Source organism: Lithobates pipiens, unplaced genomic scaffold, assembly GCF_037356315.1.
Source record: "Lithobates pipiens isolate NorthernLeopardFrog02 unplaced genomic scaffold, aLitPip1_a1.2 Scaffold_18, whole genome shotgun sequence".
Classification (NCBI taxonomy): domain Eukaryota; kingdom Metazoa; phylum Chordata; class Amphibia; order Anura; family Ranidae; genus Lithobates; species Lithobates pipiens.
The window spans coordinates 359,595,448-359,739,626 of record NW_027507758.1 but is presented as its reverse complement, the minus strand read 5'-3'; positions in this window follow the sequence as shown (position 1 = coordinate 359,739,626).

Sequence of the window (144,179 nt, the reverse complement as noted above, 5' to 3'; positions counted from 1 at the left end):
CAGATGTTTTCCCCATCAATTGAGGCACCAGAGAGGGAAATGCTCAGGTCTTCCTTAATAAACTTGATAGGTAGGGAGCATTTACTGAAAATTATTTTTCAGCCTAAATTATTATATTTTTTTCTGAATGCCCCAGCCTATATTCCCCTATCACTCTTTAAGTGAATCCAATCTATTTGTTTATCTTATGGAATCGGCAACAACCTTTAATTGCTTTAGCTACCTTGCAAATGTATTCACATCAAGCTGGACTGACCTTTCCTAACTTCCAATAATATTACTTGGCCTCCCAAGTAGTGATGAACCAAACATACCTAGGTTCAGTTTCTGGAAGGAAGGCTTACAATATTAAAGTTTGGGTGCCAAATCCAAACCTCACTGATCTCAATGTGAATCAAATCTAATTGGCAAGGATTGTCCAACAAATGCCATGGGGGGGGGGGGGGGGGGGGGGTTGGGACTGTCCTGGGGGGCATATGCCAATTAAATAAACATTCTTTTTTAAATTTTGTTTGGCAGGTAGCAGCAATTCCAATAATGCTTAAGGGGGAAAAATTCCTTTAAATAACAAGCCTGAAAGATGCCCTGACCCTGCCTGTGAAATGGCACATCTGTGTGATGTATACAACCTACCGCATGCAAAACTGATATTTACAAAAAAATAAGTTACAAGGTTGGAAAAAAAAAACACAGGTCCACCCATTTCAATCCATGTGTGTATATGTGTGAGTTTTATTCTCTAACAAATTCCATAGCCTGTATATTTTACTTCCACAGTAGGATATCTAAGAGGTTTTTTTAAATTATTGACACATTTAGCTGATACTACTTCTGGGGGCGAGAGGGAGTTCCAGATTTTAACTGCTCCAACAATAAATAACTCTTTTGCAATCTAAGGTTAAACCTACTTTCTTCTAGCCTTAAATCATGGCCCCAAGTCCTGTTTAGGGATCTTAAAGTAAATAGTTTATTACAGTTACTGATGTCATCTTTGATATACCTGTATTTGTACGCTGTAATTAGGGATGAGCCGAACACCCCCCTGTTCGGTTCGCACCAGAACCTGCGAACAGACCTAAACTTCGTGTGAACTTTAGAACCCTATTAAAGTCTATGGGACTCGAACGTTCACAATCTAAAGTGCTCATTTTAAAGGGTAATATGCAGGTTACTGTCCTAAAAAGTGTTTGGGGACCTGGGTCCTGCCCCAGGGGACATGGATCAATGCAAAAAAAAGTTTTAAAAACGGCCGTTTTTTCAGGAGCAGTGATTTTAATAATGATTAAAGTGAAACAATAAAAGTGTAAATATTCCTTTAAATTTCGTAGCTGGGGGGTATCTATAGTATGCCTGTGAAGGGGCGCATGTTTCTGGTGCTTAGAACTGTCCCTGCACAAAGTGTCATTTGTGCAGGAAAAAAAGTCTTTTAAAATCACTTGCGGCTAAATTGTCGGGTCTCCGTAATACAGAGAACACTCAATGAGTGTTCTCTGTATTAGCCGACAATTCATTCATTCATTGATTAAAAAAAAAAAGCGTGGGGGTTCCCCTAAATTCAATTACCAGGCCCTTCAGGTCTGACATGGATATTAAGGGGAGCCCCGTGTCAAATTTTTAAAAAAAATTGACGTGGGGGTCCCCCCAAATATCCATACCAGACCCTTCAGGTCTGATATGGATATTAAGGGGAACCCCGCATCAAATTAAAAAAATTTTTTTTTTTTTAAAAATTGACGTGGGGGTCCCCCTAAAAATCCATATCAGACCCTTTATCCGAGCACGCAACCTGGCAGGCCGCAGGAAAAGAGGGGGGGACGAGAGAGCGGCCCCCCCTCCCTCCTGAACGTACCAGGCCACATACCCTCAACATTGGGAGGATGCTTTGGGGGTCTGTGACCCCTCAAAGCACCTTGTCCCCATGTTGATAAGGACAAGGGCCTCATCCTCACAACCCTGGCCATTGGTTGTGAGGGTCTGCGGGCGGGGGGCTTATCAGAACCTGACCCCGCCCCTCTGACGCTGGAGAGGGAAGCCAGGGGTTCCCCAGTGACGTGTGGGTGACCCCGCCCCCTCTGATGTAACGCAGGTTTCCGTTACATCAGAGGGGGCGGGGTCACCCACACGTCACTGGGGAACCCCTGGCTCCCTTCACCAGCGTCAGAGGGGGCGGGGTCAGGTGACGGGTGGCCCCGCCCTCCTAATATAAGAAACGTCAGCGCTGGGCTCTCTGCAGTGTCTCCGGAGTGGAGACAGAAGAAGGATGTATGGACAGCGCTGGACTGAGAGATCCCCTGTCGCTGGATATGATCATCCATTGCTGGACCCCGGAAATCCGTTGCTGGATAGCAAGAGTGGATTAGCACCGCTGGAATCTTTTTTTTATTTTTTTCATTTTTAATAAAGGAATTTTTCAAAAGTGTGTTTGTCTTATTTAACCATTTTGACACTTTCTTTGTGAAATGGTAGGGGTACTTTTGTACCCCCTTACCATTTCAAACAGGGGGGGGGCGGGATCTAGGGGTCCCCTTGTTAAAGGGGGCTTCCAGGTTCTGATAAGCCCCCCGCCCGCAGACCCTCACAACCAACGGCCAGGGTTGTGAGGATGAGGCCCTTGTCCTCATCAACATGGGGACAAGGTGCTTTGAGGGGTCACAGACCCCCAAAGCATCCTCCCAATGTTGAGGGTATGTGGCCTGGTACGGTTCAGGAGAGAGGGGGGGCCGCTCTCTCGTCCCCCCCTCTTTTCCTGCGGCCTGGCAGGTTGCGTGCTCGGATAAAGGGTCTGATATGGATTTTTAGGGGGACCACCACGTCAATTTTTTTTTTAATTTGATGCGGGGTTCCCCTTAATATCCATATCAGACCTGAAGGGTCTGGTATGGATATTTGGGGGGACCCCCACGTCAATTTTTTTTTTAAATTTGACACGGGGTTCCCCTTAATATCCATGTCAGACCTGAAGGGCCTGGTAATTGAATTTAGGGGAACCCCCACGCTTTTTTTTTTTTTTTTTTTTTTTTTTAATCAATGAATTAATGAATTGTCGGCTAATACAGAGAACACTCATTGAGTGTTCTCTGTATTACGGAGACCTGACAATTTAGCCGCAAGTGATTTTAAAAGACTTTTTTTCCTGCACAAATGACACTTTGTGCAGGGACAGTTCTAAGCACCAGAAACATGCGCCCCTTCACAGGCATACTATAGATACCCCCCAGCTACGAAATTTAAAGGAATATTACACTTTTATTGTTTCACTTTAATCATTATTAAAATCACTGCTCCTGAAAAAACAGCCGTTTTTAAAACTTTTTTTTGCATTGATCCATGTCCCCTGGGGCAGGACCCAGGTCCCCAAACACTTTTTAGGACAGTAACCTGCATATTACCCTTTAAAATGAGCACTTTAGATTTCTCCCATAGACTTGTATAGGGTGTTCCGGCTTTTCGAATTTGCTGCGAACAGCCCAAATTGTTCACTGTTCGCTGAACAGGCGAACAGGCAATGTTCGAGTAGAACATGAGTTCGACTTGAACTCGAAGCTCATCCCTAGCTGTAATCATATCCTCTCTTAAGTGCCTACAGATTAAATAACTGTAATTTATGTAATCAATCCTCATATCTGACGTCCTCCACCCCCCTCATTAATTTTGTTGCCCCTCACTGAACTCTTTCTAATTTAAAGCGGAACATCAGTCTGCTCATATAATTTGTAATAAAAACATCTTTGCCATTTTGAAGCTGTGATTCTGTACTTGCCAAATATTCTGCAGAAATTTCCCTCCACTAAGTCAGGCTGTGGCCATTTTAACTGTGGGCAGCTGAAGCTGCTGCCTGTTCACTTCCTGGATTTACACAGACACAAAGAGGTACCCCTCCAACTTTCCAGTCCTGCAGCTCTTATTGGCCCTCGTATGACTCATCCCCCCTCCCTTCCTGGGAAACTCTTACGAGAGTGAGAGAGAGAGAGAGCTGATCATGATGTTATAAGCCTTTTACCAGACAGGAACAGGAAGTGGGTTGTATAAGGTATTTACTGGCAAAAAAAAAATAGGTTTTACTATCCAAAGTTAAAACAACAAGGGCAGAAGATTTAATAGATGGAAATTTGAAAAAATTACTGAAGGTCCACTTTAACAAAGTCTTTCCTGAGGATTGGTGACCAAACTGAACTGCATATTCAAGATGAGGTCAAACCAATGTTTTGTAAAGGCGTAGAACTATTTATTTATCTTTTGAATGTATGCATTTTTAGGCATGGTAGTATTTTGCTAGATTTTTTAGTTGTGGCTTGGCATTGCATGATAAGTACCCCCATATCTTTTTCCATCACTATTTCTCCCAGGGGAGCCCTTCCTAATGTGTAATTTACATGTGTATTTTTGCACTCAAGTGCATAACTTTTAATTTCTCAATAATGTACCTTATGCCATGTATCTGGCCAACTTCCTATTTTGTCAAGGTCGCCCTGTAATTATTGTATATCATGTGCTGACATTATTTTCCTACATAATATGGTATCATCAGCAAGCACTAAAATTGAGCTCTTAATTCCTCTCTATTATTAATAAATAAATTGAACAGCACTAGCCCCAAGACAGAACCCAGGGGCGCACTACTCACAACTTTAGACCATTGAGAGGGTGAATCATGTATCTCTACTCTCTGGACCCATTCATGCAAGATTAAACTTTAATGAGGTACAGTACTAAATATCTTAGAAAAACTTAGTAAAATTACTTCCACTGGACTTCCACCATCCATTTTCTCATTTTTGTTTTCCTATTAGAAAGACAATAAATTGTTCTGAAAAGAATGACCTTTTATAAATCAATGCTGGTTCCTTTTGATTCCCTTTTGGCAGACAAATTTCTGTTTCAAGTCCCTTATCATTCCCTCAAATATCTTGCATACCATTGGTATTGGGTCTGTAGTTTCCTGGTATACATTTATCCATTTTTTTCAATCGGTACCACATTCGAGATACACAAATCAGTTAGTACTATTCCAGTCTGTAAGGTGTAAATATTTGAAATAGCAACTTGGCTGTAACTGTGTTAAGTTCTTTAAGGACTCGTGGGTGTAAGCCACCTGTACCTGGTGATATGTTTACATTAAGTTTCTCTACTCTTCTTTGTACCTGGTTTTCAATCAACCACAGAGTTACCTTTCAATAAAATGTCATTACTGTTACTGTTACAATTGTCAACCCCAGATTTTTCATCTGTAAAAACTGAAGAGAATTTTTTTTATTACATTTGCCTCAGTTGTGACTAGTTTCCCATGTTTATCCACTATGGAGCGTTTCTGTTCCTAAATAAAGTTTTTAGCATTGATATAAAAGAAAAAAATATGGGATTTGTTTTACTTGCTGCAGAAATGTGTTTCATATGTTCTATTTTGTCCACCCTGATTACTTGAAGTAATTCTGTTGGGGCAAGTTTTTTTACTGGGCTTCGCCTCTTAAGTTTAGCATCCTTATAGGGTATTTAGGGTGTCTGTTTCTCTATCCTTCTCCTCTCTTTTTTGGGCTGCCTGTTTGATTCCAGAAGAATGAGGTGACATCACAACATTATAACAGCATGACATGAGTCCTTATGTTTTGGCTTGCTTTCCATCTTGGGACAGATTAAGAGGACTGGAAGTTGTTAGCCCTGACCTAGAAATGTTGCATCTCTGGGGACGGAGCTGAATAGGGGACTGGGATAAAAGCAGCAGTGAAAGTGGACATAAGTTATTTTAAGCCAAGCCTGGGAAGATGTCTTTATGGGGCTTACTGTGGCCACCCACATTGAACAAAAGGTATGTTTGCTTGTTGGGGAGATGATGGGTTTTTCTGTACTCTTCTATCTTTTTCTCCTTCTCTCTCTTCTCTAAATACAAGACATACTAGCTTCCACCACATAGATTCTATGATTGTGCCATTCACTTGATTCCAGGTGCCAGCTTTCTGCAAGTTCAGGTGTACTCCCTCAACCTACCTGAAACCAGGCAATGTCAAAATACATTGCAGGAAAATCTTGAAGTTTATCTGTAAATCCTCCTCCCCAGCAGGGCAGGGTTCTTCTATGTTGAGAAAAATGATAGCACTTTTCAGCTCTGTATAGACTATCATGTGCTGAACGCTATTACCGTGAAAAAACACTTCCCTCTACTACTCATAACAGAGCTGTTTAACTATCTCTGGGGAGTCCAGATTTTTCCAAAGTTAGATCTGAATGACACCACAAATCTCATTTGTATTAAAGAAGGTAATGAATGGAAAACAGAATTTAACATTAAGGGTGGCCATACTGAATATCTGGTTTTGAACTTTGGCACAGGCAACATATTGGCACCTTTCTCCAGCATTTTCAGGATTGTTAACCTTAAGATGGAAAAGGGAGTTTTTCAATTCCCCAAGTACCCTGTCTAGAATACATTATTTCAAAGGGCATTCTGTGATCCAGGAAAAGGTAGCAGCCATCACTAACTGACCTTTGCCCAGTGTTCCTGGCTTTACCAACTATTACCATCAATTCATTAACAATCACTCTGTGCTGTTCACCCTCTGATTATGGCTTTGAAACAAAAGAATGTCGCCCTAAGAATTGGATGCCTGAAGAATTTAAGCATTTCATGCATTAAAACAAGCCTTCCTCTCTGGCCCTTTTAAGGCTGGTTTTAACAAAACCTTTTTAATTGAGGTGGATGCTTTCTTTGTAGCAGTGGGGGTCATACTTTTCTAGTCTCCCAGTGGAGCTAGGCATCCCTGTGCCTTTTTCTCCAAAAAACTCTCCCCACTAAGATGAATTGCTCCATTGGAGAATGGAAATTGAGAATTACTAGCTTTCAAGACTTTCTTTGGAAGAGTAGTGATACCTCTTAGCAGGCTTGCCCCACCTTGCAGTATTTCCAGACAACTCACTGCTTGAACTCTTGAAAAGCCCATTGGTTGCTGTTTTTTATCCAGTTTCATTTTCTATCCATTTTGCTCTTTTCCATTCCTTTGATCAAAAGGGTACTACATTTTCTGATGAAGTAGAATTTATCATCCTCGTACCTTAATCTTGGCTCAGACTTCCATCTGATATACTGCCATACCTTCAGGCATGACTTTTGTACCCGTGGATTTGCGCAAGTTACTTTCCTGGGAACACATTTAAAGTTGTCTGGATACCCCAGGCTGGCTGGGCCTTTGCAAGGATGTGGAGGAGTATCTGAAAGCATGTTCAATCTTTGCCCAGATTAAATCCCCCACTCTAGCGCCAACAGGCTTTCTTCTTTTGTTACCTGTTCCTGAAGAGCTCCGGTGCCACACTGCCTTGCACATCATTACTGACTTACTTTTCTCAGAGGACTGTACCAAGATTTGGGTAGTCATAGACCAATTTTCCAGGATGGTGCCTTTGTACCTCTCTCATTGTTGCTTTCAGTCCTTGCCTTTGTGCAGATGTTAATTTAAGAGATCAGGTTCCATGGCATTCCCACTTCTATCATGTCGAATCGTGGGGCCAAAATACTTGTGATTCTGGAGGGACCTCAGCCTACCAGTTCTCCTCTGCCTATCACTCACAATTCAATGGACAAACCAAGAACAGCAACCAGCCTTTGTGTTAGCCCACACAGACAACTGGGTCACTCTTCTGTCATTGGCAGAGTTCACCAGTGACAATCATCAGAATGCCAGCACCGCAAATCTTCATTGTTAAGCGCAAATACCAAAGCATACCTTTGTCAAAACCTTAGGCTCTGGAAACTCCTGCTCTTGATTCCATTAAAAAGAATATGAATCAGATACCTTAAGACCCTATTAAAAGAACACCTTCTGCAAGCAGCTGCTAAGCACAAAAGATTTACCAATCTGCATCAGCAAAAGACTCCAAGATTGCAACCCAGTGATAAGGTTTGGTTGATGGCAAAGAATATCTGCCTGAAGATATCATTTATTATAGCAATCAGCACTAGCAATCAGCAATATGTTACCTACAGCCATGTGAATTCAGGGCCCCAGCGTTGCAGTGGACTTTTACCTGTTCTTAGTAGCTGCCTGCTTGGAGGAGTTAGAGGATTACAATGTGGGAATCACCTTCAGCATAACATTTCTACCTTTAGGAGCTCTGGTAAGGGCAAGGCGGTTCCTTAGACTATGTACCTCAGCCCTTCTTAGGGCTATCACTCTCACTAATTGAACTGACACCCTGTGCCTTCTCAGTGGCTTGCAACACTATCAGCCCCAGCTCCCCAATTCCTGGTCAGCCTGTCTTCTCCTAATAGAAGCAAATCTACAATCCTGGACATGTAACCACCCTTTGGTTACATGTCAAGGGGTTATATGCCGGGGTCTGGCATACAACAATTTCAGGTCCCCAAACTGTGAATAGGCAAAGGTTTGCCTCAAGCACATGGTAGACCTAAACCCAAACCTTATCCCTATTGTGCAGTTACCATACGTTTTAAGTGTACATATCACTTATCAGGTGCATTAACCTCATTAAAATCTGAGCAGGCTGAGTTGAATGAGTATCAGGCTGAGTAGGGTGGCATGCTGTCTTAATAGGACTGATTTATTTTTAGCTATTAAAATTGCAGCACCAGTAAAATTATATAAGTGAAAAAGACAATTGTGTCATCTCTGAGGCAGTATCGCAATCTAGGAAGTAGAAGCTTACTATTGATAATGGCAAAACACAGATGGTGCTGTCTTTCTGGAGGAAAACGGTGATGAAGACATTGCTAGAGGGAGTACTGTGGTCTCTGAAAATTCACAAATACATGTAAGTGATACACTTATGTAGAATGCAATCACTTAATTAAAAAAATTATCTGACATTAAGTCCACTTTAATAACATTAAAAGAAAGTTCAAGATTTCATTACAAAATATATGATTGCTAGCATTGCCATTTTGTAGTTTAACCGCTTAAGGTCCAGAAGGATTTGCCCCCTTAATGATCAGGCCATTTTATGTGATACGGCACTGCATCGCTTTAACTGACAATTGCGTGGTCGTGCAACATTGTACCCAAACAAAATGGATGTCCTTTTTTCCCCACAAGTAGAGCTTTCTTTTAGGGGCATTTGATCACCTCTGCTGTTTTTATTTTTTGCGTTATAAACAAAAAAGAGCGACAATTAAAAAAAAAAAAAAAAATATATATATATATATATATATATATATATATATATATATATATATATATATATATATATATATTACTTTTTGCTATAATAAATATAGAAAGAAAAAATATGTCTTCATCAGTTTAGGCCAATATGTATTCTTCTACATATTTTTGGTAAAAAAAATCGCAATAACTGTTTATTGATTGGTATGTGCAAAAGTTAAAGCATCTACAGAATAGAGGATTGATTTATGGCATTTTTTTTTTGTACTAGTAATGGTAGTGATCTGCACTTTTTAGTGGGACTGTGACATTGCAGTGAACAGATCGGACACTTTTGACACATTTTTCGGACCATTGACATTTATACAGTGATCAGTGATATAAAAATGCACTGATTACCATGTAAATGTCACTGGCAGAGAAGGGGTTAACACTAGGGTGTGATCAAGGGGTTAAATGTGTTCCCTGGGAGGTGTTTCTAACTGTGGGGGGGGGTGGGACTGCCTGGAGAAGGAGAGAAATTACTGTTTCTAATCACCTATCACCAATCTCTCCTTCCCTGTCAGAACGGGAATCTGTCTGTTTACATTGACAGATCCCCGTTCTGGCTCTCTGTGGAGTGATCGCGGGTGGCCGGCGGACATCACGGCCTCTGGCCCGCGCATCGGCTCCCACGTTGCACCTCCAGCGGCATTAGTGCGCCCCCTATGGCTCTTAAAGTGACCAACATACAACTATGCCAATTCGCCCAGGAGCGCAAACCTACCGCAGTAAAATGATGGTGGCTGGTCTTAAAGCGGTTAATAGTATTAAATATTTATTTTCATTTAAATCTGCAGCCAGCTAGAATTTTCAAGAAAACTGATAAAAATAATTTTGTCACTTGCATCTTTAAAGAGGAACTGCAGTCTGCTCACATAATTTATTGTAGCGCCGGTACTCCTGAAGAGTACGCGCTATGTCTGTAAATGTTTTTTTTTTCCCAAGACTATAGTTGAGTCTTGGGGTTAATTGTTCTAAATTGTGGTTTTGGCATCAGTTTGGCTGGGCTGTACTATGTTCTGCCTGGTCATAGGTGTAGGTAACACCTTTGACAGGCATTGGAACGCAGTCTGGTTGGATGCACTGGGTATCAATCTCTCTCTCGGAGCCAATCAGTGGGTGCATTGTCTCGCTGTGTATTCCAGGAGAGGGTACTTAAGGTGCTGAAGTCAGGTGGTTCTGGATTCTGGTCCAGAAGTATGTTCTGACTCCATGGTCCTGACCAGCCCCCAGAGGCCCTCATGGCCTGGGGTGCGGATCCATCCGTTTCTGAGTCTCGGAACTGGCTAGTCTGAGGCACAGTACCTGGAAGGAGGATTCTAAAGTGGTCCGGTTCCGTCTCGGGTTTTGTAGAGGGCCAGCAACTCGTCATGCAACCAGGGGAGGACTATTCGGAAGAGGGCCACACACGAGGCTGGCTGCTCGGTAAGAGCCTGGATGCTGAGCTGTATGGACACTAATTGAATCCACATTTCTTACGGTATCACTGGACCGGCTGCAAGATACTGGTACCGCAAGAAGGTTCCTATTTCTATCCTTCCGTGACAACTAAGTTCTTGTGAGAGACTTTCTGTGTTCACTTAAAAGTTTGCAACCAAGTCTGTGGCAGAGACTTTGCTAAGTTTGATTCATGCGTCGGCTGCTAAGTCCATAAACCAGGATTTATCCGACAGTGGAAATATCCAGTTGCGAATGGCTACTCCCTGGATTACCTAGAGAGAGACATTTATTAAAGCGGGATTGCACTGTGGAAAAAAATATTAAAAGCCAGCAGCTACAAATACTGCAGCTGCTGACTTTTAATAAATGGACACTCACCTGTCCCGGAGTCCAGCAATGCCGGCAGCCGAGGCCGATCGATCCCTCGGCTCTCGGCTGCTGCCGCCACCATTCCACGTGAGGGAATCAGGAAGTGAAGCGCTGCGGCTTCACTTCCCAGTTCCCTACTGCGCATGCGCAAGTCAAGCAGCACAATAGGAATTGTCCGCGCGGTCTCTGGGACCCGTATGTGTCCCAGCAGACAGCGCGTAGGGACAGGAAGAGGCATAGACTCCCGTGGGAGTCTATGCCTGGAAGTGGGTGTAAATACCTGTCTTTGACAGGTATCTGCACCCCCCTCCCCCCTGAAAGGTGCCAATTGTGACATCGGAGGGGGGGAGGGTTCCGATCAGTGGAAGTTCCACTTTAGGGTGGACCCCGCTTTAAGTGTCAGCAATTTCAAAGTGCCTGAGCTTCCATACCTATACCCTCTATTCCCAGCTGAGAGACTGTGTTTTCTGTTCAACGTTTTAAGCAAATAAAAATTACAAAAAAGGAATTCAGGTGTCGGTCTCTGCAGTTATTGGGCCATATATCTCGGGAAGACAAGAACGACGAGCTATAAGGCGGAGGAGGTAAACGGTAAGCCCAAGAAAACCAGCCGCTCCTTTGGAGGTTAGGGCTACACTATAATAAAAACTTCTGTGCCATTCTGAAGCTTCCCTCCAACCACTGTGTATATTATTTTATATATACTGTGATTCTGTACTTGTCAAATATGCTTCATAAATCTCCCTCCACTGAGTCTGTCTGCATTAATTTTAACTGTGGGCAGCTGAAGCTGCTGCCTGTTCACTTCCTGGATTTACACAGTCACACAGAGGGACTCCTCCAGCTCTCCAGTCCTGCAGCTCTCATTGGCCCTCTTATGACTCATCCCCCCTCCCTTCCTGGCAAACTCTTACGAGAGTGAGAGAGAGAGAGAGAACTGTGCATGATATTATAAGCTTGGGCTTTTTACCAGGCAAGAAACAGGAAGTGGGCTACAGAGGCGTAATTAGAAATCACAGGGCCCCATAACAAAATGTTGTATGCCCCCCCCCCCCCACAACAAAAAAATAAATAACTAATGCCATTGAACAACCGATTGCCTCACTCATGTAGCACAGTACCCAGACAATAGCTTATATTAATTTCCAACAACAAAGTATGCAGCATACTGTATGCAGCCCCTGAAGGAGGACACACATGCATACGCACATCAATACAGACACCCCCTACCTCAGTGAAGGCTCCCCAGCAGTACAGACACCCCTCAGTACAGACACCCCTTTAGTACAGATACCCCCTAGTGCAGACCCCCCAGCATTACAGACCCCCCAGTGCAGACACCCCCCTCAGTGCAGGACCCCCAGCAGTACAGACACACCCACAGTGCAGACAACCCCTCTCAGTACAGACACCCCCCAGTGCAGACCTCCCAGCATTACAGACCCCCCCAGCATTACAGACCCCCTCAGTGCAGACACTCCCCTCAGCGCAGACCCCCCTCAGTGCAGACCTCCCTCAGTAGTACAGACCACCCAGCAGTGCAGACAACCCCCTTAGCACAGACACCCCCCGGTGCAGACCCCCCAGCATTACAGACCCCACCTCAGTGCAGACCCCAAGCAGTACAGACACCCCCCTCAGTGCAGACCACACCAGAAGTGCAGACACACCCCTTAGTACAGACACCCCCATTACAGACCCACCATCAGTACAGACCCCCCCACCCAAGTGTAGACCCCCCCATCAGTGCAGACCCCCATCAGTACAGACACCCCCAGCAGTGCAGACACACCCCTTAGTACAGACACCCCCATTACAGACCCACCCTCAGTGCAGGCACCCCCCTCAGTGCAGGACCCCCCAGCAGTACAGACACCCCCCAGTGCAGACACCCCGCCACCCCCCAGTGCAGACCACCCCCTCAGTACAGACACCCCCTCAGTACAGACACCCCCCAGCATTACAGACCCCCCAGCATTGCAGACACCCCCTCAGTGCAGACACCCCCTCCAGTGCAGGACCCCCCAGCAGTGCAGACCCCTCTTAGTACAGACCCCCCTCAGTAGTGCAGACTCTCCCTCAGTAGTGCAGACCCCCTCAGTGCAGACTCCCCCTCAGTAGTGCAGACCTCCCTCAGTGCAGACTCCCCCTCAGTAGTGCAGACCCCCTCAGTGCAGACTTCCCCTGAGTAGTGCAGACCCCCTCAGTGCAGACTCCCCCTCAGTACAGACTCCCCCTCAGTAGTGCAGACCCCCCTCAGTGCAGTCAGTGCAGACTCCTCCTCAGTAGTGCAGACTCCCCCTCAGTAGTGCAGACCCCCCTCAGTGCAGACCCCACTCAGTGCAGACTCCCCCTCAGTAGTGCAGACCCCCCTCAGTGCAGACCCCCCCTCAGTAGTGCAACCCCACCTCAGTGCAGACCCCCCCAGTGCGGACTCCCCCTCAGTAGTGCAGACCCCCCCATTGCAGACTCCCCCTAGTAGTGCAGACCCCCCTCAGTGCAGACTCTCCCTTAGTAGCGTATACTCTCCCTCAGTGGAGACCCCCCTCAGTAGTAAAGACCCCTCCAGCAGTATAGACACCCCCCCGACAGTCTCCAGATACACACATTTGTGTGTGTCCCTTGAAGCTCAAGCGCAGGCTCCTCCTCCTCTGTGGATGTAAACAGAGAGGAGGGGAGGCGGCTTCTGGTCCACGCCTCTGAGGGACACAGTGGCGCAAGGTACAGCAAGCAGGGTTAGAGGTGCGGCTGCCGTTACCCAAGGGTGTCACCCGGTGTGGCCCGCACCCGCCTAGCAATGCCACTCACCGGACCCCAACTCAGCTGCGGGCCCCATAGTACCCGCATGGGTCGCTATGGCAGTAGTTCTGCCACTGGTGGACTGTATAAGGTGTTTATAGGCAGAAAAAAAAATGTTTTACTATCCAAAGTTAAAAACAACAAAGGCAGAAGATGAGGGTTACTGAGGGTCTCCTTTAACCACTACACATAGATAATATTTGTCACTTTGTTAATTCATTCCCCAGATGTCTGGACAGAATTTGTGCTATAATTAAATACCCTCAACAATGGTTTTCTGCATTGAACACTTCTTGGTGATATACTTTAGAAGGGAGCTACATATTTAGATGTGCCAGGAGAGTGCAATGTTTTCCATTACAAAAAGAAATTAAACATTAGTCAGTTCTCCAACTTAGCATTCTCTTTTAGCAACTGTCTTAGAACAGCCTATCTCACTACCAAAAAATGAATGGTAATGAAGAGAAAAGATTAAGGAACCAATCAAATTTTTTTGCTCACACATGAATCATTGTTATATTGTACATTAGCGTGCATTGCATTAATGCAGCCAATTCAAAGGCAAGGTAGTGCATTAACGTGCATTGCATTACACTGCAACACGTGAATAGAACTGCAACATGCTACAACATATAATGTACGCTGATGTATGTGTTGTGGTAATATGCACACTACACATGTTATGCATGTACTTGTATGTGCCCTACTCAATGCACCACAACTGAGAGGTGTTAGTGAGTTTGAAAAGAAAGAGAACTGATTTGTCAGTGTAACATAGTGTTGTGGAGCACTTCATACATATTTGACATCAGTGGTGGACTTGTTTTTATGTGGTTACATTTAAAAGTAAATTGAAGCACTGGACACTTTATCGCACTTTAATGCATTTTTATAATTGGATGCATATATAAGCACGTTCACGCTATTTAGAAATTATTTGCACTGATATAAGTTCACTATAGATTTATATATAAGTGTGATATAATAGCACTGTATTTATTGGTTTATTTGTTAACTATTGATATCAGGAGGATATCTTTTACAGCAGTTGGGGTTTTATAGGTGTAGAAAACCAATTTGGCTGGGAGTCAGGCATGGGCTGAATCTGGGTCAGGGTTGAGTGACTCAGGGAGGCTGGATGACTCTGGTGTCTCCCCCTGTTTCTGGAACCGTGGAGAAGCCTCCAGATATAGTGGGTGAAAGCTAGGAGGGGATGTCATGCATATTTATGAGGGCTTCAAACTATCCTCAGCAAAAGAGCTGGCAGGAGGCAGTCTCACCTCATAAATAGGCATAGAAGAGTCATACGAGCAGGGGCAGTCAGGTGGAAAATTGAGATGGAGTGCTGAGGAGGCTGTCGGAGGCCCTCTTAGGGTACCTACAAATCTGGGGAGGTGACCTCGGTCCTGGGGCATGGGTGCTGAAAGGATCCCGCACAACACAGAGGAAACCCTTCCTGGAGGGGCAGGAGCAAGTGAGAGAAAAGCAGGATCAGGTTAGCATGTCCGGGAGATCTTCTGAGAAGTCAGCTGGATGGGTTGGTGAGTTTTCCATCTGGGGGGACTGTGGAGGGAGTGTGAGTCTGGAAGACTGTGGAGAAGTTAGCCAGAAGGGCGAGTGAGAGGGGCAGCTGCAGCCAGGCTTGGCAGTGCCTGGAGAAGTGGTACTGGGATCAGTGACCACAGAGAGGAAGTGCTGGGAAAATGTGAGCTGTGTCACTATATCTCTAAGTATAGGGGTGTGTGAGTCCCTGCCTGAAATAGGCCTTTGCTACCAAACTGCAACAAGCTGACAAAGTTGGAGTTCTGCAAGCGAGTGCTGGAGGAAGCAATGGCGTGTATATAGACTGTATATATGAAGAGCTGTCCCTGAAGTTGTTAAGTGGGCATCCCATAATCTCCAATCCCTATCCAAGTAATTATCCCTCAATAAAACAAAAAAAAAAAACAAAGTCACAGACTGTTCTCTGAGTTTGAGTGCCTGTGCAGATTCGGTGTGCCTGGCTGTGCAGGGTGGGGGATCCCTGTTACTTGCGGCTCCTTAGGGGGTGCGCTACATTGGGAAGACATTTTAAGTCAAGGTAATAGGGTCTCTTGATAGACCACCCTCCACCTTCTGATTCTCATATTTGTTGCACTTCTGTCAGGGCTGGGCTCAGCCCTTCCTTCTCAAAGCTGTCCGCTCAGCTGTCAGCTAATTGCCAGCTCCTATCTCTCTACGGTGACTTACCTGTTGATGATATCCTGCTCATCAGTCCTGCCTACTTAAGCCCGTCCAGCCCAGATGATCTCTGCCTTTACCTTGGTCACATCTCTAGAGGCACTCTCCTGTGTGTCTGTTAAAGACTTGCTTGGCTCACATTCCTTCTAGCTCCAGATCCTGCTTGCTGTTTTACTACGCTCATCTCTGGCTCCCTGACCTTTTGGCTTGTCTGACTATCCGTTCCGGTTCCTGAACTCTGGCTATGTTTTAAATACGTTTACTCTGTTTATCTTTTTATTATTATTATTAAACAAGTGTGATTTACCTGTACTTCTGTCTCAGTCTGATTCATGGTTTCTCACAACATCCTCATCTTTCCATTTGGCCTCATGCAGCATAGGCATTGGTTGGATGGGGCTGGAAGATGCACTTAGTGGTAAAAAAAATTAGGGCAGTATGTGCCTATGGACAAATGCCCAGAACACAGAATTCTTGTGTTCTGTGAAGTCGTCCTTTGGTGCATATGCCCTAAATGTTGATAAAATTTAGAGCACTATTGATCCCTGTCCAGCCACAACAGCTTTCAGTCTCTCATAGCAGCAAGGCTGCACAATGCACCTGTGCCTTCTGCTCACACAAAAATGCCAGAACCTCATGCATGGGCTCTTAATGCCCAATGTATATGAGTCCTTTATCTGTCAGAGACCAGAATCTGGTAGCACTATTGAGGAGAACAGAGCAGTGGAAGGTGTAGGGAAGCAAAATACTGGGAGGGGGGCAAATTACAGCTTCTATTTAAAGGATGCTTGTGGTCAAAAAGGGTATTTTAGGGCAGTTATTGGTTCTTTCTTGAAAATAACTTAAAAATTATGAATGATTTGAAATCTGTTTAATTTACAAAGTACATAAATATTTAAATCATCATTTATAGCAAAATATGACAGGCTCAAATAAAATATAGCATAAGACATTCAATAATACTTACACCACCAAAAACAAAGTTGGAATAAAAAAAGTGTCACTTAATGAAGAGAAACATGAAAACTGTTTTTAAAAATACCTTTCAGGGTCCAAGCTGTATAGTTTATTAACCTAGCATTGTACTTGAGTCCAGAAGTGATATTTCTGAACAGCAATGTAGTATATTAAATGAGTGTGATAAATGGCAATGAAATATTTTCTTGCTGTATCTTGTATGATGGAGCACAAATGAGGCACAGAGTATCGCTGCTCCTCTAATTCACCAGGTTTGCACGATTTATATTAATGAGCTGCAAACTGTTAGTGTATAAACCTCTCTGCAGAACATAATCCTGCGGTAATTACTCCCTGACTGATATAATGTGAATTAATTTGGTCTACTTAAAAGCATGACCCTGACATCTGGATATAACATGAGCCGTTACATTTTTACTTTTCACTTGGCCTTATGGAAAGGCAGAATTCTTCAGGAATTAGCTATGAACTATGTGTTAAAAAAATATAAAATAGAGACAGGGAAAAAAGTCTGCCTAATCTTTCAAAACGGTGTTGACTTAAAAAATGTTTAAAGCCAGCAACACATATGTAACATATTGACGCTTTTCAATCTCTAGATGCAGTAGATACATTAGTTTTCATTTTATAGTTTTCTTTTACTTTATTTTAACTTGGTAATCCTGCAAATAACACACTTCATGTTCCTTCATGGCTACTCCCAGTTCCCCCACTGTATCTAAGGAGGCAATTATGGTAACACAGGCTGGACTTCAAACATGTCTGCTTTTTTTACATCTTCATTACATGGGGGATTGATTGGACTAGTAGTTTACACAAGAAAAGTAAGGATGTTTGTGTTTTCTTTTTTGGATCATGGGAAGTGACAAAAGCTCTGCATTTCTGGATAGATAAAAAGGTATTTTCTGTACTCGATGAAAAAATACTTTAAGCCCCTGTACACACAGTTGGACATTCTGACAACCAAATCCGTTGGATTTTGTCCGACGGATTTTGTCCGAAACTGTTGCATACACATGGTCGGACAAAGTTGTCGGAAAATCCGATTGTACATGTTATTTCGTTACGACGGGACTATGTTTAGGCTAGTAGCCAATAGCTTTGGTCTAGGAATTTGATCTGAGCATGCGTGGCACTTTGTCCGTCGGAGTAGGCTACACATGATCGGAGTATGTCCGATCGGAGCATTTTGTCGGAAAATTTCACCGGCAAGTTGGAAAAGTTGGTCCGTCGGATATTCCGACGGAAACAGTCCGATGGAGACCACACACAGTCGGAATATCCGACAAAACAGTCCGATAGGACACATTCCGTCGGAATCTCCGACCGTGTGTACAAGGGCTAAGATGAAACAATATTGCTAAAATGTGGGCTTTGTGTGTTGTCTGCAAGCATCTGTTATATATTTCCTGTGTGCCTTTGGAATCCTAATTTCCAGACCCCTGCTGTGCACAGGACTTGAACTTATGTCCAATTTGCGTGTAAACCCAATGCTATGTCTAAACACTTCCATGTGGGTTAGGAGAAGAGGTCATCAACCTTGTGTAAGCTCCAGTACCACCAAAACGAATTTTACATAGTTTAGGGCTGCAGAGCAACAATGTGGAAGGAGTGAGTTTAATGGGTTTGGGGGTGTGTTTTAAAGAGAATGCCACATTGCCCTAAATGGGCAACATAGATCAAAAAAAGACTGAAGTGGTTGCCATCTATGTTTCAGGACCCTTTCAATTGTCCATACATTTGATAGCCAGCTTAGCCTGAAGAGTGTCTTTTTGACCTTTATTTAGCTGTCCACAAATCTCACTGATCATTATGGTATGTTTTAACCAGTAGTATGAACCTCTATGGGTCTGGAAAGTTGTGTAATACTAATACCAGCTGATATAGCTCCTCTTTAAAGTGGAAGTCCAGGCTATATCTTACTAAGCTTAAAACGTCTTCCACACCCTCTCCTAACTCCTATTTTAACTACTGTGTAGAAGGAAGATGCTTATACTTACCTATTCTCAGGGTGCTCAAGTCCGGTCACACAAAAAGATGCCCTATAGTAAGCCTATCGTGACATCATCTCCAAGGTATTCCATTCATTGTTTTCACTCTCTCTTCTCCCCTGAAACCAGCCACCATGGAGATCACATAACCAGACCAGAGCACACCAAGAATAGGTAAGTATATGCATCTTCCTATTACAGGGTAGTTAGAATAGAAGTTAAAAAGGGACGGGAGCAGTTTTAAGCTTCGTTAGATCTAGTCTGTAATTCAACTTTAATGCTGTGAATACATTAAAGTGGTGTTCCAGCCGTTAAATTTTTTTTTTAAAAGCCAGCAGGTACAAACACTGTTACTGCTGACTTTAATAAGGACACTTACCTGTCCAAGGTGCCCGCAATGTCGGCCATTCCGTCCCTCATATCGTGTGCCAGTGCCGCCATCCTCACTAAGGGAAACAGGCAGTGGAGCCTTGTGGCTTCACTGCACGTTCCCTACTGCGCATGCGTGATTTCTGAATGGGCGGCTGTCTTCTGTGACACACACAGGTCCCAGAAGACACTGCACTCAAATTTCCCAGAAATCAACGCGAATAGGAGAAGACTGAAGATCACCGCAGAATAGGAAGTGACAGATTAGGACGATCTGCCTAGCAGCAGGCATTTCTGGTGAATAACATTTTAAATTTATTTTTTATTTTTTTTAAATAATTTTTTTGTTGCATTTGTATGTATTTTTTTTTCAGGGTGGACCTCCACTTTAAAGGTAATACTTTTGGTACTTTTGGTAATACCTTAAAAAAATTTCTGTATATTTCTGGGAACAGATGCAGAAAAGGCTTTTGATCGGGTGGGGTGGGGGCTCATGTTCTCGGTAATCCGACATATAAAGCTAGGGGGAAAATGATAGGCTGGATAACAAGCTTGTATGGAAAACCCACAGCTCAAGTAAGAGTAAATGGAGTGGTATCCTCATCCTTCCCAATAACAAATGGGACCAGACAGGGATGTCCATTGTCCCCTTTGTTATTTGCGTTGACCCTTGAACCACTGCTATGCAGAGTAAGGCTCAACAGGGATATCCAAGGAATAACCATAGGAGAAACTCATAAAAAAGTGGCAGCATATGCAGATGATATGCTTTTCACAGTGACGAATCCGACAATTTCGCTCCCAAATCTATGTAAGGAAATTGAGACATACAGTACACTATCCCACTTTAAAATAAACTGCTCCAAGTCAGAAGCCTTAATGATAGCAGTCCCAGAGAAAATGACGAGACTAATAAAATTAAATTACAAATTTAATTGGACGGACTATGGCCTGAAATACTTGGGAATAACGATCGCAACAGACTTCAATAAGATATATGAATTAAATTTCGCACCAGTATTGAAGATGGTACGAGGATGCCTGGAGAGATGGCACAGGGGAATACATTCCTGGTTTGGAAGAAATAATATAATCAAGATGAATATCTTGCCAAAACTCCTGTACCTCCTCCAGGCAATCCCAATGCTAATACCAAGGAAATTTTTTAGAACTATACAAACATTATTTATGAAATTTATTTGGGCAGATAAACAACCAAGGATACGGAGGACATTATTAACATTACTGAAGCAATACGGGGGATTAGCAACACCAGATGTATATAAATATTACCAGGCAATACATCTAGGAAGATTGCTAGACTGGTGTCGACATGGAGATCAGAAAATATGGGTAAAATTAGAGCAAGCACAATGTAGGGAGCTACTACATAGAGCACCTTGGTGCTACAGAAATCTGACATTAGATACGAAGCTACACCCTACAATAGGACCCACATTACAGATATGTTACCATCTCTTAGCTAAGAATAAGATATCGACACAGAATTCCCCTCTAGTCCCTATATTGGGTAACCCCCGATTTATACCAGGCATACAGAAAGGACCTTTTGACAAGCTGATTAAAAAAGGAATATATCAAGCCTCGCATTTCGTGAAAAAAGGTAAATGGCCAACAATGCAGGAGATGATAGATAGAAAAGGCCCCTTTCAATTAGATTTCTGGCAGGCGGCACAATTAGGACATTTTCTAAGAACAGAGATAGCGCCAGAGTTATTAGACCGAGGCTATATGCCATATGAGAAACTCTGTACGGAAAAGGAACCAATAACGCATGTAATTTCGAAAATGTACACGTTATTGATTAAACCCGTAGAAAATTTTCAGTTACCCTTCTTTCGGAAGTGGGAAATAGACCTAGGAAGGACTTTCTCTGAGGAGCAGAAGAAAAATATGATACAATCAATTTTTAAAACAGCAACATGCACAAAACTACAGGAAACTAATTATAAAATTATCGCACAGTGGTACAGAACACCAGAAAAACTTCAAAAATATTTCCCTCACATATCAAATAAGTGTTGGAGGTGCCAGAAAGAAGTGGGAAATTTTCTACATATATTTTGGCCATGTCCAAAAATTAAGAAATACTGGAAGGATGTACGAGAGATTACTCAAAAATTCAGTGAAGTAGAAATACGGGAGGACCCAGCAGTATTCCTCCTGAACTTGTCAGAGACCTCAGGAAGTATAGGTGGGAATTCCATCCTGTGTCACTTGGTAAATACAGCCAAGTCATGTATAACACTTAGGTGGAAACAAACACAACCCCCCAGTGTGAGCATGTGGTTGAAGAAAGTTGAGGAGGTGAACAGGATGGAAGACCTAATATGGACAGCCAGGAAAAGAAGGAAAACTTACTTGGAAATATGGACACCATGGAACCTCTATATCTCCTCGGGGGAGGGAGGAGACAGATTGATGTGATTTAGGGGGGAGGAGGGGGAGATACAGGGGAAGGAGATGAGAACTCCCCCTCTCCCCCCCCCCCTCCCCTCTCTTTGGCCTGGAGGGGGGGAGAGAGGGGGGAGAGAGGAAAGGGAGGAAGTAAAATTATTTTCTTTAAAAAAAATTCATATAGTGGCCATTTAAGCACTGTGGTATTTTTTGAAATTGTCGTTAGTTACACCCTCCTTATACTTTCTACCAGGTATTCTTGCAGTATTTTTTAAATAATAATTTGCAGATAAAATAAATTACTATGTTAAAAAACAAAAACAAAAACAAAAACACTGAGCTCTGGTTCAAATAACTATATCATTAATATGATTGATCGCAATTGATATCCATTTAACCCACTCCAAATTAAAATTTACTTGAATTTTTACGTGGAAAATTAAATAATAGAAAACAATAAAAATAAATTACTGAATGCCTTTAAATGATGAACTGGCTAACGTGAACTACAATAAGGAAAGCAATTCTTAGAAGTAGTCATGTCATTTTTCATTTAAATTACGCATTAATCCATCTGCGCCTGAAAAAAAAAAAATTGTAAATTTTCTTTTTTTAAAACATGTACTCTTTTCCCCCAAGCAAGAAATAAGTAAACAATAATGTGCAGCACTGTCATCTTATCTGCTTTGTTGACTTAAAAAAGGGATTATTGATGAGCGTTGCATTCAAGGTCTTTTCAGAACCTAAATCCGAGCTGGCTCAGTGCCGTCAGGCAGCCAGCAGAGGGAGGAGTATGCTAACTTCCAATATACATAAAGGATCAGCATCCGAGTAATGCTTTCAAGGTCGTTATATCTGCATGAACTGACTCTAACTCTGCACCCAGTGAGCTGTCTTTTGAGCCGAGCCTCTGCAGTACACTGCATCCGTAAGAAAAGTAGCACTCTTATTTCCTTTTTTAAATAAAAACAAATGTGGTCATCTTATATATATACAGTATGCTGGACAGTTTCTAGGGACAGTTTAACACATACACATCCCTAGTGAATATAGAGAAAATTGGAGAGAGCACACCACTTCCTCATAAGGTAGTGCGATTTTTAAGGATGTGCTTAAAACTATCACTGGGGTAAGCACAACCACAAAAAAGTGTTCATAAAATTATTAAATTTATTACAAAGGCTAACAAGATAAAAGGTTACAATAATGACATTTGGTCACAGAGAAATAGACCAATGATCAATATAACAATAACATTTGGTCATAACTTTGATACTCAATACACAGGATTTTGAACATTCGAGTCCCATAGACTTTAATGGGGTTCTAAAGTTCGTACGAATTTTCGGTCCGTTCGAAAGTTCTGGTGCGAACCAAACCGGGGGGTGTTCGGCTCATCCCTAATCCCCACTGTGAAACATTGTGGTGGCAGCGTCATGTTGTGGGGATGTTTTTCTTCAGCAGGGACAGGGAAGTTGGTCAGAGTTGATGGGAAGATTGATGGAGCCAAATACAGGGCAATCTTAGATGAAAACCTTTTAGAGTCTGCAAAAGACTTGAAACGGTGTCAGAGGTTCATCTTCCAGCAAGACAACGACCCTAAACATACAGCCAAAGCTACAATAGAATGGTTTAGATTATAATATAATAATATAGAGTATATATTATGGGCCAGTCAAAGTACAGGCCTAAATCCAACTGAGAATCTGTGGCAAGACTTGAAAATTGCTGTTCGCAGACGCTCTCCATCTAATCTGACAGAGCTTGAGCTATTTTGCAAAGAAAAATTGGCAAAAATATCACTCTCTAGATGTGCAAAGCTGGTAGAGAAATCCCCAAAATGACTTGCAGCTATAATTGCAGAAAAAGGTGGTTCTACAAAGTATTGACTCAGGGGGGCTGAATATAAATGCACGCCACACTTTTCACATATTTATTTGTAAAAAAAAAAGTGAAAACTTTTTATCAATTTACTTCTATTTCACAATTTTGTGTCACTTTGTGTTGGTCTATCACATAAAATCCCAATAAAATACATTTATGTTTTTGGTTGTAACATGACAAAATGTGGAAAATGTCAAGGGGTATGAATACTTTTTCAAGGCCCTGTACATTAATCCCATTGAACTATATAGGGTTGGTGTGAATCTTGATGCTAAATTCTGTCCATTTTCATGTCTAAGAGGCAAGCTTTCTAAAAAAAAAGGGCAGAGGGAGCTGGGCACTGCCATGAGGATCATTTTACAAAGCAACAATAATTTTGAAAACCTGAATGTCAAGCTGACCCAAATAATTTCCTTTACTAATTGATGCGGCCACTGTCAGTGTTGTATAAACTGGCTGTAGCACAAGCATTATGGGTTTTTCCCATCTGCTGCCAGAACAAAATCAAGTGTGGGTGAGTGCTTCTCAACCATCCACATGTGGAGATTGTGATGTTATCTGCCCTCCTCTTCACCTTGGACAATTATTCATAAATATACAAGGCTTCTGGTAAATGGCGACAATGAGAAACACTCAGCCCTTTAACCACTTGCCGACCACGCTATATCCAAATGATGGCTACAGAGTAAGCGGCTAGTTCTGGTAGGCTGTCTTACCACAACCTTCCATGATCACACCCGCTGTTGGGTGCAGGCTGCATGCTATGTGATCACAGTGTCCAGAGGACACTGATGATCACAGATTGAGGTAAAGAGCCAATTAGCGGCTCTTCGTCATGTGATCAGCTGTGTCCAATCACAGCTGATCACAGATGTAAATAGAAGACAGTCATCGGCACTCCTTTCCTCAGGCTAACAGCATGAGGAGAGGAGAAGAGAGGCGATAACTAGCTTCTCTAAAAGAGAGATGTACACTGTTAAATCAGGGCACTGATTATGAGTGTCCTGATTATCAGTGCAGTCACAACAGGGCCCACCAGTGCTGCCAAAATGTGCCCACAAGTGCTGCCAATGTGTGCCCACCAGTGCTGCCAATAAGTGGCCATCATTGCTGCCAATCAGTGTCCACTAATGCTGCCAATAAGTGGCCCTCAGTGCTACCAAGCAGGGCCCATCAGTACCTCCTCATCAGTGTCCCCTATCAGTGCCACCTACCAATCAATGCTGCCTATCAGTGCCCCCTATTAGTGCCCATCAGTGTCACATATTAGTGCCCATCAGTGCTGCATGTCAGTACTCATCAGTGCCACCTATCACCACTGCCTACAGAGTAATGCTACAATATGTTTTCTCTTTAATATGAGACTGCAGAAAGTTGTTAGAATCAGAAAAGCAAGCCACATGTCACAGCAGAGCTGCACATGGGATTTTAGTAGCTCAAATGTGCTTCAAAAATATTATGAGATCAATCTTTTCTTTGGTATCATTATTTTTCATGTAAACTTGTAGCAGAAACTATTAGAGATTGATCACTTGTCTTTTCTCCATGCACTTGGAGGGGAGTAGGAGATTGACCCCTAAACCATCACCCATTAAGAAGATTATTGGCAGATTTTTCCTATACAAGTGTAGGCTTGTAAGACTAACTCAACATCCACCCAACAATCTATTTTAGTACAACTAAATAGTAATTTTTGTAAGTCTTTGAAATTAACCACTTCAGACCCAGAAGATTTTAAAAACCTTCCTGACCAGAGCACTTTTTACAATTTGGCACTGCGTTGCTTTAACTGACAATTGCGTGGTCATGCAGTTCTGTGCCCAAACAAAATTTGCATTTTTTTTTTTTCCAAAAATAGAGCTTTCTTTTGGGGGTATTTCATCACTTCTGCGGTTTTTATTTTTTGCGCTATAAACAAAAAAAGAATGACAATTTTGAAAGAACAAAATATTTTTTTTTACTATTTGCTATAATAAATTTCCCCAAATTAAAAAAAAAAAACATACATACATACATATTTTTGGCAACAAAAATTGCAATAAGCTTGTATGGATTGGTTCGTGCAAAAGTTATAGCATCTACAAACTGTAGGAAAGATTTATGGCATTTTTATTATTATTATTTTTTTTTACTAGTAATGGTGGTAATTTGCGATTTTTAGTGGTTCTGCAACATTGTGACAGACAGATTGGACACTTTTACACTTTTTTGGGACCATTGACAATTGTACAGCGATCAGTGCTATAAAAATGCACTGATTACTGTGTAAATGTCAATGGCATGGAAGGGGTTAACACTAGAGGGCGATCAAGGGGTTCCCTCAGTGTGTTCTAACTGTGTTCTAACTGTGTGGGGATGTTAGTGTCAGAACCCATGAATCAGACTGAGACAGAAGTACAGTTAAATCACACTTGTTTAACCTCTTCCCGCCCGCCCTATAGCTGAATGACGCCTATAGAGCAGGCGCTTTAGTCCGGGAGGCCGTCCCTGGACGTCCTGGTGTTTACTTCCGCAATGCGCGCCTCCGCGGGCGCGCATCGGGGAAGTTCTGTGTTTGCCGTGTTCCCCGGAGACAGGCAAACACAGATCGCTGTAAACAGCCAATCACAGCGGCCGTTTACAGCGAGATCGGCATATCCAATGTGAGATGATCTCATATGTAAACATATGAGATCATCTCGCAGCGCCACTCTCCCTCCTCACACAGACAGCGTGTGAGGAGGGAGAGATGAATGGCTGCAGCGGCCGTAAGTGTGAAAAAAAAAAAAAAAAAAAAAAAAAGTGCCATCCACACCAGTGCCATCCTCCCCCAGTGCCATGCTCCCCCAGAGCCATCCTGCCCCAGTGCCATCCACCCCAGTGCCATCCTGCCTCAGTGCCATCCACCCCAGTGCTACCTGCCCCCAGTGCCACCTGTTAGTGCTATCTGTCCCCAGTGCCACCTGTTAGTACTATCTGTCCCCAGTGCCACCTGTTGTCAGTGCCATTTGTCCCCAGTGCCATCTGTCATCAGTGCCACGTATAAGTGCCATCTGTCATCAGTGCCATGTGTCATCAGTGCCACATAGTGCCATCTGTCATCAGTGCCACATATTAGTGCCATCTGTCATCAGTGCCACGTATCAGTGCCATTTGTCATCAGTGCCACCTGTCAGTGTCACGTGTCATCAGTGCCACTTATCAGTGCCATCTGTCATCAGTTTCACGCGTCATCTGTGCCACGTATTAGTGCCATCTGTCATCAGTGCCACGTATTAGTGCCATCTGTCATCAGTGCCACGTATTAGTGCCATCTGTCATCAGTGCCACGTATTAGTGCCATCTGTCATCAGTACCACGTATTAGTGCCACGTATAAGTGCCACGTGTCATCAGTGCCACGTATAAGTGTCATCTGTCATCAGTGCCACATATTCGTGCCATCTGTCATCAGTGCCACATGTCATCAGTGCCACGTATAAGTGTCATCATTGCCACGTATCAGTGCCATCTGTCATCAGTGTTACGTGTCATTGTCCTGGTGCTCCAGGGCCTTCAAAAGTGTAATAGGTAGTCAACAAGTTAGATGTGTAATTTATGCTCCTAGCTCCCTGCATGTTGGGCCTCTCTATGTGGCCAGGCTGTGAAAAAGTCCCACACATGGGGGATTGTAATACTCAGGAGGAGTAGCAGAATTTGGGGGGTGTCATTTGTGGTATACACATGCCATGTGAGAGAAATAACCTATTACAATGACAATTTTGTGGAAAAAAAATAAAAAATGAAAAATCTTAATTTTGCAAAGAATTGTGGGAAAAAAATGACAACATCAAAAAGCTCACCATGCCTCTTACTAAATACCTTGGAATGTCTACTTTCCAGAAATAGGTAATTTGGGGGGTATTTGTACTTTCCTGGCTTGTTCGGGTCACAAGAAGCGAGATAGGCCACCAGTACATCAGATGTGATCAATTTTGTGCAATTCGCACCACAGCTTGAAGACTCTCTAACTTTCTCAAAGACCAAATAATATCTACTAATTTGGGTTATTTTTATCAAAGATATGTAGCAGTATAAATTGTGGCCAAAATTTATGAAGAAAAATTAATAATTCGCATAATTTTGTCACAGAAACAAAGAAAAATGCGTTTTTTTTCAAACTTTTCGGTCTTTTTCCATTTATAGCGCAAAAAATAAAAACCCCAGAGGTGATCAAACACCACCAAAAGAAAGCTCTATTTGTGGGAAAAGGACAAAAAATTCATTTGGGTACAGTGTCGCATGACTGAGTAATTGTCATTCAAAGTGTGAGAGCACCGAAAGCTGAAAATTGGTCTGGGCAGGAAGGGTGTTTAAGTGCCCAGTAAGCAAGTGGTTAACAAAAATGTAAAAGGTAAACAGAGTAAACGTAGTCAAAACATAGCCAGAGTTCAAGAATCAGAACGGTTAATCAGACAAGCCAAAACATCATGAGTGTACTAGAACAGCAAGCAGGATCCGGAGCCAGAAGGAATGTTAGCCAAGTAAGTCTTTAACAGGAACACAGGAGAGTGTCTCTAGAGCTTTGGCCAAGGTGGAGGCAGAGATCATCTGGGCTGGACGGCTTAAGTTGGCAGGACTGATGAGCAGGATATCAACAGGCGAGTCACTGTGGAGAGAAAGGATCTGGCGATTAGCCGACAGCTGAGGGGCCAGCTTTGAGAAAGAAGGGCTGAGACCAGCTCTGACATGGAAGTGACTAGGAGAGGAGACATATAATTTTTCCTACTTAGTAGGAATAAATTATGTTTCCTCTTCCCTGACAGCACAGGGATTTGTGTGTTTACCTGTGCTGGGAATCGGGCACATGATAGCTCATGGCTGGCGTTGATTGTGCCCACTGGCCAAGCGCATCAGGTCCCCTGCCATGCAGCAGGCCTGTGCCCGTGCCTCCGGTGGCATGCGTGCACCCTCTGCTGGCTGAAAAAGGGTAGGGCGTACCCATACGGGATTTCACCCAGGGGAGCTGGTTAAAAAAATAGACCATGTAGTTTTTAGACTAAGGGTACACTAATCACAGCCAATCAAACTAATCACAGCTTTAATGGTATTGCAAAATGTAACTCGTAGGATGGCTTTTGTGGTCAATCAGTAGCAATCCAAATACAAGGGGTGAAAAAGACAGACCTTTAGTATTTCAGTTCTTTATGAATTTAAAAGTGAAATTCTCTCTAGGTACAAAGGTAAATTTAGGTAACACTACTGGAGAAACATTTACAGGGAAGTTCAAGCCAAGCACTATTCTTAAAAATGTTCCCTTCCCCCTCCTTGCTACCTATCCTGGCTACCCTGTGTAAAAATGATGTGCATACGTTTTTTTTTAGTCCTGTACAGTCACGTGATCCTGCAGCTCTGGCTCATCTGCATTATGGACCACTTGTAAATAACTGGAAATTTCCTGGAGCCCTGATGTCACCCTTAATGGCCTAGTCCTTGCTGCCTCTCCCTCCTCTCCCTGCAGCTGCAAATTACAGGACACAGGGGAGCCAGAGTTACAGGATTATTTGACCAGACCTAAGCAAACTAAAATAAATATGTTAAATAGATCTTTTTTTGCACCGGATTGGCAGGATAGGTAGAAGTCGGGGGGGGGGGGGGTATTTTTAAAAAGTGTCAGGCTTGCATTCTACTTCAAGCACTTATAGTGATTTTAAAGCTAATAAAACTTTATTTTGGAAAAATAAGCAATAAGAAGCCTTGTGGACGTAATGGGGTTTTAAAGGCAGAAGGTCATTCTATGCATTAATAGTGATGGACGAACTTCCGACGGGACGTTTCGCAAACGCGGACCGCGAACGCGGCCGATAGTTCGCGAACCGTAACGTTCGCGGCGGTTTGACTTCAATGGGAGGCGAACTTTGCAAACCTACAGGTCAAATTTGCAGCCACAAAATAATTACTAGCTGTGCAAACATAGTCCCACTGTATGAGGTGAATCTGGGATCGACAACTACAAGCATTCTTTTTTTATATGTGAAATTGTTGTGACAATTCAGGACTGTGGAGCGCATGAAGGCAATGGAGAAAAGGGAAGGTCAGGGTAGGCAAAGAAGAGGGTGCAGGAGATGATCACCAGCAGCGTGACTTACAGCAATGACACCTGCACCGTGATAGAGTCATCTGACACCAGCACCCTGATAGAGAGCACTGACATCAGCAGCGTGACATAAAGCACTAACACCAGCACCGTGATATACAGCACTGACAGCAGCACCGTGATAGAGGGCACTGACATCAGCACCGTGATAGAGAGCACTGACATCAACAGCGTGACTTAAAGCACTGACACCAGCACCGTGATATACAGCACTGACACCAGCACCGTGATAGAGAGCACTGACATCAGCAGCGTGACTTAAAGCACTGACACCAGCACCGTGATATACAGCACTGACACCAGCACCGTGATAGAGAGCACTGACATCAGCAGCGTGACTTAAAGCACTGACACCAGCATCGTGATATACAGCACTGACACCAGCACCATGATAGAGAGCACTGACATCAGCAGCGTGACATAAAGCACTCACACCAGCACCGTGATATACAGCACTGACACCTGCACCGTAAGCAGCCCCAGGAGGAAGTCAGCATAGCACAGGGATGGTGGGACCCCCTCATAATGAGCATAGCACAGGGATGGTGGGAGCCCCTCATAATATGCACAGCAGAGGTACAGCCCCAGGAGGAAGTCAGCACAGCACAGGGATGGTAGGAGCCCCTCATAATAAGCAGCCCCAGGAGCATGTCAGCATAGCACAGGGATGGTGGGAGCCCCTCATAATAAGCAGCCCTAGGATGATGTCAGCATAGCACAGGGATGGTGGGAGCCCCTCATAATAAGCAGCCCCAGGAGAATGTCAGCATAGCACAGGGATGGTGGGAGCCCCTCATAATAAGCAGCCCCAGGAGGAAGTCAGCACAGCACAGGGATGGTGGGAGCCCCTCATAATGAGCATAGCACAGGGATGGTGGGAGCCCCTTATAATATGCACAGCAGAGGTACAGCCCCAGGAGGAAGTCAGCACAGCACAGGGATGGTGGGAGCCCCTCATAAGGAGCATAGCACAGGGATGGTGGGAGCCCCTCATAATAAGCAGCCCCAGGAGGAAGTCAGCACAGCACAGGGATGGTGGGAGCCCCTCATAATGAGCATAGCACAGGGATGGTGGGAGCCTCTCATAATATGCACAGCAGAGGGTGCAGAAGAGTAAGGCTGAGTGAGCCACTCAACCAATTCTGGTCCTTCCTTTGACGTAATCGCACGCACCTTCTGCCTGTTGCTCCTGCCCTACCCCTACCACCCCTGAGGAAGGGCCTGCCTCTTCCTCTGCCTGTCATTTTTTAAATGACCCTGTGACAAAACTCTCTACAGAAGTGCAGTATGTATGTGGAAGAAGGTATATAACACCCCACTTCAATCTATTGTTTTTGGGGGCCACTGGTCTATCACACCAGTTACAATACTTTTTTTTGGATTGCGTTTGTCACTCTTTGTAGTATCGCTGCAGAACCGCTCAGCAGTCACAGTGCTAGACAGTGGAAACGCACTATACTATGCTTTCTATATGTGTATAAGTATTTTATACGTGTATTACACAACTATATACTGCACACCAAATAGTACACCTATACCAGTCCTTAAGGACCTTTGTGGAACTAGTAGGTTGTGATTAGCAGACTGTACCTCAGTCCCTATACTCATAAAGGACTGCTGCAGAATAGGGCAGCAGTCAGCAGTAGTGCACCTCAACCCTATATATTGTGGACCTATACTAGTCCTTAAGGATTAGCAGACTGTACCTCACCCAACCCTATATACTCTAGTACGCTATACCTTACCAGTCCTTATAAGGACCATTGTGGAACTAGTAGGTTGTGATTAGCAGACTGTACCTCAGTCCCTATACTCATAAAGGACTGCTGCAGAATAGGGCAGCAGTCAGCAGTAGTGCACCTCAACCCTATATATTGTGGACCTATACCAGTCCTTAAGGATTATCAGACTGTACCTCACTCAGCCCTATATACTCTAGTACGCTATACCTTACCAGTCCTTAGAAGGACCTTTGTGCAATTAGTAGGTTGTGATTAGCAGACTGTACCTCAGTCCCTATACTGATAAAGGACTGCTGCAGTATAGGGCAGCAGTCAGACTCAGCAGTAGTGCACCTCAACCCTATGTATTGTGGACCTATACCAGTCCTTAAGGAATAGCAGACTGTACCTCACTCAGCCCTATGTACTGTAGCACCCTAGACCTTACCAGTCCTTATAAGGACCTTTGTGGAACAAGTAGGTTGTTAATGATTAGCAGACTCTACCTCAGTCCCTATACTGATAAAGGACTGCTGCAGTATAGGGCAGCAGTCAGACTCAGCAGTAGTGCACCTCAACCCTATGTATTGTGGACCTATACCAGTCCTTAAGGAATAGCAGACTGAACCTCACTCAACCCTATGTACTGTAGCACCCTAGACCTTACCAGTCCTTATAAGGACCTTTTTGGAACAAGTAGGTTGTGAATGATTAGCAGACTCTACCTCAGTCCCTATACTGATTAAGGACTGCTGCAGTATAGGGCAGCAGTCAGACTCAGCAGTAGTGCACCTCAACCCTATGTATTGTGGACCTATACCAGTCCTTAAGGAATAGCAGACTGTACCTCACTCAACCCTATCTACTGTAGCAACCTAGACATTACCAGTCCTTATAAGGACCTTTGTGGAACAAGTAGGTTGTGAATGATTAGCAGACTCTACCTCAGTCCCTATACTCATAAAGGACTACTGCAGCAGAAGGGCAGCAGTCAAGTAAAATATTCTTTCTATATTTGGAAGAAAGAATATTATACGTGTACAAGCCTATTACCATACCAGTCCTGAAAAGAACCTTTGTGGTCCTAATAGTAACAGCTACTGATTAAACTGACTGTCCCTCACTGCCTCACACACAGCTTCCTGCCTGTCCCTATTTAAACTGACAAAACAGAGGCTGCTGGAACAATAACTTGAATAGCACTTTTGTGGACCTAATAGTAACAGCTAATGATTAAACTGACTGTCCCTGCAGCACACAGCGTCCTGTCCCTTTCTCTACACTGACAAAAGACACTCAGGCTGCTGCAACAATGACTTGAATAGCAGTGCCTCAAACCTATATCCTGAACTACACCTAACACCTATACCATGATACCAGTCCTTAAAAGAACTTTTGTGGACCTAATAGATAGCAATTTGGGTCACTGAAGTCTCTCCCTGCTCCACACAGCAACCTCTCCCTATAGTGACAGAAGAAAGAATGTAAAATGGCCGCCGGATCGGGTCTATTTATAAGTTAGGGGGAATGTCCAAGTGTCCATGTGCTGTAATGTCTCAATTGGCTGTCCTGTACCCCATGATGGATGTGTCATCATAGGTCAAAGTTCTTTTACACAGTAAACATGAAAGTCCGCCGGGCGAACGGCGGCAATAGTCCACCGATCGGGCGGACGGCGAACAGCTGAAATTCGCCGCGAAACAACCGCCGGGCGAACCGTTCGGCCATCCCTATGCATTAAGATAAAATGCCTTCTGTGTGCAGCAGCCCCCCTAACACTTACCTGAGGTCCCTCTCTGTCCAGCAAAGTCCATGAGTGTCTTAGTCTTCCGAGATGCTCCTTCCTCATTGGCTGAGACACAGCAGCGGCGCCATTGGCTCCCACTGTTGTCAATCAAAGTCAGCTAGCCAATCAGGAAATAGAGGGGACGGGGTTGGAGTCAAGTCGGATCTTTGTGTCTGAATATACACAGGGAGTCATGACTCAACTCTGGTGCCCCCATAGCAAGCTGCTTGTTGTGGGGGCACTGAACAGGAGGGAGGGGACAGGATCACAGAAGAGGGACCTGAAAAGAGGAGGATAGGACTGTTCTGTGCAAAGCCATGCCAACATAACAGGTGAGTATAACATGTTTGTTATTATTATAGGAAAATAAACCAATCCTTTACAATCACTTTAAGGTGTATTATGGTCAAACATCTTTGGTATACTGATTATAAACTTTGATGGAAAAACATGGAGGAGTCATGGGCATACCAATACAGTATCACACCTGTTTATTGCTGCAATCCTGATGAGAGCAAAGGAGTATGATCACAACTGCATACCCTGTAAGCATCAACACAAAACTCAACTTTTGCAGCTTTTTGGGACTTGTTGCTGGATAAAAGACATGACTCTTTGGAGTTTGCCAAGGGGGAAAGAGCTCATGTATGTGTGTGGTGATTGAAAAAAGACCAACAAAGAAAGGATTGTGAGAAGAAAGAAAGAAGGAAAAGAAAAGAAGGAAAGAAAATACACATTTTTTGAAGATTAGAAAATGGTGGTCTGTGTTTAGTAATAAATAGGAATGCATAAAGTTTCTGAAGGAAGTCATGATTCTTAACAAGTTGTATGGATGATATTAATGGCTGGTTTCCATGATCAGAAGATGGTGGGCTGGGATTGGATGCAGAAGAATGGAGAAAGCTTCTTCCATAACCGCTGACAAGATGTTGTACTGATGATGTTAATGCTTCGTTTTGAACTTGGAATTTGGAAATGTTGAGCTTTTTTAATTGGACTGTAACTTTTCTTTAAAGAGAACTTACTATATGGTCCATTTTTATTACATCTGCACCTACCCCTTATGGGCAACTGCAGAATTATCTCCTTTTTATGCTGTCATGCTGCAATAAGAATCATTGAAAAATGCTGTTCTCTCTGTCTTATTCAAGCCAATAGAGATGGGGAACACCAGAAAGTATTCTCAGAAAAACATGTTGGTTTCTTTCAGTACAATCATTTTACAGCATTCTGTATGGTGTACTCACATGTTTGTGGAAGACCATTATAAGCACTCCAAATGTCACAGCAACAGCCCAAGCAATATGATAGTACCTAAGAATGCAACAGTCAGGTCAATGCTGCAATTATAAAATTACTTCTGGTACAATGCAGCTGTGTATTCTTTTTTTGTAATAAACATATCAACAACTGTTTTACATCAGTAGCAGAGGAGCACCTATATATATGCCTTTTCATATTTGCTTGTGTTTAATCATAAAATGGAAAGATTAGAATGTTTTCTCTTAAATCGTTTAATCCTCAAGGCATAGGAAGAAGTATTTTGTCATTTTAAAATGCAGTGTGGCCATTATACTGGAGGAGGAGTGTGCAAGTGAATATAGGAGGGGGAGCTCTAAAATGTTTCTTTAATCTGGGAACGAATGGCTACAAAGTAAGCAAAGAGGTGAGTCGCAGTCCCCCACTGTGCCTGTTGACACCATGCAATTTCCCCACGCATCTAATATATAGCTGTCTTGGTATGTGTTAGACAAGACTCCAAATTAATGGGATACCTCCTAGTCAGACTGCTTCACCAGAATACGTAAAGCTTTTTTAATCTTCTGGAAAGATGCAGAAATCGCATATCACTCCGGGTGTTCAAGGAAATATTGTTTTCCTCGCGGCTTTATTGGGTTTTCGTGCTCCATTATGATCTGCCAATTAATTTGCATTTTGGTTCACATTTTTTCTAGCGAGGACTTGACAGTCTGTTTGTTTCCAGGCAGATACAATTCTGGAATGTTGTTAGTTAAATAAAATGTACTTTTTTTAAACTGGAACAAAAAAAACATGACTAAAATAACCACAGGACTTATTTGAAATGACAACAATAATACAATAATAATGCACCTTAATGCGATCAGTTTTATCTTTTAACTCTATTTCTCTATTTCCTCTTATCTGGTTGGTCTATATCACAGGATATACTGTGAATTTAAAGCGGAGGTCCACCCTAAAGTGGACCTTCCGCTCATCGGAACCCTCCCCCCCTCCGGTGCCACAATCGGCACCTTTCAGGGGGGAGGGGGGTGCAGTTACCTGGATAATCCAGGTAACTGCACCCACTTCCGGGATAGCTCTCTGCGGAAAGGGGCGTAACTTACGCCCCTTTCCGCAAGTGCCCGCCCCTTCCCGCAAGTGCCCCGCTGCCTGCTGGGAAACACACAGATCCCAGAGGCAGCGGGGAGCGTCCTTATTGCGCAGCGAGATTCGCGCATGCGCAGTAGGGAACCGGGAAATGAAGCCGAAAGGCTCCATTTCCTGATTCCCATACCCAAGATGGTGGCGGCAGGACCCGACAGACGAACTAGAGATCGGCTTCGGGTGCCGACATCGCGGGCGCGCTGGACAGGTAAGTGTCACTATTTTAAAAGTCAGCAGCTGCAGTATTTGTAGGACTCCCGCTTTAATAAATATGGTTTAGCATATGTTGTAAAGCGCTTTGCAAACTGTTGGAACTATATAAAACCTGTATAAAAATAAAAAATAATATATACATATAGTAAGAGGGGCAGGCTCAGATCATAGTTATAGCTGTAAGCCAAGCTAGAGACAGAGACATCCAAGAACAGTCTATGAGTCCAAGATTAGTCCTACTCTTCAATACAGAAAACAAACGCAGTTTGTGGCAGGAGGGCTTTGTACAGCAGGTTCACAGTATAAAACAAACAGTACATCCCCTCGTCCAAGCCACCACTTAAACTTAGGTCAGTTCCCAATTAATAGGTTTCCCCTAATGGGTTTCCCAAAAATAGACAGTAAAAAACAAAAACGTAACCGTTTACAAAGATCCACACTAACATGCATCAAAAGGACATTGTTCAATATGTATACAGTACATGTCCGTAGATTCTGCGGAAAGGGGCGTACCTTCTGCAGAATCTACGCCGGAAGTGGGTGCAGATACCTGTACTGTACAGGTACCTGCACCCCCCTCCCCCCTGAAAGGTGCCAATTGTGGCACTGGAGGGGGGGAGGGTTCCAATGAGCGGAAGGTCCACTTTAGGGTGGACCTCCGCTTTAAAAGAACATATTTTGGGGATCTGCGCATCAAAAGTCCTAGACCATCAGAACTTTTTTTAAATTGTTCTTTAAAATAGGTTGTGTACTTTATTATTTACCCCTATTTAAAATGTGTGGAAGACAAGAAAAGCATTCAGAAAATGGATTGGGGAACCAGTATCACTACAAAAGATGGGGAGTCCCCTTTAGCAGTACACGTTTAAGAGTTCCATGGATCCTAACCTAAAGGGTTGAAATGTTGTGGAATATTCCATCTTACTGTAACAAGTAGGGATGAGCCAAACATCCCCCCAGTTCGGTTCACAGCAGAACATGCGAACAGGCAAAAAATTAGTTCAAGCACGCAAACATCGTTAAAGTCTATGGGACACGAACGTGAAAAATGAACCACTTCAGCCCCAGCCTATAGTCATATGACGCCCACAGATGGGATCCCCATCATGGGTGGGCGTCATATGACGTCCTCTGATTCCCGGCCGCTTAGGGGACACGCACGTGTGCCCAGCGGCCGCGATGTCTGCTGGGCACCCGCGATTGCCTCGGAACACAGCAGGACCATGGATTTGTGTATGTAAACACACAGATCCACGTCCTGTCAGTGGAGGGGAGACCGATGGTGTGTTCCCAGTACAGAGGAACTCCTCCCCTTGTAAGTCCCCTCCCCCCACCGTTAGAATCACTCCCATAGGGAACATATTAACCCCTGCAGCGCCCCCTGGTGTTAACCCCTTCCCTGTCAGTCACATTTACACAGTAATCAGTGCAATTTTATAGCACGATCGCTGTGTAAATGTGAATGGTCCCAAAAATGTGTCAAAAGTGTCTGATGTGTCCACCATAATGTCGCAATCGTGAAAAAAATCACAGATCGCTGACATTACTAGTAAAAAAAAAAGCCATAAATCTATCGCCTATTTTGTAGATGCTATTACTTTTGCGCAAACCAATCAATAACCGCTAATTGTGATTTTTTTTACCAAAAATATGTAGAAGAATACGTATTGGCCTAAACTGAGGAAAAAAATTAGTTGTTTTTTTTTTTTTTATTGATATTTATTATAGCAAAAAGTTAAAAATATTGTGTTTTTTTTTTCAAAATTGTTGCTCTTTTTTTGTTTATAGCGCAAAAAATAAAAACCCGCAGAGGTGATCAATTACCACCAAAATAAAGCTCTATTTGCAGGAAAAAAAGGACGTCAATTTTGTTTGGTTGCAATGTCGCATGACCGCGCAATTGTCAGTTAAAGCGACGCAGTGCCAAAAAGTGCTCTGGTAAGGAAGGGGGTAAAATCCTCTGGAGCTGAAGTGGTTAAAAGTGCTAATTTTAAAGGCTTATATAAAAGTTATTGCCATAAAAAGTGTTTGTGGACCCGGGTTCTGTCCCAGGGGACATGTATCAATGCAAAAAAAGTTTTAAAAAGTCATTTTTTTTAGAGAGCAGTGATTTTAATAATCCTTAACGTGAAACAATAAAAATGAAATGTTCCTTTATCATGCCTGGGGGGAGTTCTTCGTATGCTTGTAAAGTAGAACAGCAAAATGACAGGAAAAATGTCATTTAAAACTACTCGTGGCTATAATGTATTGTCGGGTCCTGGCAATATAGATGAAAATCATTGAAAAAAATGGCATGCCCCCCCCCCCCCCCCCCCCAGGCCTTTACCAGGCCCTTTGGGTCTGGTATGGATATTAAGGGGAACCCTGCATCCAAATTTTTTAAAAAATGGCGTGGGGGTCCCCCAGGCCCCAGGCACTATATACTGTGAACAGCAGTATATATACTATACGGCTTACTCTATATGCTCTGCAGAAAATTTGGCCTTAGGTGTTGGTGGTACCAGAACACTGTAAGCCCTCACAGTTACTCTTGGTGGGCACAGGAACGGGCCCTGCTGTCAAATACTATATCAAAATTTGTAATTACATGCCTCTGTTAAACAGGGTCAGAAAAATTGTGCCTTTGATGGTGGAGGTGGTGGTACCAGAACACTCTTGGTGGGGGCACTGGATTGGGTCCTGCTGTGTAATATTATATCAAGAATTGTAATTACATGGCCCTGTTAAATAAAGGCAGAAAAATTGGGCCTTTGGTGGTGTTTGCAGTGATGGTGGTTCCACAACACTGTAACCCCTCACAGATACTCTTGTTGGGTGCAGGAATGGGCCCTGCTGTGAAATATTAGATCAAAAATTTTAATTACATGCCCCTGCATGCCATACCATATAATGCAGACGCTGGTGGTGGTTGCTTGAACTGATCAGACCTTGGCGCTAAGGACTAAAAAATTGTTTAAAAAATTGTTTAAAGGCATTGGTCAGCCGGCCACCTTCTCCACCGCTCTTCCTCTGACTGAACAGAGCCTCAGCAACACGCTGTCCAGCACCAGGAAATTGTAACCTCCCAGGTTCTGGAAATGCATTGCACAAACCTTTCTTCAAGATGTTTAATGCTCTGCTCCCTCTGCCAAGGCAGGATGAGTTCTGCAACCTTACCCTTTTAACGAGGCTTGAGAAGGGTTGCCAGCCAGTAATGATCCCTCTCCTTGATACCACAAATCCAAGGGTTCTTTCACAGGCTTTGCAGAATCAGGGAGGCCATGCAGCGTAAGTTTGCAGAGGCATTTGATTCTGAGTTCTCTGGGTCACTAATGATCACATGATCTGTAACTACCTCCTCCCAGCTACGTACAACTCCTTGGGTTTCTGGGGACTGAAAACCATCCCTTGAAGACTGCTGCTGAGTATTATCTTCTACATCCTTGCTGACACAATCCTCCTCCTCCTCCTCTTCTTCCTGTGTGTTTGGCAGGCCCGCAGGAATGCTATCTTGATAAAGGCAGCTTTGAGAGGTAAGGAAGTGATCCTCTTTCTCCTGCTATTCTACCTCAAGTGCCCTGTCCATGATTCCATGAAGCGTGTGCTCCAACAGGAAGACTAGAGGGACAGTGTCACTGATGCATGCATTGTCACTGCTCACCATCTTTGTGGCCTCCTCAAATGGTGACAGGACAGTGCATGCATCTTTGATCAGTAGCCACTGGAGTGGAAAGAAGCCAAGCTCCTCTGACCCTGTCCTGGTGCCATATTCATTCAGGTACTCATTGATGGCCCTCTGCTGTGTGTGCAGCCGCTGCAGCATTGCCAATGTTGAATTCCATCTGGTGGACATGTCATAAATGAGGCGGTTGGTGGACAGGTTGCATTCCCTTGGAATGTCAACTGGCCAAGCACTGGCATTGTATGACCAGCAGAAATGACAGCAGACTTTTCTGTCCTGCAGTATCCTGTAAGCCTTAGGCATGTGCATTCGTTTTCGTCTGAATGCATTTTCATCCGAATTTCAGGTATTTTCTTTATTGTTTTAACAAACGATAACGAAAGTGCAGAATCCTAAAAACAAAAGATCCACATAAATAAATGCTTTATTTTAGTTTTAGTTGTGAAAACAGTTCAATATAGACAGAAGATTCAACATGACACTGACAATGACAATCTGTGTCTATCTGTGGTGCGAATGTGCCTAACCTTAACCCTATTAGTCCAGGATTATTCTACATAGAGACAAAAAATTTGACAGAGAGAAAAGATTCCACAGAGAGAGAAAAGATTACTGCTGGAATTGGATGGGTGGATAATGATGATGATGAATGTTATTGGCTGATTGTAACCAAAGAGGAGGAGCAGTAAAATAGCTAGAACTAAGTACACACGTACAGCCAACTTACTTACACTTACGATTGCTAGCAGAGAGAGACACAGACACTGAATGATTTCAGAAGACAGTCAATCTTAGCTGGTCCGTTTGTCAGAGAACCTAAATTATTTAGCAATGAAGCATAAGCACAGAAGCAGAACAATAGTGAAGCAAGCTACAGTTCACTTAACTGTTTCATAATAACCTGCTGCTATTGTGTTAGTGTTGTGAACTTGATAGTGATACTAGTGTTGCTAGTGTTGGGCTGGCCTCAGAGGCTTCCCGTGTTGTGGGGGGGGGGGGGGGGGGTGATTTATTATTATAGATTCTATATTATAGATTGAGATTCTATGTAGATTATATATACCTCATCTTGTTACCTGTCTGATCAGTGATCACTATCACCAGTCCATTTTATTTTTGAACTATATACATTCAACATGAATCACAAAGATTCGACAAAGCAGCGAAAAACATACAAACGTTGAATCTTTGGCTTATGGTGTCTGTTGAAAGTTCTAAGAAGATTCAACGGAGCAGCTAAACTATATGGAGTCATACAGTTTAGCTGTTCCATCGAATCTTCCTCAGACACCATAAGGCTTCATGACAGATTCCTTCCACATGCCGTAGAGAGCCAGAATGGCCTTCCGTGAAAAGAAATGGCGTTTTGGAACCTGCCACTGAGGTACAGCACATTCCACAAATTCACGAAAGGGGACAGAGTCTACCAGCTGAAAGGGCAGCAGTTGCAGTGCTAGCAATTTTTTTTTATAGTTCAGCAACTGGGGTAGGGAATTTGCCTGCTAAAATCAGATGGTGGTGTACTGCTAGCAGATTGGCTGCAAGTACTTGGAACACTTATTGCTATACCCTTATTCCTCTCAGTGCAGGTTTTTGAGAGAACTGGAGGTATAGTAGAGTTGGAGATCCCAGATGATGAGTAAGGAGAAGTCTGCCTTTTTCTTTGATGTAGGTCTTTCAAGTGCTGTTGCCAACAGACTGCATGACAGGTCGTCATATGTCTGGTCAAACATGTGGTTCCCAAGCAGCGGCTGTTCTGGCCATGCTTGATCTGCTAGATCGCAATGGTGCGATCTGCTGCACATGTGTTGAAAAAGGCCCACAACAAGGAACTTTTAAAAGTCAGTGGGGAGTCAGCAGCACCCTGCATCTGCAGAGCTCTGTGGTGTGATGCAATAGGGTGGCTGCCCTTAAGCTGCCCCCTAGAGGACATCCTGCCTCATTGGAGAGTACAGTCAAGTACAGTCAGTGACCTCATCATCACCTCCATCCTCGTCACTGTAGCAAACTTGGCAGTATGCTGCAGTTGGGGGGAACATGGACTGCCAGTTTCTTGTCCTTCTTGAACACCCCCTCTCTCTAGGCTCATGTTACTCCCTTCCTCAACCTGGGAAACAACATCAGAGCCTTCAAATCGCTGTGCATCCTACAGCAACATGTAGCCAACACTGTGGTCGAATAATTCTGGGGATTCCTCCGTGCATGATGGTGGGTCTACAGAAGGAGTGACTGTGGACAAGGAGCTGGTGGAATAGGCCTCTTTGGCAGCTGCAGTGGAAGGCAAACTACTCTGAGCCTGGGTGACAGAGGATGAGGAGGATGAGGATGGCTTTGTTATCCACTCCACCAACTCTTCTGCATGTTCTGGCTCAATAACACGGCCAGCAGCAAAAAAATAAAAAAAGGACAAGCATGCCCCACAGTCACTTGCAGGGGATGCACCATGTCCATGACCAGCACTCTTAACTGTAGACACAGAGGCTGCTTGCCCTCTTTTAGTGGCCTGTAGGCATCTGCCTCTCCTTGGTGGCCTTCCGGTCATGATGTATATTTTGTTTTGCAACACCACACTACACTGTATTAGATACTTTGTACACCACCTGCACTATATTAACAACTGTACTATGGCTGTACTGTATTGTGTATTGTGTATACCACCAGAAGTGTAGTAGCCACTGTACTATGGCCGCACTGTATTGTGTACTGTGTACGCCACCAAAAGTGTAGTAGAAACTGTACACACTTTACTAGATACTGTGTACATTGCCTGCACTGTATTAGCAACTGTACTACAGCTGCACTGTATTGTGTACTGTATATACCACCAGAAGTGTAGTAGAAACTATACACACTGTATTAGATGCTGTGTACACCATCTGCACTGTATTAGCAACTGCACTATAGCTGCACTGTATTGTATACTGTGTACACCACCAGAAGTGTAGTAGACACTGTACACACTGTATTAGATGCTATGTACGCTGCCTGCAATGTATTAGAAACTGTATAATGGTTGCACTGTATTTTATACTGTGTACACCACCAGAAGTGTAGTAAACACTGTACACACTGTATTAGAAACTGTGTACACTGCCTGAAGTGTATTAGAAACAGTACACCATGGAATGCACTGTATTTTATACCGTGTACACCACCAGAAGTGTAGTAGACACTGTACACACTGTATTCGATGCTATGTACGCTGCCTGCACTGTATAAGAAACTGTATAATGGTTGCACTGTATTTTATACTGTGTACACCACCAGAAGTGTAGTAGACACTGTACACACTGTATTCAATGCTATGTACGCTGCCTGCACTGTATAAGAAACTGTATAATGGTTGCACTGTATTTTATACTGTGTACACCACCAGAAGTGTAGTAGACACTGTACACACTGTATTCAATGCTATGTACACTGCCTGCACTGTATTAGAAACTGTATAATGGTTGCACTGTATTTTATACTGTGTACACCACCAGAAGTGTAGTAGACACCGTACACACTGTATTCGATACTGTGTACACTGCCTGAAGTGTATTAGAAACAGTACACCATGGAATGCACTGTAGATATAAGCTACACTGGATGCAGAGTATATATATATATATATATATATATATATATATATATATATATATATATATATATATATATATATATATATATACACACACACACACACACATACATACATATATATATATATATATATATATATATATATATATATATATATACACACACACACATATATATATATATATATATATATACCTTGAAAAACTATCTGCTGGCCAGTTAAGGTGGTGTCCTGTCCCTGTCTATTCATATGAGTGCACTCATAACTAGTATAGAGCTGCTATCATTCTGAACGCATTTAGAGTTGTTATATATTGCTTTTAGCTAATGATATAGAAGTGTACTGTTCTTTTTTTTCTCCTTTCAATTTTTCTACTTGGGTATAGTTATTTTACCCTGTTTAGCAGCCTGTGTCTGAATTTGCCTGATCTATTGTTTAATTCTGTTAAAATTGTCATTTATGCTAATCTGCATAAATAGATTAAACAAGTTATCCCTAACCGGTATGTGTGTTTTTTTCTACTGGCAATACCTCACAGCTAGGTGAAGGGTATTTTACATTTGTGGTGTTATTTGTGCTAGCAGAAGGTGTCTCAGAGGGGCTGAGATTGCTCTTGGAGTCGAGGTGTGGAACAAGAAACCCAAAGATACCAAACAGCTTCTTCGTGGGTAGCGCTACACATGGGGGAACTCATCGGGAACCTTTTTTCTACTAACAAACCAAAATAATGCCCCACAGAGTGTCAAGATGGACCAGGCCACTGCAACCCAGTGGTGTGAAAATGGCCAATGGGAGTTAAGTGTTGTAATTGGCATCCCTGGGGTGGCCTGGACCGAGGAAAAGATCAGGCAAGCTATGAAGACATTAGTCCCAGATCAGAAGGTGTTGGTGATAGACGTCAAGCCCAATCAAGAGAACTCCCACACTTATGCCGTTATAGAGTATAGGAAAGGGATCCCCACTTGTTTCCAAAGGGAGAAGTTACAGTTGACCAGTCATGTCGAAGCTCGTCTAATACAGCTGAATGTGCTCGACATGAGTCCAGAAAGCTCAAGCCAAGTAGTCCTGGCAGAGGAAGCCATCTTACCGGTACCAATAGTCATGGTTGGGCCGGAGTTCTTTTCAGCCTTTGTGAGATTTTGTGACAAAATGTCAGATGGACATCCCAACATACATTGGAACCGGGTATCGGAATCTGAGAACATTTTCGGGGTAAACAGTGAGTGCCCACTGGAGAAGAGGAGTATGAAACCTGGATGGAGTAAACCATGCAGGCCCTGGAAGAATGAGATGTGCCAGAAGCCCAAAAAAAACAATGCATCAGGGAGAGCTTGATAGGAGCTGCTTCAGAAGTCAGAAATCTCAAGTTCAGACGAATGCACCGCACAGCCTATGACTACCTTGTCATGTTGCAGGAGGAGTTTGTACTAACAGAGAAGTCTGCAGACTCAATTTAACAATTTGAGCATGCTCTCCAGTGCCAGGGTGAGCGCCTGTCCGAGGGTGCGGGTGCTACAAAAGAATAAAGTCACGTAAGGACATTTCACAGTCAGATATAAATTAATAATAAACGTACCTATAAACATTAGATGCCATTAGCTTTTTATGGCTTGATCAGCTAATGTCTGTGGGTTAGCCTCATGCAATTCCATAGAACTGGACATTAGGAAGAAAATAATCAGAGAAGTTAAAAAATGTGTTCAATTGGTACTCTGAAGTTTATGGCAAGAAGAATAAAATGTGTAATAGAAAAAGAAGTAACATGTCTGCACCAACATTCCTGTATAAGGTTAGGGGGTTGAAAGAAAAAGGTTATACTTCCTATGAAAAAAAGTAAATTGTGGTCTCATCTTCCCCTAAATGTAAAAAATAAATAATGACAGCCTTTTTAACATACACGTGATTTTATATTGTCTTTTACATTGTATTTCTCTATTAAACAGTCAGGGTTTTTGAGGAAAAAATATGTAAGCAATGAGCCTAAAAATAGGCTAATTAGGGTCAACTATCCTATTGCATAACATCAGATTTATTGTGATTTAAAGACATCTTTACCATTCCTAAAAAAGGGTCACATAGCTATCTTATTAGCAAGATCTACTTTTATCAATGAAGGTCTGTTTTGAAAATCTTGCTCTGCTTAAAATATGTTTGACAGGATATTAGAAGAAGAATGAAGCTATAAAAGGCTACATACGCATTAAAAAAAAATGGATGTTGATCTTTCTGCCATAAGACACTGCCTTCAGTCCACAGTTTTGTTGCTGCTGTGTACTCCCTCAGAGTTGATGTTTTGGCAAGGCGCAGAACTGCAGAAATTTCCATTCCACTAAAAGAAAAAAAAATTAAACAGAACAGCTAAAAGGAGGACACAACAGAAAAAACAAACACTTTAGAAAAAGACTGCTGCATATTTCAAATTTCAAAAAAAAAAAAAAAACTTTAAAACTCCAAGTACAATATTTCATAGCTAGATAACAAAAAAGTGATATTTTTCAGCTGTAATGAACAATAATTTAAAAGGAAAAATATCAATGTGCACAAACCTCATCCCAACTGTGAAGCACAGGCAAGAATGTAATTTTCTGGGTTGCTTTGTTGCCCAAATATTATGTGCAGCTTGCTGCCAGAAAAGGAACTACGAGTCCAAAATTATATAAAGAAATTGTACTTGAAAATTTCAGGATGGCAGGTCTGAAGTGTAATAGGAAAATCATAATCTAATAAGAAAATGGCCCAAAACACAGAGCAAATTAACAACTGAGTGGCTCAAAAACGTCTAGTTTAGAATGCCTAAGGCAGCATCAAGATCTCATTCAGCTAAAATGGTATGACCTGAAGAGAGCTGTTCTTACAGGATAACACAAAATATCAATCAACTGAAACAATTTATGAAGAAGGAATTACATAAAATACCTTCTAAATGTTCTGCAAGTGCCATCAGCAGATATATGTTTGGTGTTGGTTATTGCTACTAAAGGAGATTTTACCAATTACTAATACAAGAGCTCACAAATATTTTGTAGCCTGAGTTACAAATGTTGAAACAACATGCCTGGCACAGTTGGCAGATACAAGAACGTTGTTTGTGTGTTAATTTGAGCAGACTGTGGGGTAGGTTGGGTAGGTTTACTATGGCTAGTGCACTCAAATCTCTGGTGCAGCTGTGCATGGTAGCCAATCAGCTTCTAACCTCAGTTTGTTCAAGTACGCTTTGGCAATAAAATCAGGAAGCTGATTGGTTTCTATGCAGAAGTGAGCCGGATTTTGCACTCTCCAGCTTCAGTAAATAAACCCCTGTGTTTCTCTATTTCTGCTTATTGGGATTTTAAACTAAAGTTCAGACCACATTTTAGGAGCCAGGTAAACCTTTTCTTGTAAGTGTATGATCAAACATTTCTAAAGCATGGTAGCACAATTATATGGAAATGCTATATGTGGTAGTTTTAAGGACAAGAATAGAAAGCTTTTACAATGCAATACATCTAATGAATTGTACTGGTTTAGGAAAAGTGTGAGTCTGAACAGGCAAGCTAACCAACACTCTCGGACATACCTTTCTAGCTAATGCAGAAGCCTACAAATTGCTAACAGATGGGTGAACCAATCAATATTTATTCTGTTTTGCGCTTATTAGAACCAATTTTCTCTTTGATGCCAAAAATCCATCACAGGAATCACATATTTCACAAAATGGCAGGTTTTAATTGAAATTCTATGAAGGACCTAGCTACAGCTCCTTTCCATTACCATCATTCAGCATCCTTTGTAAACTTAGAAATGTGCCATAAAAATGTAAAAAATTGAAGATGATACAAATAGTGGTCAGGAAAATATATTTTCTTCTATAAAGATAAGTTTTTAGTTGCTTTAGGCAGTCTTCCCTTGAGGACTTTTGATTGCTGCACAACTGTTCAGAAGAAAGTAATAAAACAATATTTTATTTTTGCATTGAATTATGCCATAATCAGTGTCAGCCAATTACTAGGAGCAATAATAATAAGCAATAATAGTAAGACACACCTACTTTATAACAGAATAAACAATGCAAAAAGGACTGAGATGCCCCCTAGTGAGTTAATGACTTCTTAGAAGAAGACTTATATATGTCATGCATTTGACTGACTGAAATGATTCCTTTGGAGAAATTGATTACTTTCAATTTTGCTAAATTATTAGAAAAAGCTCCAATGTGCCTAACAGTCCAATGGTATAGCAGTATAGACAACAACACACGACTCTCCCTAATATACTAATCAATATAAATATAGTAGATGGGTAGTGGAAGAAAAAGCTCTTGAATCCATGTATGCATTACAAACAAGGTTACAAACATAGTGTGGCTTAGTGTTTTGGAAGAGAGATTAGTTCAGAAATCATACATATTTTGTGTACAGTTCTTCTAGGTGTTTTCCAACAGCAAACCCTTTAGAATAGAACACATCAAATAAAAAAATTAATTTTCAGTGTTTCTAACACGTTCTACAACTTGTAGGATGTCTCAGTGGCTGTAAGTCTCCTCTGTTGGCAGTCTGGAAAATGGACAGTCCAAATGACAGTATCAGATACAGAATGTCACAGGCATTTTTTTTTAGTGTGAGACAACAAATGAGTGTGAGTTTTGCTGACAAATGAAAGAAAATGCAGGCTGACAATTTCTGTTGCTGGCTGTTCAGCAAATGAACTGACAACGCGGTGATTAGTCTGATAATGTCAGATAAAAAATGCCACTGACATTTTTACCTAGCCATTTATAGATGACACAAGACTGAATTGGAGAGCACAGAACTGCAGCAGCAGTCTTCCAATCTTCTTCTAAATATAACACTCATGGGGGCGTTGCCTGCGTGCGCTGCAGATGGCCACTATCTAAAGGAGCTCCGGAGAAGAGAGGGGAATACTAAACATATGAGACCTGCTATTAGCTACACATCTGCAGATACAGGTGAGTAACATACCCCAGCCACTTCCGACCATGACGAGGAAGCACAAAGAGGAGCGAAGACCGCAGAAGCTGAGCGAGTTCTTCAGCAACCCAGCACGAGGAGGAGGTAAAGATGGCGCTGGCATCCTGACCCCCTCCGCCTGACACGGCCGCAGCGAACTAGGTCACTATACGGACCTTCCCGGAAGACAACCCGCTAAGGATTCTCTTGGGGCTGCATCGCCCCACCTGCGATCACCTCTGGCAAGCCCGTCTTGCGCTAGCACAGCTAAGGCTAGAATGAGGCTGGACTTTGAGCTCAGCGACAAGCTGGTGAGTCAGGGGGATTCCCCCACACTGATATGCAATACACCAAGTGCCCCTATTGCATCATTCCCTACAAACAACCAGCCTGTTATGGATACACTGCTCAAAGACATGCTGATGTCGTTGCAACAGTCTCTCCACACAGACATTACTTCTCTAACCAGGAAATTTTCTGCCAAATTGACATCTCTAGGTGATCGAGTAAATTTAGTGGAAAATGCGGTCAGCGATATCACTACCACAGTTAACAATTTGGTTGACGCAAACGACGATAGCATCGAAGAGAGACAATGGCTGCGAGCGGAAATCACGGATTTGGAAGACCGCTCCAGATGTAATAATGTGAAATTGCAGGGCATTCCAGAATCAGTGAAACTGTCAGACCTAAAACAATACGTCACAAACATGTTTCATACACTCCTTCCTGGCATCCCACCAACCAAACTAGTCATTGACCGCATACATCGCATAACGAAACCATCGTTCCTACCGGACACAACCCCTAGAGACACACTAATGAGAATTCATTTCTTTATGACCAAAGATCAAATTCTGAGGAAGACCAGAAACCTGGGGAAACTCCCAGAACCCTACGACAACATACAAGTATTTTCAGATTTGTCCAAATATACGATGGATTTGAGACGCCAGCTAAACACGATTACTAAAGCCCTGCGTAATCACAATATCGCATATAAATGGGGCCATCCAACTAAACTGACCATCGAAAAAATAGAAAAAATATCACCATTCACTCTCTCGAAGCTGGCCTTGCCCTTTTAAATGAATGGGGAATCATCCCAGACTCTCCATCCTCATCAGGCTCCAGAAACGCACCTGGACCACATCCACCACTTTGGCACAAAACAAACTACAACTTTCAGGCCAAATTCTAAAGGGTCACACACCTAATGGGAAAAAAAGCTGGAACATGCCCTACCCTCTGACAGCTCAGCGGCTGCAGCGCTAAACCCAATTGAACTCAAACCCCCCATGATCATGCAGCTGTATACAGGAACTTTCAGCTGCGAATTTCCCCTTTGTTCTGTTATAAGTTTACTTGTTCACTTGTTGTTCTTTCCCCTTAGTCTGCATCCAGCCTTGAAACCACTGTACAACCTATTGAATATCCTGATGATACTCCACCTCACTGAGGAAGAGGAAATAATGTGCCTATCTAGAACCAACAGCGAACAACAAACCGTGAGTACGGATATACAAAGCATGATTGTTACCCACAATGGGCATTAAAATAATCTCCATTAACACCAAGGGGCTGAACCATCCAGCAAAGCAATCTTCCCTATGGCAAACTGCTCTAAAATCTAAAAGCGATATAGTATGCGTGCAAGAAACACATTTCAAAAGATCCGCAACTCCCCTGATCAAGCACAGTTCCTTCCCACACATATTCCTAGCCAATAGCCCAGAAAAGAAACGCGGAGTTATGATTGCAGTCAAAAACACCATCAACTTTCAATTAGTGAAAATATACCCGACCCTAACGGGCAATAACTGATCCTAATATGCACTATTGACTCATCCCCCTACACATTGGTCTGCCTTTACACCCCAAACACTCAACAAATCTCCTTTTTAACCAAACTACTGAAGAAAACCCACAAAATTCAAAAGAGACCCTTACTACTATGTGGAGACTTCAACATCGCCCTTGAATACCACCTAGACACCACTAACACCAATTTGAGACACATCTCTCCGATGCACTGCTTTCTTAGGGAAAATTAACTGTACGATGTGGGGAGATGCCACCATACTACAGAGAACGACTTCACCTTTCATTCCACTGCACACAATTCTTATTCCAGAATTGACTACTACTTAGCAGACAAATGGCTTTTACAACGAACATTGGAATCTAGTATCGAACAGATTAATTCAAGCACCCCACATAACCCCACAAGGATTTGGCGAGCTAACGTGTTTTTAATGAAATCTTCTCCTTATGCAGAAGAGATTCAAAGTCAGATTGAAGAATACTTCCATCACAATGTAGAATCAGTATACAAAATAGCAACTCTATGGATGGCGCACAAGGCATTCATAAGTGGAGTGATGTTGAAATTAGGATCTGGCAAAGAAGAGGAGGACGCAGCGAATAGATGAGGTTATGGCACAAATAGAACAGAACGAATCTATTAACAAAAAGTCACCATCTCATTCGCTTAAACTAAAGCTCCTAGCCTTAAGACAAGAACTTAAGTCCCTACTTCTTAATTGCTTTGAAAAATCCCAACGCAGACTCAAAGCTCAGTCATACTCTTCCAACAATAAAGCTGGCAAGCGTATGGCCATGAGACTTCGAGGACTCCGCGTTAAAGCCAAAATGCCATTTATTCTCCATCCCTCTTCTAAGACCAAAATGTATGACCCTCAAGAGATAGCTAATGTATTTAAAGACTACTACGAGACCCTATGTAATCTCAAACAAGACACTACAACCCCCCAGCCAACACCCCAAAACATTAAAGTATTCCTATCCCAAACCAACGCTCTCTACAAGCCAGATAGAAACTCTTAATGCACCCTTTACACCCTTTACACTACAAGAAGTAACTCCACATATTGACTCCCTGCCGAACCATAAATCACCCAGCCCGGACGGGCTCCCAGGAGAATATTACAAGCAATTTAGAGACACCTTAGCCCATTTCCTATGTAATATTTTCAATGAAGCTGCCTCCTCCTCTTCATTTCCCCAGGAAATGCTACAGGCCCTAGTAGTAGCTCTTCCTAAACCTGGGAAGGAGCCTATAGTACCGCAAAATTTCAGGCCGATCTCCCTGCTCAACGCAAATATAAAAATATATGCCAAGATCATCGCTTCTAGATTAATGAATAGTATACCCCACTTTATAGATAGAGATTAAGCTGGGTTTTTTAGGGGATGTCAGACCTCTGACGCCAGTAGGCGTATGATCAACATTACTCATATGGCTAGGTGCTCTGGAACGCCTTCTCTGCTTCTCTCCTTGGATGCAGAGAAGACGTTTGATAGAGTCCATTGGGGGTACCTACATAACGTCCCGACCAGATTTGAATTCCCAGAGATCCATCTCAGCCATAATGGCATTATACTCTACCCCATCAGCTAAGGTATATGTGGCTGAGATGGTCTCATCTCCATTTAATATATCTAATGGCACCAGGCAAGGATGCCCCCTTTCCCCTATCGTCTTTGATTTAGCCATAGAACCCCTAGCGGAACATATCAGGAAATCCAGTTTGATCTCGGGATTCCATCTAGGCAGAAGGGAACATAAAATCAGCCTTAAAATCAACTCCCATTCCTCCCTTCCGGCAGCCCAGCAACTCCTAAAAAAATAGCAAAGTATCCTACTACAAGATAAACCCTTCAAAATCACATATACTTAACTTAAAGTGGTTGTCAACCCGCTGAAGTTTTTTTTTTCTCAACTGCAAAGGAAAAGGCATAATGAGCTAGTATGCACCGCTTACTAGCTCATTATGAAATACTTACCTTAGAACAAGGCCCCAACATCTGGCCCAATCCACGCCGAGGGAGCTGACATGTTCCCTTGGCGATTCTTCTGGGTATCGCGGCTCCGGTGCTGTGACTAGCCGGAGCCGCGAGGGAGATTTCTTTCCGGCAGGGTCCGGCGTCTGCTGGACTTTCAGCAGAGAATCCCTTGTGCACATGCGCCGCTGCAGTCAGCGATGCAGTCAGCGATGCAGTGCAAGGGGAATATCTCCTAAACCGTACAGGTTTAGGACATTTTTTTTACCTACAGGTAAGCCTTATTATAGGCTTTCCTGTAGGTAAAAGTAATTTTTATAACTATACAACTACTTTAAGAGTAGACAGTGTTACAAAAAACCTCCTATCCCTACAACTTCCTTTCCAATGGTCAGAATTGAGCTTAGAATATCTAGGAATCACCTTAACCAAAAACACAGGAAACCTATTTAAAGCAAACTATATTCCCTTTAAGCAGACATTTATTAAATATATACTCCTATGTTCTGCTCCCTCCCTATACCCATCCCATATTCATACTTAAAATCTTTACAATCCATTCTCTCAAAATACATTTAGAAGGGGAAAAAGCCACAAATCGCTCATACCTGGCTAACTAAACACAAAGGGGTCGGCGGATCAGGCATGGTGGATATTATAGACTATTACCAGGCCACTGTATTAACCCAACTCAAAGAGTGGTTTCTAACGAAAGACCACTCTTTATGGGGAGAAGTGGAGCACAGCTTGGTACCCAGTAGAAATCTGTGTGGTTACTTAGCCAACACCCTAAAACTAAGATCTCCAAACATCTCCCTCCTACAATGACAGCGTCTGTCAAAGTGTGGCATAAATTAGTTGTCATGCCCTGGCAGTACACTCCTAGAACCCCCCCGGAGATACCACTTGACATACTATCACTCTTGATCCCAGAAATAAACCGTAGTATATGGCCCAAAGATACCCAACTGAGCCACCTAATCTTAACCACTGTCGCTTTAACTAACAATTGCGCGGTCGTGCGATGTGGCTCCCAAACAAAATTGACGTCCTTTTTTTCCCACAAATAGAGCTTTCTTTTGGTGGTATTTGATCACCCTTGCGGTTTTTATTTTTTGCACTATAAACAAAAATAGAGCGACAATTTTGAAAAATACACATTATTTTTCCTTTTTGTTATAATAAATATCCCCCAAAAATATATAAAAAAAACATTTTTTCCCCTCAGTTTAGGTCGATACGTATTCTTCTACATATTTTTGGTAAAAAAAATCACAATAAGCGATTATTAATTGGTTTGCGCAAAAGTTATAGCGTTTTTCAAAAAATAGGGATAGTTTTATGGCATTTTTATTAATAATTTTTTATTATTTTATTTTTTACTAGTAATGGTGGCGATCAGCGATTTTTATTGTGACTGCGACATTATGGCGGACACATCGGACATTTTTGAGACCATTGTCATTTATACAGCAATCACTGCTATATAAATGCAGTGATTCCTGTGTAAATGACACTGGCAGTGAAGGGGTTAACCAGTGAGTGGCAGTGTAGGGGTTAAGTGTTTCTAGGGGTGTGTTACTAACTGTGGGGGGCTGGGCTTACATTTAGTGAACACTGATCTCTGCTCCAATCACATGGAGCAGAGATTAGCGTCACTAGTTGCTAGGCAGAAAGGGGAGATGCTGTTTACAACGGCATTTCTCCATTCAGCCGCCCCATTAGATGATCGCGGGTATGCCCGCGGCGATCAAGTCTGCGGGACCTGAGACCAGCGGCGCGCTCGCGATGGCAGGGCGGCATTAAAGATTGGACGTACCTGTACGCCAATATGCCTGCCCGTGCCATTCTGCCGACGTACATCTGCGTGCGCTGGTCGGGAAGTGGTTAAACGGCAACATAAAACCCCTCAGTCAGCTTCAATCAGACCTAAACGCACCAACATTTTCACATTTCCAATATCTCCAAATTGCCCACTGCATATGCCACAACCCCTATCTCTTGGATCCCATCCCAACCCAAGCACTCGTGTTTTATGAACAATGTAACAAACAGGTAAAAGGTATATCTAAGTTTTACAATATGTCGCACAAGAAATTGTTTTTCAATCACACTAAACCCCTACACTAATGGGAGCGCGACCTACAACAAAAATTCTCCACAAACAAATGGGAAACTGCATTAAAAACCATCTATAGGGCTACTTCATGCTCTTTCTTATGGGAGCTCATCCAAAGCATCATTCAGCGTAGGTACATGACCCCCCCTTAAGATCACTAAATTTGACAACAATGCTTCCCCGGCATGCTGGCGAAAATGCAGAGACACAGGGTCTCTTCTCCATGTACTCTGGGCATGTCCAATATTAACCCCAAATTGGTCAGAAATCTTCCTTCTGATCACTCACCAACACTACCATCCTCCCCTTGCCGGAGATAGCACTACTGAACCTAAACATTGACCTTATCCCCCACAAGGCCCAAAAAGCAACAACTCATATCCTGTTAGCTGCCAGACAGAATATTACTAAACAATGGAAAGAAACCTCACCCCCACTAGTCCTCAATGTGATAAAGCAGGTTGAAGGCCACTATATATTTAAAACCACACTAGCAGCGGATAGAAGCACATACCTTAAACTGACCCATCTCTGGGAACCCTGGACGGATTGGTATAAAAACAATATTAAATTAATAAAGTTCATTCAGGTTTATTGCAGACCTTTAACTCCCCCCCCCCCCCCCCTTTCCCAGTTTTTCCCTTCCGTACACCTCTAGTTATATCTTGCCCCAATACAAGGCCTAAGCTCCCATGTGATACAAGCCTAACCCTACTGGAAAACGAGAGCTGAAGCAAATTCTACAGCATGCATGATGCAAAACAGTGGAGAATGGGTAGACATGTATTCAAATCAGCCTATGTCATACTGGTAAATCTTGGCCATAACAGGCTAGAGTCTCCACCCAATCCCACTGTCTATGTTATATGAGATATCATAAGAATCTGTATGGTATTGCTTAACAAATGTTTGTATTGTACTTATAACATATACTTAATGTGTCTTACAGCTGTTCTTACTCTTTAAATTTAAATTCAATAAAAATTATTGGGATCTAAATATAACACTCACTAACAGCAGCCACAACAATAGTATCCATTGCACTTAGTGGCGGGACAAGGTCATCTGGTGCCCAGCGCAAAGATGTCAAACTGCCCCTGAGGTGGAGTACAGGGCAAGCTAAAAACAGTGTGTGTGGTGCCAAACTGAAAAAGTGTGCAGTGGTTTTGAAATGCACTAAAATAGTGCCAATGGTTGTGGCACACCACAGTGAACTGAAGAGTTTAACAGCAGTGCACATTCTGACCTGCAGAAAAATATGAAGCTAGCAGAGGTAAAGGAAGAAATTCACTGACACAAGTTCCCAGTAAAACCCTGCCACTGCAAAGCATTGAGTGAAAGGAACATACCCCCTCTTCCTTTCCCATCCTGTACTAATAGATTAAGAGCATAGGTGTGAGCAGCCTAATGCATTATGCAATTATGCATGTGCATGTGCATGTGCGTATATATTCTGTATATATATATATATATATATATATATATATATATATATATATATAGCACTGCCCCCTGAAGGAGCGGCTGGTTTTCTTGGGCTTACTGTTTACCTCCTCCACCTTGTAGCAAAGTCTCTGCCACAGACTTGGTTGCAAACTTTTAGATGAACACAGAAAGTCTCTCACAGGAACTTAGTTGTAACAGAAGGATAGAAATAGGAACCTTCTTGGGGTACCAATATCTTGCAGACGGTCCGGCGATACTGTAAGAAATGTGGATTCAATTAGTGTCCATACAGCTCAACATCCAGGCTTTTACCAAACAGCCAGCCTTGTGTGTGGCCCTCTTCCGAAGAGTCCTACCCTGGTTGCATAAAGAGTTGCTGGGCCTCTCCAAAACCCGAGACGGCACCGGACCACTTTAGAACCCTCCTTCCAGTTACTGTGCATGCCTATGACCAGGCAGAACATTAGTACAGCCCAGCCAAACTGATGCCAAAACCACAATTTAGAACAATTAACCCCAAGACTCAACTATAGTCTTGGGAAAAAAATCAATTAACAGACATAGCGCGTACTCTTCCGGAGTACTGGCACTACATATCTATATCTATCTATCTATCTATCTATCTATCTATCTATCTATCTATCTATCTATCTATCTATCTATCTATCTATCTATCTATCTATATATATATATATATATATATATATATATATATATATATATATATATATATATAGTGTGTATATATATATATATATATATATATATATATATATATATTGTGACAAGCTGGTGAGTTTGTAGCTCACTGGTAGTGCCAAACAATGAGTTTACTCCAGGACAGAAGTATGTTTCAGGGCTTTTTCTGCCCATTTTTATTTAAAAGAAAATAAGAAGTTCACACTTGAATAGTTTTGCACGCAGGGGGTTCTCACCATCAATGAAACAAAATATAGAATTCAGCCTCTGGGCTTTATTTGCAGCTTCACTGCTCAGACCTCCAGCCTTGGTCCACCAGACTGTCAAACACACAGTCCCAGTGCTCGTGCACAGAACGCTGTACTTTTGTCAGCTTGATTATTTCTCCTGCAGCTCCCTTCAATTCCTTCTAAATTCCTACTAAATATAAAAGCTAAAACTGTATTGTGTTAATAAATAACAAATATTTGTAAAGTTTAATGGTGCCTTTTTGCAAAAATGGTGAAAGTACGCAAAACTGTAAATAAGCATGTTTTTTCACTTACATCTTTTAGAGTTTGTAAAATACCCCCCCCCCCCCCCCCCCAACCATATAAACCATATATTTTCTGTAAGCATAAGACTAGTATAATAAAAAGAAGGTGCTACTAGTTTTTTAAGGCCCTGCACTAGTTGCCCAAATGTTTATCAAATCACTATTTTCACTAAAATTACATTCAAATCATCATCATCTAAAGTTGGCAGGAGAGGAGTAGAAGCTGGAAACTGCAGGGGAGCCACAGGGGATTGAGAGGTTTAAGACACAGACTGACCTGTAAGCAGAACAGCTGATCCCATGCTCTGGGCAAGGTGCTGTGCAGCAAGCTCCACGTTCCCTTCCCTCTACATAATAAAGTTGCACCCAAGTCAAGTGTCCTTTGGCCTGGTTGCACTTACAGAAGGCACACTACTTACCAAACTTTTCTCCTTTTCCAAAACCACTGAAAAACTTCCTCCTCTGGGTTCTGTTTATGTTATGCTTATTAAAGTTTTATAGACTTAACAAAGAAATTGGACATTCTTAAAGCCATAAGACTGTGTAGTCGTCTTGCAACACATGTGGAGGATATAGTCGAAATCAACAAACCAATAAGGTAGGTGTGGTAGGTGTCACAGATACAGCATCAGAAATGTAAAGCAAAGAGAAGGTCAATTGAGAACATCAAAATAATCTGATTATATTCCATTCCCACAAGTGGGATTCTCCAATGCTACATTAAAGTATCCCACCATTTCATAGCACCCACTTAATATTAACAGGATAAATACCAGGAATCACAATCTGTGATAATAAGGGGTACTATTTCATCACCAAACAAGAAGGGAAAAAAAGAAAGGGAGGAAAAGGAAGAAAGAGGGAAAAATACAAGAAGAGAACTACCAGGGCTAATCCAAAGGCCCTGCAGGCTGCTACCACACCAGGAGGAATTTGGAGGTAATGAATCCAGGGGTCCCAACCCCTTGCACAGACATCTCTTCAACGCTGGGAAACCGGATTGCTTTCACTGCACAAGAAGGACTTTCCACTACAGAGATTTGCCTTTGATGTCTTCTTTGATGTAAGTGCATTACTTTGCGCTAATAAATAATAATTTTAATACTACACTTAGGTGCGCCTTCCTCCTTTCCTCTCTTGCATTTTCTCACAGAGTATTCCGGATACTCTCTGGGGATGGCTGGCACTTGAACACTTATTAATATATATGGACTTATCCTTACCATTTCAAGGACATGACTGTAACAGATCCTATCCCATACTCCACTGACTGCTTCCATCAGTAATACCGCTTCCTCCAGTCTGACCATCAGAGAGATATATTATTATAGCTGCATTGACTACAAGTCTAGCCAAAAATAGCTTGTAGAATCTTGAATGCTTTATTGGACAGAATACAGCCTTTTTATACACTTTTAAGGGGTTAGATAATAAGGTAGGGCTGGCTCATGGATACTCCCCCCTCCCCTCTAGCACAACTTAAAAGACAATTATATAATTAACATGTTAACTAACAGAGCACTTAAGCCTAGGTGACCAGACAGTCTGTCCCCGGATGTGATCAGCTCTTTCAATGATCGTGGATTGTTCAGAATTAACAACCAAGAATAGTCTTTGGGCAAATCCAAGAAAACCTTCTCACAATAGCAGAGTTAATTAACACAAACAACAATTCACAATAAAAGCATTATAGCAGACAACAGACAGGTTGCTGGAGTTGATGACATCAGCATCTTCTATGAGCCCCAACATTATGAATCAGTCACTATTTATAATATGGCCGATACAGGGTCCCCAGAGTCTATGTGTCTTGGGGGACATGGACCTGAATCTAAAGTAACACCACCTCAAGGGTCCCCAGGCATACAGCTCACAAAGAGCACCGTTCTCCAAAATGCCAGGGCCAATAATCGCAATGCAAGAGGCTAGCATTCAATCCTCTCCAAAAGCCTCTGTCCCGGATAGGTCTGTCAAAATTACCTCTCACAGAGAGGTGCTCATGAATGAGATACCATTGGGATAGTACTTTGTATATGACCTTGATAAGAGTGACATTCATAATGCCTTTGTATATGCAAAGAGATTAGGCTTTACAATCATCCTTAGCTATCTCTGTTCCCAAGTCCCTCTCCCAGGTAAGCATACAGTGCCTTGAAAAAGTATTCATACCCCTGGAGATGTTTCCACATTTTGTCATGTTATAACCAAAAACATAAATCTATTTTATTGGGATTTTGTGTGATAGACCAACACAAAGTGGCACATAATTGTGAAGTGTAAATACATATCTGAAAAGTGTGGCATGTAATTGTATAAATACATTGTAGAATCAAGTCAATACATTGTAGAATCAACCTTTGCTGCAATTACAGCTACAAGTATTTTTTGGTATGTCTCTACCGGCTTTGCACATCCAGAGAGTTTGATTTTTGACCATTTTTCTATGCAAAATAGCTCAAGCTCTGTCAGATTGGATGTAGAGCATCTTGCCACAGATTCTCAACTGGATTTAGGTCTAAACTTTAACTGGGCCATTATAACACGTGAATATGCTTCGATCTAAACCAGGGGTCTCCAAACTTTTTACTTCAAGGCCCGAAATATATATTTCACAGATATTTGCAGGCCGAAAAAAAAAGCTATTTAGAAATTAATCCTCAGCCATGAAATAAAATAGAATTTGAAAGGCTGCCATTAGAGACCGGAGCCTCGTGCACCAGGGCTAAACACTTAGACTTTCCCCATACAGTAGCTCTCTGTCCCCATCAGAGACTCCCTGCCCATTTCTGTCCCCAGCAAACCTTCCCCCTTCCTTGTGTGCCCATCAGAGTCCCCCTCCCACATTTATGTCCCCACCAGAGATCCCCCTAAATATTTGTCCCCATCAGAGTCCCCCTCCCAAATTTGTGCCCCCTTTAAAGACCCCCTAAACAATTGTGTCCCCATCATAATCCCCCCTGAATATGTGTCCCCATCAGAGCCCCCCTTCACACTTGTGTCCTCCATTACAGCCCCCTCTCTCCACACTTTTGTCCCCCATCAGAGTCCCACCCTTCTCTTGCGTCCCCACCAGAGCACATTTCTTTCTCCATCAGTCTCCTTGTACCATCCTATATTTCCCCTGTAGATCTGTGTACGTTACCGCTATGGTACTCCTCTGAAGGGCTGGCTGTAGTGCAGATCTACTGCAATTCCCGGGTCCGAGGGCTCTGAGGTAATACTAAGGCTACTGGGAGGCCTGCAAAGGTCATACACAATGAAGTAAGAAAGTGTGTATTGTAGTAGGGCAAATCAAAAAGCATGCACTCATCCACCGCCCAACAGAGCACAAATCTGTGGAGATATTTTTTCTTTTCCCGAAATGTCTTGAATTTCAGCTAATTATAGACAAAGTTTTGCTTCAAGGGGTTTGAAAAGTTATATTTGGATTGAATCCAGATGTTGTACTGTTATTTTTTTCTTTTTATTGTTAATAAAACTACATAATAAAATAGAGCTACTGCATTCTGCTGCTCGTGCATAATGACTGAAATTGATAAAATCAAGTAAGTAAAATATTTGATCAGTGCAAATACATAACAAATGTACATGTATTGTAAATGTTTTGTAATTGATCATATATTGTAAAAAAAGTTTTGTATTGATTATATACTGCATATAAGAGTGCTATTGCAGTCAAATTTTTACATCTGGATTATATTAAAACTGTGACCTCAGAATGATTTTATGAAATCTAAGATTATATAGGATTATGTGTTAATCCTCAATTCAGCTAGTAGTTGCATTATTTGTGTTAGTGATTGTAGCTATAAAGCATGGATGCAGAGCAAGCAATTTAAAGGTTTGCATTTTATGTCTCTTGTTTTATAGTTTCTAGAAAAATATATCACTACAAGCTGCTGGCTGTTTTGTAGATGTAGTCTTGCAGATTTAAGAAATGTGAATGGTAAATCCTTTGCATAAATATACACACACGCATGCACACTCATAGACAATTGAAGGTTTTTTTAGTGTTACAACCTAAAATTTTAATTAGCAAAAAAAGCTAACGATGTACACAAAGTAATTTAAAATACAGAAGAGGAAAAAAATTGACAATATTAACAATGAGTAGTAATATATACTGCATTACACTTTCTTATCTGAGACTGAGATGGCGAAACACAAGCTTCCGAAATTTGGTAAGGTTAATTTCTAAAATTTTACAACAGAACTTCACCCCTCATCATCCTCCATCCCCAACACCCCACCACCAGCACTGTCACCACTAATGTAAACTGTTTTTTTTCAGGGAGCGGGTACCTATTTCTGACAGGTACCTGCTCCCACTTTCGCTCTGCCCCCACCCATCTTTCAACCCACAATCTACTGGGACAGGTCACATTTTCCTGGAGACTGCAGGACCTTTAAGAGCATGAGCAGTGGTAAGCTGGCTGTGAAACACCAGGAAGTCACACAAGAAAGATGGTGGCACTGGGTACCCAAAAACTGGCGCAGATCAGGGCCAGGTGATGACAACACTGGATCCCTGGACTGGAAAGTGTCTGTATATTAAAAGTCAGCAGCTACAGTATATGTAGCTGCTGGATTTAATTTTTTTATATATATATATATATATTTTATTGATGACAATGCAAGGTACAAGTTAGCAGATATAGTATAGGTGATGTGAGTCGGGTTAATACGGAAAGGCAAAGGGTTGGTTTTTCCTAATGGTAAGATCTCGCTTTTCGCAAAGTTTATTTTTAGACCCGAGCACCTGCGGTATGACTCGAAGATCTTCGTAATGACGGGTACATCGGAATGAGGAGATGAGGTAAATAGGAGTATGCCGTCCGCAAATAGGGCCACGCGTAGTTCTTTCCGAACCAAAGGGAATTCCATGAAGGCTAGGTGAGCTAAGGAGATGGCGTGAGAGGGGCTCAATGGCTAGGTTGAAAAGCAGGGGGGATAGGGGACAGCACTGCCTCGTGCCTTTGTGTAAACGTATGGGGGTGGACTGCATTCCGGTAGCGACTCCTGTGGCCATAGGTGCTGAGTAGAGAGCCTGTATGAATGTCATGAAAGGTCCCGTAATTCCAAATTTCTGCATCACAAGCAATAACCATTGAAAGTTTACATTATCAAAGGCCTTCTCGGCGTCTAATGATAAAATGGCTATAGTGCCAGAAGGCCTTTGATAAGCAAACTCCAAGACGGCAAGCACTTTCCTGATGTTAGACGCTGCTGAGCGGCCTCTAGTAAAGCCTGGTTGTGCTGGGTGAAGGCATTATGGATGCTAGGTGGGTAGCCAGCAGTTTGGAAAGGATTTTGGAATCTACGTTAAGTAGGGATATGGGTCGGTAGGATCCTGGATCCTGTGGGTCCTTACCTTTCTTGGCTATCAGTTTTATGTGGGCCTGGTGACCCGTTGGGAGGTAGGGGCCTCCTTGCCAAATAGTGTTATAAACTGACAATAGGGTTACGCGGTTAAGCATTAGCTTATAAAACTCGGGAGTGTATCCATCGGGGCCTGGGAATTTACCATTGGTCAGTCCTCTAATCGTACGGTGTATCTCACTCTCGGTGATCAGAGCGTTAAGCAGCTCTAAGTCCTTGGGAGCTATGTGGGGGAGGGAGTCAGAGTCCAGCCATTGAGAGGCTAGGGACTAGTCCATAGGCTTGTGGGCATATAGAGAGGTGTAGAAACGTTCAAAAGTGTGGATAATGTCTTTGGGGGACGTAGACAAAGTACAGTCAGGGTTACTTAAGGATATAATGTGAGTGGGGGTGTGAATGCCCTTGGAGAGTCTGGCCAACAGTTTTCCTGCTTTGTTCCCATGATTGTGGTATTCTAATTGGGTATAAGACATTTTCAGCTGCTCTACATTGCTGGCCCATGTGTCAAAGAGGCTTATAGCATGGAGCCATGCTTTGCGATTGTCTTCCATAGGGTGAGTGCAAAGTAGTGCTTGCGCCTGTCTCACTACAGTGCTAGCCTCCTGGTAGTTTTTAAGGGTTTTCTGTGTGTGAGCAGCGGAGAAGGCTATGATCCGCCCACGGATATATGCCTTGCCCGCCTCCCAGAACAGGTTGGGGTTCTCCACATGGGAGCCGTTGTTGTGCGAGTATTCTGCCCATTCTTCCGTGAGGAATTTGTGTTCCGCGTCAGATAGGATGGGAATCTCCAGTTTCTATGGTCTGGGTTATGTCTCAAAGTGTCGAAAGTGGCTGATATCGGGGAGTGGTCCGAAATAACCGGGTCGTGGATGGCTGTGTCCCCCACCTTGGGGAGCAAAGAGAGTGTACAGAAAAAATAATTGAGTCTGGCAAATGACTTGTGGGCAGGGGAATAAAATGTGAATTCTCTTTCTAAGGGGTGGGACATTCTCCACACATCTACTAGTCCCAGGGCTTGAGTTATGGTGAGAAGATGCGTGTCTGAGGGTAATGAGGGCGGGTTCCGTCCGTTGGATGTGTGCAGTCTGTCCTTACTGTCGCAACAGGTCGAATTGAAATCGCCTCCTATGAGGTGAGGGGCGTCTGCGTTGATGGCCAATTTGGCTGTCAGGTCGCTAAAATATGTGTCGTGCTTGGGGAATTTGGTGCATACAGTGGTGTGAAAAAGTGTTTGCCCCCTTCCTCATTTCCTGTTCCTTTGCATGTTTGTCACACTTAAGTGTTTCGGAACATCAAACCAATTTAAACAATAGTCAAGGACAACACAAGTAAACACAAAATGCAATTTGTAAATGAAGGTGTTTATTATTAAAGGTGAAAAAAAATCCAAACCATCATGGCCCTGTGTGAAAAAGTGATTGCCCCCTAAACCTAATAACTGGTTGGGCCACCCTTAGCAGCACCAACTGCAACCAAGCGTTTGCGATAACGTGCAATGAGGCTTTTACAGCGTCCTGGAGGAATTTTGGCCCACTCATCTTTGCAGAATTGTCCTAATTCAGTTACATTAGAGGGTTTTCGAGCATGAACGGCCTTTTTAAGGTCATACCACAACATCTCAATAGGATTCAGGTCAGGACTTTGGCTAGGCCACTCCAAAGTCTTCATTTTGTTTTTCTTCAGCCATTCGGTGGTGGACTTGCTGGTGTGTTTAGGATCATTGTCCTGCTGCAGAACCCAAGTTCGTTTCAGCTTGAGTACACGAACAGATGGTCGGACATTCTTCTTCAGGATCTCTTGGTAGACAGCAGAATTCATAGTTCCTTTTATCATGGCAAGTCTTCCAGGTCCTGAAGCAGCAAAACAGCCCCAGACCATCACACTACCACCACCATATTTTACTGTTGGTATAATGTTCTTTTTATGAAATGCAGTGTTCCTTCTACGCCAGATATACTTGGACACACACCTTCCAAAGAGTTCCACTTTTGTCTCATCGGTCCACAGAATGTTGTCCCAAAAGTCTTGGGGATCATCAAGATGTGTTGTGGAGAAATTGAGACGAGCTTTGATGTTCTTTTTGCTCAGCAGTGGTTTTCTCCTTGGAACTCTGCCATGCAGGCCATTTTTGCCCAGTCTTTTCCTGATGGTGGAGGCATGAACGCTGACCTTAACTGAGGCAAGTGAGGCCTGCAGTTCCTTGGACGTTGTTGTGGGGTCTTTTGTGACCTCTTGGATGAGTCGTCGCTGCGCTCTTGGGGTAATTTTGGGCGGCCGGCCACTCCTGGGAAGGTTCACCACTGTTCCATGTCTTCGCCATTTGTGGATAATGGCTCTCTGTGGTTCGCTGGATTCCCAAAGCTTTGGAAATGGCTTTATAACCCTTTCCAGACTGATAGATCTCAATTACTTTCTTTCTCAATTGTTCCTGAATTTCTTTGGGTCTCGGCATGATGTGTAGCTTTTAAGGATCTTCTGGTGGACCTTACTGTGTCAAGCAGCTCCTATTTAAGTGATGCCTTTATTGTGAACAGGTGTGGCAATAATCAGGCCTGGGTGTGGCTAGAGAAATTGAACTCAGGTGTGGACAACCACAGTTATAGTATGTTTTAACAAGGGGGGCAATCACTTTTTCACACAGGGCCATGATGGTTTGGATTTTGTTTCACCTTTAATAATAAACACCTTCATTTACAAATTGCATTTGGTGTTTACGTGTGTTGTCCTTGACTATTGTTTAAATTGGTTTGATTTTCCGAAACACTTAAGTGTGACAAACATGCAAAGGAGCAGGAAATGAGGAAGGGGGCAAACACTTTTTCACACCACTGTAGGTGTTGGTGATCTAGAGCTCGCCAGATGCGAATTTAAGATGGACGGAGACGTATCTACATTCTGTATCATGGTCAGTGGATAGTACCTCACATGTCAAGTTTTTGTGAATGAGAATGATAGCACCAGCTTTCCGGCCTCGAGAGGCCGAACCCAGCACCTTGCCCACCCAAAGCTTCTGCATGCAAAGGAAATCCTGCTCCTCCAGGTGCATCTCCTGGAGCAGGGCAATATCGGCCTTTAGCCTCTTTAGGTGTTTCAGTATTATCTACTGTTTCCCAGGGGATCGCAATCCCTTCACGTTTCAGGACAGAACGCGGAGGGGTTGCATTGTAGCTGAAAGGGCGGAGGAGAGGGTGATTATCTACCCTGTGACTCTAAGTTATAAAGCCTGTCAAAAGGGGATTGAGGATCGCGGAGGGGGGAGGGGGATGATGCAGCGATTCAGGATCTAGGTGTCAAAGCAAACCTTCCTTTCTCTAGACATGAAATACAGTAGGGTCTGGGTGGGGCAATAGGGGTGGTAAGGGAACTCTATGGGGTAACAATCAGAGACTTCTCTTTTTTCCGTATGCAACTTCGACACCCAGAGATGCAATAGCCCGTGACACGCGAATGCATGAGAAGGGAAATAAGGGAGAGGGGAGGGCAGGGGACAGGCATGTCCCAGTGTCTTAGCAGAGTACGGCCAGATAAGCCTGACCGCCTAAAACAAAGGAGATGCAGGGAAGTAGGGAATGATCTCGTGTGAGGAAGTTGCATAAGGATACAGTAAAAAAAGAACAAATCAACAGTGAACAAAAGTTAACAGTAACAAGAAACACGGCTGATTTAACTAAAAGGAACAAAAGAAATGAGGTGGCATTAGGCGAGCCGCCAGCAGTGGATTTGAGCGGTAGTTCTGTGTAGGGGCCGGTTGCACACACTACCCCTCTGCCACCTGAGTGAAAGAGAAGTACTAGCAATCGAGGGGGCAGTCACACCGCCGCAACACTCCCTACCCGTACCTTGAGGCAACCCTGATCTGGGAAGCATTGGGCTCATCGAAAGTCCGGCTGGTCGGTGGGAAAGGTGGATCCTTCCTGGGGCTGCGTTGTTCTCGCGGGCCCTGTTTCAACTTGCCCACGTAGGAATCAGGAGGAAGGTACAGATGTGGTAGCATGCGGAGAAAGGCGTGCGCTTTGGACGCTGACTGGAAGTGAGCTGTTCCCCATCTGGGGCTTGGAGCCAGAGAGTTGCAGGGTAGGCTAAGGTAAAGCGGATGTCTCGTTTGAACATCTGCGTAAATCGGCTGGAACTCTTTTCTTTTGTGCGATACTTCCGCTGAGTAGTCAGCAAACAATAACAATTTGTGCCCCTCTACCACAATGGAGCGCGTTTTACGAAAGCTTTGAAGAATGTCCGTGCGGTCTATGTAATTCAGATACAGTATTTGGCAATTACCTGCTGTGGATGCTTGTTGTCGGATGGTAGGGCCCGATACGTGCAGTGCCTATTGAGGCCCAGGGCTGCCGGTATGGTGGTAGTGCACAGGGTTAGCAGCGTGTCTGGCTTAAAAGATTCCGGGAGGCCGATAACCCTCAAGTTGTTCCTCCTCTAGCGATTCTCGAGGTCCTCCATGCGATCGTGCAGGTGTTGTTGGTCTTGCATGAATTTTTTCAAGCCTAGCGTTCATGGAGTACTGATCATCCTCCAGGGATGAGATGCGCTGTTCCGCCCTGCTAAGCTGTTTGGTTTACTCCCCTAGCTCCTGCCGGAGCTGCACTATGCCCTCTGCCACCGCCTTGTCTACTGCAGCTGTAAGGGTGGGTAAAAGCAAGGCAGCTACTGCTTGTGCCAAACTGTCTGCAGAGGCTGCAGGAGTCTGGGCTCCAGGGCTGGATGTTTCCATCTCCTCGCTTGCCGGGCGTCTGCCGAGTGGGTCCGTGGGGCAGGCGGTGGCATGCAGCGTGAGGCCGAAAGTGTCGGAGGTGCGGCGGCCATCTTAGGGGTCGTCTGCCCTGAGGGAGAAGGAGAGTCGTCTCGCGACCAAGATCTGGAGCGCGAGCACGGCTGGGAAAGGTACCGGTCCATCCGTGGGGATCAGCAGATTCTTCCTAGTCCGGTGTCAGACTGGATCGTGTAGCAGCGATGTAAGCAGGTTATTGCCGCGGGCTGAGCGGAGCCCCCGGGTCTTCCTCCCTTCACATACGGTGCTGGAACCGGAAGTTGATTTAAATTTTTGGAGAAATTACCGGAGCTCCACTTTAGGAATGTCCTCTTTTTTCATATAGCTATAACCATGTATTACATTTTAATAGTTTGTATCAATTTGAGCAAAAATTGTGAAAGAGAAACATTTATTATTCTAGCAAAGTACAGGAATAGAAGTCAGTACTGTACCATATGATTGAATGCCAGCATAAGTATTAAATAGGACATTACTAATCAAAATGCAGAACCTTTGACTCTGACTTTGACTCTCAGGATTCATGCTGTACCATTGCATTGCAAATTCACAAGGTAACACACACATTATTATTATTATTATACAGGATTTATATAGCGCCAACAGTTTGGGCAGCGCTTAACAAAATTAAGGCAGACATTACAGTTGCATTACAATTTGATACAAGAGGAATCAGAGGGCCCTGTTTGCTAGAGCTTACAATCTAGGAGGGTTAATACAAAAGGTAATAGCTACGGAGGATGAGCTGTTGGAGAAAGTAAAACAATGTATTAGTTAGAAGCAAGATACGTTTCTTTAAAGAGAAGGGTTTTCAGGGATCGTCTAAAGATGGATAGATTAGGGAACAGTCCTTCAGATTGGGGTAGGGTGTTTCACATGAAGGGAGAAGCTCTGGACAAATCCTGTAGGCGAGCATGGGAGGAGGTGATAAGGGAGCTAGAAAGCAGGGGGGTCTAGGGAGGGCCGAAGAGAGTGGCTTGGTTGGTATTTTGAGACTAGGTTAGTGATGTAGCTGGGGGGAAGAGTTGTGGATAGCTTTGTAAACTATTGTTAGTACTTTGAATTGTATTTGTTGGGTGAGTGGAAGCCAGTGCAGGGATTGGCAGAGAGGGAGGACACTGAACGGTTGGTAAGGTGGATACGTCTTACATCAGCATTCATTATGGACTGAATGGGGGATAGTGTATGTAAAGGTAGTCCAATAGGGAGTGAGTTGCAGTAGTTGAGGCGAGAGATGGCCTTTGAGTGAATTAGAAGCTTGGCAGTGTCATAGGTTAAAAAGGGATGTTTTCTAGAGATGTTGCTGAGGCTAAGATGACATGATTTGGACAGGGATTGGATGTGGGTCTGAAAGGAAATTTCAGAGTCTAGGTTTATCCCTAGTACCCTGGTATGTGGGGAAGGACTGATCGTTGTGCCATTGATCTAGACAGAGAAGTCAAGGGAAGGAGTCAAGGAAATATGAGCTTGGTTTTAGATAGATTCAGTTTGAGGAAGTGGTGTGACATCCAGGCTAATATGTCTGTTAGCAAATTAGTGATGCGTGAGGAGACTGATGGGGGTGAGCTGAGGGGTAGAGAGATAGATTTTGGTGATATTGGCATATAAATAGTAGTGCAAGCCATGGGAGGCAATCAGCTGACCCAGGGAGGATGTGTAGATCGAGAATAGTAGAGGTCCAAGGACAGAACCTTGGGGGACCCCAATGGTAAGAGGTGTTAGAGAGTAGGAAGTATAGTTGTAAGTGACACTGACGGTGTGGTGAGATAAGTAAGATTCGAGCCAATGCAGAGCACAGCCATGGATACCAAGCAAATTGAGTTTTTTTTTGAGGAGGAGGTGATCAGTTGTATCAAAGGCAGCGGAGAGGTCCAAGAGTAAGAGTACGAAATAAAGACAGTTGAATTTAGCTGTTTGTAAGTCGTTTGTGAGTTTTAGGAGAGCGGTTACTGTGGAGTGCTGTGGATGAAATCCATACTGAACGGGATCAAGAAGGTTATTCTCAATGAGATGGTCGCTCAGTCGGTTGTAGACTAAATGTTCAAGGAGTTTGGAGGCAAAAGGGAGTAAGGAGATGGGTCTTAGGTTGTTAAGATTGGTGGGGTCCAGTGAGGTTTTTTCCTTTTTTGGTATGGAAGTGACAAGTGCATATTTCAGAGGGGTGGGGAAGATGCCAGTAGAGAGGGAGAGGTTGAAGATATGAGTTAAAGAGTGTAGGATAGAGTCAGAGGGTGACCGTAGTATTTAAGGTGGAATGGGGTCCAGAGGGGCAGAAGGCTAGGTGAGCATTAGAAAAAACTTTATTGACTTCCTCTGTAGTAGTAGGGTTAAACAAGAGTTTTGGTTGTACAGGGGGACAAAGAGTCTAAAGTGAGGGAGATATCTGTAGAGTGGAGGAGATCTTGAGATGAATTGTCTTATTTTTGAAGTGATTAGCAATCTCCTGGGCATTGAGTAAGTTAGTGGGTGGAGGTAATGGCGGACAAAGTAGAGCATTAAAGGTAGAAAATATTTTATGGGGACTGCATGAGAGGGTGTTTATGAGAGTGATGAAGTAAGTGTGTTTGGCAGTGTGGAGACAGGAATGGTATTTTTGGAAGGCAGATTTATATTGGATGAAATCTTGCTGTGAGTTTGTCTTAAGCCACAGATGCTCAAGAGCATGGCTCTGTCTTTTGAGGCTTTTGGTAATGTCTGTCTACCAGGGTTCTAGTGGTCAGGGCCTGATTCTGTGCATAGTAAAGGGGGCCAAGGTATCCAGGGTGGATGGTAGTGAACTGTTGTAGATAGAAGTGGCCAGTTTGGGGCAGGACAAGGATGATATTTTGGCACAGAAACAATCTGTAGCAGAAAAAAGAAGAGAAGGGTTAAGATGGTGAGGGTTTCTACGGGTAATTGTTTGGTAGTTGGAAAGCAAAGAGGAGGAAGATAAGGAGAGAGTGAAACTAATAAAGTGGTAATCAGAGAGAGGAAAATTAATGTTGGAGAGCTTGCATGGAGTGCATAGGTAGGAGAATATGAGGTCAAGGCAGTTGCCAACAGAGTAAGCCGTTGCCCATTGTTTCAGGTCAAAAAAAGAGGTTAGGTTCAGAGATTTAGAAGTAGCAGGAGTGTTAAGATTGACAGGGATGTTGAAGTCACCAAGAATGATTGTTGGGATTTCAGATGAGAGAAAGTAAGATAGCAGAGAATTTGTCAAGGAAGTTTGATACTGGTCTAGGAGGCCGATAGATTCACAGCAATTCTAAACGAAACTGGAGAAAATAGATGAATACAGTGAGCTCCAAATTAGGAGAGGAACAGAGAGGGGGGTGGGTGAAGAACCTGAAAAGTGCTTTGAGGAGATAGGAGGATTCCAACACCATCTCCTTTCTGTCTACTTGGCCTAGGAGAGTGAGTCCACAGGAGGCCACCATGGGAGAGGTTAGCAGGAGAAGGAAAGTCAGATTCTTGAAACCATGTCTCAGTAATTGCAAGTAGGTTGAAGGAGTTTGTGATAAATAGGTCATGGACGGTGGCAAGTTTGTTGCAAACCGAGCCAGCATTCCAAAGGGTACAGGAAAAGGGAAGGCTGGTTATAGGCAGAAGGGGAATAGAAATTAGATTGTGTAGATTGCTGCTTCTGGCAGAGGCTAGGGGGTGCTGGGTATGTTGGCCAAAGGTAAATGATGGCGGTCCAGGATTTGGAGAAATATCTCCAGACATTAGCAGAAGCAGAAGGGGGAGAGAGGTGATATGGGAGTGTGACTTATGTGGGGGCACACTTCTCAGTGTCCTGCAGGTTTTATTGGTATGCGGGTTCAAAATTAGCAGCAGATGATGAGTACAGTAATACGGTGAAGACAGGAGTGAGGGTGATAAATATATAAGCTGAGGGGTGGAGAAGAGGGGTGAAGGAGAGAAAGTTTTAGGAGAGAGGATGCAACTGTGAGAAAGAAAAGTAGGGAGTGCATGATACAGAGTGGTGAGATTGAGAAGCAGGCTGGATGAGATGTTCTATGGGGAATCAGGACACCTGCAGTCAGTTTAGTGTGTTGCAGTAGTCTGTTGTAGATTTTCGCTTTGTGCATTCGCTGAAATGCTGCGCCGAAGTGTAATACTTAATCCAATATGAATACGTTATCCAAAATGATAGTTGCCAATGCAATCTCTGCTTGTGCAACTCCTAGAGAAGGCCTACATTTACTGTATATTGAGTTGGTGGGGATATTATTGCTAATTAATCAGCCAGGATTGCATAGGAGGAACACATGGTTGACATAACAAACTTCTCACAGCAAAGACAGTCTACAAGATACAGCAAGAGAGCAGGGGATCATGGTAATAAAGATAAAATCAGCTCATAATTTAGGTATAGGCAATAAGAAAATAAAAACAAACATCAGAGTGAAATGGACAGAGGTAAAGAATTTAAAGGCAGCATAGATTACAATTTAAGCATGTTTAAAACAATGAAGCAGTTGCATTTAAAGGTGGAATTTGAAGGCAGCATAGATTACCATTTAACCATATTTAAAACAATGAAGCATTTGCAGTTAAAGGTGAAATTTGAAGGCAGCATAGATTACCATTTAATCATGTTTAAAACAATGAAGCAGTGGTATGAACAGACAAGCTGACTGAGCGTGCTGCTCAGTGATCTAGAAAGATAGGCTGTGGTGTTCAGTAGGCTCCATACTGGCTAAAGCATGTCCACAAATTGCCGTTCTGCTGCACTCCCGCCATTGGTGGTGGAAAGAGCCAGGCTAACGGGTTTAGAGCATACCTCTTGGCGCAGAGTACAGATCCTGGGAGCCCAATTAAAAGAACCTCAGTCCAGGAGGGAAGGAAATTTGGCTCCCCTGATATAAGGGGGGATCAGGGAAAGTCGGATGTGTTCCCCCGGGAACAGGGTGGAGGAGTGACATACTTTGGAAGGGGTGTTGCAGCACATAGCAATGGCCAAATACCTCTGAGCACAAAGCAGAGCTGTACAACCCTGGAAAGGGATCTCCCAGGAGAAGGAAGAGACACCTCGGTTTATGCCAGTGGAACGGAGGGTCCAGAGGGGGAGTGTATTGGAGGGGACCCAAGTCTTCAGGAGGTGGAAGGAATCCCAGGAGGGACGGTTGAAGCCCTGGGAATTGAAAGTCACGGTGCTACAAAACCCAGCAGTGAATCAGCAAAAATCAGCAAAGGACCTGTGATGAATCCAGAGACAGCCTCTACAGGACAGGTGCAGTATGTTAACCCTTTGTATGCTGATCTTATTGAACTAAGTGCATCTCAATCAGAGTTAATAGTGGATTGGGACTTAAGAGAACATTTGAGAGCACTTCCTACAAAGAAAGACATTCAATTGCTTTTCTGTTCAAATTTTTTATTGCGTAGAAACATAAGGATAAAGGTTACAGGCAAACACATTCAAGACCGTAGATACAGCGCGTGACATCAATTCAGCAGGGATAAAAGAAAGAAAGCATAACTTATAAGTTACAAAGTATACATAGCAGGGGGTATAACGTTAGCGCTCTTCAAGTTAGAACAAGGAGATTAAGGAATTCCATAGAATGAAATCTAGTAGGGAGGGAAGGACCCCCCACCCAACTTCAGCATAAAACAGCAAAACTACTATGTCGGGATAGGGGAGAACATAAGATCAGTCAAGTCGTCAGTAAACGGGCCTTGTTCATGGTTCAAGAAACACAGGTATATCGTATGCAGCCATAGGCTAAGAAAAAGAGAAAAGGGGGAGACAGAGTAGGAAGAAAGAAGGTAGCATGTAGAGGGGGGACAGAATAGAAGTGGGGGAGAGGGGGGGGAGAGGGGTGGTCGGCGTCGGTAGGAGCACTCGGGGCCCCAGACAGCCATCAGATTAACCAATTAAAGTGTGGACTAAGTTTATGGTACAAGAAGGGTAGAATCAAAATCTTGGGGAAGAAAGTTATCCACCCATGGAGCCCAAATTCGAGAATGGTGAGGGACACGGTCTAGTAACGTCGCTTCAATCTTGCTATGGATCATAGCACGAGTCACTCTATGTTTAGTTTCAGTTATATGAAGGTTCGGGGTCTTCCAGGCTTTAGCTATGGTCTGTTTTGCAGCCGTAGTCAATTGAAGGAGAAGACGGCATTGCGATTTGGTATAATCTCCCGGGATATGATTTAGAAGCGCTATGGCCGGGTCAGGGACTAGGGTATCATGAAGCAATGTGGAAGCAATTTGGAAAACTGCCAACCAGAATTGCTGTACTATCGGGCATGTCCACCATATATGAGCATGTGTGCCCCTTTCCCCACAGCCTCGGAAACATGCTGGAGAGTAGTTTGGTAGAAATTTGGAGATCCTGGCAGGGACCAGATACCAGCGCATGAGCACTTTATAATTAGCCTCCAGGGATACTATGTTTTGGGTAGATGATTTAGTCATGGCCCACACATGGGACCAGCTCTCCATATCAAGGGTCAGTTGCAGGTCCTTGGACCACTGCGCAGCATAAGAGGGAAGGGTAGTAGAGGGATTGGTTAGGTGGGCATAGATGGTTGAGATAGTACCCGGGGCGTGAGGGTTTGAGGAGCAAGTTTTCTCGAAGAAAGACATATTGGTAAGAGAGGTAGAGGAGCCAATTATTGTTTTGACGAAATGGGCTATTTGGAGGTATCGGAAGGCTTCAGAGGGGGGTAAACCATTTTGGGTCTGAAGAACCGAGAAAGATTTAAGAGAGGTATTAGTAACGAGATCAAGTATTCTGCAGAGACCAGCTTGGGACCAGTGGCTAAACGACCCAGGCTCCATCAGAGCCGGGTAGAAACGGGGGTGGCCAAAGAAGGAAAGTAAGGGGAATGCCGAGAAGCCAGCCCAAAAGGGCCACGTAATCTGTCCCATATTTTTAGAGAGTGCTTCGTAATAGGATTAGTTATAGGGCCACGCGCCGAGAGCGGGAGCCATAATGTGTTATGTATCAGTAAAGGATATAACTCTATCGCTTCCAAGCTGACCCATAGGGGGATTTCTGTAGTAGCATGAAACAGGGCCACCTGAGCCAGCTGGGCAGCCTGATAGTAACGAGTAAAATTAGGTATACCAAGACCTCCCCTACCCCTATCCCGGAGAAGAATGGATCTCGGAACCCTGGGTTTGATTGGACCCCAAATGTACTTGAACACCCGAAACTGTATAATACGATGGAAGTAGGACGGGACTGGGATAGGGAGAACTCTGTAGAGGTAGAGGAGTTTAGGCAGTAGAGTCATCTTAACGGCCGTAATTCTGCCTATCCAGGAGACACAGAGGGGCTTCCAGGTTTCTAACAGTGAGGTAAGGTGCGATAGCATGGGGATGTAGTTAGCACGGAAAAGAGCGGAAGGATCTCCGGTCAGTTTAACTCCCAAGTATGGGAGTGCAGAAGTGGACCAAGGAAAGGGGAAGTTACTTTGTACATGTGCCAATTCCGAGGGCGAGAGGGACACATTTAGAGCTTTAGATTTCTGCTGGTTAACTTCTAGGCCCGAGACAGTTGCAAATTTATCTAAAATAGAAATAAGATTCGGGAGGGTTGTTCGGGGGAGGTCACGAATAGGAGCGCGTCGTCGGCAAATAAACAGATTTTGTGAGAGGTGGATGCTACTTCAAGTCCTTTTATATCAGGGGAATTTCTGATTAGGGCAGCGAGAGGTTCGATAGTCAAAGCAAAAATAAGGGGGGAAAGGGGGCAGCCCTGTCTAGTTCCTCTTTCTATGGGAAAAGCATCTGAGCGGAAACCCGAGTATTTAATATAGGCTTGTGGTTGATTGTAAAGAGCATTTACCCATTGAAGAAAATGAGGGCCAAACCCCCAGCGTTTGAGGATATAGTCTAGGTAGGGCCAGGACACCGTGTCAAATGCTTTTCTTATATCAAGAGATAACAGGTGCATCGGGATTTTACGGGTCTTGGCTAGGTGTTGGAGTAAGATTACCCGTCTAACATTATCACTAGCTTGACGTCGAGGCATGAAGCCCACCTGATCCTTATTGACCAACTTACCAATCAGTGGGTTAAGACGAAGGGCTAAAATTTTGCCTAGGAGTTTAATGTCCAGGTTCAGCAAGGAAATAGGTCGGAAGTTAGACCATAAGGAGTTATCAGTGTTAGGTTTGGGAATCATAGCTATTATAGCAGTTAGGGTGTCTCGACCAAACGTCCGATTCAGCAGAAGGGCATTAAAGGATTTACACAGGAGAGGGGTCAGAATGGGGGCAAATTTTTTATAATACGTGGCAGAGAGCCCATCTGGGCCAGGTCTCTTATGCGGCTTGAGAGTCTTGATAGCTGCAAGTATTTCTTCCGATTTAATGGGCGCTTCTAGGGATTCCCTATCAGAGTCAGTCATAGATGGCAGGGAAAGGTCCTGAAATAGTTGGTCAGCCGTCCGTTGAGAGAAAGTAGATTTAGCTTTATATAGGGTTTCAAGGCGATTACGGAATTCCCGGAGTACTTTAACGGGGTTACTCGTGTAAGCATTCTTACCTATTTTAAGCCTAATGGGGGCCTGGGCTCTATCAGGGCATCTAAGGCGCATAGCCAATAACGTATCCGGTTTATTAGCTTTCATATAGAGAGTATGATTGGATCTACGGATAGCCTTGTCAGCCGACTCCGCCAGTAGCAGATCCAATTCAACTCTAGATTTTTCCATTGTCAATCGGTTTTGATCTGTTGGGGAGGACTGGAACTGTAAAAAGTCCTGGTGGAATCTCTGCTCCAACCCAGCCAGGTGGAGTTTTTTATTTCTCTTGAGGTGTGTGGATACTGAGATACAGGTGCCTCTAATTACTGGCTTATGTGCTTCCCAAAGTAAAGTAGGGGAGATTTCAGGGGTGGAATTATTTCTTATATAGTCCCTAAGGGCAACTTGAATATCTAAAAGGAAAGACTGATTGGTGAGATGAGCTTCATTAATGCACCATGAGCGATCTCGAGATTGTGGAATCAGAGAAGATATAGAGGTTATTACTGCGCAGTGGTCCGACCACGATATGGGGTGAATAGAGGAATCAATCAGAATCGGGGATGAAGCAACTGACAGGAAGATATGATCAATTCTGGAGAAGGAATTATGGGGATAGGAATAAAAAGTGTAATTTTTCCTGGACGGGTGGCATTCACGCCATGTGTCAAGCAGGGAGGCTTGTTTTAGTAGTTTCCGAAACCGTAGGGACAGAGCGTACTGTTCAGGGGCATATGGGGATTTGTCCAAATGGGGTTGCAGAACTAGATTGGAATCCCCACATATAAGCAGGGTGCCCTTACAATGAGTCCGTAAGACCTGGAGCAGATGTGAAAAGAAGGGGATGGGGTTGTTATTGGGGGCATAATAGGAGACCAAAGTAGTTTCTACATCTTGGAGTAGGCCTACTAGAACAATATATCGCCCCTCAGGGTCTTTAATTTCTGAGAGTACCGAAAAGGGGAGGGTATGATGGATAGCTATCATCACACCACGCTGTTTCGTGGCTGCGGATGCAGTGAAAACCTGGGGATATCGAGAATTAAAATATTTTGGGGTTGCGTTAGAGGAAAAATGGGTTTCCTGAAGAGCTACTATGCCAGCCTTCAGGGACACAAAAGTCTTGAAAGCCTTGACCCGTTTGTTAGGGGAATTTAATCCCTTAACATTCAATGAAATAATGTTTATGGGGGCCATCGGGAGGGTATTGGAAAAATATTAAAGGGCGTCTCCAGGACCCCGCCGTCCCACCGACACGCGACCAAAGGGGGAGGAAGGAAAGGAGGGAAGAAGAATAGAGAAATAGGGGTAGAGAAGTTGGATTCGTAAGGCAAAGACACGGGTAACTTATGGTGGGGAAAACAGAAATCTGTTGCCCGACCAAATAGTGCGCAGACTCCCCAGCCGGCCAGCCAACTGAAGGGTGTGCACACCATACTAGGGGGAAGCAATGACAGTTCCCCGCCACAAACGGAATCATTTGAAAACAGGTCTAAGAGGTCTTTAAACAGCAATGAGACATCACACTGGGATAACCACTAGTAACAAGCTATGAACATTAGTGTGACTAGCTAAGCACTCTCACAGACAGACTCACTGTGTGGGCAAGAGTAATCGTATGCTGAGTAAAGGAGCAAGTCGTTTAGACCACGTAACAGTGCACATATAACAGGAACAGAACAAAATTAAACAAACAACAGCACAAACAATAGATATAAAAGAAAAAAATAATGAAAAAAAAAAAATGTTCGGAAATAACAGGGTTCGAGCCTGTGCAACCCCAGAGGGTGATAGGAGACTGCATGAGCTCCCCCCTAAACACACAAAGATAAGGGGGAAAGCCCATCACAGGACAGTCTCCTTAGGCCCTGGTGGAGGAGTTAGGCAATGAAAATACGAACGCGTCGGGGCCTCACACCAGGGTACCTCCGGTAGCACTCAGTATAAAAGTAAACGACAGGATTCAGCGTGGTGAGTATAACGGACGGTCAGATGCGGTCTCACGAGGCGGACGAGCTGGGGTCCCTTTTCGTACAGAAGAAGGAGCTGGTGGGGGCCTTCTTGGAGTGGCAGCGTAGGGGTGATTCGAGATCCGGGCTGGGGTGCGAGGTAAGGCCACCTCAGACGGCTGAGGTGGAACAGCCAAGCGAAGGGATTCCAGGAGACTCTGGAGGGCTTCAGGAGAGGTACAGGTGTGTTGCTGCCCTTGGTACGAAAACTGTAAAGCGAAGGGAAATCTCCACGTATATTTCACCTGATGTTGTTGCAGAACCTGTAGCTGTGGCTTCATCGCACGGCGTTTTGCGATCGTTAGAGGGGCTAAATCGGAGAAGAGTTGGTAGGTATAGCCTTGAAAGATAAGGTTGTCTTTCGTACGTGCAGCAGCCAGTAATTGTTCCTTGGTACGAAAGAAATGGAGTTTAATGATGATATCCCGCGGAGGGCCATCAGGCTGTCGTCGGGTGAGGGCCCTATGTATCCGATCGAATTCCAATCGTTCGATCGGTATGGAAGGCGACAGTTCTTGGAAGAGGGCAGTAACAAAAGATTGTATATCATCAATCGCTTCTGGTATGCCTCGCAAGCGCAGGTTGGATCTACGGGAACGATTCTCCGTGTCTTCTAGGCGAGAGAGAAGGATGGTATTCTCATCTCGCAGGGCCGCTTGCTCCCGGACCTGCTCTTGTAATGTAAGTTCGATGTCATCAACTCTGGTTTCCAGATCCGACGTACGTTGGCCCAATTCCCTGATCTCTCTGGTCAGCTTATTGGTGATCTGGTCCGAGGTGGATTTAAGTGCCTTATGGAGCATGGTCTCCATCAGGGATAAGAAGTCCGCCTGAGATAAGCCTGAGGGTGGAATAGCGGGGGGGCCCTCAGCGTGGTCATCCTCCTCACTATCCGTGTGGCCTGTACCGTCCGGGGAAGCAGCACGTTGCAGAGCTAGGGCCTTCGCCGCCATCTTGGACGAGGCGCGGGCTAGAGCTTCCTTAATCGGTTTAGGCTTGTTCTTGCCTCGCTGACTTGTCAGGACCATACCGTAACGGTCAGTATGCGTTCCGGACGCGATATGTTGAAAAAACGGGGCTGCGGGGTGGCTCAAACTCGTAATAAAAGTCCGATGTTGTGGCGGGGAGTGCGGAGCTCTAGTGGGACACGTCCTCCATGCAGAGCCTCGCGCATGCGCCCCCCGACATTCAATTGCTTTTAACCACTGTTGAATCATCCTGCAAACTGGCTATGGAGGGGTTGAAGGAGGAAATAGGGGCACTGGGACACAGAGTAGAGGAAATAGAGATGGGCCAGGATGATATTAGACAAGGAGTGGCTGAAATCCAAGATATGACAAAAAATCATGAGGAAGTGTTGAATTCTCTGTTAGATCAAATGTATAATCAAGATAATAGAGATTGTAGGCAAAATATGCATATAAGGGGCCTACCTGAAATAAAATAACATTTCGAATTGCTTCCAAAGGTGATCAGTCTGTTCCAGTTAATTCTGGGGCCATTTGCACTGGATAAGATTGAAATAGACAGAGTCCATCGTGTCCTTGCCCCTACCCCCCAAAATGCAGAAAAATCAAGAGATGTCATTTGTAAACTACATAGATATCCAGTGAAAAAAGTCATCATGGAAGCAGCCCACAATAAATCCACAGTTAATTTTGAAGGTACACAAATAGCCTTATTTCCAGATTTATCATATAGAACTCTTATGCAATGCAGAATGATTAAGCCCTTGCTGTAAGTTCTACAAGCAGTTGATGTTAAATATTGCTGGGCATATCCCTTTAAGGTTGTAGCAACCCAGAATGGGAAAACAGCAACACTTAAAGGAAAGATGATTTGAAACACTTCACAGAGGTCCCCCTGGTGGACTTTCCGAATTGGCGCTTGAAAAACTACAAACCATCACTACAATGACCAGAACGATAGCAACAAGTGCCAGTTAAAGGTTGAAGGACAATTGATGTGGATGTGGCTAAGACAGTGCTATAATCCGATCATAGAAAGATATGCCTGAGTAGTGGTGTAAAGTGGAAAAGGCTAAGAGGAAAGGAGCAGATTGCCTAGAGTTGACTGGGGGGATGTTTTGGGTTGGGGGGATGTTTTGGGTGGGGGGATGTTTTGGGTGGGGGGGGAGAGGTTGCTTTTTCCCTCTGTCCTCTCTTAGTCCCCCGTCACCCTCCCCCTTTTTTTTCACCCCCTAAATACTTTTTTGTTTTCTTCCCTTTGGTGGTAATTTTGGAGGCAATACACTGAACTACCGCAAAGGAAAAAACGAAGCGAAGATAAGCAGATAGTGGACTCCCAAGCAATAGCAGCAGAGTTTCATTGCTTTTATGCGTCTCTATATAACATAGACTCAGTTCCTGTGGGGGCGGCGGAGGGTGGACATTTGGATAGAATTTGGGAATATTTTGAGGCCTCAGGGCTACAGGCCAGTCCACCTGAGGCTTTGGAGGAAATGGAAAAAGCAATCTCCATTGAAGAGTTGGGGGCGGAGCGATTGCGGCTTTGCCTTTAGGTGGAAGCCCGGGACCTGATGGTTTTACAAATATATATTATAAAATGTTTTCCTCAATCCTGTTTCCTTTTTGTAGATACCTTAACTCTATCTCTAACCCATTGCCTCCAGAGGCACTGTTGGCTTATGTGATGGTTCTCCCGAAGGTAGGGAAAGACCCTCAGTGCTGTTCCAGCTACAGACCCATCTCCCTCCTTAACTCTGACACTAAGGTCCTGGCTAAAATTCTGGCCCTAAGTTTACAAGAACATATAGTTAAATTGATTCACCCAGATCAAACAGGGTTTATGAAGGGCCGAGAGGCTAGAGATAATACTATTCGGACCCTGCATGTATTGCATTGGATGCATAATGGACCAAACCAGACCCCGGGTGTAGTATATTCAATGGATGCTTAAAAAAGCAGTTGATAAGGTGGGGTGGGAGTTTATGGTCTGAGTTTTGAGGGAGATGGGTCTGAGAGAGCGGATAATGGGATTGGTGGCGGCACTGTATGCAGATCCTAGAACAAGGGTTAAAGTTAATGGTAGACTATCAGATTATTTTGCAATACGGAATGGGACTAGGCAGGGATGCCCACTGTCCCCATTGTTATTTGCTATGGTGCTGGATCCCTTTCTGCATACAATTAGGGGAAATAGGAAGATCAAGGCAATTTGTATTTGATCAACGGAACATTAGATCTCAGCTTACGCAGATGATTGTACCTCTTCTCTCCTGAAGAGTCTTTGATGGAACCGATGTTGGAAATAGACAGGTTTGGGCTAATATCTAATTTTAAAATAAATATTAAGAAATCAGTGTTGATGTTGAGCTATGTGTCTTTGAGGATGAGGACCACCTTGCAGTTATCTTTTCCTTTTGTTTAGCGCCTTGATTCTATATTCTATTTAAGGATCTATATCTCTTCAGATAAAAAGAGCTTATATGATATAAACTATGGACCCTTGATGGTATCCATAATAAAAGACTTGTAAAAGTGGAGAAGTCATACACTCACATGGTTTGGCAGGGTAAACATGCTTAAAATTAGTGTAATTCCCAGGCTTATTTACGTTTTACATACCGTACCCATAACACTCCCACAGATATTCTTTAAACAAATACAAAGGGCTTTTGTGACATTTGTATGGGGAGATAAACATCCCAGGTTGGCACACAAGATTTTGAGGAGACCAAAACGGGAGGGTGGGGTGGGACTCCCAGACATAGCATTTTATTACAGAGCCATGGCCCTGGTTTATATAATGAACTGGTGCCATGACTCTGCTACCAAAATTTGGGTGCCATTGGAGAAAACATTAGCAGGTAGGAACTTGGCCCGGAGCCCTCTGGATTCCAGTTTATTATAGGGGGTTGTCGGAATATGCATCACCATTGACAAAGACAACACTAACCATTTGGGATAGAATGAACAGTATTGGAAAGTTTTCCCCCCAATATCCCCTATAACACCATTGTAAGGATTTCCCTGGGTTTTCCTGTAGGAAGAGAAAGGGAGTTTAAATCCCTGGGGAATGGACGGGAAGGTTAATTGCACTGGTGTGGTCCCACAGGGTAAATTGCTTCCATTGGTGGATTAGGTTCGAATATGGGGGAAGTACCAATGGCTGTATGGAAATACCAGCAACTGACAGACTTGTTCAATAAGTGGAATCACCAGATTTGGCTAGCGAAGCTGCTTACTACTTTTGAGTAATGGTGTGTTAACTTATAAGAGCCGGGTCATATGTTGTCTCAAATGTATAGGCTGGTTCTGAGCACCCAAAATATGACAACTCCATATTTCCTTTGAGAATGGGAAAGATAACTAGGATATAATTTTTACTTTAGAGCGAATTAAAAGGCTGATGGGAGCGACACACCTTACTTCAATACAGACGAGCGGAATGTCCGACAGAAGAAGTCAGACGGAAGCTTTTCATTGTATATTCCGATCGTGTGTATGCCTCATCAGACTTTTTTTCTCGAAAACTCGTACAGACCTATTGGCGAAAACCGCTCATCTGTTGCTGTTCCGACGGTCCAAAAATGACACATGCACTGAAGCAAGTACGAGAGAGAAGCTATTAGCTACTGGATATTGAACTTCCTTTTTCTAGTCCCGTCGTACCTGCTGTACGTCACCGCATTCTTGACGATCGGACTTTGGTGTGATCGTGTGTACGCAAGACAGTTTCAGCAGAATTCCGACGGAACTCTGACAGAGTTTACTCTAACAGGACAGGGTATGACAAGTTCCTGACAGGATGGTATCGTACACTGGCTTGATTGGCTAAGATAAATACATTGGCGGATGGTAACTGCTAATGGAGATGTAACCAAAGGGGTTCATTTCTGCATTTATGGTGGCGTTGATTAAATTTTTATGGGAGGAGATAGCCCCTTTGATTAAGAAAAAGACACTTAGACCTATAGAATTGTCTCCATTACATTTTCTTTTTCATGGGATGCCATCATCTGCTAGGTTTTATAAGAGAAGTGTTACTCCCAATTTGCTAAATGCAGCCAAAATATTGATACCTAGATTTTGGAAACAGTCTGGATGTCCCACTATAATGGATTGGAAAAGGGAGGTAGAGATAATAATGGAAGCAGAGAGATGGATACATATGGCTAAAAATCAACAGAATAAATTTAAAGATAAATGGGCAGGATGGCTGTATTTCTCCTCAAAAATAGGGGTGGCTTAAACCCTTTTGGGGGCAATGCTGTATTGTGGATCAGGTAGTCTGTGGGAAGTATCTGGTGGGGGGAAATTGTGAGGAGGTGGGGTATTTTTTTCCCTGTTGTTTCTTTTTTCCTCCTCTGGCACATTAGAGAGATGATTGATGTCATTAAAGGAAGAGGATAAGTTATAATAGTAAATTAGGCACGGGATGGGCAACATGTAATGGAATCACACAAAGAAGGGTAGATTGAAATGAAAGGTGGAGAGGTATAAAAATGAAATAGTAGAGTGAGATTATATTGAATAAAAAAACACTAAACATAATAGGACATGAAAATAGTAATTCAAAGTTATACACTTTTTATATATATATATATATATATATATATATATTTATTTATTTATTATTATTATTATTTTTTACTGTATGTAATAGGGCGCTGTAAAGCCCCCTTCTTAAAGGGGTTCTGCACTCAAAATACAACATTTGCCCATTCTGTTGCCTATAGTTAATATATCTCATAGTGCAACCTGTTTTTTTTTTTTGATTCACCTACCTTTTGTAATCTTCAGTACTTTATTTCAAACCCCTGCGGCGATGGGCGGTCTCTTGCGGCGATGGGCGGTCTCTTGCGGGGATCAGCGTAATTTCCTGTTGAAGCCCGCACTGTCTCCTGTGATCTCGTTCGTGTAATCCCAGGAGACATTGCGGCTAATGCACCCGACATCTCGCGAGATTTCGGGTGCTACAGCCGACATCTCGCGAGATTTCGGGTGCTACAGCCAACATCTCGCGTGATTTTGGTAATTACAGCCGAGATCTCGCGAGATCTCGGCTGTAATTACCAAAATCACGCGAGATGTTGGCTGTAGCACCCGAAATCTCGCGAGATGTCGGCTGTAGCACCCGAAATCTCGCGAGATGTCGGGTGCATTAGCCGCAATGTCTCCTGGGATTACACGAACGAGATCACAGGAGACAGTGCGGGCTTCAACAGGAAATTACGCTGATCCCCGCAAGAGACCGCCCATCGCCGCAGGGGTTTGAAATAAAGTACTGAAGATTACAAAAGGTAGGTGAATAAAAAAAAAAAAACAGGTGGCATTATGAGATATATTAACTATAGGCAACAGAATGGGCAAATGTTGTATTTTGAGTGCAGAACCCCTTTAATTATACTTTGAATAATGTTTTGCACAAATGATGTTTTGGTTATGGGTAGGTAAGTGGGTGGGCTTTACATGGAAAGACTCCCCAGAAAATAGGGTTTTTAGGCAGTAAGATGAAAAAATGAGCAATAGTACTATAGGATGATAATGTAAAAAAGAGTTTTATATTTATTCAAAAAAGGGGAACAAAATAGAACCCCTTTGATATGACAGTAAAAACATGAGCTTCCATAATAACAGAATGTTAAAACCACAAAAAAAGAAAGGGAGAAGCAAATGCACATAAACATTTACATATCCACATAGACTAATACAAATTCGGAATGTAAAATACAGATGGCATTACATTGACAAATTCACATCAAGTAGTGCAGATCAAAAATGTGAAGTACAGGTGGCCCTGACGCGCCCTTTCTGGCCATTGTGGTACTTGAATAATTGAATTGCTCACATACTATGAGCATACTATGAGCATTCACTTGTAATAATTGGTTTGTGGGGTGTTGTGTTTTTTGTTTTTTTTCCACAGGGCTGTGTGTCACTTTGGCTGCACTGCACATTCCTGTTCATCCCTTGACATAAGGTGTATGCTACTTTCACTCACTTTACACGTATATGATATATGGGTTACTTAATACTACTGTCACTGGCGTTCTGATGTAACACTCCTCGCTGCTTTTCTCTGGGAGGGGTTTGATATATATTTTTATATATATGGATATACTATCAATGCATGCAATAAGGTATCGGAGATATGGAAGGGAAGGATACATATATTTATGTCCTTTCCGTTTCCCTTGATACTTTTTGATTAAGTCAACGTGCTCTATTGGGTCTTTTTCCCGATATTGCACCTTTTGGCATTCAACTAAATACTATTTACTATTTCTTGTATCTTATTACCACAGGTGTTGACTGTCCACCACTACACCACCGGGTGATTATCCCTCCTCCCTCCTGGCATTAGGGGGGAGGTTGTGGACTCAAGTGTGACCTCTCGTAAGGCGTATCTTGTGGCCCCGGGCCCGTTTTGGATTGCAACGCCTGTGGTGGAGCCCGGAGCCCGGAGCCCTGCCTCTTTTGTTCATTGAGTTTTTTCTTTTAAAATGAGAAGCATTCCTTGTGGAACTAAATTGTGTTACCATTTGGATACATTGCATGGGGTATATATATATATATATATATATATATATATATATATATATATATATATATATATATTTATGTATATGAGGATACTATGTTAAACATTGTGCGTAGAAAATAATTGTTACACATTTCCTTAACAGTATGTCCCTCTGAGGAAGACCCAAGGCGGGTCAAAACGCGTCAGGGCCACCTGTACTTCACATCTTTGATCTGCACTACTTGATGTGAATTTGTCAGTGTAATGCCATCTGTATTTTACATTCCGGATTTGTATTAGTCTATGTGGATATGTAAATGTTTATGTGCATTTGCTTCTCCCTTTCTTTTTTTGTGGTTTTAACATTGTGTTACTATGGAAGCTCATGTTTTTACTGTCATATCAAAGGGGCTCTATTTTGTTCCCCTTTTTTGAATAAATATAAAACTCTTTTTTACATTATCATCCTATTGCACTGTTGCTCATTTTTTCATCTTGCTGCCTAAAAACCCTATTTTCTGGGGAGTCTTTCCATGTAATATTCGTTTGGGGTGAGCAGCGCTCTCATATCCCTCAGGGAATGTGTCTTTCTTTTGCAGTGGGTGGGCTTTTTCCTTTTTTTTCTCTTTTTCTCTTTTGAAGAGGACCCTGTGTGTTTTCTTGGGGTGGGGGGTCAGTGTGGTGTATGTTAATGAAAAGATTTTTATAGCTCTATGGTGTATTTCTATGTTGTATGTTGGAATTTGTCTTAATAAAGAAAAAGTGAAAAACAAAACAAAACAATGAAGCGGTTGCATTTAAAGGTGGAATTTGAAGGCAGCATAGGTTACCATTTAAGCATGTTTAAAACAATGGAGCTCAATGAAGCTCTCAGGATTCATGCTGTTTCCAACTCACAAGGACACACACACATAGGCCCATATAGGTTCCCTTTAAAAAACACTTTCATCTACAGTGCATAGATGTAAGATGGCCACACAGGAAATACAGTATTTATTGGCGTATAACACTCAAGTTTTCACGATGAAAATCAGGTGCAAATAGTGTGTGCATGTTATACGCCAATACTGCAATTTGGGCTGCCTAGGAGGGAATAGGAAGGGGACAGGACAAGAGCCGTCAGATTACATACAGCAAGAATCTCCTGTTTATTCAGCAGCCTCTCTAATAGGAAGTCCCGTCTCCTGGGCCAGCATTGGACCAGTGTTCTGTCTATCATAGAACGTTGTATTAAAGAGGCTCAGAGTAAATAGATTTGCGCTGTATGTAATCTGACGGCACTTGTCCCGCCCCATCCCTGTCTCCTCCGAGGCAGCAGTAATCTAAGGTGAGGATGCAGATGGGCACTGATCAGGCTGAATTCATGGCAAAGGTGAGGCTGCATATGGGCATTGATCAAGCTGCATTGATTGGCAATTGTGAGGCTGTAGATGGCCATTGATCAGGCTGCATTGATGGGCAATTGTGAGGCTGCAGATAGCCTTGATCAGGCTACAGATGGGCAATGGTGAGGCTGCATTGATGGGCACTGACCCTTATTTTGCTTCAAAGTTCTTAATTTAAAATTAAACATTTTTTTCCTGAAACTTCCCTTCAAAAATGAAGGTGTGTGTTGTGCCCTATTATATGTCGATAAATACGGTAATGCTTTTTGTTCAGTAAAATGTATGGGTTTTGTTGAATGAAAACAGACAAGTGTAGGCATTTAGAAAGATATCACAGTACACTCTTCTCATTTTGTAGATCTTTACATTTCTATAATAGATTGTATGTAGGTTCCTAACCTAAATTTTTTTTTTTTTTTTTTTTTTAATCTTTATTTACATTTTTTTTCATACAAAAAGTATAAAACATAGTTACATATACATATGCATCCTACTACCCCCCCCCCCCCCCCTATAGCCCTACTACCTCTTCATATTTCTTCGTTGATTTAAACAGTTTCCATTGCTTCCATTTCTTTCGAAATTTCTTTTCCCCGCTCTCCTCATCCTCTTCCCATCCCTCCATTCTATACATGTCCTCTACTTTTCCTATCCATTCCCTCAATTTTGGGGCTTCCACCTGTCTCCAGTTTTTTGGTATCAAGCTCTTTGTTACGTTTATTAGGTTTCCTATGAGGCCTTCTTTGTACTTTTGAGTTGGGGTGTCTGTACCATGGAAAAGACATGTCCATGGGTTTTCTAGTACCTGAGTTCCTGTTATTATTTTTATTAAAGTTAATGTTTCTCTCCAGTAATTTCTAATTTTTGGGCATTCCCACCAGATATGTGCCGCACTCCCTTGCTGTCCACACCCTCTCCAGCACATCCCGAGTTGCTCTTCCTGGTATCTCCTCATCTTGTCTGGTGTCCTATACCATCTAGCGAGGCTTTTATAATTCATTTCTATTGTATTAAGATTTTTCGATGTCCCGTGTGTTAAGTGTAAGATTTTTTCTATATTCTGTTTCTCCCCTCGTGGCCCTATTTCTTCTTCCCATTTTTTTATGTATATAGGTACCTCCGTCTCGTCCACTTCTCCCAGCATCTTATATATCTGTGAGATATTTACTCTTATTATTTTCCCCTCACATATCCGCTCTAAGACGTTAAGATCTGTTCCACTTCTCAATGGTTGTGGCAATGATGAGACAAAATGTCTGAGCTGGAGGTACCTCCATCCGTCTATATCCATGTACTCCTGTAGTGTTTCTAACGTGTTTATTTTACCCGCATTTATTATGTGTCTCAATTGAATATCTTCTCTTCTAATCCAGTGTCCTCCCATAGTGCTCTTCCCCGGTGGAAATAAATTATTTTCTTTTAATGCCATTAGTGGAGAGTTGTATTTCCACTTATTATGCTTGTGAATTCCGTCCCATATTCTAAAAACGTTTTTTGTGAGTGCAAGTGTTGTTGGTCCGAGTGATCTGTGTTTTGGGGGTATCCAAATTTCCTTTCCTAATCGTGTCTCTGCAGCGCTGTGTTCTATCGCCACCCATCTTTTTTCATTATCTAATTTTGTCCACTCCACCACCCGTGTTAATACTATAGATTCGTAATATTTCTTAAAATCCGGTACTTTTAGACCTCCCCTCTCTTTTCCCAGTTGTAATACCTTTAAGGCTATTCTAGGCTTCTTATTTTTCCAAATGAGCTTGGTTATTAGACGTTTAATAGTATTAAAGTAGACTGGAGGAATATATATCGGTAGCATCTGTAACTTATATAATATTTTTGGTTGTATAATCATCTTAAGGGCATTAATCCGGCCAAACCAGGACAATGGTTTCGTCATTATTTTTTTTGTGTCTTCTCTTACTTCGTCCAGTAGGGGGATATAGTTTATCTCATAGATTTTCTTTAATGAGGCTGCCAGCTTTATACCTAAATATTTAATTTCCTTTTTCCATAGGAAGGGAAATTTGCCCTTGATATCCTGTTCTTCCCCACTGCTCGTGCTGACACTTAAAACCTCTGTTTTTTTTAAATTTATTTTAAAATTTGATAGATCTCCATACTGCTCGATACTCTTCACCAAATTTGGCATGGAGATTCTAGGTTTTGTCACATAAAATAGGACATCGTCCGCAAATGCGGCTACTTTATGAACCTCTTCCCCCAGCTCAATTCCTCCTATGTCGGGATTTTTCCTCACTGTCTCCAGCAGTGGTTCCAAAGTCAACACGAACAGTATGGGTGACAGTGGGCAACCCTGTCTAGTCCCATTGTACATTCTAAAGGGATCAGACAAGTTGCCGTTTATCCTTACCACTGCCATTGGGCACTCATAGAGTGTCTTTATCCAACTCAGGATTCGGATACCAAATCCCATTTCTTTCAACGTGCCCAGCATAAATCCCCAGTCTACTCGGTCAAATGCTTTTTCTGCATCTATTGACAAGAGAAGACTGGGGGTTTTGCTCTCTTGGGCTTTCTGGAGAAGCAATAGTGTCCTCACTCCATTATCCCTTCCCTCTCGGCCCCCCACGAACCCCACTTGGTCTGGGTGGACCAAGTTCGGAACTATTTTTTTCATTCTAGTAGCTAGTATTTTTGCGAATAATTTTATGTCGGTATTTAACAATGAGATTGGTCTATAGTTTGAGCATATCATACCTTCCCTCCCTTCTTTCAATATTGTGGAGATAATTGCTAGAGAGGCTTCCTTACCCAGTCCATATTTTATATCTAGGCCGTTAAAATATGCACATAACCTTGGTGACAAAATGTCCCCAAATTTTTTATAATATTCTATTATATAACCGTCCGGGCCCGGGCTTTTCCCTCCTGTTGTTTCTTTTATTGCTTGATTTACTTCGGATGTTGTTATAGGAGAATCCAATTCCTGTACTATTTCCTGTGATAGTGTAGGGACCTTAGCGTTTATTATATATTCTTTGATTTTCCTCTTTCTAATGTTCTCTTGCTGCTCTGTCTCCTTTTTTCTCACCCAATATAATTGCTCATAATATTCTCTAAATACCTCCGCTATATCTTCAGTCTTATATTTGATCTCATTATTTTTATCTATTATTTTCTCAATATAATTTTTTGCTTTCTTTTTCCTCAATATCCTAGCTAAACTCTTGCCATTCTTGTTTCCCCAAAAATATCGCTCTTTCGTTATTTTATGATATTCTCTCCTTACTTCTTGCTCTATTGTTTCCTCCAGCTCTAGTTTTTTTTATAGCTAGATTCCGTTGTAGCCCCTGTATCTGTCCCTTTCCATTTTGTTTCTCTATTTTGTGTTTTAATTCTAATCTCCTAATTTCTTCTCTTAATTCCTTTACCTTTTTATTCCTTTCTTTTTTTCTTTTTGCCCCAAGTGAGATATATATTCCTCTTATGTAAGCCTTATGGGCCTCCCATAGTATGTTCTCCGCCGTCTCGTCCTTCCCATTTGAGGCAAAAAAAAATTGCAGCTCCTTTCTTATTGTTTCCTCTCCTTCTACGTCTAATAGATCTTTATTTAGTTTCCAGGTAAACGGGGGTTTCTTTACCTCTGGGATTTTAATTCTCATGGTTACAGGTGCGTGATCCGACAGAGTCCTAGTTCCGATGTCCGTATCAACCACTTCCTCCAATAGCTGATGTTCCACCAGCCAATAATCTATCCTAAATTTTTTAAAATTATACTACAAATAAAAAATAAAGCCTAATTGAATATATGCTTACCTTTCCTAAGAAACCTCTGTTTGGTTTGAGATACAGTGTTGTATACATAATTAGGGATGAGCTTCGTGTTCGAGTCGAACGTACGTTCGACTCGAACATTGGCTGTTCGGCCGTTCGGCGAATTCCGAACGTTTGGGCCGTTCGCGTCAAAATTCGAGTGGTGCGCGCGGACCACAATGCGCTGCGGTGGCGCAGTGCATTGCTGGCTCATGATTGGCCAAGCATGCACTGTGACCCCGCATGCTTGGCCAATCGTAGCGCCAGCAGCGAGGAGAGCCATGATTGGCCACAGGCATCCTGCCTGTGGCCAATCATAGCTCAGGCTGTGTAGTGCACGCCCCACACTATATAAGGCCACCTTTGAGGCGGCCTCGTGTAGTGTGTTAGTATCTGAAGCAGTGGGTGTTCTGTGTACCTTCAACACAGTACACACCGATCGTTTTTGGCTGATTTCCTATCTTGCTGCTGTGTAGTGGTTGTTGTCTGTGCCCTGACCGCAGTATACACCACTATATTCACCTCACCTATATAGCTAGTGATCTAGCTTTAACCACTTAACAACTGCCCATTGCCGATTAACGGCTTCAGGGCGGTTGTTTAACTCTGAGAGGCCGTTAATTAACGGCCTCCCAGAATTCTGCTCTCGCGCGCCCCCTGGGGCGCGCACTCGAGAGCATCCGTGACCGCCGGGTCCACAGGACCCGGCGCATCACGGATCACGGTAAACGGCCGCTCGTCGCGGCCGTTTACCACGTGATCGCTCCGTCAAATGACGGAGTGATCACTTGTAAACAAACCAGCGTCATGTTATGACGCCGGTTCCTCCCTCCCCTCTCTGTACCGATCGGTACAGCGGAGGGGAAAGAGATCGGTGTCAGCAGCGATGTGGGCTGCATCTGCAGTGCCCACATCGCTGCTCACCGAATTTAACCCCTCAATTCCCTGCCAATACTCTGCAATACCAGTGCATACTCTGCAGTACCCTGCCATTACTCTGCAGTACCCCGCCATTACTCTGCAGTACCCCGCCATTACTCTGCAGTGCAGTACCCTGCCATTACTCTGCAGTACCCTGCCATTACTCTGCAGTACCCCCCATTACTCTGCAGTACCCTGCCATTACTCTGCAGTACCCCCCATTACTCTGCAGTACCCCCAATACTCTGCAGTACCCCCCAATACTCTGCAGTACCCGCCATTGCTCTGCAGTACCCCGCCATTACTCTGCAGTGCAGTACCCTGCCATTACTCTGCAGTTCCCCCCATTACTCTGCAGTACCCTGCCATTACTCTGCAGTACCCCCCATTACTCTGCAGTACCCCCCAATACTCTGCAGTACCCCCCAATACTCTGCAGTACCCGCCATTACTCTGCAGTACCCCGCCATTACTCTGCAGTGCAGTACCCTGCCATTACTCTGCAGTACCCTACCATTACTCTGCAGTACCCCCCATTACTCTGCAGTAACCCCCATTACTCTGCAGTACCCTGCCATTACTCTGGAGTACCCCCAATACTCTGCAGTACCCTGCTATTACTCTGTAGTACCCCGCCAATACCCCGCCAATACTCTGCAATACCCTGCCATAAATTGCCATACCCAGCCATACTCGGAGATACCCAGCCATACTCGGTGATACCCTGAAATACCCAGCCATAGACGCCCCCCACCCCTCACCGCCCTCCGGTGCTTCTACCAACTCGCCAGTACGATCAAAGCCAGAATCTTTTTTTTATTTTTTATTTCAGGCTTCCCAGCCTAGAGGTGAGATGTGGGGTCATATTGACCCCCAGATTTCACTGTAAAGAGGACCTGTCACCCCATATTCCTATTACAAGGGATGTTTACATTCCTTGTAATAGGAATAAAAGTGATCAAAAATATATTTTTGGGGAAAAAAATGTCAAACTAAAATAAATAAAGTAAAATGAACAATAAAAAAAAAAAAAAATTTAAAGCGCCCATGTCCCCATGTGCTCGCATGCAGAAGCGAACGCATGTGTAAGCCCCGCCCACATATGAAAACGGTGTTCAAACCACACATGTGAGGTATCGCCGAGAACGTTGGAGCGAGAGCAATAATTCTAGTCCTAGACCTCCTCTGCAACTCAAAACATGTAACCAGTAAAAAAAAATTTAAGCGTCGCCTATGGGGATTTTTTAAGTAGCGACGTTTGGCGCCATTCCACGGGCATGTGCAATTTTGAAGAGTGACATGTTTGATATCTATCTGTTTTTTTTGTTTTTTTTTTAAGCACAAAACTGTTTTTTCCCCAAAAAACGCGTTTGAAAAATTGCTGTGCAAATACCGTGTGAGATAAAAATTTGCAACGACCACCATTGTATTCTCCAGGGTCTTTTGGAATGCATATGCTGTGTGTGGGAAATAACCTGATAATATGACAATTTTGTGGAAAAAAAAAAAAAAAAAAGGAAATAGGCCGTCAGTACTTCAGGTGTGATCAATTTTCAGATATTGGCACCATAGCTTGTGGACTCTATAACTTTCACAAAGACCAAATAATATCCACCAATTTTTACTTATTTTTACCAAAGATATGTAGTAGTATGAATTTTGGCCAAAATTTATGAAGAAAAAATTACTAATCTGCTAAATTTTATAACAGAAACGAAGAAAAATTCATTTTTTCGCAGAATTTTCGGTCTTTTTTCTTTTATAGCACAAAAAATAAAAAACTGAGAGGTGATTAAATACCACCAAAAGAAAGCTCTATTTGTGTGAAAAAAAGGACAAACATTTCCTATAGGTCCAGTGTTGCATGACTGAGTAATTGTCATTCAAAATGTGAGGGCACCGAAAGCTGAAAATTGGTCTGGTTATTAAGGGTGTTTAAGTGCCCAGTGGTCAAGTGGTTAATAATAGAGCTTGCAGTCAGTAGTGTTAGGAGATAGTGCGTGCTGTCTGCGTGCTCTGTACCCAGTACATACCGCTATAATATAGGGCAGGCCCCTACTTTCAAACATCCAACTTACAAACATCTCCTACTTGCAAACGGAAGGAGACAACAGCAAGTGAGATGAAAAAAGATGGACGACAAAACAAATTATACAGGGGTGATAACCCTTCCCTATGTTTTCCAAAAAGCTTAAAAATAGTTTTTTTGACTGGAGCTACACTTTAAAAATGTACCGGTTGAAAATTACAAACAGATTCAACTTAACACAACAAACCTACACAGTCCCTGTCTTGTTTGCACCGCCTGTATACTGCTGTTCTGAGTATATAGGGCCTGGGGGCCACACGCATTTCCTTTTTTTAATATGGGTACGGGGTACGGGGTTCCCCTTAATATGCGTACAAGACCCAAATAGGCTGGTAATGGGCAGGGAGGGCTACCCATGCCATTTTTCTGAATGATTTTCAACCATATTGCAGGAACCAGATATAACATTAAAACCGCAAGCAGTTTTAAATGGTGTTATTTCCGTTTAATGTCATTTTGTGCAGGGACTGTTCTAAACACGGGAAACACGTGGCACTTCACAGGCATACTACAGACACCCCCCAGGCACCATATTTAAAGGAATATTTCACTTTTTTTTGCACTTTAATCGTCATTAAAATCAGTGCTCCCGCCAAAACTGCAGTTTTTAAAACTTTTTTTTGCAGTGACCCATGTCCCCTGAGGCAGGAGGCAGGTCCCCAAACCCTTTTTAGGACACTATCTTGCATATTAGCCGTTAAAATTAGCACTTTCCATTTCGAACGTTCGAGTCCCATAGACTTCAATGGGGTTCGAACGTTCATAACGAACGCGGGGGTCGTTCGCAAGTTCTGGCGCGAACCGAACGGGGGGTGTTCGGCTCATCCCTATACATAATTCCCATATTAATATATTAAATGCCAAGCGTTGCTGAAATAAAACATATCAAATCTCATTTGATAACTGCCAAAAGGCATGTAGGAGACACACAATAAATATGATAATTAGACCAAAACATTTGGCTTGGTTGTATTTTGTTAATAGTGTATTTCAGAAAGGTGTTTAACATCAGGAATTTGAAAAAAGACTAATAGCACAATGGAGCCAAAAAAAGGATGTTCAAGGAAAACATATTTTGGTCTGCTGGGGACCTAAAGCTGGGGCAGAACTTCACCTTCCAGCATCATAGCTACAGTGGAGGCATATAAGACAAATATCTTAGAAAGAGCAATTCAAATCCGGACCTCAATCCGACTGAGAGAATCTCAACCAAGCAGTGGCATAACTATAGCCAAAGAAGCCCACACAGCTGCTATGGGGCCTGAGAAAGGTAAGAGCCCCTTGTTGGAAGACTGTTGAGTAGGGATGGGCGAATGGTTCGGCCCGAGCATGAGTTCAGGCCCCAACTTCTTTTGAGCAATATATGGTGTTCAGGGCAAGTTCGCTAGCCGCTGGAACATCGTTAAAGTCCATGGGGCACTAACATGAAAAACCAAAGTGCTCATTTTAAAGGCTTATGCGCAAGTTACTGCCATAAAAAGTGTTTGGGGACCTGAGTCCTGCCCCAGGGGACATTTTTTTTAAATGGCTGTTTTTTTGGGAGCAGTAGTTTTTTTTTTAATGCATAAAGTGCAATGATAAAAATGAAATATTACTTTAAATATTGTGCCTGGGGGCTGTCTATAGTATGCCTGTAAATTGGCAAGTTTTTCCTGTGTTTAGAACAGTACTGCAGCTACATTTCTATGTGGCAGGACCCAGCTCCCCAAACACTTTTAACTTGCATATAAGCCTTTACAATTAGCACTTTTGATTTTTTATGTTCGTGTCCCATAGACTTTAACGGTGTTCATGTGTTCTTCCAAATTTTTTGCCTGTTCGGTATGTTTTGGTTTGAACTGAACCGAGGGGGGGAGTTAGGCTCATCCCTACTGTTGGGGCATATTCAGTAGAAAAAGTGTGTGTGTGTAGGTGGGTTGTGGTGCGGAGGGAACAACACACTCAGTCCCAGTGCAATGAAAGAACTTGTACTGAAATACAGTTCACAAATAACCTAATGAGAAGGCAGCCCAACTGGGAACACTCACAGTTCCAACAGCATGTAGAGAGCAGGATGAAGCCAAACTGACAAAGCCCATAGAGCTGAAGTCTTCACGATTGGTGCAAGGTCCTCAGGCTCTCCCTCACTTTATCTATGAAACAAGTATCTTTTGTTTAGCTGCTGTAAAGACTACGGGGTATGTGTGAATTCAGCTCCTAGTAGTCTAGATCAGTCTAGATCAATACCCATCTCTAGGTCTTCACATATACCCTTACCAATATATGTGTATACCATACACAGATCATTTCAGGATCCCATGCCCAGTGTACCTATCAAATTTATTAATATATTGATCCCTACATTTGCCTATTTTCCAATACACACAACCTTTGATTATCATGCTGCTATAATCTACACATGGAACCTGTCCATCATATGGCCTTTCCATCCCCATTCCTTAATTTACCATCATATCAGTATCACCTTAAGATCTTCCATGATGTCCTGAATGTGTAATACCTAAATTAAATCTGAACTATATTTTTTTCCCAATACATTATGTTTTTATCACATATATATTACCTCTTTTTTATCCTATTTTAGCTATCTTTTTATTTTCCCATGCCTCTTCTTTTGTCCCATGGTTATTTACCATTTTTAATATGTATTATATGACATTAGTCATCTGTGTTGTTTATATTATTTGTTATTCCCAATCCACTAGATGGCCCCCATGTGTATAACCATATTATTCTTTACCAGTGTTCATCACCCCCTGCCATTTCCCCCTATCACCACTAGATGGTGGACCCTATATATCGCATGTTTAATCCCTGCAATACCCAGCTTGACAAAGGAGAGCGACTGTCCTTTCCACCGACAGTGCACAGGCTCAGAAACGGCATTGCAACATTTCCAGTGATGTCCCATGCCACTGCCCAGTCTAATATGTCTCTGCCCGCTGCCCAGCCTGCTGTGTCTTTGCCCGCTGCCCAGCCTGATGTGCCTCTTCCCGCTGCCCAACCTGATGTGCCTCTGCCTGCTGCCCCACCTGATGTGCCTCTGCCTGCTGTCCAGCCTTATTGCCTCTGCCTGCTGCCCAGCCTGATATGCCTTGGCCCCCTGCCCAGCCTGATTTGCCTCAGCCCGCTGCCCAGCCTGATGATCTGGTGCCCACCACCCAGCCTGATGATCCAGTCCCTGATGCCCAGCCCAAGGATCCGGTCCCCGATGCCCAGCCTGATGATCCTGTCAATGATGCCCAGCCCGATGATCCTGTCCCTGATGCCCAGCTCGATGATCCTGTCCCTGATGCCCAGCTTGGTGATCCAGTCATTGAATCCCAGCCTGATGATCCAGTGCCCAATTCCCAGCCTCCCTCTGGATGTCCTGTGCCCAACAACCTGCCTGCCACTGATGGTCTGTTTCCCAATTACAAGTCTACCGTTGATGATCTTATATATCTTTTCCCTGTCACACAGCCAGGTTCTACTGACTCCAGCTGCTCAGTTGGATTGTCCTGCAAAGGCTTAGTGTCCACCTGCTAATGGGTCTGAAAGCTCTAAGTCCGCACATGCCTTATATGGGTTACCTGCTTGGCCTGAGATTCGTTTGATGGTTGCCTCCGTCTAGTCCCTCTGGCAGTGTGTTGCTCCTATGGTGATCTATATCTATCAACAAGGTAAACAAAGAAAGAATTTCTCCCACGCTCCTGAAGGCGTTATTGTTATACCATGGTAGACCTTTTTTGGAAGAAAAAAAAGGGGGGAGGGGTAAAGAAAAATTGGAAATGAATGTGGAAGTTGATTGTGCGTGTCCCGCTGCCTAAACTGACCTGGGGAGGTCTGAAGAAAGCTGAGTGGAAAAAAAGAAAGAGGAGGAAGGCACATGATCAACCACAAGAATCAAGATAATACATTTATTCAAGTGAACAAATGCATATATAAAACCATAAAAAACTCCCTACGTTTTCATAAAAGCTGGATTACAAAATATACACACTAAAAGTTTAAAAGTTTAAAAATTAGACATGCCCATGCAAGGGCAAATACTCAAAGTGGGCTGACACGTTTTGGGGGAATTTCCCTCTTCATCAGAGCCTTGCAAAAAAGGAGAACAATCTGTATAGTGCAGTAGACCAACATGAAAGGACCAGCTAGTTGGGAGGTATGTCACGTGGTGAGTGTTCAGTTTTCCTACGCTCTAGAGGTGTCCACATCCCAACACTCTGCCTGTCTGGTGTAGAGAGATATGTATTTCTCTTTCTGTGTGGGTCTGTCAATAGTACCTGTATTCAAGAATTGTGTGGGTGCTGCAACCTACGTGCATCAGTGAAAATAGAGGAGGCAGATGCTTCTAAAAATGACTAAAAAGCCTCTTGTCAAAGAGTATCTTCAGCTTAGGGAAAGTTTTCAGAGTTTTTTTTGAAAACTGACATTTTATTGAAATTTCAAGTGAAACAAAGAAATCAAAGAAGGAACATTAAGGCACAGGCAGTAGAAATAAGCGGTCACAGACCACGGTAAGCAAAGGCAAAAAATATAGCATTGCATCAGTTCAAGCATTACAATACAACAACACTCATTTACCGGGAAGGTTAGATTCCTGCAGCCTGCTACCGGTCAAAATAACAAACCTTTTTAGATAAAGAAGAAAGAAATGAAAAGAGGAAGCAAAAGAAAGAAAAGCAAAGTAAAGGACGCCCCTCCAACCCACCCACCCCGCGCCCCCTCCCCCTCCACACTCAGAGGGCGGGTGTCTCCAACTTATCCCAGAGATCCCATACCTTGTTATGTTTGTCTAGTGTGTTGTTTAGGGAAGCTGTAAGGTATTCCATACGTTTGACGTCTCTAATTCTAGTGTGCAACTCCACTAGTGAAGGAATCTCCCGCTTCTTCCATTTTAGGGCAATTAGGCAGCGCCCAGCCGTCAGCACGTGGGCCAACAGGGATTGGGAGGATCGGGATAATGTGGCAGGAGGTAGGCCCAGGAGAAACAGCTTGGGGTCTAACGGTATTCGTGCTTCAAAAATGGTACATAATTAGGGCCTAACCATTTCCCAGTAGGGGACAACTCGTGGACAAGTCCAGTAAATATGGAACAGTGTCCCAACTGCACTACGGCAGTGCCAACAGCGGGAGTCCGCGGAGGGGTAAATAGAATGGAGCAGGGACGGAGTTTGATACCAATGCAGCATAACCTTGTATTGATTTTCCTTATACAAAGTGCAAACGGAGCTTTTAGCTGCACGTGACCAGACCCGCTGCCAGGTCTCCAAGGGCACGGCCTCCCCCAAATCACTGTCCCATTTATCCATATACGCGTGCCGCGGACCCGTCAAAGAGGAATCCGCTATTAGAATTTGGTAGATACGTGAAATCATGCCCTTCGGAGATGAGCCCTCCAGGCATACTTTTTCAAATTCAGTTACAGGGGAGAAATGTAGGGTCGGTGTAAAAGACTGTGCGAAATGGCGGATCTGCAGGTAGCTATAGAATGCTTGTTTAGGTAAATCATATGAATCCTTTAATTCCTGGAATGATCGAAGTAACTTAGTCCTAGTGTCCACCAGCTGACCAAAACGAAAGAGACCCCTACTAAACCAGGGTTGGGACATTCGAGATGTCAGACTATCCGGAACATTGGGAGTGAACAAAAAAGAGGTGGCCAGGGAGGCTGATGAGGACAGTGGATACACTTTTTTGGAGCGGAGCCATAAAGTGCGAACCAACGCTATTGGTCCCAATGTTTGATATTTACTAAGGCTAATTTCCGTGCTCCACAACATGGAGTTAGGATGCGTAGGGGCCAGCCACAACTTCTCGATTTGGGACCAGCGGCTATAGGCGTGTAGCGTACTCCACGAAGCTATCGGCCTAAGTTGGGCCGCTAAATAATATTTGGTTATATTGGGGAAGGCTAGACCCCCCTGATAGCGTGGGGCAAATAGTACAGACCGTGCTAATCGATGCCTTCCATAGTTCCAAAAAAACCGTAGAAGGTCACCCTGGAGCGACCTAAGGTGCGCCAGAGGGATAGGGATGGGCAGAGTCTCGTAGAGGTAGAGAAGTCTAGGGAGGATGGTCATCTTAATGGTCGCTAACCTGCCAAAGAGGGACAGTTTTAGTAATTTCCATTTGGCCAGGGACGCCCTAATGTCCCTAAAAAGTTGGGGGAAGTTAGCTTTGTATAGAGTCTCATAGGACGGAGTAAGATGTACCCCCAAATATTTTAGAGAGGACGTCTTCCAAGCGTAGTGAAAGGAGTGAGACAGAGTGGACAAAGTCCTCGGAGTCATATTAAGGGGAAGGGCTTCCGTCTTTGAACTATTGATTTTGTAGCCCGAGAGAAGGCTGTAAGCGTCCAATTCTTTATGGAGATTCGGCAGGGAAATATGTGGCTGAGTCAAGGATAGGAGGACATCATCCGCAAACAGGGACACTTTAAAGTCCCTTGTCCGGACCGGGATGCCATGAATGTTCGGGTTTAGCCTTATACGGGCAGCAAGGGGTTCGATGCACAGGGCATACAAGAGAGGGGATAGAGGGCATCCCTGCCGAGTTCCATTAGTGATAGGTAGCGCGGGAGAGAGGGCAAACTGGGTCCTAACCAGGGTCAGCGGGGACGAGTAGAGGTGAGAGATAGCCTGTAGGAAAGGGCCGTCCACCCCCGCTCTTCGGAGCGTGGCGAACAGGAAGGGCCACCCTAGCCTATCGAAGGCCTTTTCAGCATCCAAACTAAGGAGTATTGCTTCCGTATTGTTCCTGTTCGCCACCTCCACGAGGTCAATCACTCTCCTGGTATTATCCCCTGCCTGACGACCGGGGATGAACCCCACTTGGTCTTTATGTATCAATGAGGGCATAAAAGCATTCAGTCTGTTGGCCAATACCTTAGTAAAAATTTTTAAATCTGAATTTAGGAGAGCTATTGGCCTATAGTTAGAGCATAGAGTGTGGTCTTTCCCAGGTTTGGGAAGCATGGTCAGGAAGGACGTTTGCATATCCCTCGGGATGGTTGTCGTGCACATGAAAGCATTAAATAGTGAAGTAAGTCGGGGAAGCAGGATCGGCAGAAAAGATTTATAGTAAAGGTAAGGCAGGCCATCAGGTCCAGGAGCCTTATTGTTAGGAAGGGCTTTAACTATGTCCTCCACTTCTTCATCTACAACTGGAGAGTTAAGGCTAGCTAGAGCCGTGGGGGAGAGCCTTGGGAGGTCACAGTCTGACAGATATTCGTCAATTGCTTGGGCCAAGGCGGGTGTCGGAGGGTTATGGGGAACGCTCGGGTCATTGTAAAGGGCGGAATAATAGTCATGAAAAAGTTGGGTGATTTTAGAAGGGTGTGATTGTAAAGTGCCAGTCGCATCTTTGATGGAGACTGGTGCAGTGACCGCAGTCCTCTCATGGAGCTGCCTTGCTAAAAGTGTATGGGATTTGTTCGCTTTATCATAGAAAGTTTGTCTCAGACGGAGAAGAGCCTTCTCCGTCTTCCCAACCTCTAGGTCCCGTAAGCTCGCCCTGGTGCTCACTAAAGCCCTAAGCGTGCGAACCGTAGGGGATCGCAGGAGGGTGGCCTCCAGAGCATGTAACCGGTGGAGTAGAAGCTGTCTCGCCTTGTTCGCATTCCGCTTTAGGGCCGTAGATAGTGCAATACACTGACCTCTAAACACTGCCTTGTGGCCCTCCCATACCGAGGTCAGAGACACCTCAGGAGAGGTATTTTCGGCAAAGTAGAGCCTCAAAGTACTCTCCAGTTCAGACCTGGAAGGATCATGTTTGAGTAAGAATTCATTAAGCCGCCAGTGGCAAGCACGTGAGGAGCCTGGAGCCAGGGCCAGTGATAGAGTAATTGGCGCATGATCAGACCATGAAATTGCTTGAATGTCTGAACTCGTGCATGTGCGGAGCGTAGGTGCGTTCACAAAGAAATGATCAATGCGGGAGTGGGACTTGTGAGGGTGAGAATAAAACGTGAACTGTTTAGCGGAAGGGTACATCGTGCGCCATGCGTCGAACAGGGCATACTTTCTGGTCAGCTGGCGGAACGAGGTGGACTTCCTATCATCCATAACACCGGTCCTCCCCGTGGTAACTGAAAGCCTATCTAAAGTCGGGGAGAAGGCTACGTTGAAGTCCCCTCCAACCACCAAAAATTGGTGGGGAGAGGAGTACAACCGTTTAAACACTTTGGAGAGGAAGGGAACCTGGTTGGTGTTGGGTGCATACATATTGCATAAAGTTAGGTTGGACCCCTTCCACGCGCCTCGCAAAATAAGGTAGTGGCCCAGTGGATCCGCATATTGTGAATGTAGCTGGAAGGGGGAGCCTTGTTTAAAAAGGATCGCTACGCCAGCCCGTTTGCGTGTGTTGGAGGCTAGGTACGTCTGTGGGAAGTGTCTGTGGGCAAACGACAAGGTGCCTGATTTCAGGAGGTGAGTCTCCTGGACGAAGATAATGTCCGCCTTTGAGCGCTTGAACTCACGAAGGGCCAGACTACGTTTAATATTGGAGTTCAGGCCCTTTACGTTTAACGACAGAATCTCAATCATGGTGGAGACCAAAAAGAGAACACAAAACATCGCTTATCCCACCTACCTCTCCCGGACCAGAGTGGCGAAGGTTCCTGCCAGAAATCCATCCAAGGGAGCCCGGAGTGTAGGGTCGGAGCAAACCGGAAAGAGTCCAAGTCTCTAGGTAAGAAGGCGTCCAAAGAAATATGAGAGAAAGAAAGCAAAGAGAAGGGGAGGCTGAGCTCCAGAAAAGAGGGAGAAAACATAACAATAAACCAAACAAATGGCGTACTAGCAATCAATAGCAACACAGCCGACATAAATACGCCAGCATGTAATCCACCTAAAACCGGTGGCATTGAGGGGCTTCCCGAGGGGCCCTCTCGCACGGGCGCGAATACTTCACGCCCGCCGAAAGGTGGCCTAACTAGCAAAATCGCCAGATAGGAGGCCAGTCGGGAAACTCAGAGGGGGGTGAAATAAATGAGCAGGGAAGAGATACACAACTCCCCGGCCTGCCTACAGATAAAGCTAAAACACAAAAAAGAGGATAGGGGCCGGCACCTGGCCCAAGCAGCATGTGATGGGCTGCACCTCCCTTACCCCCCTTAGCTAAGCCCCAACCTCAGTCCCACCCAGCCAAACAAACAAACCACAGAACCAGGGAACAGTTCAACAGGATGGCAGTCCCCCTGGGGGAGAACTAGGAAAGTTGGGGAAAAACCAGAGGGGCCCAGGACCGTACGGCAGAGCATAGAGGGGTCCTCCGAGCCGGCGCCCCCCAAGAGGAGCGTCGGCAGAGGAGGACCCTCAACAGAACAGCTCCAAGTAAAACAACTCCCACCCGCGGGGGAGTAAACAGACAAAAAAGAACAAAAACCAAATGATAACCAGCAACGCTGACAGCCCCCCCCCCCAGGACAGCACCCCCCTTGAAGGGGGACCGCCCCAGGAGGGGAGGGCTCACAGCGTCAAATCCCAACATAAACCCGCTAAAGGACCAGCGTTAAGAAGGCAACAGGCAGTCCATAGTACAAGTTCCAGAATATAATGATGACCATGCTAAGGGCCTAAGCCCGTCGTCCCCGGGACGATGGGGGGGTTCCAGCCGGACCGGGACCCACACGTTTTCGACCCACTACCTGGGTCCAAGGAACTGGACGTGGTGGCGGGACCGGGAGAGGCTCCCAGCCAGGAGTGGGAGGGACGGGAATGTCCAGGTCTCTGCAGAAAGACTGGAGTTCTTCTGGGAATCGGAGCGTTGTAGATCTCCCATCTTTCTTGGCCGTGAGACTAAAAGGAAAGCCCCAATTATAACGGAAGTCATTATCACGCAATAGGGACAAAAGAGGTTGCAGGGAACGCCGTTGCTGGAGAGTTAGCCATGACAGGTCTGGGAAGAGTTGAATGGAGGCTCCATCAAAATCAATAGCGTGCATGTTGCGGGCCTTTCTCACAATCTCTTCTTTAAGAGAGTAATTATGGACTCTACAGATCACATCGCGTGGTTTAGAACCCGGTCCCCGCGGTCGGAGAGCTCTATGGGCCCGATCGAGCTTGATCTTTTGGCGTTCCGGGCGGCCTAGGATATTGTTGAAGATGGCTTGAAGCGTGATGGATAGGTCCTCATCTTGAGTCGCTTCTGGGAGGCCGCGGACTCTAATGTTATTCCGCCGGCCCCTGTTGTCTAGGTCCTCAAGATGGCGCTGAAAGTCGCGGAGGGTACCCGCCTGCGAAGCCAGCTGGGAGTGGATGTGGGAGATCTCAAGTTTAGTGCCCTCATTCTCATCTTCCAAGGAGGACACCCTGGTAGAAAGATGGTGCAAGTCCGTACGTAGCATACTAATCTCAGACCTGCAAGTTTCACGGACCTCTTGGATAAGCATACGAAAATCTTGCTTCGTGGGCATACAACGAACATAGTCTCTCCACGAGGTGCACGGTTCAGGATCAGAGTCACCATCTTGAGGATCCCCCTGCAGGCCCGCAGGGGCAGCCCGAACTGCACCAACCCCCGGGGCCGATGGGCTAAGGGGAGGGCGACGAGGCAATTGAGCCGAGGGACCATGGGTCTGACCGGGCCGGGGGAGAGGTTCAGGGTAGTCCATAGGCCGCGATGCCCCGGAGTGAGCCCTAGGCTGAGACCGCGGTCCGTGGAGGGGCTCTGGGGGAGCAGACGGTGTCCTGGTTCCCTGGGACCGCTGAGGGAGGGGGCACGGATCCCATGCTGGAGTGGGGCAGTCCCATGATGAAGCAGAGTGGGATGAGAGATCCGGCCGCCCTTGAGTGGGTGACATAGGAGCAAGCAGGCAGGGGGGAATGACTGGGACAGGCTGTCAGGTGGATGGGCTCCAAGTAATGACCCCTCTCCCCTGTGGGTAAGAGGGGGATAATCAGTGGCATAGCCAGTGTTCTCACCTCCATCCATGCAGTCAGCATTCGGGGCACCAGGTCCTGTAGAAAAGCCTGAAGAGAGCACTGCCTGTGTCGTGTGGGATAGGAGCTGTTGCGCCGGCCGGCCGTCCCCTCGGCAGTCTCCCGCGGAGGATACACGTGCAGCGCGGGGATGAAGAGTGCCATCTGTGCCTCCCGTGGACATCGGGAGCCCCCCCGAATCACAGCCCGCATCGCCAGGCCCTTCGGATGGGCGCGATGCAGGGGAGCTTGCCATCGGCGCGTCCTCCGGCGCCATCTTGGCCTCGTGGTGTCCCGCTGCCTCCGGGCTAAAGTATTCCGTAATGAGCGGCGGAGGGGCCACGGAGGACCGCGTACTCAGGCCCTGAGAGCTGGGCTCCCTGTGGCGCTTCTGCTTGCCCATATTCAGCTGAAAAAGGTGCCGGCAATCAGTAATACAGGCAGGCCAGGAGAGGAGCTTCAGTGCCGTGCGTCTCTCCTCGCTGCCATCCAGACCACGCCCCCCGTTTTCAGAGTTTTTAAATGTCTTCACCCTGAGATGACAGCTGATGTCTCTCAGGGTGAAGACAGATTGTTCTCCTTTTTTGCAAGGCTCTGATGAAGAGGGAAATTCCCCCGAAACGTGCCAGCCCACTTTGAGTGTTTGCCCTTGCATGGGCATGTCTAGTTTTTAAATTTTTAAACATTTAATGTGTATATTTTGTAACACAGCTTTTATTAAAACGTAGGAACTTTTTTAGGGTTTTATATATGCATTTGTTCACTTTGCACTTGAATAAATTGTATTGTCTTGATCCTAACGGTTGAACATGCGCCTTCCTCCTCTTTCTTTTTTTCCAATCGTACTATATCTATCCCTAGAATGTAGTGGATATCTTCTGGCTGTCTCATGTGTCTGGGCCTTCTTTATAGATATAGTACCCCTAGAATATACCAGACCAGGCAAGAAATATTTATATATATTGATATACTATGTATTTACGTATGGTTGCGCAATACTGTTTTATTCATAGCAGTTACAGTATATTTACACACATTTGCCTTTTATACTTTGTAACAGCACCTATCCAACCAGTCCAGAGGAAGCAAAATCTTTGTGAAACATGTTGATTTGTCAGATTAGTAATTATAATAATAATAATAATTATGGAGTAATTTTGGAGTAATTTTGGACACTAGATTCGTTCACTACAAATGTATTATCAGCAATGCTGTGCATTTTATTACTGTTTAATACTCCATGCTAATTGCATATCTCCATCTCTGGGTTGGGTTGTGCTCTGGAACTATTACTCCATATGTAATAGAGAGTGTTGTTTTTGGTTTTTAATGATAACATTTTAACAATGAATCAATAAAATGTATGATTTTACCTAAATTGCCTCGTTTTGTGTAACCTAAAGGATCTCTTGGATATTTATTTATATTTTTTATTGACTACTGATTAATGGAGTTGATTTACTAAAACTGGTGCACACAGAATCTGGTGCAGCTCTGCATAGTAACAAATCAGCTTTTAGGTTTTATTGTCAAAGCTTAATTTAATAAGCTGAAGTTAAAAGTTGATTGGTTACTATGCACAGCTGCGCCAGATTCTGAATGCACCAGTTTTAGTAAATCTCTCTCTATGTCTTTAGCACTTGCTTGCTGTGGTGGGAAGGGGTAGGAAGGCTTCAAATTTTCACCAAGGCCCTGAGCTTGTATAGCCTTAAAGCGGGATTCCACTGCCGTTTTTTTTTTTTTTTACCTGTGTCACTGTTGGGCGATTCCTACCGGGTCTTTGCAGCCACGATCGGCGTCTTTTTAACCCCCGGCGTGACGATTTCATTGCTAAGGAAAACTTTTAAAAAAGCAGTCCGGCGGTTTCCATTTTCACTGTGGGCATTTGAAGCCCACAGGCATTTACTTCCTGGATGCGATGACACTGAGCTCCCAGCATCCACTGCTCCATCTCGCACATGCTCATTGAGTGTCCTCTTTGTTTTCCTTCCTTTTGTCTCCTGTGCTATAGTGGTAATGGCTGATAGAGCTGCCTGCCCACTTTCAAAATGGCAATTTCGGCTTGACTGTGTCCCCCATGGATTCCTGGGAAATAGCTAAAAAAGTTCCCAGGGACCATTGCGAAGCCGATAAACACGCCTACTCCCACGGGAGGAGAGCCCAGAAGTCGGCATAAACATTAAAAATAAAAGGTAAATACTGCATATTATTTTATTTCAATGGTCATAACTGCATCTATGTTCCAAAGCCATTTGAATAAGACGAACTTGCAATTTTCTGTACAAAACCACTTTAAAGTTCAGTTGATCCTTAAAAAGAGTGATGAGTTGACAAAGTAGATGAATGGAAAATTAAGGGTAAAAGTTAATGACCTTTACAGCTGCCCACCCACTCTTTCCTGGAAATGTTTATCCACAGTAGTGGTCCCTAGTAGTCTACTATATACTGTATGTTGACAGATCTCTTGCAACTAATCCTAGATGTATGTATTCTAATTAAGTTCAATGATACTATTGCCACAGTTGACATTGGCAGATGCCACAGGGAAAGGTTGCTTAGGAGCCCCATCAAAATGTTGCTGTTGTGCCACGTGATCTTTAGTTATACCCACACATCCAATATTAGAACATTGCTGGTCACCAACAGGGAAACTGACAGAGCTAAAGCAATTTTAAAGAGAGAAAGGTGAAAAATGTTGCAGGATCCAGTAAAATTCTGGTAGAAACATTGTTTTTTTACAAGATGATGTTAGTAAATTAAGATAAAAAGTTATCTCTGTGTAGCAGCTGCCCTAGCACCCCTAATACTTACCTAAGACCCATCTCTGTCCAGCGTAGGGATGAGCCGAACACCCCCGGTTCGGTTCACATCTAGAACATGAAAGCATGTAAAAAATTTGTTCCAACACTCCAACATTGATAAAGTCTATGGGACACGAACATGAATAATCAAAAGTGCTCATTTGAATATAAAGGCAATATAAGACATATTGCCTTTATTGCCTATATTGGTCCTGCACCAGGGGACATGTATCAATGCAAAAAAAGCTTTAAAAATTGAATTTTTTTTGGGAGCAATGATTTTAATAATGCTTAAATTGAAACAATAAAAGTGTAATATTCCTTTAAGTTTCATACCTGGGGGGTGTCTATAGTATGCCTGTAAATGGCGCATGTTTCCAGTGTTTAGAACAGTCTGAGACCAAAATGACATTTCTAAAAGAAAAAAAAGTTATTTAAAACTACTGGCCACTATAATGAATTGTCGGTCCCAGCAATACACATAAAGGTAATTGAAAAAAAGGCATGGGATTCCCCCACAGGGTAAGTAAGTATGCTGTCTGTCATAAAATGGTACAAAAATACAATGAATACATTTTTAATCCCCCTAATATGTTGCTGGTAAATTTGGCCAGAATTGCTGTTCACCAAACTGATATCACCATTAAACTTCTTTCTTTCCTTTACAAATTAAATGGCTTTTCTTTATTTGGGGTCATGGTGGACATACATTATATGCTGATATTGTTTTAATTATCCCTGTAGACTTTACAACAAAATAAATATCATGGGTTAAACTGACCCATACATTGTAATGCATGTAAAAACCTTTAGCAATCAAAGACAACATAATTCTATGAATAACAATTACTATACAATTATTATTAGCAGGTTTGTATAAATTCAATGAAAATGTAGCAGCAAGTTTATGGAGCATTGAGGGGCGGATTATCATTTTTTTTTCCCAACCACAGTGCATTAGGAGTTATTTGGTTCAACACATATAATACTAGGAATTTGCAATGTTTGGAAAGATAGACTTTAAAGGCACATATATAAGTTTTTTTAACAAAATTAATGTATTAATATACATATATATCACAACATCAATACATATATAGCATTAAACTAGAGTTGCCACCTCATCCCTTTAATCCCGAACACTTTTGAATTACACAGGTTCAGAGGCTAATTAAATGCAGATAAAGCACCAAGTGAGATTAATTACCACCTTAATCAGCCACAGAACCTGTATAATTAATATGTGTTCGGGTTTAAAGGCATGCGGCGGCAACCATACATTAAACGAGGGAGACGGACGTCCCCCGCTCCTCTGGCTTTACCCTAGATATATCTGGGAAATTTATCATCCAGGTGGGTGGAGATATTTCTTTCTCCCCCTTTCCCTCTCATGGAATACCAATCTGGCACTGTATTGTTTTTCAGCAGCAGAGTTTTCTTTACTCTCTATTAGCAGCAGATTTTGTCTCATAATACCAACAACGGTTTCAAGGTAAATCCTTGCTCCTTACTGTACCATTTACATTACTATTATGCTTGTACCTTTTTTGCTTATATTGAGCCTCATTGGAGTACTGTGTTTTCTCTCTCTTCTTTTTTTTTTGCCCCTGTTCCTGTCTGTATTTAAACCTGCAAAACCTTAAACAAATCTGCCATAAAAGTCTGCTTTAATCAAACAAGCCAAGTGTGTTTTATAAGTGAGTATTGGGAGGGATTACTCTAGTACACATCTACACACCACCACATCTGGAGCCACTTACCCTAATTATATACTACCCTTTTTCCTGTTACTTTTTTAGTTACCTTGTATGTCCCCACACCCTGACATATGTGCTAATTGTGGCTACTTCCTGGATTTGGAGGCCCTGGTGGTTGTTTCCCCCCCTTTTTTTTGGGGGGGGGGGGGATCTTGTTGTCTAGTACAAGTGAGTTCAGATGTATTCTTTACATACAATAAATTAATTTTTTGCAGCAATTTGTTTTTATTTTTATTTTATAATTGTAAGTTGCCTTGTATGGTATATTGTTACTAAAAGTATTTTTCTATTTAGAAATATTCAAGCTCCTGAAGAAGCGATGGTTATAGTTGCGAAACATGTAGAGCGGAACCATTTTTAATCTATAAGTGGACAAGTGGAATCCCAACTAAGAGGATACCCTCGTGTGGACGCATCTTTAGTATTGTCACACAGGAAATTATATCTAGTCTGTATATTGGGGAAACCACAAGTAGTCCAACTTTTATGTTTAATGCTATATATGTATTATGATATATTATATATATATATATATATATATATATATATATATATATATATATATATTAATTAATTTTGTTAAAAAATCTATATATGTGCCTTTAAAGTCCATCTTTCCAAACATTGCAAATTCCATATACTTTGTGGGACGTAACACAATTTTATTATTTTAGGTAGGGATGAGCCGAACACCCCCTGGTTCGGTTCGCACCAGAACTTTCGAACGGACCCCAAATTAGTATGAACTTTAGAACCCCATTGAAGTCTATGGGACTCGAAAGTTTGAAATTAAAAGTTCTAATTTTAACGGCTAATATGCAAGATGCTGTCCTAAAAAGGGTTTGGGGACCTGGCTCCTGCCCCAGGGGACATGGGTCAATGCCTAAAATGTTTTTAAAAATTGCCGTTTTGGCGGGAGCACTGATTTTAATGACGATTAAAGTGAAAAAAAAGTGAAATATTCCTTTAAATATCGTGCCTGGGGGGTGTCTGTAGTATGCCTGTGAAGTGCCACGTGTTTCCCGTGTTTAGAACAGTCCCTGCACAAAATGACATTAAACGGAAATAACATCATTTAAAACTGCTTACGGTTTTAATGTTATATCTGGTTCCTGCAATATGGTTGAAAATCATTGAGAAAAATGGCATGGGTAGCCCTCCCTGCCCATTACCAGTCCTTTTGGGTCTTGTACGCATATTAAGGGGAACCCCCCGTACCCATATTAAAAAAAGGAAATGCGTGTGGCCCCCAGGCCCTATATACTCAGAACAGCAGTATACAGGCGGTGCAAACAAGACAGGGACTGTGTAGATTTGTTCTGTTAAGTTGAATCTGTTTGTCATTTTCAACTGGTACATTTTTAAAGTGTAGCTCCAGTCAAAAAACAATTTTTAAGCTTTTTGGAAATCATAGGGAAGGGTTATCACCCCTGTATAATTTGTTTTGTCGTCTATCTTTTTTCATCTCACTTGCTGTTGTCTCCTTCCGTTTGCAAGTAGGAGATGTTTGTAAGTTGGATGTTTGAAAGTAGGGGCCTGCCCTATATGCTCTGCAGAAATGGCGGAACAAGGTGTTGGTTTTGCCACAACATTGTAAGCCCTCAAAGTGACTCTTGGTGGGCGCTGGAGCGCCCTGCTGTGAACGATTATATCAAGAATTGTAATTACATGCCATTGTTGAACAGTGGTAGAAAAATTGACCTTTGGTGGTTGTGGTGCTGGTGCCACAACACTATAAGTCCTCACAGTTACTCTGGGTGGGCACAGGAACGGGCCCTCCTGTGAAATATTATATCAAGAATTGTAATTACATGTCCCTGTTAAACAGGGGCAGAAAAATTGGGCCTTAGGCACTGGTGCTGGTGCCACGACACTGCAACCTCTCCCAAATACTCTAGTTTTATTGCAGGAATTAGCCCTGCTGCAAAGCATTGCATCAAAAATTGTAATTAAATGCCCCTGTTAAACAGGGGAACAAAAATTGAGCCTTAGGCACTGGTGCTGGTGCCACCACACTGCAACCTCTCCCATATACTCTAGTTTTATTGCAGGAATTAGCCCTGCTACAAAGCATTGCATCAAAAATTGTAATTAAACGCCCCTGTTAAACTGGGGCAGAAAAATTGAGCCTTAGGCACTGGTGCTGGTGCCACCACACTGCAACCTCTCCCATATACTCTAGTTATATTGCAGGAATTAGCCCTGCTGCAAAGCATTGCATCAAAAATTTTAATTAAACGCCCCTGTTAAACAGGGGCAGAAAAATTGGGCTGATGGCATCACCCAGAAACAGAAATGTTCTTCCAACATATCAGCGGAGGAGGAAGAGGATAGACAATCAACATAACAGGACAGTCACTCAGCATCAGCATAGGCAGTCTTGAAGGGATGTGATATTTGGCGCCTACAATCCTTCGCCTACCAGCCCCACACAGCCAGGCAAAATGGCGCCGCCGGAGGCACAGCGCGCCATTCCCTGTCCTTCTCTGAGCCCGCTACAAGCCATCCGCAAGAAATTAGGCACAGGATGGCTTCAGGAGAACCGCCAGACTACTCTCCAGCGACCCCAGCTACCCAGAGTCCAGCGAAAACAAGGATGAAGATGGATACCTCAGGACAGGCCGCAGAAACTGTGAGTACAGGCCTACACAATGACACTGCAATCTCTTCCTTGCAATCATCCATTGCTCAATTTCCTACCCTGGGGCAACCGGTACTAGATACCACCATGAAGGATATGTTAGTATCCCTCCAATCATCCCTCATGTCGAATCTTTCCTCTTTAATCAACAAATTTTCACTTGAAATGAAACACATGGATAATAGGGTGACTTTCATGGAGACCAGAATGGAGGAGTGCACGGAAACGATCATTGACCTGGTTGACGCCTATCATGATCAAAAAGACGACTCCCTATGGATGAAATCTAAACTCGCGGACCTTGAGGACCGCTCAAGGCGCAATAATGTTAAGATACGCGGCATTCCGGAATCTGTACAGCCTACAGAACTACATAATTTTGCTAGCACCCTCTTCTCTAGTTTGCTACCAGAACTGTCCCCCATAGAACTAACGATTGACCGCATACACAGATTGCCTAAACCACGCCATCTTGAGGCGGATGTCCCTAGAGACGTCCTTCTCAGAGTGCACTTCTTCCAAGCCAAAGAACAAATTCTCCTGAAGGCGAGAGAATTGTCCCCTCTGCCTGCCCCCTACTCTGATATTCAACTCTACGCAGATTTGTCACAATACACGCTACAGATGCGCAGACAACTCCGCTCTATTACTAAGGCCATGAAAAACCACAAAATCCAGTACAAATGGCGGCACCCGGCCACCATACTGGCCACCTACAATGGCATACCCCACACCATCTCCACCCTGGAGGGAGGTTTGAAATTACTACGGGACTGGGGAATCCTTCTTGACCCACCACCGGATACGCGAGATACCACAGGGACCCCGAATCCCTTCTCCTTTGGCGCAGGCCGTGGATCCCGCAAAAATAACCGCCGTTGATAAAGGAACCCGGGACACTTCCAACGACTACCCGTCCGGAATGGTTTGCGACACGACTCACACTTGCTGAACTATACCCTCCACCCTGACCAGTTGCCCCTCAGCGTTCGATGCTGAACAGGCTACTGGCTAGTCCTTTGTGCATACCGCACAACTCGGATCTCCCCCTTTTCTCTCTCCCCTTTGGACTCCCCTGTTCTACCCTGTGTTGTCCTCTCTACCCTGTTCTTCAGTTGCTGATACCATTACCCACTGCCCATTACTTGTACCGCCACTATCAGGAGAAGCAACTAGTAATATTGACAGGTGACCTCTGAGGTACTAACCCAAGTTTTACCCACAGCTAACGGCGAATTCAAAATTCCTGAAGTGATCACATATAGAACTAACGTTGCCTCTGCCACATCCGACAGACACCAGCTGAATCACCAGCATCTGGATCCTCAAGGAACTCAGGGACCTTATTCCTTTCTTTTTGTTTTATCTACTTTTTTTCTCATCTTTTTTGTGTTGGGGATCTTCTTTCCTAAATACGAGAATGGGAATCAATATCATCTCAATTAATGCAAGAGGTCTGAACCACCCTGCTAAGAGGTCATCTCTATGGTCAACTGCTATTTCCCATAATAGCGACATTCTTTGCGTACAAGAGACACATTTCTCTGTGAAAGCTCCCCCTAAATGCCAACATCGACTTTATCCCCAGGTGTTCACTTCCTCATACCACAAGAAAAAACGAGGAGTGATGATAGCGATCAAAGACTCAGTAAACTTCCAACTTGTGACCCGCGAATCTGACCCGGATGGGAGGTTTATAATACTGATCGGTTCAATTAATAATGTTATGTACACTATTGTTTCTGTTTATGCTCCCAACAATGGCCAATTGGCGTTTCTCAAAAAAATTGTCCGTAAGGTTAAGAAAATCCAACAAGGTCATGTCATCCTGTGTGGAGACTTTAATATGGTGCCAGACGTTGAACTGGATTCAACGTCTGGCACCAAGAGACGCCCCTCCCTACTAGGGAGCTATTTATCCTCAACGGATCTGTATGATGTGTGGAGGTGTTGTCACGCGAGTGAGAGGGATTTTACCTTCCTCTCGCCGCGTCACAATACTTACTCGAGAATTGATTTATTTTTGGTCGATAAGCTACTGTTACAGAGAATATCTAAATCTGATATACACACCGCCACCTGGTCGGACCACGCCCCAGTGAGCATTAGCATTTCAGATGGTCCCTCCCACCATCGCCCTTTCATATGGAGAGTAAACGACAATCTACTTCGTAATCCTAACTCATGCTCCCATATCAGGGAACGACTAGTAGAATATTTTTCACTCAATCAGGAAGCTGTGTCTGACCCGGTGGTGGTGTGGAACGCTCATAAAGTGGTAATCAGGGGGGTCTTCTTGCAACTAGGTGCCAGGGAAAAGCAAGCTAGATCACGGAAATTAGATGAATTGACTAGTGCATTAGCAAACGCTGAATCACGGAACAAACTTGCACCCTCCCCTGCCCTCCAAGCACAAATTTTCACCCTACGCCACGACCTACAAGCCCACCTCCTTGAGAAACAAGAAAAACTATACAGGATACTCAAAGCCAGATCATACACCACAGGCAATAAAGCAGGTAAAGCAATGTCCCTTAAAATCAAAGGATATAGAAACAAGGCTAAAATCCCTTTTATATTCCACCCTCACTCCCACAAAAAACTTCTTAAACCTCATGATATTGCCAATGCCTTTCGTACGTACTATACAACCTTGATAAGGACCCCTCCACCACACAACCCTCCCCGGAGAGTATCTCATCCTTCCTTGACAAACTACAACTCCCACAGGTATCACCAAGCCAACTCACTTCACTCAACAGCCCATTCACGGTAGATGAAATCAGACGAGTCACCCATAAACTCCCAGCAGCGAAATCTCCTGGCCCAGACGGTTTCACTGGGGAATATTATAAAATGTTCCAAGAAATTTTAGCACCCTTCTTATGCAGTACCTTTAACACAGCTGCCAGATCCTCACAATTTCCCCCTGAAATGCTCAGTGCTAGAGTAGTGGCCCTTCCCAAACGGGGGAAGGAGCCCAACACTCCTAAAAATTTTCGTCCCATATCACTACTCAATATCGATATAAAAATATACGCTAAGCTTCTTGCTAATAGGCTAGACAACATCCTACCCTCCTTGATCCACCCAGACCAATCCGGATTTACAAAAGGTCGCCAGGCATCAGATGCAACTAGACGCATGATAGACCTTCTCCACCATGTCGAAAACACCAGAACCCCATCCCTACTCCTATCTCTCGACGCCGAAAAGGCATTTGATAGGGTGCACTGGGGCTATATCTCATCGGTGCTACATAAATTCGGGCTATCGGGCCCAATCCACGACTATATAATGGCTCTCTATTCAAACCCTTCTGCCAGAGTACTAGCCTCAGACACCCTATCGGATCCCTTCAATATCACGCTCTCCCCCTTAATATTTAATCTAGTTATGGAACCACTAGCAGAAAGCATCAGAACCAATAGCAGCATACAAGGCATCTGCATAGCAGACACTGAACATAAGATTAACCTTTTTGCGGACGATGTAATCCTCCTAATCACAGATCCAGAACGAACACTACCAGAAGTCCAAAAGATGCTAGCCTGGTTTGGAGAGATATCATATTATAAAGTTAACGACACTAAATCGTATATACTAGATCTAGGAGTAAGCAAGGAAACCAGCGACCGACTTAAACTACTTTTCCCTTACAGTTGGGCGAAGCTCAGCATAACGTACCTTGGCATCCAACTTACTCCTAGAACGAAGCTTCTATTCGAAGCGAACTATCATTCCCTTCGTACTAAACTTCAGAAAGACCTGACCAGGTTGGCATCGGTTGAATTCTCGTGGCTAGGTCGGCTAGCGGCATTCAAAATGCTCCATCTCCCCCAAATATTATATTTGTTCAGGACTGTCCCGATCCCCATACCCGCCAAATATTTCCATTCTCTGCAATCTCTCCTTTTAAAATTTGTGTGGCAAGGCAAAAGACCCCGATGCGCAGGGTCCCAACTTACTAAACATCGTATGTCGGGAGGTCTAGGCTATATCAATTTCCAAGACTATTACTGGGCTTCCATTCTGACCCAAGCTAAAGAATGGTTCTCCAACACATCAACCCCAACACTATGGAAAACCATTGAACGCTCATCAGTCCCAGGTAAAGACCTGGTACCCTGGCTACTGGCCCTCTCTTTAGGAGCCAAACATGCACGACTCCTATCTCCCCCAATCCTTGCTACATGCCAAACTTGGTCCAAACTTACAAAACTCTCCTCTAATGACCCCGACTACTCCGACGTACCCATCCCCATTGAAACATTACAATATCTGATTGAATCATCCGACTTCAAGCGTTGGAAAATGCTGGGTATCAACCACCTAGCTGACCTGATTACTGCGAACGAAATTAAACCTTTTCCCATACTACGTGAACAATTCCAACTCCCTTGCTCTGATATATTTCTATACCTTCGCACTAAACATTGTATTAATTCCCTCAAAAAACGAACCATCTCGATCCCTCGTCCGGCATGGCAGTTCATTTCCTCCTCCTCTAAACTTAGTAAGGGCATATCTCTGCTATATAAACTATTCAACCACAAAATGACATTTATCAAATCAACCCCTCTAATCCGCTGGGAAAAAGAACTAGGCCATTCTTTCACTGAAGAAGAATGGGAAAAAGCAGGTAGATCCGTCTACAAAACCACTAGTTGCTCCACCCTCTGGGAACTGGCATATAAAATAACGTACCGTTGGTACTTGACCCCAGTCAGGATATCCAAATTTGATTCAGTAATATCAGACCTTTGCTGGAGGAACTGCGGAATGAAAGGCAGCTTGCTCCATATACTCTGGCACTGCCCAAAAATCTTAGCATTTTGGAAATCAGTATACCAACTTATAACTGAGGTGACGCTATCCGATGTGCCAAAAAAACCCTCTCTTGCCATTCTATCTCTGTCATTGAACAGATTCCCCAACCCAACCAGACACATTCTATCTCACATTTTTCTGGCAACGAGGCTTAACCTTACCAGGAAATGGAAAGATCCACTTCCTCCCACCCTGAAAGACATAATGCACACAATACAGACACATTTTACACATGAATCCACTCTAGCACTAACCCATAAAAGCACATCACAAACTCTCCTCATGTGGAAACCATGGATACAATGGACTGAATCCCCACGGATGTTACAGATCTTTGAATGAAGTTAATAACGTATGGATCTCTCAATACCATTTAATAAAATATGACAACGGAAAAGGGGAGGGGGGGGCCACCCTACAGGGACACAGTAGTGATCCCCATGCGGGGTGTCCAGGTGGGGTGCTCCTCCCAGCTCATCTCCCAAAGAGCAACTTCCAACACATAGCTGGATGTTTGCACTGAGCTTCAGTGACGAGCTCGTACCACAGCACGAAAACACTAGGCTTCATGACATCTAGAGGTTGACAAACATGCGGTAGCTCACTGATGTCCCTCATAGGTCATCACCCTTATGCCCAGGTAAATGGCATTATAGCATACGAGTAATGGTATCTGTTTATATGTTTCCTTGCTTATTTGTTTTCCTTTTTCTATTTGTTCAACTGAACTATATATGTTTCACGAGCAATAAGACAAGCATCTATGTTCAAACTCTGTTTATAATGAAAATCTTTAATAAAAATGTATTGAGAAAAAAAAAAAGTATTCGGTTACATCAGCTTCAGGTGCTTGGTAGCTGTGGGTTATCCAAGACTGATTTATCTTGATGAAGGTCAGTCGATCAACTGATTCGGTGGACAGGCGCACCCTGTGGTCGGTAACAAAGCCACCAGCAGCACTGAAGGTGCGTTCCGAAAGAACGCTGGATGCAGGACAGGCCAGTAGCTCAATTGCATACTGTGCAAGCTCTGGCCAGTGATCCATCCTCAAGACCCAGTAAGCCAGAGGATTTTCGGTGGGAAAGGTGTCCAAGTCTGACCTTGCCCCTAGGTATTCCTGCACCATGTAAATCAGACGCTGGCGATAGTTGCTGGAACCGATCATACCTTGGAGCTGCGGACTAAAAAATTGTCTGAAAGCATCAGTCAGACGGCCACCTTCTCCACCGCTCCTTCTGACCGATGCCTCAGCAACACGTTGTCCAGGACCAGGAGTTTGTAACCTCCCAGTCTCTGGGAACGCGTTGCACAGACCTTTCTGCAAGGCCTCCCGGAGATGTCTCATTCTCGGCTCCCTCTGCGATGGCAAGATAAGGTCGGCAACCTTACCCTTGTACCGTGGATCAAGGAGAGTGGCCAGCCAGTAATGGTCCCTCTCCTTGATCCGAATAATACGAGGATCCTTCCGCAGGCTTTGCAGGATCAGGGAGGCCATGCAGCGTAGGTTAGCTGAGGCATTCGGTCCGGAGTCCTCTGGGTCACTAAGGACAACATGATCCGCAGCTACCTCCTCCCAGCCACGTACAAGTCCACGGGTTTCTTGGGACTGTAAATCATCCCTACAAGACTGCTGCTGCTGCTGATGCTGAGTGCCAGCCTCCACCTCCATGCTGGCACAATCATCCTCCTCCTCCTCTTCCTCCTCCTCATCCTCTTCCTGTGTGATGGGTGGCACAGCAGGAACACTGTCTGGATAAAGGGGGCCTTGAGAGGCAAGGAAGTCCTCCTCTTCCTGCCTCTGTTCTGTCTCAAGTGCCCTGTCCATTATTCCACGCAGCGTATGCTCCAAGAGGTGGACAAGAGGTACAGTGTCACTGATGCATGCACTGTCACTGCTCACCATCCTTGTGGCCTCCTCAAACGGTGACAGGACAGTGCATGCATCCCTGATCATGCCCCACTGGCGTGGTGAGAAAAAACCGAGCTCCCCTGACCCTGTCCTGGTGCCGTAGTCGCACAGGTACTCATTGATGGCCCTCTGCTGCGTGTGCAGCCGCTGCAGCATGGCCAATGTTGAGTTCTACCTGGTGGGCATGTCACATATAAGGCGGTTCTTGGGCAGGTTCAACTCCTTTTGGAGCTCAGCCAGCCGAGCACAGGCATTAACCACTTGACCACTGGGCACTTAAACACCCTTAATAACCAGACCAATTTTCAGCTTTCGGTGCTCTCACATTTTGAATGACAATTACTCAGTCATGCAACACTGGACCTATATGAAATTTTTGTCCTTTTTTTCACACAAATGGAGCTTTCTTTTGGGGGTATTTAATAACCGCTCGGTTTTTTATTTTGTGTGCTATAAAAGAAAAAATACAGAAAATTCTGTAAAAAAATGAATTTTTCTTTGTTTCTGTTATAAAATTTTGCAGATTAGTAATTTTTTCTTCATAAATTTTGGCCAAAATTTATACTACTACATATCTTTGGTAAAAATAAGTACAAATTGGTGGATATTATTTGGTCTTTGTGAAAGTTATAGAGTCCACAAGCTATGGTGCCAATATCTGAAAATTGATCACACCTGAAGTACTGACGGCCTATTTCAATTCTTGAGACCCTAACATGCCAGAAAAGTACAAATACCCTCCAAATGACCCCTTTTTGGAAAGAAGACATTCCAAGGTATTTAGTAAGAGGCATGATGAGTTTTTTGAAGTTGTAATTTTTTCCCACAATTCTTTGCAAAATCAAGATTTTTTTAACTTTTTTTTTTTCACAAAATTGTCATATTATCAGTTTATTTCTCACACAGCATATGCATACCACAAATTACACCCCAAAACACATTCTGCTATTACTCCCGAGTACGGCGATACCACGTGTGAGACTTTTACACAGTGTGGCCACATACAGAGGCCCAACATGCAGGGAGCGCCATCAGGCGTTCTGGAGCACCCAGGACAATTCTGACATTTCTCTTCTACATGTAAAAATCTTCATTTATTTGCTAGAAAATTACATAGAATCCCAAAACATTATATATGTTTTTTTAGCAAAAACCCTGGAGAATACAATGGTGGTCGTTGCAACTTTTCATCTCGCACGGTATTTGCGCAGAAATTTTTCTAATGCTTTTTTTTGGGAAAAAAACTGTTTTGTGCTTAAAAAAAAAAAAAACACAGTAAAGTTAGCCCAATTTTTGCATAATGTGAAAGATGAAGTTACACCGATACGAAATAGATACCTAACATGTCATTCTTTAAAATTGCACAGGCTCGTGGAATGGCGCCAAACGTCGCTACTTAAAAATCCCCATAGGCGACGATTTAATTTTTTTTTACTGGTTATATGTTTTGAGTTACAGAGGAGGTCTAGGGCTAGAATTATTGCTCTTGCTCTAACGTTCACAGTAATACCTCACATGTGTGGTTTGAACACCGTTTTCATATGTGGGCGGGACTTACGTATGCTTTTGCTTCTGCATGCGAGCACATGGGGACAGGGCGCTTTAAAAAAAAAAAATGTATTATTTATTTTAGTTTGACATTTTTTTCCCCAAAAATAATTTTTTTGATCACTTTTATTCCTATTACCGTATTTTTCGCACTATAAGGCGCACCGGATTATAAGGCGCAGTCTCAATTACGGGTAATATTTCTGTACTTGACCCATAAATAAGGCGCACTGCATTATACGGCGCACTGCATTATAAGGCGCATGCTAAACAATACACTCTATAAAAAAAAGTTAACGGAAGCAAAACAGTGAGTTCACTTGTACTTTATTCCACTATTTAACAATTCACTCACATTATTTGTTAATCAATCTTCTCCCACAAATCCATCAAAGTCCTCATCTTCTGTGTCTGAATTGAACAGCTGGGCAATTTCACCATCAAGCATGCCGGGTTCCCTCTCCTCATTGGAACTCCGTGCACACATAAGGCGCACCGGCTTATAAGGCGCACGGCTGATCTGGAGGAAAATATAAGGCTCTTAGGTGCGCCTTATAGTGCGAAAAATACAGTACAAGGAATGTAAACATCCCTTGTAATAGGAATATGGCATGACAGGTCCTCTTTACAGTGAGATATGGGGTCAATAAGACCCCGCATCTCACCTCTAAGCTGGGAAGCCTGAAAAAAAAAAAAAAAAAGATTCTGGATTTGATCGTATTGGCGAGTCGGTAGAAGCACCGGAGGGCGGCGGGAGGGGGGGTGTCTATGGCTGGGTATTGCAGGGTATCACCAACTATGGCTGGGTATGGCTGGGTATCTCAGAGTATGGCGTTGCAGAGTATTGCGTTGCAGAGCATTGCAGGATATTGGCGGGTGTTGCAGAGCATTGCAGAGTGCTGCAGGGTATTGGCGGGTGTTGCAGAGCATTGCAGAGTGTTGCAGGGTATTGGTGGGTGTTGCAGAGCATTGCAGAGTGTTGCAGGGTATTGGCGGGTGTTGCAGAGCATTGCAGAGTGTTGCAGGGTATTGGCGGGTGTTGCAGAGCATTTCAGAGCGTTGCAGGGCATTGCAGAGTGTTGCAGGGTATTGCAGAGTGTTGCAGAGTATTGCAGAGTATTGCAGGGCATTGCAGAGTATTGCAGGGTATTGCAGGGTAAGGCAGAGTATTGCAGGGTATTGCAGGGTAATGCAGAGTATTGCAGGGTATTGCAGGGTAATGCAGAGTATTGCAGGGTATTGCAGAGTAATGCAGAGTAATGTAGAGTATTGCAGAGTAATGCAGGGTATTGCAGAGTAATGCAGAATAATGCAGAGTAATGGCAGGGTATTGCAGAGTATTGGCAGGGAATTGAGGGGTTCATTTTCGGTGAGCAGCGATATGGGCACTGCAGATGCAGCCCACATCGCTGCTGACACCGATCTCTTCCCCCTCCGCTGTTCCGATCGGTACAGAGAGGGGGAGGGAGGAACCGGCGTCATAACAGTTTTGTTTACAAGTGATCACTCCGTCATTTGACAGGGCGATCACGTGGTAAATGGCCGCTATGAGCGGCCGTTTACCGTGATCCGTGATGCGCCGGGTCCTGTGGACCCGCCGGTCACGGATGCTCTAGAGTGCGCGCCCCAGGGGGCACGCGAGAGCAGAATTTTTGGAGGACGTCATATGACGGCCTCCCAGAGTTAAGAAACCACCCTGTAGCCGTCATTCGGCTATAGGGCGGTTGTTAAGTGGTTAAATGATCGGCGGAAATGCACACAGACTTTCCTGGCCTGCTTCAGGACATCCTGTACGCCCGGGTACCTGCCCAAGAACCGCTGCACCACCGGGTTAAGGACGTGAGCTACAAAGGGCACATGGGTCAGTTGTCCCTGTCGAGGGCGGAGAGGAGGTTTGTGCCATTATCGCAAACCACCATTCCTGGCTTAAGCTGGCGTGGCGTCAACCACCTCTCGGCCTGCCCCTGCACAGCTGACAAAACATCCGCCCCAGAGTGGCTCCTGTCCCCCAAACAAACCAGCGCAAGCACGGCATGGCATTGTTTTGCATGCGTACTTGCGTAGCCCCTGGAATGCCTACGGAGCACCGCTGGTTCTGAGGACAGAGCACTGGAAGAGGCCATGGAGGAAGAAGAAGAGGAGGGGGTGGAGGAGAGAGGTGTGTCACAACCAATAGTAGCATTTTGGAGGCGTGGTGGCGGAACAACCTCCAACACTACTGCACCTTGTCCTGCATCCTTCCCAGCTGCCAGAAGAGTGACCCAATGGGCCGTGAAAGACAGGTAACGTCCCTGTCCATGCCTGCTGGACCATGAGTCAGCGGTAATATGCACCTTACCGCTGACCGCCCTGTCCAGCGAGGCAAGGACATTGCCTTCCACATGCCGGTAGAGAGCCGGAATCGCCTTCCGTGAGAAAAAGTGGCGTTTGGGGACCTGCCACTGAGGAACCGCACATTGTACAAACTCACGGAAGGGGGCCGAGTCTACCAACTGAAAAGGCAGCAGTTGAAGTGCTAGCAATTTAGCCAAGCTAGCATTCAACCGCTGGGCATGTGGATGGCTGGGAGTGAACTTCTTTCGCCGGTCCAGCAGCTGGGGCAGGGACATTTGCCTGCTATAATAGGACATGGGTGTACTGCTAGCATAGTGCCCGGAAGCACTTGGCTGTGACACACCTAATTCTACACCTTCATTCCTCTCAGAGCAGGTTTCAGAGAGGACTGAAGGTCTAGTGGGGTTGGAGATGCCAGCTGATGAGGAGCAAGGAGAGGTCCGCTTTGTTCTTTGGTGTGGGTCTTTGAGGTACGCTTGCCAATGAGCTGCATAGCAGGTCAACATATGTCTGGTCAAGCAAGTGGTGCCCAAGCGGCTGATGTTTTGGCCACGCGAGATACGCTTGAGACATATGTTGCAAATAGCAGCGGTGCAATCTGATGCACTCGTCTCAAAAAAGGCCCACACTAAAGAACTTTTAGAATAACGCGCAGAGGCAGCGCCCTGCACAGGCGGAGCTCTGCGGTGTGATTCAGTCGGTGTGCTGCCCCTAAGCTGGCCCCCGGAGGGCATCCTGCCTCGTTGGACATGTGCCTCCTCCTCCTCCTCCTCTCTCCTACCAGGCACCCACGTGGAGTCAGTGCCCTCATCATCCCCTCCCTCTTTATCGCTGTAGCAAACCTGGCAGTATGCTGCAGCTTGTGGAACATGACTGCCAGATTGCTGTCCTTCTTGAGCATCCCCTCTCTCTGCATTCACGCTACTGCCTTCCTCTAGCTGAGTATCATCATCAGAGCCTACAAAACACTGGGCATCCTCCTGGAGCATGTACCCAACACTGTGCTCAAAGAGTTCAAGAGACTCCTCAGGAGGACGTGGTGGGTCTAGGGAAGGAGTCACTGATGATGACATTGAGACGAGGGAAGACGATGCGTTGGCAGCTGCTTTGCTAGTACCCTGAGACTGGGTGAGAGAGGATGAGGAGGATGAAGAGGGCTTGGTCATCCACTCTACCAAGTCATTGGCATGTTGCGGCTCAACATTTCCAGCTGCCGAAAAGAAGGACAAGCGTGTCCCATGGCCACGTGCTGATGATGACGATGCACCGCGTCCACGACCAGCACTGTTGTCTCTAGACACAGAGCCTGCTTGCCCTCTTTTATCGGCTCGCGCCTGTCTGCCTCTCCTTGCTGGCCTTCCAGACATGGTAATGGCCTGAAGGGAGTTGGGTAAAACAGCAATTGGGTAGTGTATATTGTGCTGGAGGCACACAACACCCACTAACTCCTGCAGATGCCTTTATTATAGAACACCAGCAATAAAGGGTAAATACAGATGTATACTGTGCTGTGCTGGAGGCACACACAACTTCCAATAACTCCTGCAGATGGCAGATGGCTCAAATAGAGAAGAGCTATGTATGTGGATATAGCGGTGTGTACTGGGTACAGAGCACGCAGACAGCACGCACAAGCTCCTAACACTGACTGCAAGCTCTATTATAAAAGATAGATATATCGCTAGCTATATAGATGAGGTGAATATAGCGGTGTATACTGCGGTCAGGGCACGCAGACAACAACCACTACAGAAGAGCAAGATCGAAAAATCGGCTGATAACGATCGGTGTATACTGTGTTGAAGGTACACAGAACACCCACTAACTGCTTCAGACGCCAACACACTACACAAGGCCGCCACGCTGGCGACCTTATATAGTGTGGGGCGTGTACTACACAGCCTGAGCTATGATTGGCCACAGGCATCCTGCCTGTGGCCAATCATGGCTCTCCTCGCTGCCAGCGCTGTGATTGGCCAAGCATGCGGGGTCACAGTGCATGCTTGGCCAATCATGAGCCAGCAATGCACTGCGCCATCGCAGTGCATTGTGGGCCGTGAGCACCACATGAATTTGGCGCGAACGGCCCATAACGTTCGGAATTCGCTGAACGGGCGAACAGCTGATGTTCGAGTCGAATGTATCTTCGGCTCGAACACGAAGCTCATCCCTAATTTTAAGTGCCTTATTGCCACCTACAGGCACCAACAAACCAAACTTTCACATACAATACTAGACTTGATAAACATGGGATAGACAAGTTGACAGGATGTGTGGGATAAAAGAGTGCAGTTGCTACATCTAATTTACAGTCCTGGGTTAGACATGTGCATTTCATTCAGTTTCGTTCTGAATCGAAATTCGGACGAATTTTCATTATTCGGACATTCGGATGCATCCGAATTACCGAATTGCAATGCTAACGAATTCAAACAAAATTCGAATCAAATTTAAAAAATTGCATTTTGCGACCCGACTTTGGGGCCATGTATCTCGGGGCCACTTATAGCTAGGAACCCAAAATTTGGTATGCAAACACAGTAGAACTAGCACTACAACATATCCAAATTTCTAGCACCAAGTGACCCCGAATTACAGGGCCCCAAAGTCGGGTCGCAAAATGTCATTCTCTGCTTCAGAAAAGTGCTTGACATTTTGCGACCCGAATTTGGGGCCCCATAACTCGGGGTCACTTGGAGCTAGAAACCCCAAATATGGATATGTTGTAGTGCTAGTTTTAAGTGGCCCTGAGATATGTGGCCCCAAAGTTGGGTCGCAAAATGTCATTCTCTTCTGCAGAAAAGTAATATAAATGAAATAAGATGTGTGTGTTTTTTTGCACTGGTGCACTGCAAGTATGAGAAGTTGATGTGACAGATGTATATAAGTAAGTAACTAACCATCTTCCAAAATTTCTAATTCAAATAGAAAAGATTAGAAAAAAATATAATTTAATAGAATAAAATAGAATATACAACCATCTTCTGAAATTCAAATTTCAAATAGAATAAATTTGAATTTCGAATAGTATGAATTCAAAATTTTTAATTAATTAATTTTACATTTGGATAGAAAAGATTATAATAAAATAGAAAATAGACTAGAAAAACGATAGAACAGAACAGAATAGAATATATTATATTTTATTCTGTTCTGTTCTATTGTTTTTCTAGACTATTCTTTTATATTCTATTAAAATCTTTTCTATTAAAATCTAAATCATTATATACTAAATTCGAATTTTCAGAAGATGGTAGTTTTATAATATATATATATTTCTTTCCGACATTCGAATTTCGTATAGAATGAATTCGAATTTGAATAGAAAAGATTAGAATGGAAATAGAGAATAGACTAGAAAAACAATAGAACAGAATAGAATATAGATACTATCTATTTCATTTTTAATTTCTTTTGCAGATTACTATTTGTTTCCATAAGATCTCCTGCAGACTATTAGCATCTATTTAAATTTTTTGCAGATCTCCTGTAGACTATTAGTATCTAATTTGTTTTCTAACCAGATCTCCTGCAGACCATTAGCATCTATTTTTTTTAGCAGATCTCCTGTAGACTATTAACAGCCATTTCACTTCTTTTTTTTTTTTTTTTTGCAGATCTCCTGCAGACTGTTAGAATCAATTTAATTTTTTTTTGGAGATTACTATTTATTTCCATCAGATTTCCTGCAGTATAATAACAGATATTTCATTGTTTGCAGATCTCCTGCAGACTATTAGCATCTATATCTAAAGGAAATGGCTGTTCTAATGCAAAAAAATAAAAATGAAATAGATGCTAATAGTCTGCAGGAGATCTGCAAAAAATGAAATAGATGTTAATATACTGCAGGAGATCTGATGGAATTAAATAGTAATCTGCAAAAAAAAAGAACAAAACAGTCTGCAGGAGATCTGCAAAAAAAGAAGTGAAATGGCTGTTAATAGTCTGCATGAGATCTGCAAAAAAATGAAATAGATGCTAATAGTCTGCAGGAGATCTGATGAAAAAACAAAATAGATACTAATAGTCTGCAGGAGATCTGTAAAAAAATGAAATAGATGCTAATAGTCTGCAGGAGATCTTATTAAAACAAATGGTAATCTGCAAAAAAAATTAAAATTAAATAGCTAGTATCTATATTCTATTCTTCTATTGTTCTAGTCTATTCTCTATTTCTATTCTAATCTTTTCTATTCAAATTCGAATTCATTCTATACGAAATTCAAATGTCAGAATATATATATATATATATATATATATATATATATATATATATATATATATATATATATATATATATATATATAAAACCATCTTCCGAAATTCGAATTTAGTATATAATGATTTTGATTTTAATAGAAAAGATTTTAATAGAATATAAAAGAATAGACTAGAAAAACAATAGAACAGAACTTCTGTTCTGTTCTATCGTTTTTCTAGTCTATTTTCTATTTTATTATAATCTTTTCTATCCAAATTTAAAATTAATTCATTTAAAAATTTGAATTCATACTACTCGAAATTCAAATTTATTCTATTCAAATTTGAATTTCAGAAGATGGTTGTATATTCTTTCTATTTTATTCTATTAAATTATTTTTTTTCTATTCTGTTCTAATCTTTTCGATTTGAATTAGAAATTTTGGAAGATGGTTAGTTACTTATACTGTCACATCAACTTTTCATACTTGCAGTGTACCAGTGCAAAAAAACCCCACACACATCTTATTTAATTTATATTTATGGTATCAATGAAGTTGTCAGCATGCCTGATTGAAGACGTCACAGATGTCGATCGCAAGGCAAGTGCATATGCTGTATGTCATTGTCCACTTGCCAAAAGTTGTGTATTGTATTTGTCCACTTGCTACGTCACCTGCCACAAGTTGTGTATTGTCCACTTGCCACGACACCTGCCAGGAGTGCCATGTGACTGGCCACGAGTGCCACGTGACTTAACACAAGTGCCATGGGACCAGCCACGAGTGCCATGTGACCAAGTTGTGGATTATCCACTTGCCACGTCACCTGCCACCAAGCGACCCAAGATATGGGCAATATGAAAGTACTTTTCTGCAGCAGAGAATGACATTTTGCGACCAAAATTTGGGGCCACATATCTCAGGGTCACTTATAGCTAGAAACACCAAATTTGGTATGCAAACACAATAGAACTAGTACTATAACATATCCAAATTTGGGGTTTCTAGCACCAAGTGACCCGAGATACGTGGCCCCAAAGTCACAAAATGTCAAGCACTTTTGTACAGCAGAGAATTACATTTTGCGAACCGAATTTGGGGCCACATATCTCGGGGTCACTTATAGCTAGAAACACCAAATTTGGTATGCAAACACAATAGAACTAGCACTACAAATTTGGGGTTTCTAGCATCAAGTGACACCGAGATACATGGCCCTAAATTCGGGTCGCTAAATATTTTTGAATCCGGTTGAAATAGTTTCGAATGCGGTTGAAATCATTTCGAATTCGGTAGAAATATTTTCGAATTTGACCGATTTTTCGAATTCGGTAGAAAACTAAACGAAATGCGAAAACGAATTTAAGAAATTTAACGAATTTAACGAATATAACTAAACTAAATTAAAGCGGAGGTCCACCCTAAAGTGGACCTTCCGCTCATTGGAACCCCCCCCCCCTCCGGCGCCACAATTGGCACCTTTCAGGGGGGAGGGTGGTGCAGGTACCTGTACAGTACAGGTATCTGCACCCACTTCCGGCGTAGATTTGGCAGAAGGTACGCCCCTTTCTGGAGAATCTACGCCCCTTTCCGAAGGTCCCCCGCTGCCTGCTGGGAAACACACGGATCCCAGAGACAGCGGGGACCATCCTTCTTGCGCAGCGCGGCTCGCGCATGCGCAATAGGGAACCGGGAAATGAAGCCGAAAGGCTCCACTTCCTGATTCCCATACCCAAGATGGGAATCAGGGTAGAGAGATGATCGAGAGATCGGCTTCGGGTGCCGACATCGCCCGCGCGCTGGGCGGGTAAGTGTCATTATTTTAAAAGTCAGCAGCTGCAGTATTTGTAGCTGCTGGCTTTTATAAAAAAAAAAAACGGCGGACTCCCGCTTTAATTAATTAACGAATTAAAAAGAAACTAAACTAAACGATTTTTTTTCCTTTTGCACCTGGACCTTACATCAAAGTAGATAAACAATGTGTGCTATTCAGAGAATGTTGTGTCTGAAATTATTAGACATGTGCGATTAGTTTCGTACAAAACGAAAATTCGTACGAATTTCCGAAAAATCGTACATTCGTACAAATCCGAAATACTAATTTTTATGGATACAAATTTCGGACGAATTATGAAATTTCGTTTTAAAGTTATACCGTATATACTCGAGTATAGGCCGACCCGAATATAAGCCGAGGCCCCCAATTTACCCCCAAAAAAACTGGCAAACTTATTGACTCGTGTATAAGCCGAGGGTGAGACATGCCTGTCCATCCCTGTGTGTGTGTCCGTCCATCCCTGTGTGTCCGTCCATCCCTGTGTGTCCGTCCATCCCTGTGTGTCCGTCCATCCCTGTGTGTCCGTCCATCCATCCCTGTGTGTGTGTGTGTCCATCCATCCATCCATCCCTGTGTGTGTGTGTCTCCATCCATCCATCCATCCATCCCTGTGTGTGTGTGTCTCCATCCATCCATCCATCCATCCCTGTGTGTGTGTGTCTCCATCCATCCATCCATCCATCCCTGTGTGTGTCTCCATCCATGTGTGTGTGTGTGTGTGTGTGTGTGTGTGTGTGTGTGTGTGTGTGTGTGTGTGTGTGTGTGTGTGTGTGTGTGTGTGTCCAGCCTACCTTTGTCCCGAGCCTCCGTCCCGTGCCTTGCCTCCTTGCCTCCGTCCCGTGCCGTGCCTTGCCTCCTTGCATCCGTCCCGTGTCGTGCCTTGCCTTGCCCCCGTCCCGTCCCGTCCCGTGCCGTGCCTTGCCTTGCCTCCGTCCCGTGCCCTCTTCGTCGGCGGCCATTGTAAAGTTCAAAAGCTGCGCCGCCGCCTTCGCCTGTGATAGGCGGAACACTGAATTTCCCAGCAGCCTGTGTTCCGCCTATCACAGACGTCGTATCATCCTCGTCCGTAGTACGAGGATGATACGATGTCCGTGATAGGCGGAACACAGGCTGCTGGGAAATTCAGTGTTCCGCCTATCACAGGCGAAGGCGGAGCCGGAGGCGCGGCTTTTGAATAGAATGGCCGCTGTCTGTCTGCTCGACACGCTGATCGAGCGGGCAGACAGCGATGACTCGAGTATAAGCCGAGGGGGGCACTTTCAGCCTCAAAAAAGAGGCTGAAAATCTCGGCTTATACTCGAGTATATACGGTAATAAAAATTCGTAAATTAATGAAAAGTTAACAAACTTAACAGCTAAAAACCCAGGAAGTCAGCACAGCACATAATGATAAATTCATCATAACGAAATTTTTTTAGCAATGTTACGAAAAGTTAATGAACCTAAAAGTTAAAACCCCAGGAAGTCAGCACAGAGATGGTGGGAACCCTATGGGAATTTTTATGCTTGCAAATTTCATGCAAAATACGAAATTTCGTTAACGAATTTCGGATCCAAATTAACAGAAATATGACTGGTGTTTTGTTCACCAATCAGAGGAAGTCAGCACAAGGATGGTGGGAACTCCTCATAATGATAAATTCATCATAATGAACTTTCGTTACTTTTACGGAAAGTTAACGAAACTAAAGGTTAAAAACCCAGGAAGCCAGCACAGCACAGGGATGGTGGGAGCAAAAGTAAACAAGTGCAGCGCTCATATAGAATCACATATCAAGTGACCAACAAAATTAAATAAAAATACAATCAAAAATTGCGTTACATATGGGCATACTATACATGCCTAATAAACCTGAGAAATCTAAGTACAAAATTTGGACAACGCGTTATTCAAAATCTAGACTAGTTATGCCTGGAAAATGCAGGTCTTCACCAGAAATCCAAAAGGGGGTACAGCTGAAAAGAACCAGGGAATATAGGTGATGTGGATATGTGTTAAAGACTACAAGGTCACAATGGCAATTTCTTTACATCTTACATACTGTTTGGACTAAAAAAGCTAATTAATCTGACTATGTTAATGATCGTGAGGAAGAATAAGCCAAAGCTTCCCCTTTAGCAAGTTCAGCAGCCTATTACAGAGGAACTACAGAGCTCAGAAGAACATGAATGGCAAAATTGGTGAAGGTAGGATATCAGCAACGAGAACATGGAAAAAAAACTTTACTATTCCGCTCAAAATTTTAATTTGACTGGTCTGTGATAATATGTCCTAATGCACAAGTATTAGGGGGGCTGAGGGGGGCTGCTGCACAAGATTACAGCAATGAACAATGCAATAAGATAAAAAAACCTTTATAAACCCTTTAACCACTTGCTGAGCAGGCCTTTTCTGGAAATTTTTGTTGCATTTTTTGCTAGAAAATTATTCAGAACCCCCAAATAATATATATATATATTAGCAGAGACCCTATAGAATAAAATGGCGATTGTTGAAATATTTTATGTCACACTGTATTTGTGCAGCGGTCTTTTAAACACATTTTTTGGGGGAAAAATAATAATTTTTTTGATTAAAAAAAGTAAAATAAATAAAGTTACTCTAATTTTTTTTTGTATAACGAGAAAAAATTGTGCACGCTCGTGGAGTGGTGATAAAGTACGGTACTTAAAAATCTCCATAGGTGATGCTTTAAAAATGTTTACAGGTAACCTGTAATAGAAATAAGCATGACACGTTCTCTTTATTGAGAGAGAACCGGAAGTGATGTCGGAGGCCACTCCAGTCCTCTAAAGGCATAAAGATGAGCGGGGGGCCAGTTTGCTCTCGCTCGACTTCCTGTCTACCTAGAAAACAGATTGTCTCCTGGTTTACCGGTGACTACAGTAAATGCATAAACATCTGGAAAGTGACGTTCAGCATCTGTTAAAATTAATCCCGGCAGCGGATTCACTACGGGATGACTTTAAATCTAAAAGTGATCCCATAGTGAATCCACTGCCCGGATCAATTTTAGCAGATGTTGAATCGCCACAGGAAAAATTACACCAGCATTTTGGCAGTTAGCTGTTGCCATAGCCCCAGCATTAAACGTCAAAGTAATGATGTGTAAATATATATATATATATATATATATATATATATATATATATATATACATATATATATGTGGCGCCCATAACCTTGGATAGGGTGGCCTTGACTTTTGGGCTTACCGCTTCGCTTCACCTTCGCTCGGCTTGTTCTTCAATGTCTAGGGGTTCCCAGAGTTAGTACCCAACAACTTTGGACGCTGACACCATAAAAGTCCTTTAGAAAGGTATTTATTTGCAGGGGTAACATCCAACAAACACAGTCTCCTATGAGAACAGAGGGCAAGGGTGAAGAAACTCAGGCACCTTGAACTGCTAATCACCAGAAAGTCTCTAATACAACCCAGAGAGTAGCCACTCGCAGCTGGGCGCTTCAAGGCTGAACAAATCTCTAGCCAGAGATTATGGCAGTCAGCACTTTGATCCAGAACTTACAAAGTCTTTGACCTTGAATAAAGCTTGCAACCAAAAATGAACAGGAACCTTTACTCAGTACCTGGAACATTCTCTGTCTCCTTGGCAGTACTGGAAAAGTGTGGATTCGTTAGTGTCCTTGACAACCCAGCAATCAGGCACTTCTTGGGATGCCAGCTTCTTGGCCCTTCTCCAAAGAGTCCTCCCCTGTTTGCCTACACAGGCTGTGGTGCCCCTCCAAGTTGAGAGCACACTCGGGCGCCTTGAATCCTCCTTCAGTTACTGCGCCTCGGACCAGCCAGTTCCGAGACTCGAGAACAGATGGATCTTTACCACAGACCATGTGGGTCTAATGGGGCTAGTCAAACCGACCATGTTGCGGAGCGGCCCACGCTCCCGTGACTGGGACCCCTTGCGGGGCTACCCTGGTCCAGATCAAGGAACAGGCAGCTAGGGCCTCACGGATGAACCCTGAACACCTGACTTCAACATCTTAAGTACCCTTCCCCAGACTCCTCAGTGGGGCCAGACGCGTCCACTGATTGGCTCCGGGGAAAGCGGATACCTAAAGCGTCCAACCAGGCCTGGTTCTGGGCCTGTCATGTGCACCTAACTGTACACATGACCAGGCAGAACTCTAATACAGCCCAGCCAAACTGATGCCAAAGTTAAACCTACACAATCAGCCCTCAGAACCCCATTACTGTTCTGAGGAAAAAACAAAATTTGTACATAGCAGACACTTTTTCCAAAGTTTTGCCGCTATATATATATATATATATATATATATATATATATATATATATATATATTATACTGTGAGCGGTTGGCAATAGGAGGGTTAAATATACGGTATATACAATATGGCCCATAAAATTTTACACAAAGCTCTATAAAATCCACTTGTGAAGGGGTATGGAAGAGTGGAGGTCCCATTCTATTATTGTCTGGAGCTTATAAAACCACCCCAAGCATATTCCTCTCCTTTTAAGCCATTTAAAGCGGAGTTCCACGCAGAAGTGGAACTTCTGCTTAATTGTTTCCTCTCCCCCTCCGGTGTCACATTTGGCACCTTTCGGGGGGAAGGGGGAACGGCTCCCTCCTCTTTCCTCTGCCACTGGGACAACCAGAAAGTGCAGCGCACTTCATGCATGGGCATTAGGGAACCAGCCATGAAGCTGAAAGGCTTCACTACCGGGTTCCCTTACCTGGAATGGTGGCGGCTGCATCTGACAGTCCATTCGAAGATTGGCTGGGGTGCCGACATCATTGGCTCCCTGAATAGGCAAGTGTCCATATAGTAAAAGTCAGCAGCTACAGTATTTCTAGCTGCTGATGTTTATTTTTTTTTTCCACAAGGCGGAACTTCGCTTTAATATGAGGTGAGACACATAGCCACATCTGGATGACCAGACAAGTCTAGTCTGCTGAAGCAAGGTTGTTTTTCTTTTGTAAAGATGTGTATTTCTAGACAGACAAGCATTAGGCTTGAGCAGCCCATTAGTTAAAAGTGCTGGTGTGAGGTTACAGCTGAGACGCTAGGCTTTCTTTTGAAAGTTTTTTTTTTTACTTTTATAGCACTGTAAAGAACTACTATATAGCTTGTATACAGAACACATAAATGTACCACTATTTTGCCAAGGTAATACTGAACTGGTATAAGTGTCTAAAAAGGCTGCTACACCTGCTACATATCTCCAACTCACAAGGGGTGATATTTTTGCATCAACTCAGCTTGGACCAGGTTTTCCATACCTGGCTGATCCCCATGGAAGGAGAGAAACGCTGTAGTAGCCCCCGCTAGTTTAGTGATCCTCACGGTCTTCCAAATGTCATGCCGAGTGGCTGCCCTGCTGCATAGTAACCACAGGGAGTCACTTGCTCACCACGGGCACCATTCAGAGAGTGCTTTGTATTTTTCTCAATAATTACAAGGTTTTCTCTGATTGGAAAAGGTTTGTTTGATGTCTTCTGGTACATCTAGTAAATGAGATGCAGGACCCTTAAACAATTGGTTAGCAAAATAGAGTGTTTTTAAGAAAGAAGATTTCGCTTTTATATTAATTTTAATTTAGTTTAATATAACCTCTCATTATATGGTGACTGACACAAAAAACACACAACAATAAAATAGTAACAGTAGTGAATGAAGCTGTAGCAATCAATACAATTTTTAGCTAATTTTTTTATTTGTCTTTCAAAAAATATTTTAATCTTTAGAAAAATTATTAAATTGATACTAAGGTCTAGATTTTTTCAATTTAAAAATAACAAACATGTTATACTTACCTGCTGTGGTTTTGCACAATGTAGCCCAGATCTTCCTCTTCTCAGGTTTCTCGCCGTCGCGCCTGCCCCCTCCTTCCTACCGAGTGCCCCCACAGCAAGCAGCTTGGTATGGGGGCACCCAAGCTGAGCCACAGCTTTGTGTGTCCATTCAGACATGGAGCTGAGGTCCTCTCTCCTGATAGGCTAACTGACATTGATTGACAATGAGGAGAGAGAATCCCAGATGGCTGAGGCATTCGTGCACATCGCTGGATATAAATGGGCTCAGGTAAGTATTAGGAGGTGCTGGGGCAGCTGCTCCACACATAAGGCCCTCTATTTTAATGCATAGAATGCATTAAGATAAAAAAAAAACAAAACATTCTGCCTTTACAACCACTTTAAGGTGAATACTGATATCCTACAGATACCTATGTACAAAAACGATTAGAAGCTCATTTAAAGTACATAAAGGGTTTCTAGACATTTCTAGACATATGACACTAAGCCTGAATTTGCACAGACAGCAAGGGGGCGATAAAAACTGGCTTTTGATCCATGTGTTTACTGCTGCCCAATTAACAAGAGGACATGGTGCCACTTGGAGGCGTATACATTGCTATGGCTGTGATGCCTTTCATTGCAGTGAGGCAACTTTAGACCCCTTTCACACTGGGGCGTTTTTCAGGCGTTTTTCATGCGCGTTAGCGTTAAAAAAAGCGCCTGAAAGAAGCCGCAAATGCAATCCCAATGTAAAAGCCTGAGTGCTTTCACACCGAGATCCCTTTCATACTGGGGCGTTTTCAGGCGCTTCAGCGTTAAAAAAAGCGCCTGAAAGAAGCTGCAACTGCAATCCCAATGTAAAAAAGCCCGAGTGCTTTCACACCAAGGCGCTGCGCTGGCAGGGCGTCAAAAAAAAGTCCTGCAAGCAGCTTCTTTGCAGCGCTTTTGGAGCGGTGAATACAACGCTCCTAAAGCGCCCCTTCCCATTGAAATCAATGGGAAGCGCCTGTAAAACGCCAGAAAAACGCCAGAAAAACGCCTGAAAAACGCTATTGGCAGCAGCGTTTTGTGGGCGCTTTTAACCCTTTATTTGGCCACTAGCAGGGGTTAAAAGCGCCCCAATAACGCTCAAAAAACGCTGGTAAAGCGCTGCTAGTTTAAGCGGCGCTTTACGAGCGTTTTTCGGGCGCTGACATTGTGAAAGGGTTCTTAAAGCACTTGGGCTTTCACATTGGAACTGCAGATGAGGCTTCTTTCAAGCGCTTTACAGGAGCTTTTTTTAGCGTCTGAAAAACGCCTGAAAAACGCCCCAGTGTGAAAGGGGTCTTAATGCTATATGCAGAGATTTTCAGATGGCACCGTCTGTAAGGCCGGGTTCACACCGCTGCGATGCGGGAACGCCGCAAATCCGCGGCGTTTTCCCGCATCGCATTACTCCCGCCGGCAGTTCACACTGCCCTATGCGGACTGCTGGGAGTGTCAATGATATGTTAATGACACCCCCAGATCCGTCCGCATATCGCAGTGCGATCTGCCGACACGCACAGGAATCGGATCACATGGTGTGAACCCCCATGCGATCCGATTCTGTTGCGGACCAAAAAAAGGGTCCCGTGCGAGTTTGCTGCGGGAGCGATGCGAATTCAGCCATACTATCTGTATGGCTGAACTCGCATCGCTACGGAGATCGGATGTGATTTGCGGTGCGAATCACATCCGGATCTCCCCCCCGCAGCAGTGTGAACCCAGCCTTAAACTCTCCTATATAATTAAATAGGGTATGCTGTAACCACAAGCTATTGTGACACAGTCTCACAATGTAACATTCAGTAATGTGAAAGTTCTTTAATATAAAAAAAATAAAATAAAAGGACAGGAGACACCTACAAAGCTTTTTTTTTTTAACACCCTCTTTTCATGATCCACAGTCTGCAAAGAATATGAGGAGGAGATATTATAGGTGATCCCTGATCGTTAAATCAGGAGTGAGAATTTATACACACATAAAGACCCAGTATTCTTTAATTTATTATTTGAATGTTGCTTATTAATTGAATGAAACAACTACAATAATAATCGCAATTAGAATTGTCTGAGATTTTAATTTACGGTATTTGTTTCAGAAATTTAAATGCTGAGGCAGTTCTTCCCAACCACCTGTGTCCCAAGGAAAAAAGAGGAGTTTTCTCAGACAGAACATTAAGTTTTAAATGTATGCTAATTTATTTGGTATTTTTAAATATTAATATTCTTTTGAGAGTCATAAAAATCTAAATATGTATACAAATATTTTAATAAATCTCCAGCTTTGTGCTATTTATTTCCCATACAAAAAAAAATAAACGTTTTTTTTTCAGACTGTTCATTCATTATTGGTACTATGGAAGTATAAAATGGGCTTTGTTCACTTTTAGTGCCTGTTCTGAATAGCAGGATTCAATATGGAATAACAAGACTTAATAGTGGCACCATCACTGTTGGAAGCTTTAGCTTTTAAATAGCATTTAGGCTTTGCAGTGGAGGCATATTTGTTTTGCTTCTTTGGATTAAAAAATGATTGGAGTCATTATTGACCGTTTTTCTTCATAAACCAACACCCAACTTGGATTTTTAACCATTTTATCAAGTTGGCTTTATCAAGTATAGTAAAGAGGATCATCAGTGGTCTCCAAAAAAAATAAAAGTCAGCAGCTACAAATACTGTCGATGCTGACTTTTAATATAAGACTAGGGATGAGCTTCGAGTTCGAGTCAAACTCATGTTCGACTCGAACATTGCCTGTTCACTGAACAGCGAACAATTTGGGGTGTTCACGGCAAATTCGAAAAGCCAAGGAACACCCTGTACAAGTCTGTGGGAGAAATTTAAAGTGTTAATTTTAAAGGCTTATATACCAGTTATTGTCATAAAAAGTGTTTGGAGACCTGGGTCCTGCTCCAGGGGACATGTATCGATGCAAAAAAAGTTTTAAAAATTTCTATTTTTTTCGGGAGCAGTGATTTTAATAATGCTTAAAGTGAAACAATAAAAATGTAATATTCCTTTAAATTTCATCCCTGGGGGGTGTCTATAGTATGCCTGTAAAGGGGTGCATGTTTCCCATGCTTAGAACTGTCCCTGCACAAAGTGTAATTTCTGCAGGAAAAAAAGTAATTTAAAAGCACTCGCGACTATAATGAATGGTCGGCTCCCTGTAATACAGATAACAGTCATTGAAAGTCATTAATAAAAAAAAATTCAATTACCAGGCCCTTTAGGTCTGGTATGGATATTAAGGGGAACCCTGCGTCAATTTTTTTTTTATTTCTTGGGGTTCCCCCCAAATATCCATACCAGACCCTTCAGGTCCTGGACTAAGTCCTGGACTGAAACCCAGTGTCTCTCATTCCCCCAAAACTAGCCATGGACTCAATCCTGTGGTAAATTCTAGCCTATCCTATTAGAGATCCCCTATATGCCTCTGGGAGTCAGGGGGTGCTACATCTTTAATATCAGTGTGTAAATAGGCAGTGGCTTCCTGCTTCTGTTCAGAAAAGAATGCTGTGTGCAATCACCCTTCACTCATTTGTAACCTATACCCAGGTATGCCTTGGGATACTTAACACTAAAATGAGGGGGCGTGGCTGGATCCCGAGCGAGATGGGTGCTTGTTAATGCTGCTCTGATCCGTGACAGATATCCAGGGCAATTACAGACGGGTGATTGGGCTCTCACAGCAGCACAACCCACCACCAACCACCGGAGACACCCGCCAGCATGTCGAAGAGGAGACAGGAGCAATCGGCTCCCAGCAAACTGATGGAATTCTACCCACCAGACAAGCCACATAGCACAAGGCACACTCTGCTCACTATTCAGCCACCTCACCCTTCCAACCCGGACGGTAGCTCAATCACCTCCACTCCTTCTACAAGCCCAGCCAAAGCGAAGCTGCAGCTTTCACAGGCAGAAGATCCAGTACATGAGGTAGACCTCTCTATACAGCACCCCCGGGTGGGCACAGTACTTCACAACGCCATAGCTGCCTTTCCCACAAGAAATTAGCCCGTGCTGGATACCACACTGCGGGATATGTTAATGACTGTGCAAAGCTCCATATACTCTGAGATCTTAAATATGATGCAACATTTCTCCTCTGTCTCATATGGGAGAAAGAGTGTCCAACATAGAAACCAAAATGGGGGAAGTCACGGCTTCTTTTAATGATTTAGTAAATGCCCATGGAAAGGAAGCTGAGGATATTGCATTGATTAAAGCTAAAATGCCTGACCTGGAAGATCGTTCCAAAAGGAACAGCTTTAAAAGCAGAGGCATTCCAGAGTCCATTCAGCAATCCACTTTAAAAGATTACTCCATACAACTACTGGTAACTTTCCCACCTGACCTCCCACAGAGCAAGTTGATAATAGACCGCATTTACGGTCTACCAAAACCTTCTCATCTACCAGACACTATCCCAAGGGACACTATTGTCCACATCCACTTCTTCCATATAAAGGAAAGATTCATGAGAGCTGCCAAGAATGCCGCAGAATATCCACAACAACACCAAATTTCTCTTTCTATGATGATCTATCAAAATATACAATGCAACAATGCAAAAATCTTGCAACAATCACAAAACCTCTGCAGAACCATCAGATCCCATATAAATGGGGCCATCTGGTGAAGCTTATCACAAAAGATAATAATTCCTACACCATTTGGTCTCTGGAAGAAGGCCCTTCACTCCTCCAGCAATGGAATATACTGGAACCACAGGAACAGCAACAACACCGAGGGAACCATCAACAATGCAATAAAGACTGGGAAGACTTGGACCTTCCAGACGACATGACCACTTGCAATCACAAACTGCACAGTTTGCCCTGGATTGCTCAAATGAGCTTGAATGAGCTCAGTTCTGTTGACCCCCCCCCCCCCCAAATATCTGACATGGTAATTACTGCTCACGCAGAGTTCTGCTTTTCTCTTAAAGTTCTGTTTTGAACTAAAGTTTCTTTATTGTGTGCACTACTTGTTGAAGACTTTACAATGATCTCTTTTTGTTTCATATAAACCATCCTCACGTGAAGACACAGTGATCAAGCTCCTGATGGCTGGAACATGACAGACTCTAGAGATTGAAAAATAACCAAATAGTAAGTTACTCATTACACAAACGACCTATACTCACCAATACTGCTAACCTAGCTCCCCTAGTATGGGACCCCGCTCGGAAGCAAAATGCCTTTCAAAATCACATACCTAAACGCTAAGGGCTTGAATCGTCCCGGGGAAGGGTACTCTCTATGGTCCCATAACCTGGCAGGCCGCAGGAAAAGAGGGGGGATAAGAGAGCGCCTCCCCTCCTGAACCGTACCAGGCCACATGCCCTCAACATTGGGAGGATGCTTTGGGGGTAGCCCCTCAAAGCACCTTGTCCCCATGTTGATGAGGGCAAGGGCCTCATCCCCAAAACCCTGGCTGGTGGTTGTGGGGGTCTGCGGGTGGGGGGCTTATCGGAATCTGGAAGCCCCCTTTAAAAAGGGGACCCCAGATCCCAGCCCCCCCTGTGTGAAATGGTAAGGGGGTACAAATGTACCCCTACCATTTCACCAAAAAAGTGACAAAAAAGTGTTAAAAATGACAGGAGACGGTCTTTGACAAGTCCTTTATTAAAGTCTTCTTTCATCTTCTTTCTTCTGGTCTTCTTCCTTCTTCCTTTCTTCATCCTTCGGTTTCTTCCTCCATCTTCTTATTCCTCTGATCCTCTTCTTCCTCCAATCCGCTTCTTCTTGCTCCGGTGTTCTCTTCCGGCATCTTCCTCAACGGCATCTCTTCTTCGTTCTCGGGCCGCTCCGCGCAATGGAAGGCTCCCGCTGTGTGACCCTTCTCTTCTTCTGACAGTTCTTTTATAACAGAGGGCGGGGCCACCCGGTGACTCTGTCCCCCTCTGACACATGGTGGAGCGCCCCCCCTCTTTTCCTGAGTCCTGCCAGGTTGTGTGCTCTGATAAGGGTCTGGTATGGATTTGAGGGGGACCCCCACGCCATTTGTTTGGCATGGGGTTCCCCTTAAAATCCATGCTAGACCTGAAGGACCTGGTATGGATTTTGAGGGGGACCCCCGCGCAATTTTTTTTGCGCGGGGTTCCCCTTAATATCCATGCCAGACCTGAAGGGCCTGGTATGCTCTTGAAGGGGAACCCATGCCATTTTTTTTACATTAAAGTCGTGTTATAAGTCGCGCTGTGATTCACACTCAAGTCGTGTCCAAGTTGCCTCCCAAAGTAGTGCTGGAAGTCGGGTTGCCCCTGTGTGAATGAATGAACTGTTATGATACAAGTTCAATAGACACAGATTGTTAGTGTCAAAGTCACGTTGAATCTCCTATCTGTATCGAACTGTGTCAAAACAAAAACGAAAATAAAGCATTTATTTATATCAGATCTTTCGTTTTTCGGATTCTGTGCTTTCATTATTGTTTGTCAAAAATTCAGGCGAAAATGCATTCGTATGAAAACGAATGCACATGTCTATTAGATACCATAAAGGGGCTAGAACTCACAAAGAAACCATCAACTAGTAACAAACTCTGGCAAGCCAGGAGCAAACTTAGATCCCTCCTCAATGCCAACCATGCTAAACTATTACTCAGAATGCAAGCCAGTTTTTATGTCCAAGGCAATAGATGCGGCAAACTAATGGAAGAGCTGATCAAAAAACGCAAAATTAAGCAAAAAAATACCATACATTTTACACCCCACCCAGGGCAACAAAATTTTTCCCCCTTGGGCCATTGCCAACGCCTTTAAAGAGTATTATGGGAAATTATACAATTTAAAGGATGAACCCTCGGTGAAACAACCCACAGATTTAAACATTGAAAACTTTCTCACCTCCCTCCACCTAAACTATCTGATGAACACCTGACAGCTCTTAATGCTCCATTTACTATCAAAGAAATCACACAAGCAATCTCAACACTTCCAAACGGCAAAGCTCCAGGTATAGATGGCTATTCTGCCAAGTACTACAAATCATTTTCCAAAATTCTAACTTACTTACCTTACTTATGCCACACATTCAATGCTGCTGTGTCCTTGGGCGAATTTGCCTCTGAAATGTTGTCAGCTAATATCATTACCTTAACCAAACCAGGGAAGAGACTGATTCCACAAAACTTTCACCCAATTTCGCTACTAAATACTGATCTCAAGATATATGTGAAATTGGTGGCCTGAAATTGAGACTGGCACCACTCATGCCAAACATTATTCACCCAGATCAGGTTTGCTTCACCATGGGCAGACAGGCATCTAACGCCACTCAAAAAATGATAAATCTTATACACTTCTCAAAATCCAAAAATGTCCCTGCAACCTTTGTAGAGTTAGACGGCGAAAAGGCGTTCGACCGAATTCACGAGGGGGGCTATTTAAAACAAACACTTACTAGATCTGGATTCCAGGCTAACATATTGACAGCCATGCTGGCCCTTTACTCTAAACCCTCAACCCAAGTATTTACAGAGCAGATGGTACCCTCTCTAAACCCTTCAAAATCACTACTGGCACTAGGCAAGAGTGCCCTCTCTCCCCTACAATACGTAGCAACCTATCAATTCAAGGCATAGAGGTAGCAGACCAGAACCATAAGATCACCCTTTTTGCAGATGATATCATCCTTACTCTCACTGAATAGGCTTCTTCCCTTCCAGTGGTGAGCGACTTTATTGATAATTTCTAAGTATCCTCCATTTACAAGGTCAATGAGTCAAAATCCAATATTTTACCAGCAGGAGTAGCAAGTCCAATAGAGAAAGAACTACAATACTGAAACTACTATACCTATTGTACAGGACGCCGTGGCTGGGTCCTGGAAGGACGCTATATTTCCCCTCTGTTTGGGTTGTGGTCGTTTTAAACGAATAAAATTGATTAACCCACCTGTGAAGGGAGTGCCTTTAAAAAAACAAGACAGGAAGTGGTAGATGAGTGTGGAGCAGTGGAGAACACATGGTGGATGGTGTTTGTTTGGGTTGCAGCAGCTGAAGTGGACAGCAGTGTCCTGTTTGGAAGGCTCCTGGCAGGGGAAGTTACCTGCCATCAAGATCAAGCTCTGTTTCTGATAAAGACTGCTGTTCTGGACTTTGCAAGTCGGTGAGACTACAAACCTTTTTCCTTTTGTTTTTGGCTGCTGTAAAGCGATTTAAGTTTAATAAACCCTTTGTTGTGTGCAAAGCCTGTGTCCTGCGATCTACCTGGTCCCCCGAACATTACAAGTGGTGCTCGAATGCGGGCAGGACAAAGTAACAGGCGTTTTTTCTTGCTATTTTTTTTTTTTTTTTGCATGGGATTTGAACTGACATTTAAAGGGACAGTACAGTGAATTTATGTCCTGGGTTAAAGCTGCACAGCTGTTGAAAGCTGAAACAATGGAGGAGCTAATTAAACAGCTGTCCTTAGCTAATATACAAGCGCAGACTCGCCATGAGGAAGCTAATCAGCGCTTAGCAACCCAGCTGGAGGTACAAAAATGCACCACAACGAGTTGGTGGCCCAGTTAGCAGCCCAGCTAGCGACCCAACAAGAGGTTATGCAGGCTCAGATGGCGGCCTTAAAAGAAGCAGTGCAGCAGCTTTCTCAGGGCCGTGAACAAGTGGCCGTTGCCCCTGGCAACCAGGTGACCATAAGGGCAAGCCATTTTTTGCAGAAGTTGTCCCTGAGTGATGACGTAGAGGCGTTTCTGGCAACATTTGAGAGGACGGCAGAGAGAGAAGGGTGGCCCCAGGACCAGTGGGCCGGCTTAATTGCTCCTTTCCTCACCGGAGATTCTCAAAAAGCCTATTTTGACCTACCACCAGAAGATGCTAAAAATTATCAAAAACTAAAGGCGGAAATACTGGCTCGGTTGGGGGTGACTACGGCCGTTCGGGCCCAACGAGTGCACCAATGGAAGTATCGTTCAAACCGGCCACCGCGATCTCAAATGCATGACCTGGTGCAACTAGTAAAAAAATGGCTGCAGCCCGAAGTGTTGTCTGGCCCCCAAATTGTGGAGCGGGTCGTGCTGGACCGATACTTAAGGTCACTGCCAGATGACCTTCAACGGTGGGTCAGCCATGGAGACCCCAAAACTGCGAACTGCCTTGTTGAGATGGTGGAACGATATACGGTGGTGGAGGATCTGCTTGGCCCCACCAAGCGTCAAGGGCCCAGTCTGCCACGGCCCTTCCGACCAACTGCCGCCCTTCGAAAGGATGTCCCCAGGAGCCCTGGAACCAACACCCCGGAAGGCCAAGAGTCACACCCGTTACCCCCTCAGCGACCTGTTCCTGATCGGAGAGGAGGGGATGTACAATGTTGGCGATGTCATGCCTGGGGCCATATCCGGGCCCACTGCCCATTGCAGGAAGAACCCATGGAGTGCGGGGTTCTTCGGAGGGGGTCTTTTTATGCTCATAAAGCGTGTACAACACATCTTGACCTTGGAGAGGGGAAGTTTGAGTGTGAAGTCCAAGTGAACCACCACCCTGCACAGGCTTTGCTGGACTCTGGAAGCATGATAACCCTGGTTCACCCTAGAGTAATTGGGAAGATCGGTCCGGTAAGCAAAAGGTTGCGGGTTGTGTGCATTCATGGGGACACTAGAGAGTACCCTCTCATCTCGGTGTCCATCTCCACAGCATGTGGCACTGGTACTCAAGAGGTGGGGGTGGTAAAGAACTTGGTACATGACGTTATCATAGGACGTGACTGTCCGTTATTTACAAAACTTTGGAGACAAGGAGAACTGTCTGAAAGGTCCAGAGACTGGGAAGAAACTAGTCCCTCTGTTCCTGTTGTTGAGGGTAATAACCCTGAGATGTCACATATTCGTAATATGGACCCAGTTGATAAAAACGCCAAGACTTTGGTTAATAATGATGAAAATAGTGCTGATACTGTTAAGGATGTCAGTATGTGGGGTTCTCAGACCTACCTGAACACTGAGGGGGGGAACCTTCCCCGCTTCAGGTAATGCTGGGGGAAGAGGATGAGGAAATGGCCTCTACCCCTGACTTGCCAGATTTGGGTGTTCCCCAGGGGACATTTGGTACTGCCCAGATGCAGGACCCCACTTTGGCCAGGGCACGGGAACAGGTTGTAGTTATAAATGGGGAGCCCCAAGAGCCAGGTGCTAATGAGCGGTGGCCACATTTTTCAATATGTAATGAATTGCTTTATCGGGTTACTAAAGTGAGAGAACATGTGGTAGAACAATTATTGGTACCCCAACAGTATAGACGCAAGGTCCTGGAACTGGCCCATGATGATGTTTTAGGGGGACACCTGGGAGTTGAAAAGACGGAGGCACGGATCGCCGACCGGTTTTACTGGCCAGGCTTGAAAGCAGAGGTAAGAAGATACTGTACCTCTTGTCCCACCTGTCAGTTGACCGCTCCGGCGACCCATTTCCGGAGCCCGTTGGTCCCTCTGCCCATAATTGAGGTCCCATTCGAGAGGATAGCCATGGATATAGTGGGTCCCTTGGTAAAGTCGGCTCGAGGTCATTCTTACATACTGGTGATCCTCGACTATGCCACTCGATATCCTGAGGCCCTACCCCTGCGGAATACCTCCTCTAAGGCTATTGCACGGGAGTTATTCCAGTTGTTTACACGGACAGGTTTTCCCAAGGAAATACTCACGGACCAGGGCAC